At 35.8% G+C, this 144,179-nt stretch overlaps 3 protein-coding genes, 1 long non-coding RNA gene and 1 pseudogene across 7 annotated transcripts; 4 read left to right on the top strand and 1 right to left on the bottom strand.

Moving 5' to 3' along the window:
• The first annotated feature begins 8,419 nt into the window (after positions 1-8,419).
• Positions 8,420-13,757, top strand: LOC126764834 (uncharacterized). The gene is made up of 3 exons (XM_050482409.1): positions 8,420-8,471; positions 8,526-10,692; positions 10,877-13,757. The coding sequence occupies exons 2-3, from the start codon at positions 8,592-8,594 to the stop codon at positions 12,454-12,456; spliced, it is 3,681 nt and encodes a 1,226-aa protein (XP_050338366.1). The 5' UTR covers positions 8,420-8,471; positions 8,526-8,591; the 3' UTR covers positions 12,457-13,757.
• A 14,895-nt stretch (positions 13,758-28,652) lies between these two features.
• Positions 28,653-29,914, top strand: LOC126764918 (uncharacterized). The gene is made up of 4 exons (XM_050482596.1): positions 28,653-29,140; positions 29,223-29,467; positions 29,533-29,695; positions 29,762-29,914. The coding sequence occupies exons 1-3, from the start codon at positions 29,011-29,013 to the stop codon at positions 29,593-29,595; spliced, it is 438 nt and encodes a 145-aa protein (XP_050338553.1). The 5' UTR covers positions 28,653-29,010; the 3' UTR covers positions 29,596-29,695; positions 29,762-29,914.
• A 22,075-nt stretch (positions 29,915-51,989) lies between these two features.
• Positions 51,990-132,498, bottom strand: LOC126764831 (phospholipid-transporting ATPase VA). Of its 4 annotated transcripts, none has more exons than XM_050482404.1 (17): positions 131,812-132,498; positions 111,939-113,116; positions 65,279-65,459; positions 65,044-65,223; positions 64,856-64,980; positions 61,425-62,098; positions 60,982-61,369; positions 60,600-60,928; positions 60,164-60,536; positions 59,172-59,327; positions 57,902-58,070; positions 57,676-57,846; positions 57,436-57,621; positions 57,172-57,372; positions 56,916-57,103; positions 56,683-56,823; positions 51,990-54,730 (listed from the first exon to the last, which is right to left on the bottom strand). In XM_050482404.1, exons 2-17 carry the CDS (start codon positions 112,961-112,963, stop codon positions 54,682-54,684), a joined length of 4,536 nt encoding a protein of 1,511 aa, XP_050338361.1. In that variant the 5' UTR covers positions 112,964-113,116; positions 131,812-132,498; the 3' UTR covers positions 51,990-54,681. The 4 variants fall into 4 exon arrangements, with proteins under 4 accessions (XP_050338361.1, XP_050338364.1, XP_050338362.1 ...); XM_050482407.1 differs by having other exon boundaries at positions 56,738-56,823; XM_050482405.1 differs by having other exon boundaries at positions 132,214-132,498.
• LOC126764901 (tigger transposable element-derived protein 1-like) lies at positions 79,268-80,122 on the top strand (annotated as a pseudogene).
• On the top strand, positions 92,878-93,231 carry LOC126765024 (uncharacterized). The gene is made up of 2 exons (XR_007668240.1): positions 92,878-92,935; positions 93,033-93,231. It is a non-coding gene; the product is annotated as an uncharacterized LOC126765024 (long non-coding RNA).
• Positions 132,499-144,179: the final 11,681 nt, after the last annotated feature.

The raw sequence follows: 144,179 nt of genomic DNA, 5'->3' as shown, positions 1-144,179 counted from the left end.
TCAGGGCTATTATGCACAAAAATTTCGTGTATTTAGCTGAATTTACCACATTTGTGTAGGCAACACTAGTTAAAAATGGCCGATTTTTGCTATTGTTTGAAAGATGTCGCTTGACGTCTGCCGCCTCCTTTGCGTTTACAGCATCAGAGGTTAGCAGTTTTTATATTGCTAATTAAATTATGTGCAAGTATATTAACAAAAACAAGTTTTAATAATTTTAGATAGCAGAAAATAAACAACGCACAGTTTGCTATCTATTTCTCCAATATTCTTAACTTTTTCGAACATTTTTTTCGAGTTACAATCAAGTATTGCTTTTATTTGCACTTTATTATCTTTTAACGAATTTTTTCGTTAAATTTATATTGATTTTCCAAAAATACCAAAACTGTCTTTAATAATTTTTTCTTAACCATTTTTATTTCAGTTTTTTTTAATAAATAAACAAATTTCATAATCAGCTGTCTAAATGCACAATTCTGGCGTCTGTCAGGGCTATTAGTGATATACAAGTATAGTTCATGATTCAAAATGAACTATTGTTTCATACATATGGATTACATACCATATATTATCTAAAGAAAATATAAAAATATTATTATACAATACTTATCCTCTCCTTTTGATTGACATAGGTGTTCGATCGATGAGGGGTATTTCTTTTGGAGCGCGACCGAAGGCCACCAGTGCAGAAAGTAGTTCGACACAAAAGAACTATGTTGGACCGACTAGAGTTTTTTTATTGAACAGATTAAGACTCACCGATCCAAATGGGGTTAGATTGCCGAAAAAACAGACCTTGGTCGGATGAAATCCGAGTCAATTCCGGTGCGTAGAACCGGCTGTCGTGGGAATTGAATAACCGCGACAAACCCGCGTTCTTCAATTTAACTGCAACGGACTCCAGAGTAAGATCGAGGGATAGTTGCACTCATGAATCGGGAACGCGTATCGATAGCTGCGGTCCAAGAAACCACACTAAAAAGCCGTTCTGATCTTCTGAGTTGTGCCGGTTTCAACGTAATACATAAAGATCGCGAGCGAGATAGTGGTGGTGGCCTTGCCTTTATATTGCACAACGCCGTGCAGTATCGTCTAATCGATGAAGACATCGACCGCAGGGAGACTACCTTAAAATGTCAGGGTATAGCTATCCGATCAGGCGTAGTCGAGCTCGAAAAATTTAATATATACATCCTCCCAGTTACATGTTGTGATACAGGATATCACCTGAATATAGACACGCTACTTCATGGTGAAGCATTCCTGCCTGTCAAATGATTGTAGGGGGATTGAGCAGGCGGAAAAGGTTGACGATTCGACATTCTGCACAATGATTGACGAAGCCCCCACCAGAGGTATGGGCACCTGTAATAGCTCGCCCGATATCACCATTTCTAGTGGTGGTCTGATAAATAGCATAACCGGGCGACCTATGATAACTCTCGTATCAGACCATCTGCCCATAAATATCTCGATCGAGAAACCTCCTGATTTAGTTTCTGTGGACAACCGTACCTTCGTTAACTTTAACAAAGCTATCTGGGTCGGCTTCACAGAATTTACTGAGACCACCTTCAACGCTCTACCCATTCCTAAGGACGTATGTGTTGGCGAACGTCGATTCCGCAAGGTGATCGCAGCAGCTAACACTCGCTTCATCCCGGCTGGGCCAAAATTTCCGAAGCAGTCGTTTTAGCTAACGAGCGCGACACCTTACGCCATGCCGATCCCGGGTATCTCCGAATAAGGGATCTCAATTTGGAGATTCGGCGAATTGTAAATCATCATAAGCGGACGAAATGGATAGAGCACCTGAAGTCCTGCAATCTCTCCACCGATGAGAGTAAGCTTTGGGCTACTGTCAAGGCTTTGTCTAACCCGAAGAGACATGACGACCGAGTTGAAGTTCAATTCAATGGTCATGTCTCTTCGGACCCGAAGAAGTGCGCGAGCTATTTTAGCCGGCAGTTTGCACTGCACCCTTCGGTACACAAAATCAAGCGATGTGTTAACCGACGGCTGCGCAAAATGCCAAACGACTGCGCGCCACTTGACGGGAGTAAGCTATCTGACCAAGGTTCTCAACCTGTCGCTGACCATTCTTACCCGATGTCAGGAAAGTCGGAAGAGTGGTTCCACTACTGAAACCTGGGAAACCCGCCAACAAAGGGGAATCTTATCGTCCGATAACTCTCCTCTCCCCAGTAGTGAAGCTCGCTCCACGCTCAGATAGTTCGAGGCCTCAACCAAAAACCACCCTGTGAGAGAACTATCCGCGTAGCGTTGGACTTGTCAAAAGCTTTTGACACAGTCAACCACACAACACTACTGCAGGACATTAAGAAAACTACGCTTCCTCCAGGACTGAAGAGGTTGACCATGAACTACCTGAGCGTTCGTCAATCTTCTTCTTAATTGGCGTAGACACCGCTTACGCGATTATAGCCGAGTTAACAACAGCGCGCCAGTCGTTTCTTCTTTTCGCTACGTGGCGCCAATTGGATATTCCAAGCGAAGCCAAGTCCTTCTCCACTTGGTCCTTTCAACGGAGTGGAGGTCTTCTTCTTCCTCTGCTTCCCCCGGTGGGTACTTCGTCGAATACTTTCAGAGCTGGAGTGTTTTCGTCCATCCGGACAACATGACCTAGCCAGCGTAGCCGCTGTCTTTTAATTCGCTGAACTATGTCAATGTCGTCGTATATCTCGTACAGCTGATCGTTCCATCGAATGCGATATTCGTCGTGGCCAATGCGCGAAGGACCATAAATTTTTCGCAGAACCTTTCTCTCGAAAACTCGTAACGTCGACTCATCGGTTGCTGTCAACGTCCAAGCCTCTGCACCATATAGCAGGACGGGAATTATGAGCGACTTATAGAGTTTGGCTTTTGTTCGTCGAGAGAGGACTTTACTTTTCAATTGCTAACTGAGTCCGAAGTAGCACCTGTTAGCAAGAGCTATCCTGCGTTGGATTTCCAAGCTGACATTGTTGGTGGTGTTAATACTGTTTCCTAAATAGACGAAATTATCTACAACTTCAAAGTTATGACTGTCAACAGTGACGTGAGAGCCAAGTCGCGAGTGCGACGACTGTTTGTTTGATGACAGGAGATATTTCGTCTTTCCCTCGTTCACTGCCAGACCCATTTTCTGTGCTTCCTTGTCCAGCCTGGAGAAAGCAGAACTAACGGCGCGGGTGTTGGGGCCGATGATGTCAATATCATCGGCATACGCCAGCAGCTGTACACTCTTATAGAAGATGGTACCTTCTCTATTTAGTTCTGCAGCTCGAACTATTTTCTCCAGAAGCAGGTTGAAGAAATCGCACGATGGGGAGTCGCCTTGTCTGAAACCTCGTTTGGTATGGAACGGCTCGAAGAGGTCCTTCCCGATTCTTGACCGAGAATTTGGTGTTGCTCAACGTCAGCTTACACAGCCGTATTAATTTTGTGGGGATACCAAATTCAGACATCGCGACATAAAGGCAGCTCCTTTTCGTGCTGTAGAAAGCAGCTTTGAAATCGACGAAGAGGTGGTGTGTGTCGATTCTCCTTTCACGGGTCTTTTCCAAGATTTGGCGCATGGTGAATATCTGGTCGGTTGTTGATTTGCCAGGTCTAAAGCCACACTGATAAGGTCCAATCAGTTTGTTGATGGTAGGCCTTAATCTTTCACACAATACGCTCGATAGAACCTTATATGCGATGTTGAGGAGGCTAATCCCACGGTAGTTGGCGCAGATTGTGGGGTCTCCTTTTTTGTGGATTGGGCAGAGCACACTTAAATTCCAATCATTGGGCATGCTTTTGCCCGACCATATTTTACAAAGAAGCTGATGCATGCTCCTTATCAGTTCTTCGCCGCCGTGTTTGAATAGCTCGGCCGGTAATCCATCGGCCCCCGCCGTTTTGTTGTTCTTCAGGCGGGTAATTGCTATTCGAACTTCTTCATAGTCAGGCAATGGAACGTCTGCTCCATCGTTATCGATTTGGGAGTCGGGTTCGCCTTCTCCTGGCGTTGTACGTTCACTGCCATTCAGCAGGCTGGAGAAGTGTTCCCTCCATGATTTAAATATGCTCTGGGCATCGGTGACTAGATCACCTTTGGGGGTTCTACAAGAGTATGCTCCGGTTTTGAAACCTTCTGTAATCCGCCGCATTTTTTCGTAGAATTTTCGAGCATTACCCCTGTCGGCCAGCTTATCAAGCTCTTGGTACTCACGAATTTCGGCCTCTTTTTTTTCTGTCTGCAAATGCGTCTCGCTTCCCTCTTCAACTCCCGGTATCTATCCCATCCCGCACGTGTTGTGGTCGATTGTAACGTTGCGAAGTAGGCAGTCTGTTTTCTCTCCGCTGCGACACGACACTCCTCGTCGTACCAGCTGTTCTTTTGCACTTTCCGAAAACCAATGGTTTCGGTTGCAGCTGTACGTAAGGAGTTTGAAATGCCGTCCCACAGTTCCCTTATACCGATTTGTTGACGAGTGCTTTCTGAGAGCAGGAGTGCAAGCCGAGTAGTAAATCGTTCGGCTGTTTGTTGTGATTGCAGCTTCTTGACGTCGAACCTTCCTTGTGTTTGTTGACGTACGTTTTTTACTGCACAGAGGCGGGTGCGAATCTTGGCTGCAACAAGATAGTGGTCCTAGTCGATGTTAGGACCTCAGAGCGTGCGCACTTCTAGAATACTGGAGACGTGTCTTCCGTCTATCACAACATGATCGATCTGGTTGGTAGCTTTTCGATCCGGAGACAGCCAGGTAGCTTGATGTATCTTCTTGTGCTGGAATCTATTATCACAGATAACCATATTTCGGGCCCCGGCGAAGTCAATCAGCCTCAACCCATTTGGGGATGTTTCATAGTGGAGGCTGAATTTACCGACCGTAGTGCCAAAGATACCTTTTTTGCCTACCCTGACGTTAAAGTCGCCAAGCACGATTTTAACATCGTGGCGGGGGCAACTCTCATAAGTGCACTCCAAGCGCTCATAGAAGGCATCTTTGGTCACATCGTCCTTCTCTTCCGTTGGGACGTGGGCGGAAATCAGCGATATGTTGCAGAATCTCGCTTTGATGCGGATTGTGGCTAGACGTTCATTCACCGGAGTGAATGATAGTACTCGGCGGCGGAGTCTCTCTCCCACCACGAATCCAACATCAAACTTGCGCTCCTTTATATGGCCACTGTAGTAAATGTCACAAGGACCTACTCGTCTCTGTCCTTGTCCCGTCCATCGCATTTCTTGGACGACGGTGATGTCAGTCTTTACTTTCGCGAGGACATCAACCAGCTGGGCAGCGGCACCTTCCCAATTAAGGGTCCCGACATTCCAGGTGCATGCCCTTATATCGTAGTTCTTATCTCGTTTGCCATGGTCGTCATCAAAAGGGGGGTCTCTCATCCGAGGCAGTTGGTAATCTTTCATTAGGGGGGCTTTTTACGTGGAGGGTCCCAAACCCAGCGCACAACCCTATGTAGGGGATGTTTCGCCTTCTCACTTTAGCTCGCCTTCGAACGGATGTTCTTAGGCTACCCAGAGGATACTTGGTCAAAGACCGGAAGTCGTGAGCTGCTTGAGACATATGTAAAAGAATCGTTTCTGGCCACTCCGAAGTGAATGGCGATCAGAGAACTTTCCTCACTTGCGTGAACTTCTACACATGACTCCATCCATCGTTCGTCAATCATCTGTACTATTTCGAGGTGAAACATCTAGACTGAGAGGAATTAAACAGGGGTTTCCGGAGGGTGGTGTCCTCTCCCAGTTACTGTTTAACTTCTACATCTCGAAACTCCCACATCCACCAGAGGGGGTTTCCATAATCTAGTATGCAGATGATTGCACGATATTGACGTCGGCCAATGGAATCGATGGCATGTGTTCGAAAGTTAACAACTACCTCTTCGACCTTTCTCGTTTCCTCACTGCACGGAAAATCACACTTTCCCTCACCAAATCCACAGCCATTATGTTTACGAATTGGACGAAGGAGTATAGACTTGAACTTAATATTGCAGTCGATGGCGTCAAAATTCCGACTGTCAATAACCCTAAGATTTTAGGTGTAACTTTTGATAGTCTATGCTCCTTCACTCCCCATACAATATTACACACAAAATACAAGTACCACCGCTCCGGCATATGTATATAACTTGTATTAGAATGCGAAAATATGAAACTATGACTTTTATGAACTAAATTTCGTAAATTATTTTGTATTTTATTTAAATTAATAGCGGGATTCTGTAAACAGTCTCTAGTCTCTATTTGAGACATTTTGAGGTAAAGTCTCAATTGGTGACTAGTTACTATTCACTAAACAGTCTCTAGTGTTAGCCTCAAACTTGAGACCTCATAGTTAGCAGGTCACAAAACTAAAAAGAACTCTTGTCTGCCATTTTGAATATACTGAATAGAGATCATCACAGATATTAATCGATTATCATTTTTTTATATTTTGTAAGAGCCTTATCACACACGGCAACTTTTGTTGCGGCAACTCTTAGTTTATTGGCGAGGGGGCGACGAGGAGAGGAGAATCGCGCCGAGTTTCCAGTGTTCAGCAACTCGCTTTGTGTTCTTATTCGTAACAGTTCGCTGTGACGTTTTTCGGCATTCGTGTTCTTTCTTTCGTAGTACATAGTTGCATTTGCGTATATTTTTTTGAAATTAATATTTTGAATATATATAAAAAATTTAATTTCATCTTTTGGTAAGTAATTTGCAAATATGTATACAAATATACATAATATAATATAAATATTTTAGTAAATGGAGTATGACGAAAAAATCTAATTAATTAAAGATATTGTGAAATGTATAGAGGAAGCCATACAAATTGATTCAGACGATAGTAAAAAGGGTGATATATGTTTGTTTTAATAAATAAAATGTTTTTCTTAATTGACAGAGCTAATTAATATATGTGATAGAGTGGCCCAAATACCTATAAGGAAAAAGAAACGACAATGGGTTAAAGTAAAGAGTAGACAATGGGTTAAAGTAAAGTGAAAGGGAATGAGAAAAAAACTCGAGCAGAGTTGCGCAACACAAGTTGCTCGTGTGAAGGTAATGGGCGACAGCAAAAGAGAATCGCCCGAGAATTAGCAACTAAAGTTGCCGCATGTAATCGCAAACTAAGCAACTCAAACACGAAAAGGTTAAAAATAAATCAATTTTACATAAATTTCGTAAATATTATGAAACAAAGTATATTTTTATTTTTATTGTTAATTATGTTTTTTGACTATAAAGAAAGTTCAATATTTGTTATCCAATTTTCTAATTTACCTATATAGACGGACCGGCCGTGGTTCAATGAGAAATGCCGATAAGAGTTCCAAATAGAAAAAGAAATTATTTGTTTTTAAATATGTAGCAATTGTTTATAAAACAATTCTAAAAAATTCAAAATATATATACATCATTAGAAGGTTGAGAAAAAGTCGTAAAGAATAGTCCAGCTAGTAATTTTTATGATGAAATAATTTTTTGGATACGCAAATATTTAAAGGTATTTTAAATAAATTGTTTACGTAAACTTTTAGATTGTATGATCTTTATGTATTCTTAAATTGGAACCTGGATCGGGATCTATTCTAATATTTTACTTAACTAAAATATGACTATGTAATAAAAATAATGGAATATATTGGGTAGTCGACTATCTAATATATTATACGAAAAAATATCAATGCATTTCCTTAACAGTGAGCTTCTGTACTGTGATACAAGTCTCTAAATTTGAGATTTTAGGATAGAGAAAATTTTTGTGACTTGAGACGATTTTGCTATTCTGTAAGTGACAGTCACAAAATCTATTACATTTCATCATTCAGAGATGTTTTTGCACTTGAATGAAAATATATATGTCGATAACAATGAAAATAAAAATATACTTTGTTTCATAATATTTACGAAATTTATGTAAAATTGATTTATATTTAACCTTTTCGTGTTTGAGTTGCTTACAAAATATATAAAACGACAATTGATTAATATGTATGATGATCTCTATTCGGTATATTCGAAATGGCAAACAAGAGTTCTTTTTAGTTTTGTGACCTGCTAGCTATCAGGTCTCAAATTTGAGGCAATATTTTGAGTCTAACGCTAGAGACTGTTAAGACTCTACGTCAAAATGTCTCAAATATAGAATAGAGATTGGTTACAGAGTCCCGCTATTAATTTTGTGACCTGCAAACTATCAGGTCTCAAGTATGAGTAAATATTTTGAGACTAACGCTAGAGACTGTTTAGTGAATAGTAACTAGTCACAAATTGAGACTTTACTTCAAATTGTCTCAAATAGAGACTAGAGACTGCTTACAGAATTCCGCTGTAAATATCATTGGATGAAAGTTGGCAATCTTTTACTGAAAACAGTTTTAGGGCCAGCGTAGTTAATGTCAGGTTTTCCTGGCACATCTACTATTTTGATTTTTGCATTCTGATTTGTCAGAGGACGCGGGTTTGTTGATTTCTAAAAAGAACAATTGTTGAAAATAATGAAAATTTTTTATAGATAATTTTTACTTTCCATATTAAGAAATCTTCAATTTTCGGAAAAAATTGTAGTGCCTCTTTCACGATGCTTCCCAACACTATTTCATCACAAAAGCGTAAGCATTCGAGCGAATATCATGATCCGGATTACGTGCGTTTGCATTCAAGTCCATATAAAAAGTTACGCCATGGAGATTCTAATATTATGGAAGAAAGCGTTTTTTTAACACCCACCAAAACTACATTGAAATGTGTTTCCGAAATAATTTCAAATGAGTTTCAAAAAGAAATTTCTCTAAAACAAGAATATTTAGCAGCGATTGAAAAACGTTTAGATCAAGCTCGCACTTTATTGGATCGTTTGCGGTATGTAATTGTTTCAGACTATTACAAGAAACAAGAATTATCAATATCAGCATGTGATACCCTAGCAATTCGTGGAAAAGAAACTCTTTTCGATAAAGAGGTTCATGGTCTTCAAATGGCACTGCACCCATCTGTTAAAAAAAGAATGGGAGACCTTCCTAACAAAATGTATGAAGTTACACAACGACCTCTACCTGAGCGTGTAGCGGCTCAAAATGCATTGAACACCTTACGATCCCGATCTCAATCGCAAAAACGACAAAAAAAACGTTTACAACAATTAATAAAGAATCAAGGTTTTGTGATAGATCATTCAAAAGAAAAAGAAATACAAATGGTGGATGCAGTTAGTACATCTGATCACACGAGATCTCACAATAATGATATCACAGATTTACAATCATCTGCCACCGGCAAGAAAGCTAGTTTTATTCCATCAGAAACTAGAAAATCTTTGAATTCAGCTCGTTTTAACAACAAAACAAAACATCTTGTTGTTATAGGAAATACTTCAACGTATATAGGAGGAGAAGTAGATGCTACAGCTGAAGTAAAAATATCAAGCGAAAATATGTTAACCCATAAATGGTTAGTTTATGTGCAATCAAAAGATACTAAAATTAATTTAGAATCCTTTATAAAAAAAGTTCGTTTCCATCTACACCCTTCATATCGCCCAAATGACATAGTAGACATTAGAACGGCACCTTTCCAAATAGCCCGCAGAGGGTGGGGTGAGTTTCCAATGAGAATTCAGCTCTTCTTTCATGAATATCTACAACAAAAACCTGTACAACTTATACATCATGTGGTACTTGATCGAACGTTAAGTGGAATGCACACTCTTGGTTCAGAGACCTTAATGGAAATTTGGCTTCGTTCTGATATTATAATTACCAAAGCAAAAAATGAGCCGTTGTTTGATGTAAAGAACAACGCCTATGAAAATATACAACCCTCTGCAATTGAAAATATTATTGAAACAGGCGAAAGAGATCGTGGAAATAACACAACGAAGCATCGTAAAATATCCTTCACACATAACAAAGAAGATTTGGACGATAATTTATTCGGAGTTTTTAACAGCGATGCAGCATCTGCTGATATTACAAAGATAGAGCCATCAGTAGTCGTAAACAAACAGCTTGCAAATATTTCAAATAATAGTCCGATTAAAGTAACCTGCAAGAGTCTCCAAAAGTCAGACTGTTCATCAAATAATGAAATAAATGACTCCGCTCTAAGTAAAGATAAGATGGTATGCTGGAATAGTTGTGGAATATCAGGACTAAACAGTAAAAGTACTAGCGATGAAGAAATTTTTACAAAAAGTGTTATTGTTAGTCATTCCTCTACTTCAAATAATAGTAATACTCAAAGTAATATATCAAACCTTAGATATGCAAAAAATATAAAATCGACAAATACAAATTCTGACATAAGTAATGAAGTTGCTACTACTATAAAAAGTAGTAAATTAATGCAGCTCACAACGCCTATGATAATGAAGCTTTCAACTACAAATGTGGCCAATGCCAATCAAGTTTCAAATATTAACAGAAACAATAATAATATTGTTGCATTAAGTAAAGTAGGAAAGTTTATGCCACAAAAGATTACAAATATGAATAAATTTGTCTCGCTAAATAGTAATTCTGCTTTCGCAAATATGCCTGTGAAGAATGCAGATAAAAAAACTGTGTTGCAAAAGAAACTGGTCCAGTTGGTGGATGCGGAAGGCAAAATAAAATTTATGCAAGTTCTAGTGGCTACAACACAAAAACCAGTAGGGGACGCGAAAATCGGAAGCTTAGGAAATGGTGAGTAAAAACCAAGCTCTTCATTTTTACAAATAAATAAAATACATATGATTAATGAAAATATACTTAAAATATGTATCATCTATTTAGATTTTAACAAATTGTAACACACCCACAGCGAAAAATTTTTATTATTATTTTTTTTTTTTTATCCTTATTGTTGTACTTCATTGAAATTTTGCAGGAACTGCTGACTCGTCTCAAAATTTGGACAGTGTATTATCTGAATCAACAAAGAGAAAAACAATTACCGAATCCTCTTTGGCGATAGAAAATCATGCCTCAAAACTATTAACCGTTTCGAATGATGTTAATCGTAGCAATTTTTTAGTCACAAATAATAATGGTAAATTTCCTGCAACAAACAACATATACAATTCGAAAAGTAAAAATAATCCTGTAAGCTCTCAAAAACAAATGGTTTTTCAAAAAGAAGGAAAATTATTCATTATTGACCCCTTACAAATGAAATTGAAGCAGGAAAGAAAGAAACAAGTTTCCTTATTGAAACCGCAAACCAATTTACAGAGGCAACATCAACAGCAGATGCCAAAGCAAAAAGTACAGCATAAAGCTCTACAAAGTATGCTATGCGATCATGATTATACACACTCTTCGGTAAAACTTAGTAAAGGCAACATCACATTGAGCAATCCAGAAATGATATCGGGATCAATTAAATCACATGTACCAGAACTCCATTTGGGTATAAGGCAAACACGGGCCAAAGCAAGTAGTGCGTTTGAGCTTCTGCAGCAGTGTAGAAGTAAATTCGAACAAGAGTTTTTGAATCAAAATATTAATTCAATGTGTTCCGCTATAGACTACATATTACGACACTTACCTCTTATTTCACCCAAAAATACTTTAGCATCTGCTTTCTCTTTCGTAAGCAATAGCGAAAAGGAATTCGACTCAATGCCCGTTTTAAAACAACGCGCATGCGAATGGTTGCGCGCTAAATATATTACTCGCTTTGTTCGCAACCACAAATATATAAAAGCCATTACTTCTAATAACAAAGGGCGGTTTTGGAGCACACGTGAGGTACTAGTTTATGCTCGTTATCATGCATTTACGCCAAAGATGAAGTCATTTGACATAACTACCTATCCGGTGCAAGTACAAAATGTGCCCGGCCAGCTTACTAGACCAGAGAAATTACAAACGGATAATCTATTGCAGGGACATGATTTTTCACAGTTTGTCAAAAACGAAGTTAAATTCGAGCAGAAGTATATACAGTATGAATCAATAACTCCAAAACATCGTATTACATCTTGGCTCGATTGTGGGTGCCAAAATATTATTGACCAAGAAACTGGTGTGGAATTCTCCGAGGAGCCAATTGATATCGTTAGTATATCGATGTCAAAGAATCGTAACAGATTTAATATAGAACATCTACGATCAAATCAAAATGGTTGTGAACAAGAACAGCAGTTTTATTTAGCAATCCCGGACCACCTAGAAAAGTCTTCTCAGCTTGTAAGCGATATTTGCCGAGATTTTAATATACAACTGCAACCGGAACAAATTGAGGGAAATGTAATATATCCTTTAGCGCAAACAGTGTTGTCCCAGTGTTTAAAAACATTCATTGAAAAAATTATAAGGCGTGCAGTAGCCTCAAAACAAAATCCACCAACTACTGACAGTCTGAATGTAACAACGCAAGATATTGGGAATGTTTTGGTTCGGCACGTTGAGTTTGACTTTCTAACAAACAAATATTTTGGAATTTATAAACATAATAGTCGCTAAACTAATAGCGAATTTGTTTTAAATATATATTGTTTTCTTTTGGGATAATTTGTATAGTATTAGAAGGTTCTTTAAGTTACTGATTTATTAGAACCAATAAATTATTTGCCTATAAATATCTATATATCCTGTAATGCTTCCTCAGTAAAGTTTTATTTTAAGTGTTATTAATAAATCGTTACTTAAACTTGAATTAATTGATTTTATATTTAGAGTTTGCGAGTGAGATGGGATTTTTATAGTCTTGCAACCAGTTGCTACACAGTATTATAGTTTTGTTCACCTAAAGGTTGTATAAATGATCAGGATGACGAGAAAAGATGAAATCCGGGTAACTGTCGGTCTGTCCGAGTGTCCGTCCGTCCGTGCAAGCTGTAACTTGAGCAAAAATTGAGATATCTTGGTGAAAATTGGTATACGTGTTCCTTAGTACAAAGAAAAATCTGGGGATCGCAATAGCAAGGGGCGCCTCTGAGAAACAATTTTTGATTAAGTGGGCGTGGTCCCGCCACCAATAAGTTAAATGTACATATTTCCTAAACTACTAAAGCTACAAGAAATATGCTAAGATGTTCTATCGACAGTGTGAAAATGGATGAAATCGGAAGGTAATCTTGCTCACTCCCCATATAACGATACTGTTAAAAACTACTAAAAATCCGTAACTGAATATGCCAAAGACATTAACTTTTACCTCCGAGATGGTGCGAGGGGCTTTATGTTAGCCGGCGTGAAATTTGGAATAATGGGCGTGTTATCGCCCACTTTTAGGTGAGTTCCTATATCTCGAGACCTGCTCGACCGATTTCAACCAAATTATGTACGTAATATTTTTCTAACATTTTTATATTACTGTGAGAAATCGGACCACAACCACGCCCACTTTCCATATAACACAATTTTAAATTCCTTTTGATTCTTTCGCTGTCCGCTATACAAATCAAGAAGCAATCAATGTAACGAGATAAAAATCTGCATCATTAGCACCTTGAAAGTATGTCACCTTATGCCTAAAAATTCTGCAAATCAAATCAAAACTTCAAGCCCCTAGGTACCGAATTTGCGCACCCCAGTACATATAGTTGACTTTTGACAGAAAATATCAGTCAATGTGTGAGATATTTAATTGTTCGGGTAACTTTATACCGCATATGTATATCGGCCAATATGTGAGTTATCCCAATGAGAATAAGAGAGCGTGTTGTACTCATAACAGTGTATCTTTGTGACAATGCAATAAACACCCAACAGCGCCAACATAACAGCGATTTACCCAACAAAACAAAAAAGACACAATAAACCGAATCACCATAGCGGACGGACATACAGGCGCAAAAATCAGCAGCAGCAACAAAATAAACCAGCAGCAGTATTAGCAGCAACAACAGCAGTAAAATCAACTCAACGCGGGAAAAACTAACCACATCAGGTTTTATTCAACTTATTTATATATATATATATATATATATTTGTAAATAACCCCGGATTTGTACCCACACAATTTATAATATTTATTAACACATACATACATGTTTTACACACCCTCAAATATACAAATTTGAATTGTCAATTATCCGAATTCTAATAGTTTTTATTTTATTTGTATATATATTTGTATATATATATATAAGTGTATATACATATGTATATACACTTATGGACAAAATAATAGATGTAAGCAGTTTTAACTTTGCAAATTAAAACAATTTTGTTTTAGTTATATCGGAAATCTTTAGATTCCGTATATTAAACCTGAAATTTTCTTTAAAACAAGAACTAGTTATAACATTTTTTCTAAACAAAAATAAATTTGTTTTAATAAAATTGTTTTAATATATGTATATATATTTGTTATATCCTTAGTGGTTTTTCATAAGTTTTCCAATTCCATTCGGCATGTATTGAATTACTTTTTGGCAGCTTTCCAATGGGGTATCAATGTTTTCCGCCACAATTGCTCCTCTTAAGGTCACTCCACAAGTCCTTAAACTACTCAGATACCAATCTCGAGGTATGTTTGGGGTCGTTATCTTGTTGGTAACACCATCTCAGCGGCATGTTTTCTTCATCATATGGTAACATAACGTTCTGCAAAATATCCCCCTACTCAAAGTCGGTCATTGTGGTCAAAATAAAAGACCAAAGCCTTGCCCAGAGAAACATCCTCACACCATTTAGTTGCCACCATCATGTTTAATTGTCTTTATTATGTAATTAGAGGATCCGTCTACGTTTTTCTGTTGCTGATACATAGATGGTACTACTAATACCATCTAGTATATGATTAGGAAGGAAGGAAGTATTAGTTAATGAGTTATAGTATTTTGGGTGAGCAACTTGTTTTAGTTTACAAAAAATGTATCAAAAAGTATTCCGTGTGTTAATAAAGCATTGCTTTTTGGGGAAAAAATACTGTTGAATTTGGGCTCTGCACCAGGGAAATCATCCTTTGTGAAGAGATTTGTTAAGTTGGAAAGAGGCGAAATAAGCACCGATGACAATGAAGGCAGTGAACGCCCTAAAGAAGTGAAATCTTTGTGCAAAGTGGGTGCCACGCAAGTTCATAATCCAACAAAAACAACGAATTGCTGATTCTGAGGACTGTTTGAGCGCTCTTTAATCGTAACAAAACCGAATTTTTGTGTCGGTGTGAGACAATAGAAACATTGGTCCATCATCACTAGAGTCCAATTGGAAGTCAGCCTAGTGGACAGCACATTATGAACAAGTCCTGAAGCGTGGAAAGACGTAAAAGTCGGCTGGCAAAGTTATGGCTGTTATATTAAAAATAATGGGTTGTCAAAAAGTCTTGCGGTATTTTTATTGCATTTTTTTTTTTATTGAAATTGAAATGAATTTTTGATGACTCATGTCGAGCTCTTGACCGAAACTACGGCTGCTACTATGCCGGTCTCTTTCGGCCAATTCAGCGATTTTATCGCAATTTTCGACGACAGGCCTTGCGGAGCGTGGCGCATCTTCAACCACCTCTACACCAGAACGAAAACGTTGAAACCATCGCTGTGCGGTGGAAATGGAAACTGTATCGGGTCCATAAACTTACATTTTTGCCTTTATCGTAGTAGTACTGTAAAATATGCCGTATTTTCTCTTTATTTTGCTCCATGTTTGCGACGCTATAACTCACGAACGACTTAAAAGAACAATCAATCAAACACGTGTTAGCGCGTGAAATGAGCTTTCCAAAAAGGTATAGCATGACCCGATGCGACGAAAACTAGAACTACGCGCTTTTATCGCCAACTAGCGAAAATACCGCAAGACTTTTTTGACAACCTAATATCTGATGGGTTCGTTGTAAAAAAAAACTACTTGTTCAGGACCAACAATCAGTATAACCCATATATTAAGTAGACCAGATGGAGTTCCGAATATAGCGCTAAAACAGCGATTGCTAAAAACATACTTATACCCTTTTAGAACAATGTATAATATATCTTACTTTTCCACCATATGGAAAAGGCAATATTTGATATTACTGCCAAAACCTAATAAACCAATGACAGAACCGTCCCACATTTGGCCTCTCTGGATGTTATACTCCGCTGGAAAGGTTCATAGAGAGGATCATATACCAACGGCTAAATAAGGCAATCGACGATGCCGGTGGACTATCCCAAAACCAATTCGGATTCAGGAAGGCAAGGTCCACAACCGCAGCGGTAACCCTAGTAAAGACTCTGGCTGAACGCGCTATAAATGGGAAAAGATGTAAAGGCGGCACAATACAGTACTATATGGTTGCAACACTGGATGTAAAGAAGGCCTTTAACTCGGCATCCTGGCATAGTATATTGAGTGCACTAAAAAGCTTCTCCGTCCCTCTATACGTTTACAACATTATAGTAAGCTCTTTCGAGGAAATAACTTTGTGCTACAACACAAACGAAGGCTCTAAAAAATATAAAGTCACTAGTGGAGTACCCCAGGGATCTGTACTTGGGCCGCTGCTCAGGAATATCATGTACGATGGAGTACTGCAGACGATATCGCTGTTGTGGTTATAGTAAAATATATACACGATATATGTATGTAGTTACGATAACCAACAGGACAATAGCGTTAATAAGCGATTGGCTCGAAACTAACGGACTGAACCCAGCAGAGAGCAAAACCGAAGCAGTACTTATTAGTGGTAGAAAAGTCCGTGAAGTTGCCACGTTCAATACAAAGGGTGTAAGCATCACTACACAACCGGCAATTAAGTACTTGGGAATTATTCTTGATGTGAGGATGTCCTTTAAGGAACACTTAGCCTGCACATGCGAAAAAGCTACAAAAGTGTGCAGAGCTTTGACCCGGTTAATGCTCAATAGCCGTGGGCAAAGCAAAATAGAAGACGACTATTAGCTGGTGTACTAAAGTCAGTCGCACTATTCGGCGTCCACATATGGGGAAATACATTCATATCGCGAAATACATTCATATCGCCGTGGTCTTTTTTCGATATATGCCACTTGTGGGCTGAGAGTATACTCTACGTTCCGCACAGTATCGGAAGATGTTGCCCTAGTGATTGCAGGCTTACACCCTTTAGACCTCTTGGCAAAGGAGATTCAATGCTTTACGAATGACAGGTTACCGCATAATACACTAAGCAAGATTGCAAGGGCAGAGACGGCGAATCACTGGCAAAAACGCTGAGAGGACGCGGTGAATATTCCGACTGATCCCCAACTTTGAACCATGGCTAAATAGACCGCACGGTAGATTTCCACCTAACTCAAATCCTCACAGGACATGGCTGCTTCAAAGCATATCCGAAACGATTCGGACACAAAAATAACGATACATGTGATTATTCTTCCATTGCCCGAAATATAATCGTGATAGGCAACATTTAAAAAATGCGTTCGGTATAGACCCAACTCCGGATAACTTGGTAAACGAAATGGGCGAATCAGTAGAAAAGTGGAAAGCTGCTTTCGAAGTTATAACCAGGGTTATGAAATCCCAAGTTGCCAGCGAACATCGGCGGAGAAGAGAGTAGTTAAATGTAACGAACAACCACGACTCAAACATACTAACATTGACGTGACGGGAAGGGTTTGGGATGAACAATGAACAGAGGTTGGGCTAAGTAAATGCAACTTGTAACTGAATGCCATGAATTTGACCATCACGTACGCACAAGAGTCACCAACCATCCTCACTTGACGGTGGTACCGGGGGAAGCAGTAAGTTATGAAATTACCACGAAAAGTGGCATTACCTTTTATATTTATAGATATAGCATCTGTGCATATTAAATTCATTTGTTCAAAAAATGTGATAAATGAAGAACCGGCACAAACCATCTACTAATTAGTCGAAACAAAGCCTTAAGAAAAAGATAATATTCACTTGTTCCCTTATTTAAGAAATGTTCACAAATACGACAAACACTCATGCATTCATAAAGTCATGAATGCTAATGCTTACTTCTCCTTGCTCCGCACAAACAATGGCAAAACTCTTTACTTTGCCTTTCTGAGAGAATAATTCTACGATACCGGGATTGTCTTTTTGACGATCTAACCTTGTTTGGATCGGTAAGTATCATAATTAAAACAACATCTTGCAGTATTGAGTCCAACCCAGGCCCGTAGGAATTTTTCTGCTGCGTTTGCGCAAAAAGGCTCCACCATAATATCATTTCGATTTGATGCAATTAATGTAATGGTTGGAAAAATCTTTAGGTCTTTTCACTAATCAGACAATAGCCTCAACGACTGTGCAAAATGCACCAGATGTGAGTGGATTGGTACATGGCGACTTTTACGCACACTATGCTCTTTGGTAGTACTACCTGTCAAATTATGGGGAGAAGGAGCTGGCGGAACAATTTCACCGCTGGAGTGAGAAAGCTCTGGAATATTGTCAATTCCCTGTTTAATCCGTGTAGACATGACGATAATCGACGGGAGTAAGACATTTCTCCAATGTCCTCAATCTGTCACTGACTTGTCGAAAGCCTTCAACACACTCAACCATACAACGTTACTTGAGGACATCGAACAAACAACGCTTCCTCCAGGACTTAAGAGGGGGACCATGATACTATTATTTTGAGACGAACATACTAAATTAAAGAGAATTGAAAAGGGGCTTCCGCAGAGTGGTGTCCTCTCCCGCTATTCTTTAATCACTATACTTTTAAACTCCAAGAACCACCAGAAGGAGTCTATATAACCTCATACGTACATGATTATACGATAATGGCGGACAATGGAATTGATGGGATGTACTCGAAAGTGAACCTATGTATGTGTTATAAACTCAAATAAGTATCTTTAACTTCTTACCTCTGGTGGGGGAAAAATAAAGACTTGTATGAGCTGAGAATTTATTCATTCTGATTTTATTGTTAAAATTGTACACCTTAAATATTATTTTAAAAGTCTTACTTATCTAGTTAAATATATGTGTATGTACGGCACACGGGGGTTGTTTTCAACTATATAAACAATGCAATACATGTGTGTGTGTGTGTGCTGTCATACAAGATCTTTTATTTCATCATTGTTTATGCTATATGGTTTGGGATTACTTTCAAGTGCACAAGTGCATTTGTAATCAATTGCCCAAACCTAAGTAAATATGTTTATATTATATTTCTTGAGTGCATGTGTATTACATATTAATGCATACGTGCCTCATATACCCTGCCAACCATGAGCGGGTAAAACACCAGATAATTAGCGGGTAACATGGTGGTAAACGTGGTGGTAAACATATAGAATGTTTCTTAAGCCTGGCAGATATTTTACCTACTCACGTACGTATACATGTGATCAGACATCTTTGTTGCGCTCATTCAGCAGTGTCATATAAAAAAGTATATCTGTCCTGCTCTAATATCCCCAATCGACGGCTGAAGTAGGGTTGCATTTTCTCTTTTTAAATAGCTGATGCAGGGTTGCATTTTAAACAGCTGATGCAGGATTGCATTTTTTGATTCCTACTTTTAAAATTTCTTAAAATTTCAAACTAAACTTTTTAATTTTCAAAATTTTTATTTTATTTCATTTTTTATAAGTTTACAAAAAATTTATTACAATTTATATAAATAAAAATATATTTAATTTAAAAAATATTTAATATCTGAAAAAAGGTTAAATAAAGAAAAGAATTTTTAAAACCTGAAAATAAAATAAAGATTTTTAATACCTGAAAATAAATAATAATTACATTGAAGAAAGATTAATTGTATAAAATGATAATAATATCTGAAAAAAAGATTAATATTATCTGAAAGAATAAAATATATTAATTACAAATAGAATTTACATTGAAAGCCAAGATTAATTAAATAAAAATAGTGATAAAATCTGAAAAGAAAGAATAATTAAATAAAAATCATAATAATATCTGAAATAAAAGAATAATATTACTTGATTATTTAAAATATAAGGCAAACATTTGTTTTCACATATTATATTGGATTGTGAAGGCCGCCTTAAACGCATAAAATACATACTTATGTACATATGTATGTAATTATTTTTGCGTATTATGTTGAACTGCGCAATCCAATTTCAAACAACACACACTTTTCTTCACATACTTACTTAACAAATTAAATTTGCTGCTTTTGATGATATTGCTGCAGCTGTTAATTCCAATGCTATAAAAACAAATGAAGTAATTATTTGCAAATTATTTAAAAAAAAATCATTTACTTACCTTCTTGTTGTACGAGCCTCCTTTACGATAGTACGATCACGAATGACATGCGTCTTTCAATAGTTTTTTTATTACCCTTTTTGGGATTTTCTTTTGTCACTATTGACAATTATGTTTTCTCCTTCGCACTCATTCAAATAAATCAAGCAATTAAACAAACTTTTTTTCATCGCATTTAGGTAAACAAAAAATAACCCGAAAATGTGCGTTGGTGTTAGTGTATAGCGAAAAAATGTGTAGTTGTATTGGAATATTTGTCTCAAAGTGTAAACACAATGACTGCGACAGACTGCAGCAGCACGACAATGAACTGAAAACGTCGTTGTTCATCTTACTACATGTACATTTTGAGAAGCAACAACAACGCAATGGCCGGCATGTACACAAAACAACGCAGTTGTCCATTTTGTATGTACACAATTTCGTTGTGGCCATACTAATTCCTTTCACTTCAATGAAATTTTAATATTTTGTTCAAAGTGAAATTTTTTATGCAAAAAATAAGTAAATAGGTCAATATTTTTGCTTTAAATTATCAATTGTTATTACAAATGATATAATAGAGCTATAATATAGCTATTTTATGCTTTTATTTGTAAAAAAACGTCAAGTTTGTTAGAGCTGTGAATAATTTTACATTTTACATATTAGTGGCATCACCACTCTACCTCCTCTTTCTATCTTCCATTCTACTGTCAACTCTACTGTCGTCCTACTGTCGTTGGCAAAAATAGGAGGATATTGAAGTTAGCGAGAACGACAACTGTCGGCCTGCAGTCGTGTAGTCGTGCAGCTGTCAAAATAACTCTGCCCTTAAGAACGTGTGTATTTTAATATTTGACAGATGTAGTTTGCAGTCTGTCGCAGTCATTGTGTTTACACTTTCAAGCGGGTAGCCGTGGTTCGCAGGGATATGTATGTATGTATGCTGCATATAAATGTATATATTTTTATGTGTTTGTTTATGTATGTTTTGTATTGCCTCAGCATTGGCGAAGATAAGCCTGTTCAATATATTTGAACATATTGCCGAGGGAAAAAGTAATTATTTAATTTTAGTGTTAGTTAGTTTTTTAATTATTATGATTTTCATTCAATTAATCTTTACTTTCAGAGTAAATTCTATTCGTATTTAATATATTTTATTTTTTCAGATAATATTAATCTTTTCTTTCAGATATTATTATCATTTTATACAATTAATCTTTCTTTTTCTTTTAAATATTACAAATTCAGTGTAATTATTATTTATTTTCAGGTATTAATAACCTTTATTTTGATTCAATCTTTTTTCAGATACTAAATATTTTTTTAAATTAAATGTATTTTTATTTATGTAAACTGTAATAAATTTTTTGTAAACATATAAAAAATAAAATAAAATAAAAATTTAAAAAATTAAAAAGTTTAGTTTGAAATTTGAAGAAATTTTAAAAGTAGGAATTGTTTAAATGAGTTAAGCATTCCCCCACTCTACCCGTGAAAACTGGCGCACACTAATAAGGCAGCTTAATTCACCACAGCTTATGACACCAACACAACTCACCATACCCATGCACCTACTCATAAAAAAGGATGGACAACGGAAAAGCAGATACATTGGTTTACGCATTTCGCCAGATACACCTCGCACATCTACTTTCTTTTTACACACTGCGCCGCGTCGACACCTTCCATCAACATTCGTTCACACAATTCGTCAAACTCTGTTCGCTCATCAACTTTCATCTGCAAGATTTTCGCTTACACACTCGCCGCGTTAACGATTATCCTGAGTGCGCTAATTCGAGTCATCACAAATCCAGAGCGCTGCATCAGTGTCGATACATTCGCAGCCGCCGAGCTACATTCGAGTCTACACCATCTCTCGTTGCTTCATCTGAACATCGCCTCGCATAATTCATATTGTACATTTATCTCATATTTTGTGATTGATTAAAACCATTTTAAATCTAAATTACATTCGCATTCTGTTTTTAATAAAGTGGTAGTGAGTGCATTATTGGAAAGGGCAACTAGTGGGTGTAGAACTAAACAGGAATCAAAAAATGCAACCCTGCATCAGCTATTTAAAAAGATAAAATGCAACCCTACTTCAGCCGTCGATTGGGGATATTAGAGCAGGACAGATATACTTTTTTATATGACACTGCTGAATGAGCGCAACAAAGATGTATGATCACATGTAAACGTACGTGAGTGGGTAAAATTGTTGCTCGGCCTATGGCAAAGTACACATGATTACCCTATGGATTACCCACATTCTTACCCACTGATTATCTGGTTTTTTACCCGCTCATGGTTGGCAGGGACCCCATGTGGTGTGCCGTATATACACATATATTTAACTAGATAAGTAAGACTTTTAAAATAGTATATAAGGTGTACAATTTTAACAATAAAATCAGAATGAATAAATTCTCAGCTCATATAAGTCTTTATTTTTCCCCCACCAGCGGTAAGAAGTTAAAGATACTTATTTGAGTTTATAACATTTGATTTTCCAGTATACAATTTAATACATGTGTGTGTGTGTGTTTAATCTTATCTCTTCTGTAAATTTTTGACAGGTGTCCCTATGCATTTTTATTTTTATTGGATGCGCATTGCATTGCATGTAAATGCATGGCTATGTTTAATATACGAAAATAGATATTTATTTTTAATTGTATTTCGTCTTTGCTGATAAGTATGCATGTTCAATGATATTTGAACATATTGCCGAGGGAAAGAAATGATTATTTAAAATTAGTGGACTATATATTAATATTTATATGTATGATACTTAAACTTGACTTTTTTAAATTTAGTCCTTTTGCGCTTGTAATATCGATGCATCCATTTCTTCACTTTTGTGCCTAATATTGTTGCAGTCGTTGGTGTGCATCTACTTCGTCTGTCACCAATCCAACGTTGAAGTCCTTTCTGTTTGGTTGTGGTTATAAAATCATTCCAATCATCTTTCGCATGGTTCTGCATTTTAGCAGTTTTGCGAACTGTAATTGTTGGCTGCTTTCCATAATTTACGAAATCTTTTCCTTTTTTGGTAAGTTTAGGATTTGGCTCTTCTAAAACACCTTTGGGCTTTTTCGGCAATTGTGTTGGTTTGTGTAAAACTTTAATTTCCTCTTCCTTCTCATGCGCTTTAGCATCATCTTCCAAAATATGATCAGCTTCGTCCTTATCTTCAATCGATTTCGTCTGGACTTCACTTTCCCACATTTCTTCAAAATGTGAGCCTGCCGGAAGAGATATGAGATTCTGAGACTCCTCAGTTTTTAAAGGTTTATGAAGTTCTTCAAGTGATTCTTCTTCAACTTCAACTTCATTTTCGTTTTTGTTTTCCTCTTTTACTTCTGCTGTTTCTTCCTCAGCAGAAGACAGATATATGCATGGTAGATAAAAGATTGGAACTTTTGTACATTTTAAATCCGAGTCAAAAGGGTACAAAATTTCTGGTTCTTCTTCTATCGTAAAATCTTCTAACAGCACATTACGCTGAAGAGAACTGTACGTAATTTCGGGCTCTCCCTCTTTCAATCTCGCTTAACAAAGTTTGAGATTTTGGAAATACTCCGCCGTAATTTCAAAACACAAATTTTCAACTCCAAGAAAAATGTTTGAAAAGTACTTTGTGTGAAAATTGTGCATTTGAAGAAACACAATTTTCAAATGTTTAATATCATCACTTTTTATTGTAGTGTTTTTGTGGAGATCTTCCATTACTTCTCTGAGGAGTTGAATTTTCCTCTTGAATATGAAGATTCCAAGATCCAAATCAAATGTATCTGATTCGTATTTATTTGTCATGCCGGACTTTTTTGGAGAAGTGTTGGACGTGTGCAACAACGTTTCAGATAAATCCGCTTGGGCATCAAGAATTTTGTTCCTGTTTATACCCATAATTTTGTCCGCAACACTTCTATATTTATTGATGAACTGCTTGTTTTTCTCCAAAGGAATCGTTGGAGGTATTTGATTTTGTCGCCTAGTTGACCTTGCTGTGCTTCGACTCACAGCCGGTGAATATTTCTTGGATAGCAGTTAAATCACTGCGTTTAGTCTCTGCTAAAACGGCTTATGCGATCGGTTTTAATGCGGGAATATACACCCCTCTTACAAATATTTTTATTTAATCAATATGAGGGAATATACACCCGTCTTACAATTATTATTTTCATTTAGTCAATATGCGGGAATATACACTCGTCTTACAATTTAATTTTGCCTGTATTAATATTAATAACAGGGCTTACTTTTTTATTTGCCTGTATTTTTTATAATATCAGGGCTTTTTTAAATTTGGATGAGCTCTTTTTTATGCTCGATAGGACCAAATGTTTAATTTGATTTATGTTGCTAATATGCGGGAATATACACCCGTCTAACAATTATTTTTGTTTTATGTTGCCTGTATTTTAAACAGGGCTTTTTTGTATATTGCCTGTTTTGTAAATACAGGACTTTTTAATTTGGCCGAGCTCTAAATCCGGCTCGAAGAACCAAATGTTTAAAACTCAATGAAGATTTTATCAAACCTTACCACTGCACAGTGTGAGATTTAGTCAATCTAGCATCTCAAAATTTATTTTTATATGAAGTTGTAGAGATGATAAGCTTCAATATGGTGAAAGACAACTAGTTCCAACTAGAGTCAAAGGGGACTAGTTCCGAACTATCCTCAAAAACACTAGTTGGGGACAATTTTTTTTTACACATTTATATTCAAAATTTCTTCTTTTTTTCTCTTCTAACTAAAACTTGCCTATATATTGATATAAGCACCTACATACAACCATTATACAAAATAAAAATTCCAGAGAGCTGCAAGCAAAGTTTTTTATGCTAAATCATCAAATTCATCATTTAGTTGGGTGTCAGACAGAAGTGCAATGACCTCAGAAGGTAAAGTAGAAAGCTTGGTTTTTGGGTGTAAACGAAAACTTGCAATCAAAGGGTCTGACGTGATAAGCAACCTTTGCAATAAATCTATGTTGGTGTCAACTCGGGACGCTTTTCTTGTGAACAGTTCGCGATACTGTCTCGACTCTTTATTTCGTGCTTCTTGCGCTTCTTCAGAAAAGTTTCCTACGGGAAGAATGCATGAAGAAATGATAGCTCCTCCATGAAACAATATTTTGTGGAGAGTTACTGGCATATTGTACCAAGGATATAAACTCAAATAAAGCTCTCTTGTTTCTGACGTAAAATTTTGGAACGCATCTACATATATTGATAAAATAGCCGCTGTTTATGCAAATAAGTACCTATTACTCGAAACCGCTTGATCAGATCGGCATTTATGCCTGTAATATCCGATGTTTTTTCTGCTTCTTTGAAAAATCTTCTGGCCGTTTTGCCATCATATGTGTTTCCTGTTTTGGCATATCCACAAGAAGACCCATTTCGTTCCTAAACCTGTCTTGTATTTTTTTCTTCCTTCTTGCAACGCTCTCCTTATTTTCATCGCCTGATACGTACCATTTTTCTATTTCCAATCGGTAAGAAATGTGCAACAAGCACTCCATAAACCTTATGTAGGCATGTAGAGGTGAAAGACCAACAGCAAGCATATTTTCATCGATTTCGCGCTGTGATAAGGCATTCATGTCGATCATAGTTTTTGGAGTTGCACCACATAAATAGCACGCCTGCGATGACGTGTAATTTGAAAGAGCGGTGCAGACTTTGCCGTCAGTCACACATAGAATTAAATTGGCTTTAACCGTGAAACTATAACCGTGAAGCTCAAAGCTAGTTGGTTTCAAAACAGAAATTTGCTGCCGAATATGCTCCACTTCCGTTTTAATGACCTCACGCGTCTCTTTCGTGAAAATAAATTTGATCGGTCTACAATATCTTGTCGAAGACGCAGCTGGATTTTGCCAAAAAATATGTCTCCTGCCTTCAGCTCCATAGTTAAGTTGAAGAGGCACCATCGAAAGAGAAAACATGCTTTCGTCTCACATATTGTCATCCGAAAATTTTTGCTTGTAACGGTTCTGTTCAGCTCCATCGCATCCCCATTTTATTATTATGCTTAATTCATCCTGAATGGCAGGGAACGACTTAAAAACCTCATATTGTGCATCTATTAATCTTTTCACCGTGTGGTCTATTAAGGATTGCAAATTGATTTCGGCATATGTTTCAGTATTAGTAATAAGGTTTGGGTAGCACAATAATTTTGATTGCTTAACGAGGTCATAGCATGGATACAATTTCGGACTGTATGGTATCGTAGGCAATCGTATTCCACGGTATTGCTCAGTTGATAAATTTTCGTCTACGATCATGGCCAGTGCTTGATCTGGTGTAAGACTTTTCTTTTCAGTAATGCTTACCCTTCCAAAACTCTTTTTCTCGCCTTCCGCGTTGAGGTATTTGTTTTGAAGCTGATGGTGCGTGATCAAGAGCAAAATCAACAGCAGAAATTTTTGAACTTAGCCAAATAGCATTGTCATGCATAAATCTTGCTTTATCACGGTGAGATTTGCTCCATCGCGATTGAAATTGGAAGCAAAGCTTTTTTATACGATCTTTAATTTTGGTATCGTCAACATCTATCACTCATACTAAAAAAAGGCAAAAAATGGGCAGGATTTTATTTTTTAAATCTGTTTTGGGGACATTAACAAATATTCTGCTGGCATTCCTATCACGAAACTCCGTGGGACTTGGAAGTTCTAGTCTATCATATATTTGAAAACTTTAAAATTTGTCTTACCTTTCAGGTGGTCATAAAACAATTTTTTCAAAATACTTGAGTGCAAAAATAAATATATAGTGTTAAACAAAAATTTTAAGTTTAAGTAATAACCTTCAATACAAAAAATATTTTAGGCCAAAAAAACCACTCACAACTTCGACCTGATCACTCAAACTTTTGTGATCAATGCAAGCTTGCAAATCAATTGTAGCATGCTATGCAATTATAGGTGTTTGATAGCTGTTATCACGCCAATAACATTTTTTTATTCTCTTTTGTGTTTGTTTTCGTAACAATTGGGGTCTCTTCTCACGCAAAAAAAAAAAATATGAGCGAGTTACGAAAACATTTTTTTTTTGAATTTCGAGATGCCAGATTGATTAAATCTCACAGTGTGCACTGGTGAGGGGAAATGCAAAGACCTTCACTGAGCTGAGAATTTTTTCATTATGATTTTATTGTTAAAATTGTACACCTTATATACTATTTTAAAAGTCTTACTTATCTAGTTAAATATATGTGTATGCAAACATATTGGCAAGCGTTTTGTAAATTAAGATTGCAGCAAGCTTGCATAAATAAGAGTTTTGCGAATGTCGTTGACAATTTGTTTGCAAATGCAAGTGTTTTGCGAACGTCGTTGACAATTTACTTGCAAATGCAAGTGTTTTGCGAACGTCGTTGACAATTTGCTTGTAAATGCAAGTGTTTCATAAATTTAAGCAAAACGTGTAGTTCTCGCCGCAAAAGATTGTGCTGATAAGTTGTGTTAATAAATTATGTAAAATTGTTCTTAAAATTGAAGGTCTACCAAAAGATATCAGAACGCTAAAACGTACGCCGACTGATGCTCCAGTTGTCTCGTTAGCAAGTGGAGAATATGCGCATTATGGCTTGAGAGACTGTTTGACAGATTTTTTACGGGAACATAAAGTGCATACAAATATTTTAGAATTGAACTTTAACATCGATGGATTGCCAATTTCGAAAAGATCGCTGAAGAGCGTGTGGCCTATTTTAGTGAATGTAAATGGGACGGATTCAGTTTTCGTGGTTGTAATTTTTTGTGGACGGTCTCATCCCAATGATGTGAATAAGTTTCTGGCACAATTTGTCGATGTCAGCCATCACAACCAGCAAAGGTCTTTGTAGATTGAAAAACTTCCAATCGACGTGATCCAAGTATTCGTCCTAGGTTACATGCACGTGGTATGTTTGGGTGTAATGAAGGCTTTGCTTGGATCCTGGATAAAAGTTAAAAATCGCAATTATTCTTTGCAACAAAATGATATACGAAAACTAAACACAGAATTTCAATCCATTGCGCGTTACATACCAAAAGACTTTTGTAGGAAACCACGGGATTTAAAAGAGATAGACCGCTTCAAAGCAACGGAATTCCGTCAGTTCCTTTTGTATACAGGCCAGGTTGTGCTAAAGGACATATTGAGCCAAGAGAGGTTCATTCATTTTTTGCAACTTAGTCTTGCAATGCGAGTTTTCTTCAATCCTGAAGATTGTGTACAAAATAACAAATGCGCAGAGGAGCTGATAAAGGATTTCTTACTCAGAGTCCGTGTTTTATATGATGATTTAATGTTAACATATAATTGCCACTGTTTGAGTCATTTGGCCAGAGATTCCATGCACTTTGGATCACTAGAGACAACCAGTGCTTTCAAGTTTGAAAATAAATTAGGAAAAATTAAGAAACTAGTTAAGAAAAAAAAATAATGTTCCGTCCCAAATTTACAACAGACTAGTTGAGCAGAGTGTACATGGAAACCATCATAAAAAAATATTGTTTCTAAAAAATCTACAGTACAAAGTGATGGCACTTACAAATTTGTTAAAACTAAAAACTTTTATTTTTCATCTATTGCACCTGAGAACTTTTATTTAGTACAAAAATTAATTTTCAAACTTATTTCCATATCAAAATCTGCTGATAACGATTTTGTACTTCACGGGCTAAGGGTACAAGACTTACATAACTTATATGATATGCCGCTTCAATCATCGCTTTTTAATATTTACCGTGCCGAAAATCTCAGTTTTAACAGAACACCGAATCACCCATACGCTTGACGAAGTAACATCAAAAGTTATACGCTTCTACACCAGATCGTCTTATATATTTGTGCCACTCATAGCAGATCATGTCGCAGAACAATCTCAATTACATCGTCGACCCCATTAATGATGACATCGCATCCTCACAAACTATTTATGTGATGCAACCAAGTCCAAGCCCAACAACACCTTCTTTGGATAGTGCAACGTCGTCGGGTAAGATATTTATTTTTAAAGGATACTTTTAACATAACACCGCAACACTTTTCTCATATTTGTTTTATATTTTTTTCGGCAGCAATTCAATCAGTAATCATCGTCGCATGTCAAAAGGCTGTTGAAAAGGTGGAGGAAAAAAATAAGCTAATATTGTTACGCCTAACAGAAAACGTTGAGGGGCTGCGCAAAGAAATCATTGATCTTAAAAAAGCGGTATCACATAATAACGCTACTATTATACCAAGCAAGCCGTATGCTAATATTGAAGACTTCCTCAATTTTGAGAAAACTATTCTGGAAGATATAGATAAATTTTCCTTGCTGGTAAGAATTTAAATTTGAAATATCCGGTGACTGTATACTGATGTTGATTTTATTTATATTTTTAGAAGGCAGATCTAAAAAGATTGTCAACATCATCCAATTCGAGAAAATTTGTTACGAAAGCGTAGCAGAAGATTATGACTGACAACGTTGCTGAGAGCTTTTCCTGGTGAGGAACTGCAGATAAGAAGTGCATTAGGGCCTTCACTGTCGCCACTGCTATTCATCGTAAGTGAAATACTTTTAAAAGGTTTCTAGTTACATTTCTATATTCATATTTAAATTCTATTGCAGAAACTTTCGCTGAAAATGGAGGCAAGGAAGAGGACTTTGTGTTTGCCTCTAAGTCATATTTCCAGTCCAGTCCAAAAAATCGTATTAAAAATAAAACAACAAAAAAAGTAAACTAAAATACTAAGTAGTAATGATTTTTTAAATGAAAAAACAATGAAGTTCCTATTTTTATATTTTAATATAATATTATTCTATGAAGAAACCAAATTTAATATTAAAACTGATTTTTTAAATGTATCAATAAAAAAACATATCCAAAACAAAGTAAATGTTTAAAACGCTTACTTATTTCATTAAAAATACTTGTTTTTTAAGCATTTTCAAAACGTGTTTTATAAGCATTTAGAAACCGTGTAATTACTGTACTTAAAAAACATGTTTTGCAATTGTCTTTTAAACGCTTATAAAATTGCGTCCTTTTCGATTATAAACCCCTTGCTTTGATGTCTTTTGCAAAGGTCACAGCAGCATTTTATAAGTGTTTTGCTTACATTTGAACGCTTACAAAACGCTTATTTTTATATGTGAATGCTGGCTAAATAATATAAAACAAATATGAGAAAAGTGTTGCGGTGTTATGTTAAAAGTATCCTTTAAAAATAAATATCTTACCCGACGACGTTGCACTATCCAAAGAAGTTGTTGTTGGGCTTGGACTTGGTTGCATCACATAAATAGTTTGTGAGGATGCGATGTCATCATTAATGGGGTCGACGATGTAATTGAGATTGTTCTGCGACATGATCTGCTATGAGTGGCACAAATATATAAGACGATCTGGTGTAGAAGCATATAACTTTTGATGTTACTTCGTCAAGCGTATGGGTGATTCGGTGTTCTGTTAAAACTGAGATTTTCGGCACGGTAAATATTAAAAAGCGATGATTGAAGCGGCTTATCATATAAGTTATGTAAGTCTTGTACCCTTAGCCCGTGAAGTACAAAATCGTTATCAGCAGATTTTGATATGGAAATAAGTTTGAAAATTAATTTTTGTACTAAATAAAAGTTCTCAGGTGCAATAGATGAAAAATAAAAGTTTTTAGTTTTAACAAATTTGTAAGTGCCATCACTTTGTACTGTAGATTTTTTAGAAACAATATTTTTTTATGATGGTTTCCATGTACACTCTGCTCAACTAGTCTGTTGTAAATTTGGGACGGAACATTATTTTTTTTCTTAACTAGTTTCTTAATTTTTCCTAATTTATTTTCAAACTTGAAAGCACTGGTTGTCTCTAGTGATCCAAAGTGCATGGAATCTCTGGCCAAATGACTCAAACAGTGGCAATTATATGTTAACATTAAATCATCATATAAAACACGGACTCTGAGTAAGAAATCCTTTATCAGCTCCTCTGCGCATTTGTTATTTTGTACACAATCTTCAGGATTGAAGAAAACTCGCATTGCAAGACTAAGTTGCAAAAAATGAATGAACCTCTCTTGGCTCAATATGTCCTTTAGCACAACCTGGCCTGTATACAAAAGGAACTGACGGAATTCCGTTGCTTTGAAGCGGTCTATCTCTTTTAAATCCCGTGGTTTCCTACAAAAGTCTTTTGGTATGTAACGCGCAATGGATTAAAATTCTGTGTTTAGTTTTCGTATATCATTTTGTTGCAAAGAATAATTGCGATTTTTAACTTTTATCCAGGATCCAAGCAAAGCCTTCATTACACCCAAACATACCACGTGCATGTAATCTAGAGCGAATACTTGGATCACGTCAATTGGAAGTTTTTCAATCTACAAAGACCTTTGCTGGTTGTGATGGCTGACATCGACAAATTGTGCCAGAAACTTATTCACATCATTGGGATGAGACCGTCCACAAAAAATAACAACCACGAAAACTGAATCCGTCCCATTTACATTCACTAAAATAGGCCACACGATCTTCAGCGAACTTTTCGAAATTATATTCCTGTAAAAAATCTGTCAAACAGTCTCTCAAGCCATAATGCGCATATTCTCCACTTGCTAACGAGACAACTGGAGCATCAGTCGGCGTACGTTTTAGCGTTCTGATATCTTTTGGTAGACCTTCAATTTTGTCGCTTAATAAGTCCAATAATTTATTAGCATGCACATTGAACACATTGCTCTCTACAAACCATGCAGCTAAACGTTTATTGAAATCAATAACGGTGCCATCGGACGAGTTCTAACTTTCATCAGAAATTAATCATCGTTTGGCAACAAGGAATCTAAATTATTCTGTGCTTCAGGCACAACCTCCTGTTCCACAAATTCACTCTGGGTACTTACAGAACTTGAAGCGGCACCGTTCCATAGATGTTTTCAAAATTTCGAAGCTGCTGCGCACAACATTTTTCTTCTTATTTGCTGCAGACATTAAATAAGTAGATTATTACCTTTTTTAATAGCAAATGATAATTAAAAATATCAAACGCACTTAATTTAACAACTTTAAGAAAAATTTTACATAATTTATTAACACAACTTATCAGCAAAATCTTTTGCGGCGAGAACTACACGTTTTGCTTAAATTTATAAAACACTTGCATTTGCAAGCAAATTGTCAACGACGTTCGCAAAACACTTGCATTTGCAAGTAAAATGTCAACGACGATCGCAAAACACTTGCATTTGCAAACAAATTGTCAACGACATTCGCAAAACTCTTATTTATGCAAGCTTGCTGCAATCTTAATTTACAACACGCTTGCCAATATTTTTGCTGGGTTTTATCTCATCATTGTTTATGCTATATGGTTTGGGATTACTTTCAAGTGCACAAATGCATTTGTAATCAATTGCCCAAACCTAAGTAAATATTTTTATATTATATTTCTTGAGTATTATATTTCGTGAGAACTCGTATTACATATTAATGCATACGTGCCTCATATATGTATGTATGTATGCTGCATATAAGTGCATATATTTTTATGTGTTTGTTTATGTATGTTTTGTATTGCCTCAGCATTGGCGAAGATAAGGCTGTTCAATATATTTGAACACTATGTATATATCGCAGAACTTTGGCACTTCTTCACGGCTAGCAGCCTAAAACTCTCTCCTATTCTATTCACAAACTTCTTCTACATCTTTATTCTTAGCCGCTAAAAATGCTTGCTTACTAAATCATTCATTGCTTTTGTGGTTAGTAATGATGTTTGTGAACACTTTGTAGATAAGTTCGCCTTCCGACGGGACAAAGTTACGGAAATTATTAAGAAATGAAATCAATCCGCTCAATTCATCAAATGGTACTCAACTATTACCATTTGCTCAGAGAAATCTTCAGCGAATTTATCATTAAGGAATGCAGCTCTTGTTTGTTTTCAGCTGAAGTTTCTTTATGTAGCGCCATAGAGTTGTTGATTTGAGGCAAGCGTTTATTTTATCAGCAGCCGTTGATCTTGGAATTACTGGCAGTGTTTGGAGGGAGTCACCAGACAATAGACATCTCGAGTCATTGCGTAGATCTTTCAATGTTCGGTTAAGAGCATCAGTAGAACGCACATCCAGAAAACTAGGAACCGCTTCGCCTTGCTTCCGTCGTTGAAACTTCTTCGATGAAGCATTCCAAATATAATAACATGACATCTCCAATCTAACGGATCTCTTTGGCAGATCATACGTTGAGCAACATTCGATGCCAATGTGTCTTGAATGTTTTGGAAATAAGTGGCGAATACGGAAGAATCCACCTGTTGCCGACAACGAAATCCATTCTGTTCAATTTTGGTGTAGTACTTTGACCATTATCATCTGGTGATAGATGCCGATACAGTGGATAACCATTGTTGCTAGTTAGCGGATATAGATGGTAGATGAATATACAACTCAGAACGCAATTTGGCTTGGTTCAACCAAATAAAAGTTAAAAAAATCCGTTTATAATTTAACGAACATGTCGAGCTAATACTGCTGAAACAATCGACGAAATCGCAACAAATAATTGTCATAATATTAACGAATCATCACCCTAAATTAAAAAGAGATAATTTAATATTTCGGATTTAAAGTTTTAGTATAGTTATATAATTCGGTTGCCAGTCATTTGTCCAACTTGGCTCTTTATTATAAACCAAAACCATACAATGTAAAAGGTACGTCATATCGTACGTATCATATTGATACTTACAATGGATTAATCATTTTGATATTGCAACGTGTCATTTGGACGATGTGTTTCTGATGATAGTTACCTAGTATCTCGACAAGTAAGCACAATGGAAAACTTCATTGCTAGGATGCAAGCAGTAATCAGTGCTTCAATCGTATCTAAACGTTGCTCGATTCAAATCCGCACATGATAGAGCTCTTCTTGTTTGGCTTTGATCATCCACGTGTTGGTCTCTGTTGTTCGCTCGACCATTTTACATTGTGATTGAGAAACCTGTAGTCGAGCTATGCTAACGTGGCGCTCTTAACAGGTAATTTCTTGCTATTCTACTTTTACAATAGTTCGTATCTTTTTTGCATTACGCAATTTTCGAGAAATATTCGTTCTTGAATTATAGATAGTGTAACTAACAAAACTTTTTTGTATTTCTATAGATAAATATACTTTTTTATGTTAAATAGTTTTTGAAAATTTTAAGTTATTCCAGCATATTTACGAAGGATCAGTTATCATGACAACCCTTTAGCAGTCATGTAATTAAATGACAGAATATGTTGTCTTTTGAGTATAATTGATAGCATAATATTAAAGCTATTAGACTCAAAGACAACATATTCTAGATCTCCCATTTCGGAATTCTATTTGTATATATAAACACATATTACACTGGTCTACAAAATGTAACTTTTTGTGTGCCTTTCAATTGAATGCTTTATTTTTATATTGCTTTGAGGCTACTGAATAGGAAAACAAGAATATGTTTTTTGAATTAGCTTTTATTTTGGAAATATACCTAATATACAAAATTTGGCTTTTAGTAACACGTTAAAGTACAAACATTTTATAAAAAAAAAACTATAATAATTATTTACTATTATTTTTTTGCTTTTTACTTATATAAAATTGGAAATATTACAATTTAAAAAAAATAAAGTATTTGATTAAGATTTTCTCTTCCTGTTCGTCACTTACATCACCGCAGTTAGAAGGGAAAAAATCAAGATGAGAGTGAAGACAATGAATTTTTAGGGACATATTGCAACCCAACTGTTGATACTTTTGAAGGAGATTGTTCACAAGTTCAACATAATTTTCCTGGTTTTTTTCTCTTATTGCCCAAAAAACCATGAACGACTGCTCTGAAACATTCCCATGTTTCTTTTTCAAAGCCCTGTAAAACTGAAACAAAGTTTTGGTCCTTTAGAATCTCTCTTATTTGAGGTCCGATAAAGATGGTATTTGAATGCTGGTCCATCCTTGTTGAGAGCCTTCACAAAGTTTTTCATTAGTCCCAATTTGATATGTAAAGGTGGTAGAAGAATTTTTTGGGAATTAACTAGAGGAAGGTGCTGGACGTTCTTTTCTCCAGCATTCAGGCTTAGTCTAGCATTCCAGACTATTGCTATGACTTTTAGATCACCACAAATCTGCCATTCGTGATATAGCATCTAAAATTAATTTCATATTTTTGTATTTTCTTTAGTAGTACGGAATCGATGGTTGTGTGTTACCATTATGGAGAAGAACAGCTTTTAAACTTAATTTTGAGGAGTCTATGAACAGCCGCCATTCCTGTGGATGGTATTCAATGTTCAAAGCGTTCATCAAGCCATTTACGTTATTACAGAAAGCAAGCTGGTTCTCGGATTTGAAATAGGGCATCAAGTTCTTCTGACGATATCTGTATAAACTGATTTTGACATCCGGTTGAAGCAAATTCCATTGCTTAAGTCTCGATCCTAGTAATTCCGCTTTATCTTTTGGCAAATTTAAATCTCGTATAAGGTCGCTGAGTTCATCTTGCGAAATTCTATGAGGTTCGTCACAAAAATTATTGTCACCCACAAACTGTGGCGATTGTGAGGTTGTAGGCTCATTGTAGTCAACTTCTATTGAATTAATCGCTTCTTCAGAATCTTGCTGGTATTCTTCGGGAGGTCGAGGAACAGGTAAATCGATTCCATCTAGTACAGCTTCGTTTCTTTTTTCGTGATATACCGTGCTGGATGGGTGGAGTCAAGCAAAAGTAACAGTCATTCGCATGATTGGTAGGTTCCCTCCACATCATTGGTACACCAAAAGGCAATGAACGTTTCTTTTTGTTTAGCCACTTAATCAGATTTGTGGAGCAAGTTGTGCAACTAAAATGTGGTACCCACGATTTGTGTTGGTTTTTAATTTTCATTCCAAAATAATGGAAGTAAGCAGTTTCTAAACGTTGTGTTATTGAGCATCTTTAGTTAGTAAGGGTCACCTTACCACAAATGTAGCAAAAATTGTCTGCACTATTAACACATTTACGCGACATAACGAAAACTGTAGATTTTTCACTAAAAATTACAAAAAGACGGTAACAATTTCACGTTTTTACTGTTGAACAAAACACAGTCAACGTTAAACACAACAAACAAATGTGAAATAATAAAATTTCCGCGGGTAATCACTAAATATTTTGAGTTATCATCATTAATGTGATAAATCTGTCGCGCTACCCTCTATTATATTTATAAGGCATAAATGCACAATAAGAGCTATTTATGAATTTTAACTTGTATATTTATGTTCAATGAGTGAAATACAATCAATATAGTATATTTTCATGTAGAAGGCAATTTTGATGTAGACCAGTGTTATTAGAAGATATATTTTATTGATCACCCGTGAGATTATGATTTTGTTAACTAATTTGCTTATTATTTTCTAAAATAGATTGAAAATAAAACATATTCACAAAATAACATTATCAACATCGTGATTCAGAATTTATTTATTATATGAATACACGTACTTAGCGTTGTATATGCGTGATATAGGTCTACTCCGGAACTGAGAACCTAAAAATAATTAGGAAATGAAAAATGCTCACAAGTTATTTTTAAAATACCCAAATCATTTTTTTCGACAGTGGCATCATTGGAAAATGTTATAAAAAATAACAGCACTCTCTCGAATCAAAGAGTTTCATATCATGTCATCCTTGATTGTTTTGTTGGTAAAAAACTGAGTTTTGAATAAACGCTGAAAATAAAATGACAAATGACAAGAAAATAAATGACAAATAAGGATGTTTAAAAACATAAGTATATTTGTATGTATGAGCTCGCGTACATATTGAAGCCGTACTTCGCGAATCGTCGCGGTTTATTAAGAAGTATAAATTGTGTATTAACAGTAAAAATAATAACTATTCACATTTTCAGAAGCAAAATAATTTCAATTTGAGCATCGGAAAGATCAATTTATATAATTTGATTATTGACAGGACGGACTATTATTTTACTTCAGCTCATCCCGGTAAACAACATTGCACTTATTACTTTCTGCGTAAATAAAACTATTTCTTGCTCTTAACATGTCACGTATGTTGTCCGTGGGAGAAGTAAAAGGTGTCCAGGTGAATACCGGCTACTTTCAGAGTTTGTCCTTGACTTTTATTTATTATGATAGATAAAGTTTTTTAAAGGAAATTTTATATAGGGTTTCTGGGTATTAACACCGCCTTTCCTTTGGTCCCTCTAGAAAGAATGGATACCTGGTCGATGTGCCGTCTTAATTCGGTGCCAAGATTGAGTTTCAACATATAGGAGGGTGATAGCTCTTTTGCACAAACACTCCTCGTTAGTCAGGAAATACCTCATTAATAAATAGGCTGTCAAAGAGTATTTGGCCAATAATATCTGTCGGCATGCGACCTTCGCCGACCTAGTGAATTGTTTGTGCGAAGAATCCAGACTCTTGATCATTGAAGAGCTGGACTCTTATGTTAATATTCAGTTGTAAGCGTCTACCTTAGCTCATAATGCTGAAACCTTGAGGCATGTACCTCGCTAGATAATCGGCAACGTCGGGAAATCACCTGCCAAAAAGAGGACCACTCCATCCTTCAAGATTCGATTGCTCCGAATGTCTTGCAAGCTTCGATCTAGTCTTTCAGTTGCTCCCTTGTGAGACATTATGCATTCGTTCCGCACGACTTATTTGATCATTGCTATAGAACACCGCGACTGCTACTTTTACCGGAGTTGCAAATGTGAGTTTCTTCACTTGCAATGTTCAGCCGGAGCTTGATTATTGAGTGTTAGGTTCTGCAACTTAGCCAGGTTACGGCTCTTCGGAGGACGCTACAGTCAGCACAAGCACTTTGTCTTTGCTCGACTGTGGCAGCAGAATGATAAGCAGGAAATTTCTGTCGGTGCTCCCCGATGCGTCCAAGAAAAAAAGTCCCTCTTGTCCGCTAGCTACATGGTTTGCTAATAAATTGAAAATTTTTCTTTGCTCCGTTTGTAACAGGGCCTCTGTTTGGTTGACTTTAATTCCCTAAGACCCAGTATCATAACCAAGCTCTCTGACCAAATCAATGGAAAGCTCTTCCGTTCTTTGTGGGGCAGTCCAGAAATCAGGCCAACCATCGCAAAAGTTGTATCCTCAACAAGTTTCAGCACTTTGTTAAAAATTATGTCATCGTTGGCTAAGTTTGTCCCTTGGTATCGGCGAACAATATCTTCTGACAACTGGTGGATTTTAGTCAGCAGCAACCGTACACACAACACACTTTGAGTATTATTGTGTATGGGATAAATTCTACCCAGGTCATCTGAGACCTTCACAAAACGCGCACGCGACGTTTCCATTTTTTTTTGTGACGCTTTCCACTTGTTTTACCTTGGCACCTCTATATAGAACAATGTTTGGGCAAACTCCCATTCTAGCGGTATTAGGTATGTTGCAAATCAGGTTTGCCTCTGTAAAATACATGTTCTCATCGCTTGGGAAGTGCACAGGAAGATGGGTCACTGTTGGGTTCCTTTCATGTAACGGTAAACCGAGTATTCTCCATCACTAATTACATATACGCTTGCCCGAAACATCTGGATCTCATCCTCATTTGGGTCGGCCGTAGCCTTATTCTCCTGTATCACTGTGAAAATATATTTGATAGCCTGGAACGAACTGACACACTTATGATATGGGATCTCAGATTAAAACTAACAGTACATCCTTCTTCCTTGCTGGAGTGTGTCCTTATACAAGGGGTAACCATTTCCATTCGATTGCGTATCTTTTAAGAGCGCGTATAGATATATTTTGTTCATTATCCGTCTTTCATGCCACGGACCGTAAAGTTGAGTAAGCCGCATGGACTGTAATCATGTTTTTAGTGATGGTGTCATATAACTTTTATCTGCGTTGGGGTCGGGCAACTCTGCAGAAACTACTTCTTCATTTTGGTTGGAGCACAATATCTCTTTTAGCCAAACTAATAAATAGACATGCGTCAGTCCCCGTTTTTGCCACCCAATAGACAGCATAGAATACTGTACATGTACACTTAGTGAAGAGAGCCATAATTTATTGTACCGTCATCGTAATGAATAGATTCGACCGCCCGTAATACGTACATATAAAAATTTATCTTGAGTATACTCAAGAAAATAACGGGTATTGTTTACGAACGACAACAGGAGGATCACCATGTGACCTAAGTCATTCGAGTTGACATTATTGTAGTTTGCAATGGTGTCTTGGAGGTGTGCGCAGCTCACAACACTTAACTTGCTTTGATTCAGAACTACGAGTATGTAGTAAATACAGTTGATCTCCATCTTTACATACAAATCCACCAAAAATTGAGGTATTACTGTCCTACAGCGTAGCCAGACATTAAAATTGTTTTCAAGGACCAATTTATGGGATGAGTAAAATACCATGCAGATTACTTCTTTTATTTGCTTTGGTGTGAGAGTTATTGAAGTGATATCCCTCTTGTCCCATCCTAGAATCGATGGGTACTGTAGGGCAATATTATGGGTGAGAGTCTGCAATCCTGGCAAGAGAGTCATCGTATTTCCGCAACACAATATCTCTCGGTGCTGAGGGGTCAGCGCACTCAACCATAGCCGCCACCTCGACGACCGCATTATAGTGTCGCGGATGCTGCCCTATCATCGAGCATATTCTCTAGGGCGGAATTAAATTCATGGACTAAGATGTTATATTTATGCAGGACCTGTTGAATTTTAAAAACTCGCTCGCTCTACGCCTCGAATGATTTGATACCGTCTGTTAGTCTCCGCGTCTTCATCTCCCATAAAATACTCATGTAAAAATTGTGGCTGTTGCTTAAGTGGTGGCAACAGTTATCCTATTTTGTGATGTACTATACTTCGTCTTGATTGACGCCCTGAATGACTTCATGTGAAAGCATGCGTTTTTTTTACACGGTTTAGGAACTGTCGAGATTCATAAGTTTCACCTGTAAATAAAGTTTTTGAGGGTTCCACAGGCTCTTCTAAAATAGGAGTTGCTACATTGCCCCCGGAGTAACACATTCCCGCTCTTTCCTTATTTCATTTTTGTGACCTCAATAGCAACACATAATTTTAATGAGCCTGTAGCTACTGTAATTCAATGTCGCGGCATATTCCAAACCAAATTTTTAAAATACCCCAAAAATTTCTGTTAAATATTTGCCTACGCTCTTCTTGACGCTGAGCGACTATGAGTCGTTGATTATTTGTCTCATCTATTGTCTCAGAGGCACTCTGATTACCCATTAGCTAAGCATGCTCTTGTGAGTGACCGATAAGCTGCCTTTTCAGGTGTCTCTGATGCACGCTGAGAAGCTATGCGGATAGCATTTTCCTGATGAATTTTCCGATAATCAGCTTGTGCAGAAGTTTCTATAGCTCTGACTTCTGCCTGACGTGCTGCTTGCTCACGTCTGCTATGTTCAGTATGATAAGTAGATTCTTGCTGTTCAGCAATTTTAATGGCTCGTGCTCTTTGTGAGTTTTGTGAAATATTTCATTTACGTTTGCGAGTCATAATTAGACACATAAAAATGTTCAAATATATCGTAGTCCTAGAAATATGCATAAAATATTAATCTATCAAAATGGCTATAGAACTTATAATTAAATATTACAACTACTAATAATTCTATCTAAATTTAGTTGAATGACAAAGATATCTCCGTCAAAAAAATTTACATATGTACTATATGTATGTGCAAAATTGTTTTTCTATTTAACTTGTGTTCTGCTAAAATTCATGCTTGCGTCGTATTTCTAATATCAAAGTCACAATTTACGTAAAAAAATTATAAGCGTAAAATGAACTAATGGGTTTTTTTCAATAGGGAACTACAAAAGTAGACCGATAGGGACAGCAAACGACGCCATATTTTTCCTGATCTTTTGACATTTCTCTTCAGTAGGGTTTGCAAGGTTTGTCAGAAGGATGGAGTCATGTGTAGAAGTTCACGCAAGTGAAGAAAGTTCTTTGATCGCCATTCACTAGGGAGGGGCCAGAAACGATTCTTTTACAAATGGCTCAAGCAACTCACGACTTCCGGTCTTTGACCAAATATCCTCTGGGTAGCTTAAAAAGATCCGTTTGAAAGTAAGCTAAAGTGAGAAGGCGAAACATCCAATACACAGTGTTGTGCACTGCGTTTAGGACCCATGGCAAACGAAATAAGGGTTATGATTTGAGGGCATGAACTTGTAGTGTCCGGCCCCTAAATTGCCGTTGCCCAGCTGGTAGATGTAATCGTTAGAGTGAAGGCCAAGAAATGCGATGGACGGGAAAAGAACTGCGACGAGTAGCTCCTTGTGGGATTTACTACAGTGGCCATATAAACAAGCGCAAGTTCGGTGTAGGATTTGTGGTGAGAAAGAGACTCCGTCGCTGAGTACTTTCATTCACTCCGGTGGATAAACGTCTAGCCACAGTCCGCATCAAAGCGAGGTTCTTCAACATATCGCTGATTTGCGCCCACGCCCCGACGGAAGAGAAGGACGATGTGACCAAAGATGTCTTTTATGAGTGCTTGGAGCGCACTTATGAGAGCTGCCCCCGCCACGATGTTAAAATCGTGCTTGGCGACTTTAACGCCAGGGTGGGTAAAGAAGGTATCTTTGGCACTACGGTCGGTACATTCAGCCTCCACGACGAAACTTCCCCAAATGGGTTGAGGCTGATCGACTTCGCCGGGGCCCGAAATAATACTAGGTTCCAGCATAAGAAGATTCATCAAGCTACCTGGCTGTCTCCGGATCGAAAAACTACCAACCAGATCGATCATGTTGTGATAGACGGAAGACACGTCTCCAGTGTTTTAGATGTGCGTGCGCTCCGAGGTCCTAACATCGACTCGGACCACTATCTTGTTGCAGCCAAGATTCGCACCCGCCTCTGTGCAGCAAAAAACGCGCGCCAACAAACACAAGGAAGGTTCGACGTCGAGAAGCTGCAATCACAACAGACAGCCGAACGATTTTCTACTCGGCTTGCACTCCTGCTCTCTGAGAGCACTCGTCAACAACTCGGTATAAGGGAACTGTGGGACGGCAATTCAAACTCCTTACGTACAGCTGCAACCGAAACCATTGGTTTTCGGAAAGTGCAAAATAACAGCTGGTACGACGAGGAGTGCCGTGTCGCAGCGGAGAGAAAACAGACTGCCTCCCTCGCAACGTTACGATCGACGACAACACGTGCGGGATGGGATAGATACCGAGAGGCCGAAATGCGTAAGTACGAAAAGCTTGATAAGCTGGCCGACAGGGGTAATGCTCGAAAATTCTACAAACAAATGCGGCGGCTTACAGAAGGTTTCAAAACCGGAGCATACTCTTGTAGAACCCCCAAAAGTGATCTAGTCACCGATGCCCAGAGCATACTTAAATTATGGAGGGAACACCTCTCCAGCCTGCTGAATGGCAGTGAACGCACAACGCCAGGAGAAGGCGAACCCGATTCCCCAATCGAAGAAGAAGTTCGAATAGCAATTACCCGCCTGAAGAACAACAAAGCGGCGGGGGCCGATGGATTACCGGCCGAGCTATTCAAACACGGCGGCGAAGTACTGATAGTAGCATACATAAGCTTCTTTGTAAAATATGGTCGGACGAAAGCATGCCCAACGATTGGAATTTAAGTATACTCTGCCCAATCCACAAAGAGGGAGACTTCATTATCTGCGCAAAATACCGTGGGATAAGCCTCGTCAACATCGCGTATAAGGTTCTATCGAGCGTATTGGAAGATTAAAGCCCACCGTCAACAAACTGATTTAGACCTGGAAAATCAACTACTGACCAGATATTCACCATGCGCCAAATTTTGGAAAAGACCCGTGAAAAGAAAATCGACACTCACCACCTCTTCGTCGATTTCAAAGCTGCTTTCGACAGCACGAAAAGGAGCTGCCTTTATGCCGCGATGTCTGAATTTGGTATCCCCGCAAAACTAATATGGCTGTGTAAGCTGACGTTGAGCAACACCAAAAGCTCCGGCAGGTTCGGGAAGGACCTCTGCGAGCCGCTCGATACCAAACGAGCGAAGTAAATGGGTCTGGTAGTGAACAAGGGGAAGACGAAATATCTCCTGTCAGCAAACAAATAGGCGTCGCACTCGCGTTTAGGCACCCAAGTCACTGTTGACAGTCATAACTTCGAAATTGTAGATAATTTCGTCTACCTTGGAACCAGCATGAACACCAACAACAACGTCTGCATCGTATTTAATGGAACGATGAGCTGTACGAATTATGTATACGACGACATTGACATAGTTCAGCGAATTAAAAGACAACGGCTACGCTGGCTAGGTCCTGTCGTCCGAATGGACGAAAACGTTCCAGCTCAAAAAGTATTCGACGCAGTAACCGTCGGGAGAAGCAGAGGAAGATGAAGAGGAAGACCTCCACTCCGTTGGAAAGACCAGGTGGAGAAGGACCTGGCTTCGCTTGGAATATCCAATTGACGCCACGTAGCGAAAAGAAGAAATGACTGGCGCGCTATTGTTAACTCGGCAATAACCGCGTAACCAATACACCAATTAAGAAGAAGAAGAATGCATCAAATTGCAAAATTTCGTAAAATATACATAAATTTCGCATTTTCTTTGATTTTCATTGTTTTACATTTTTTATTTATGATCTTGACCGGCCGCAACAAATCCCTCCGTTCGATATATTTTTGGTATAATTTCAATCTGACCGTTCCAGTCGTTAAAATTGCAAAACGTCAAAACCTACCCAATCCAGTCAACTGTCAAAGTTCGGTAGGTGAGCGGTTCTCACTATTCCAGTGACAGGGGAGTTGGGCATTTCTTTATCTCTGCCTGCACATTCTCTATGTCTTTATGTTCTCTGCTCTGGTTACATCTTCCAATTTGTTTGTGGATAGAGCCGCAGAGCGCATGATGTCCAACCATCTAATCCAACTAATCCAACCAATGCGGAATCAATTTCCGCTTTCCCTTTCGAATGTTCTTCATATTGTATGGCACATTTGAAATAAGAAGCCACCGACCTAAATAAATAACAATTAAATTAGCTGCTCACTTACTTTCTTTAAGTGGCGAGTATTTTGCGAAATGTCTTCTTCTTCATCCTTCCCTAGATTTGAATGAAATCTATTTAGGTGGTCAAAGAGATTGCTTGTGTTCACGTTTATCTTAAATTCTTTACCACACTGTAGACATTTGGCAAACTTTTTATTTCCGGACCTTCTAAAGTACTTCCAAACTTTAAAAATGCCATTCTTTCACTTTGCATATTTTTTTCCATCAATCTCTTCGTCAGACGCCAAACAATAACATGTCTGTTCGGACGATTTATTCAATTATAACTTGATTTATTTCAACAAAAAATTAAAATTAATTAGTAAAACATACATGTACATTGAACAATTTATGATTACCTTTTGTTATTTTTGTTAAAAATTTGTCCAGGGTTGAAGTTGCTGCTAACGAAGGCACGATTCCGATTACATTGGCGGTCATAGTTTGAATTCTCCTATAAATGGGGAGAGGAGACTCCCCAGATAAAGAATATATATAAATATGGCTGAGACTTATAGTTTTTAAAATATTGACATTTAAAAGTCCAATTTTTTGTATAAATAATACATTTTATTCCAATGCGTTAACACAGTTTTCTCATATTCCTCACTCGACATATTGAAAATTACACTGTCAACATTGAAATAAATATAAATTTTACTTTTATTTAAGTTTTTTAAGCAAAAATTAGCACACTTAAAGCTGAAATCGTTTGGTTGTTTATATTAATGTGGAAACGAAACGAATAGGCGCACTTCAGCTCCACTTTGACATTAATAAACAATCTTGTCAAGTTGAAAAAATAAAAGGTATTTAAGAAAATGTCAATTTCACTAACACGTACATATGTAGGTATTACTCGGAAGATGGGGTCATGTGAAGAAGTTTACGCAAGTGAAAGGGTATTTTAAGATATTCGGACACTTTAATGTTCACAGGATGGTATTTTATTTAAATGTATATTAAAAATGAGTAATTATAATGACACAGAGTTTAGTTAAAAAAATCAGATTGTATCGTACGGGAGGTGCGTTCACTTTGGCGGTTGAAAATCGAGTGTTGCTTTTGATGTGCCGGTGAAGCCACACAGATGATAATTAATATTTTGCATAGGGTTACCTTACAGTCGGCTATCCTGGCAATGTATAGCGCCTTCGCTATGCTCGTCGCTTTCATCATCGGCTTCATCGCTCTTGTCTTCAAAATTGGGAGAAAGTTGACACCATGACTTTATCTTATCGGATGCGTAAATTGAAGTATAGTGACGTGACGTTAGGTCTGCTCCTGACAAGTCTTCAAGTAAATAACGATCTTTACCAAGCACTTGCTTAATTATAAAGGGGCCGTAAAAAAAAACAATACCAATGAAAAAGTTTAAACAGCCTCGGATGAGAGACCCCCTTTTGATGACGACCATGGCAAACGGAATAAGGACTACGATTTGAGGGCATGCACCTGGAATGTCCGAACCCTTAATTGGGAAGGTGCCGCTGCCCAGCTGGTTGATGTCCTCGCAAAAATAAAGGCTGACATCACCGCCGTCCAAGAAATTCGATGGACGGTACAAGGACAGAGACGAGTAGGTCCTTGTGACATTTACTACAGTGGCCATATAAAGGAGCGCAAGTTTGGTGTTGGATTCGTGGTGGGAGAGAGACTCCGTCGCCGAGTACTATAATTCACTCCGGTGAATGAACGTCTAGCCACAATCCGCATCAAAGCGATGTTCTTCAACATATCGCTGATTTGCGCCCACGCCCCGACGGAAGAGAAGGACGATGTCACCAAAGATGCCTTCTATGAGCGCTTGGGGCGCGCTTATGAGAGCTGCCCCCGCCACGATGTCAAAATCGTGCTTGGCGACTTTAACGCCAGGGTGGCCAAAGAAGGTATATTTGGCACTACGGTCGGTAAATTCAGCCTCCACGAGGAAACATCCCCAAATGGGTTGAGGCTGATTGACTTCGCCGGGGCCCGAAATAATACTAGATTCCAGCATAAGAAGATTCATCAAGCTACCTGGCTGTCTCCGGATCGAAAAACTACCAACCAGATCGATCATGTTGTGATAGATGGAAGACACGTCTCCAGTGTTTTAGATGTGCGTGCGCTCCGAGGTCCTAACATCGACTCGGACCACTATCTTGATGCAGCTAAGATTCGCACTCGCCTCTGTGCAGCAAAAAACGCACGCCAACAAACACAAGGAAGGTTCGACGTCGAGAAGCTGCAATCACAACAGACAGCCGAACGATTTTCTACTCGGCTTGCACTCCTGCTCTCTGAGAGCACTAGTCAACAACTCGGTATAAGGGAACTGTGGGACGGCATTTCAAATTCCTTACGTACAGCTGCAACCGAAACCATTGGTTTTCGGAAAGAGCAAAAGAACAGCTGGTACGACGAGGAGTGCCGTGTCGCAGCGGAGAGAAAACCGGCTGCCTACCTCGCAACGTTACGATCGACCACTACACGTGCGGGATGGGATAGATACCGAGAGTTGAAGAGGGAAGCGAGACGCATTTGCAGACAGAAGAAGAAATAGGCCGAAATGCGTGAGTACGAAGAGCTTGATAAGGTGGTCGACAGGGGTAATGCTCGAAAATTCTACGAAAAAATGCGGCGGCTTACAAAAGGTTTCAAGACCGGAGCATCCTCTTTTAGAACCCCCAAAGGTGATCTAGTCACTGATGCCCAGAGCATAGTTAAATTATGGATGGAACACTTCTCCAGCCTGCTGAATGGCAGTGAACGCACAACACCAGGAGAAGGAGAACCCGATTCCCCAATCGATGACGATGGAGAAGACGTTCCATTACCCGACCATGAAGAAGTTCGAATAGCAATTTCCCGCCTCAAGAACAACAAAGCGGCGGGGGCCGACGGACTACCGGCCGAGCTATTCAAACACGGCGGCGAAGAACTAATAGGGAGCATGCATCAGCTTCTTTGTAAAATATGGTTGGACGAAAGCATGCCCAACGATTGGAAGTGTGCTATGCCCAATCCATAAAAAAGGAGACCCCACAATCTGCGCCAACTACCGTGGGATTAGCCTCCTCAACATCGCATATAAGGTTCTATCGAGCGTATTGTGTGAAAGATTAAAGCCCACCGTCAACAAACTGATTGGACCTTATCAGTGTGGCTTCAGACCTGGAAAATCAACAACCGACCAGATATTCACCATGCGCCAAATCTTGGAAAAGACCCGTGAAAGGAGAATCGACACACACCACCTCTTCGTTGATTTCAAAGCTGCTTTCGACAGCACGAAAAGGAGCTGTCTTTATGCCGCGATGTCTGAGTTTGGTATCCCCGCAAAACTAATACGGCTGTGTAAACTGACGTTGAGCAACACGAAAAGCTCCGGCAGGATCGGGAAGGACCTCTCCGAGCCGTTCGATACCAAACGAGGTTTCAGACAAGGCGACTCCCTATCGTGCGACTTTTTCAACCTGCTTCTGGAGAAAATAGTTCGAGCTGCAGAACTAAACAGAGAAGGTACCATCTCCTATAAGAGTGTACAGCTGCTGGCGTATGCCGACGATATTGATATCATCGACCTCAACACCCGCGCCGTTAGTTCTGCTTTCTCCAGGCTGGACAAGGAAGCACAGAAAATGGGTCTGGTATTGAACGAGGGCAAAACGAAATATCTCCTGTCATCAAACAAACAGTCGTCGCACTCGCGACTTGGCTCTCACGTCACTGTTGACAGTCATAACTTTGAAGTTGTAGATAATTTCGTCTATTTAGGAACCAGCATTAACACCACCAACAATGTCAGCCTGAAAATCCAACGCAGGATTGCTCTTGCCAACAGGTGCTACTTCGGACTGAGTAGGCAATTGAAAAGTAAAGTCCTCTCTCGACGAACAAAAGCTAAACTCTATAAGTTGCTCATAATTCCCGTCCTGCTATATGGTGCAGAGGCTTGGGCGATGACAGCAACTGATGAGTCGACGTTACGAGTTTTCAAGAGAAAAATTCTACGAAAGATTTATGGTCCTTTGCGCATTGGCCACGGCGAATATCGCATTCGATGGAACGATGAGCTGTACGAGATATACGACGACATTGACATAGTTCAGCGAATTAAAAGACAGCGGCTACGCTGGCTAGGTCATGTTGTCCGGATGGCTGAAAACACTCCAGCTCTGAAAGTATTCGACGCAGTACCCGCCGGGGGAAGCAGAGGAAGAGGAAGACCTCCACTCCGTTGGAAGGACCAAGTGGAGAAGGACCTGGCTTCGCTTGGAATATCCAATTGGCGCCACGTAGCGAGAAGAAGAAACGACTGGCGCGCTGTTGTTAACTCGGCTATAATCGCGTAAGCGGTGTCTACGCCAATTAAGAAGAAGAAGAATAAAATGTCACAAGGTAATAATTGAACGTCTACCAAATACAAGGTAACTGGTATGGTAAAGCCATCGATTGTTAAAATTGCTTTCACTGATTCTTTCGCATTTCGACTACCACCACATAGTCCTCTGATTTGTATATCACACTTTATGTATTTGCAATTAAGCTTCTCACATAACGATTTCCGAATCATGCTACACTGAGCACCCGTATCAATAAATGCTTTTAATTTCTGACCGTTTAATAATGCGTCAACTTTAAAAAGTTCATCGTTTACACAAAATATATTTCGTATTTTAGCTTCGGATTTACACTGAGAATCATACCTTGAATGCACTTTATTACATTTTTCACATCTTTGTTTACGTTGAGGTTTTTGACAATTTTTCGATATGTGTCCAAATTCATCGCAATTATAGCACTTTACACTTTTTGCTTCAAACATCTTATTAGAATTTTCGTTTTTGTTTACATTCTTATTTTCATACTCTTTTATTTCAACTTTCGTTACACTTCTGACAACGAACTGTCATTTGTTGGATCAAAATCTGGTATTGTTTCTGCTATTTCACGCACCGAATAATTGTTTCGCGTTACAGCTGCATTCGAATTTGCAAAAGGGAAATATTATTGACGTTTCTATTTTCAATGTTGCTTGTATTTTCAATTGGCACACTTCGAGGTTGGGAATAATTTTGCATATATGACAACATATTTTTTTTAAATTTCCGCGCATTTCGTCCATTTGTTTTTGTAACGATTTTTGTGTTTCGTCATCACACTGTTCACTATCATTACCCGTAACTTGTTCGTTTTCGTCCTCTTCGACTTCGATTTCATCCGACCCGATCGTTTCACTCAAACGACTTATAAGTGTTGCCTTCGTACCTGACGTTGAGCAATTTCGCTCTGACAACTACCGTTTTAATTGCACTACACTCAATGATGCAATAGCTCCCATTTTTATAAACTCAAAAATTATATACTTCGTTATATATTATGTATTTCGTTTTTGCATATACATACGCGCCGTTAAATCGAATGTTCAAGATGATGCACCGTTAGCCGTTATATCGAATGATCGAGATGATGCTCACTTTTAAATTGTAGGTTAAGTTATATCTTAAAATGATGTTTTTGTAATACACTTTAGGTTTATGAAATCTGCAGTTTAACGTTTTGCAGTATTTCACACATATGTATGCAAATGCGTTTCACTAAGAACCTTGTGTTCTTTTCGTTATATGGCAGAATTAATTTCGTTTGAAAATGCACAAATAAACGTTTAGCACATTTTCCGCTTTTTAATTTCCACATTTGATCACTATATCATCGCGAAACCGTTTTCAAAATTGTGTACAGGTAACAGTATTAGCACACATTTTGACCTTTTGTACGCGTGAAGTAATCCTACTTCTAATTTGAAAGGGTGTTTTAAGATATTCGGACACTTTAATGTTCACAGGATGGTATTTTATTTAAATGTATATCAAAAATGAGTAATTATAACGACTTAGAGTTTAGTTAAAAAAATCAGATTGTATCGCACGGGAGGCTGCGTTCACTTTGGCGGTTGAAAATCGAGTGTTGCTTTTGATGTGCCGGTGATGCCACACAGATGATAATTAATATTTTGCATAGGATTACCTTACACAAGTGAGGAAAGTTCTCTGATCATCATAAACGAATCTTTTCCTTATGGCTCAAGCAGCTCAAGACTTCCGGTCTTTCAACAAGTATCATCTCGGTAGCCTAAGAACATCCGTTTGAAGGCGAGCTAAAGTCCCCAAATTTGTGCGCTTGATTTGGGACCCGCCACGTAAAAACGCCCCCAATGAAAAAGTATAGACCGCCTAGGATGGGAGACCCCCCCTTTTGATGACGACCATGGCAAACGAACTAAGGTTTACGATTTGAGGGCATGCACTTGGAATGTCCGGTCCCTTAATTGGGCCGCTGCCTACCCGGTTGGTGTCCTCGTTTGAGTGAAGGCTGACATTACCGCCATCCAAGAAATACGATTTAAGGATCTATAGAGTGTATTGTGCGAAAGATTAAACAGAGAAGGTACCATCTTCTATAAGAGTGTATAGCTGCTGGCGTACGCCGATGATATTGATATCATTGGCATTAACAACAGCGCCGTTAGTTTTTCTTTCTCCAGAATGGATAAAGCAGCGAAGCACTAACAACAACGTCAGCGTCGAAATCCAACGCAGAATATCTCTTGACAACAGGTGCTACTTCGGACTAAGTAGGCATTTGGGAAGTAAAGTCCTCTCTCAACGAACAAAAACCAAACTCTATAAGTCACCCATCCCCGTCCTGCTATATGGTGCAGAGGCATGGACGATGACAACATCTGATGAGTCGACGTTAAGAGTTTTTGAGAGAAAGGTTCTGCGGAAGATTTATGGTCCTTTGCGTGTTGGCCATGGCGAATATCGCATTCGATGAAACGATTCGCTGTATGAGACATACGACGATATTGACATAGTTCAGCGAATTAAAAGACAGCGGCTACGCTGATAGTCTGGCATACAACATCGATAGTTCGGATTGTTCAACACCATCGATAGTTTGTGAACTCTAGTTGCGCTGTCTGACAGCGTTCAGTGAAAGCTGACCGAAGCCGTGCGTAAAGTTGATCAATACAAAAACAAACAGTTTTGATGCGTTTTTCGGAGCGGATGCGAATGTTGCATAGTTCATTTATATGTTAGTCTCATATTTTGGTTACAAGGAATTATCATGAATGTGGTAGAACAATATTTAGAATACCCGCTATTAATATTTTCAAGGGAAAATTTCTGATGAGAATTTCTAGTCAAAATTGAAAAAAAAATTATTTCGGCAGTTATGATTGTTTGTCTAAAAATTTCAAAATCTGATAAAATAAAAATGCATTAAAATCGTTAATTAGACAAAATTTGGGTGAACACCACCACCACATACATATATGATCATCCCGGTATAGGATTTGTTTACATATTATATATTTTGTAATATGATATTGTTAATAATATCCTATTCAAGGGATTAAATGCTAGTTATATATTAAATCGGAAATGTAATTCGAATAATCCCAGCTTGGTTATATCAAACCGAAGTAGAAACCCCCTTTTGTAATAATTAAATACAATAAAAAAAACTATTTAGTTTATATTAAAAATACATTATTTTTATTTATTCAACAGTTTATTCATTGATAATTAGCATTACTAATTATATATAGTAGATCTTCTAAAGATTCGCTTTCACTTAATACTAATATAATTAAACTATTCGCTATTTTAGAATTTCTTTTCGATATAATACATATGTACGTGTTATTGTGCTTAGTAATATTGAAAAACTATTAATATTATAATATTAAGCATACCACATTTACAGAATTAAATCTATATTGAGTTTCTTTTCTTTCTTTTTAAATACTTTAATTTATAAACACATACATATGTAATTTCTCTTTAAACTCTTTTAAAGGTATACATACATTTGTCATAGCTCTTCAACTCTTTCCTATACGTACATACATATTTATGTGTATTTACAAAGAATTTTAGTTCAGAAAAATGTATTTATATCCATTACTGTCAAGAGCTAGATGTACAGTTACCAAGAGAAATAGGACTAAGGCATTACAACTTTTTTTTTTTTTAATTTTAAAAAACATTTTATTTTACAACTGTTTTTATTGTAATCAAATTAAATATGTTCCCATAAATTCATAGACGAAAATCTTATAATTAAAAGCAGGATCTAGAATTATAATTTTTTAATGAGTGCACATATCACAGCCTTAGCAAGAAAGTTTTTTCACATTACTCCGGTTTTTCGTTCATTGTTAGATTTATATTTCGTTCTATCTGAGATTTATTATAGCCAGAAAATTAGACGGTCAGAAAATGGTGGTTTTTGAAATTAAGTACAATACTACCATCAAAAGTACTATGTTCAAACAAACAACAAGACAAATGCTGTTATACTTTAACATAAATTACGAAATTATTAATATTTAAGGTTCATCTGACCGTTTTTTCTAATTTATTTTACAAATTAATAATTAGAATAAAATTGGTCGGCTACGTATCTAGAATATAGAACTGATTGAATTATATTAGTTAAATAATGTTTGAAATTCATTTTGAAAAATATGAATTAAGACAAGTAAGGAAATGAGTAACCGAAGATTTTATACTCTTGCAACTTGCAGGAATCATATTAAAAAATTTTGCGAAAGAGTTCAGGATTCTTGTTCGAAGAAAAGTTTCTCTCCGAATTTCTATAATATATCTCACAGAATGACCGATATTTTCGATAAAAAGTTCGCAATTGGAACTTTGATCCACATATTCGGTATCTAGGGGCTTGAAAACTTTTTGTCCGACATTCAGTTTTGGCCTATATTCATCGTTGATTGATTTGCACACTGGAAATGAAAGAATCAGATGGAATTTAAAATTGGCTTACATGAGACGTAGGCGTGGTTGTAATCCGATTTCGCTCATTTTCACAGTGGAACATAGTAATGTGAAGACAATATTATATACCAAATATCAGCTGAGTAGGTCTTCAGACATGGGTTTTAAGCGAAATGTGCGCGGTGCCCCGCTTATCGCAAAATTTTCACCCTGGCTCTAATAGATGCCTCTTGTATAATCCTAGGAGTAAAATTTAATGCCTTTGGAGTATTTATTTATTGATGTATCGCGTTTTTAGTGATTTTTAACGAAACCATTATATGGCGAGTTGGCGCTGTTATCGCCTGATTTCATCAATTTTTACGGTGTCGATTGGGGTGCTTAAGTGATTTCTCAAATTTGGATATTGTATCATTAGTAATTGAGGGGATATGCATATTAAACCTCTTGGTGGGTGTGGCCTCGCTCATTTTCCTATTTTAAGTTTTAGTCCAAGGGTTCACATTGCTACTAAGATCCAAATTACAGTGTTATGTCTTAATTTAGTACTTAGTTATGGCACTTTAAAGATTTTCATTTGAACACATGAACCAATTTCATTAATGCATAATATTAGAAATAGGTATATCTTAATTATTGCTTAATTTATCGCTTGTACAGATGGACGGACAAACAGCTAGTCATTCGGATTTCAACTCGACTTATCATCCTGATCATTTATATATATGTATTTAACCTAATTTAGCACGATTATTTTTAGGTGATACAAACAACAGTTAGATGAACAAAAATATTATACTCTTGTAGCAACATTTTGCAAGAGTATAAAAATCGCCATGTTTATATATAAGAGCAGAAAACGGCAAAGTAAGGTAATATAAAATTAGGGCAATAAAAACTTTAATTTTAATTGAACATGTAAAAGTTTAATATTTTTAAACAAGATTATAAACCGCAAAAACCACAATATTTGAATTTCGTATTAGTAAACAATCAAACTAGAAGTTAGAATTACATAGAAATTCAAGAAATCATCAAATTTTAGGATATTCTGACATTATATATATAATTTTCCTAACCTGCATAGTTTTCGGAATGTTAACATAAATGTTGTTGATAACTAAAACAATAAACTGATGAAAATACTTTTTTAGATAAATTGATAACATATTGTGACTCAGTCAGAAAATACTCTACAGAGCCGTGATAATGATTCATAATAAAATAAATTATAATGGAATACCAGAAATTTAATTCATAATACATCATTATAATATACTAAGAACTGAAAGAAATTATTTTTAGTTAATATTTCACTAAAATAATTGGAGTTATAATACAAATGAATTTAATTTAAAAATATATAAGTATTACACATATTTACCCTAGAATACGATACAAATATTTACATGTATATTAAGGAGACCTTTCAATACGGATGTACAAATTTTAATATAGCCTTAGGCTATTACCATAATAACAGAAACGGACCTAGAACATACTATTGAACTTACATATGTATTAAATAATTCAGTCACACCCATGTATATATCAGTATTACACTTTCACACCATCATTAATTTATTTCAATAACTCTTTTTTCTTGTTTTCCAAGAATTGATCAGCATTAAATGTCCCGATGATAATCTTTGTCGTATAAAATATCTGCTTCGGTAGCGTTTATCAAGAAATAGTTGTTATAATTTGATTCTTAGACCCATAATCGGTGATTCTGTAAATATTACAATATTACCATACTTAAATAATGCTGATATATACATACACTACTGTCATTGTAATTGTAATTAGAAATGTAATGTAATTGTTTCGAATATTTTTTTTTATTTTATATTGTTATTATTGAAAAATAAAACAAAAAAAAGCATGATATATAAATATATAAGATAATAATTAAATAATATCAAAACTGGTTTTTCAAAACAATAGAAGCGAGGGAGTTATCCAAAGCTTTACAATTGAGAAAATTTTAAAATAATTTTTTAATATAACAGTTTTAATCGTAAAACTATTAATAAACATAAGATAATGTCTACGATGTTATGCAACATCCTAAAGGATGAACTTACACAATATCTAAATATGAATATGAATTAAACATTTGTCAATACACTCTTTATCCTATTCAAAGAAGGCCAATCATAAAATACTAAATATATATTAAAATAAAAGCAGTAATCTAATTAAAATGGTAAATATGAAAAATTAAAATAAAATGTTAAACGAATAACATTGTAAATAAAAAACACACAACATTTGCAACCAATATTACTATACTGCAAAAGTATACTAACTTAACCCTTTGCATTCGAGAGGTGACTCTCACTCACCATGGGGTGTGCTCTGTCGCAACTCGAGAGGTGACTATCGCTCACCACTTGCTTTGCTGTGGTAACTCGATACGCGGGACTAAATGTCTTCTTTACTTTCTTCGCGGGTTCTTACGCTTTTTCATACTCCTATGAAGTGTAAACGGAGATGGAGATAAAATTTTCTTATCTGGGATTAGTCCGCAACCACGAAGCGGACTGCATTTTCGCCATCAGTTCGAACCTGACAGTCATGACAGAGAGATTACTGAATTGAAAGTTTTTGATCCCTAAAACATGGAACGCAATACCGAATTAAGTTCAAGTGAAGATAAGTTTGATTTCACGGTGCTTAACGAGGAAATTACGTCTCTACTCAGAGAGCTTCAAAAATACAGAGAATAACAGCAGTAGTGACGATAGTGACGAAGTGAGAGGTGTCAGAAGTCAAAATTACAATGAGTAACGTTTGAAAAATGATCTTCTTAAATATGTAAAAATGCATTTAATATTAAAATATAAAAGTTTTATGTGTTACTTTATGTATGTAATCATTTTAAGTTAGATATTAAGTTAGAGGTAAGAAATTACCCAAATACGCTACAAAATGCTTCGAGTTGCTGGTGCGCCACGCGAAAATGGCCCCGAGTGCAAAGAGTTAAATACTAAATTTTTGTGTATAAAACTTTATATCCATGACCCTTACAGTGCTTCAAAGTAAAGAAAGAATGTAGTAAGATATTTGGGCTTTTTGCAATCAAAACAAAAAAACTATATTATTTTACATGTTTTTATAAAACATTTCTTTCTTTTTTCAATTCAAATTATTTTTTATAGGCATTAGTACCCGAAGCTTTTAATATGTACAATATTGGAGAATATATGTATTATATACATACAGCTTTGGGTTTACTGTCCTGTGTAGATTAAATCTAAGCCAAATAGACACGTTTTTTTTCTTTCTAATTCCGTCGTTTTCTGTGGATCAGTTTCAGTAGATCAGCCGTTCGGAAATGGGCTTAAAAGTTGTGAGATTATCAAAGTTTCGAAAATATCAAGTTGCTCTCCCAAGATGGATGATAAGTTGGGTCAAAGTATGTAAGTAAAATTTTATTTATTTCAAAATATAAACAAACTTAACTGAGGTGAAACTAAAGTTTTTTTTTTTAATCTGTCTAAGGAATTTCTTAACAACTTTATTTTTATATTTTTTTAAGAAAGAAACCAAATTATACAGTCATTTTGTAAATACGTATGTATAAAAAATCTTAGTAAGCTACAACAAGCAACAAATATTTTACTATGGAAACGCATAGCAGGTAATTGTCGGTTACATTGTGTGTTGTGTGTTCTTTACCTATAAATTGATGAAGCTGATGTTGACCTTGACCAAGCAACTAACAAACCCTCACCTCTACTCCGGTCTTTTTTTCTCTGCAACAAAACTGCTGCACTGTCGTCAGGAAATAAAGAGTTTTTAATTGTCGTAAACAACAGCCTGCAATAAAAATCACGTGACATTATTTAATAACAAATATATTTCAGTTGTGGAATTTGATTAATTGCGATGGTGCAATGTGAATAGCTTACCTGGGCAAGACAGCCACCAATGTCGATATAAGTATCACAAGCCAATGCACTAGAGAGCCTAAACAGCGAAATATTACCCAATAAGTAGAAGGTAGTCCAAAACAGTTTACGCAAGTTGCATTATAAATAATAGAAAAAGCATAGAAGGAACCAAGACTTATGGTAATAGAGAGCACATGTAATACAGTCTACAAAAAACAAAAAATTACCTAATTTAACAAATTTATTACAGTTACAACGTATTGAAATAAAATACCCATGATCTAATTTCGAGTGCACCATGAACTAAGTTCGTATATAAACAGGTAGCTGTTATGGTTGCTCCGAACTCCCATATGCCAACATCACTTTCCGCGTAGGCGAATAAGGCAATGAAAAATACCACTAAACTTTGGTATAACGAATCGGATAGCACTATCCAGAAATCATGCGGTTTGTAAGCAAGACCCAAACGACCCTACAGAAAAATTAAACACTAACACATATAAGATAGTTTAAAATTTTGTGCTTGCGTACTAACATGTTTGTATAAATAACAATTTTGTTGTAAAAAATCCTCAGGCACGCGTTTGTCGTAGACACCAATGGCAAGCGGCGGCAAAGAAGTAAATATTAAATTATATAACATCAGATACATTTGATCCATCATAACAGAACCAGAGAAGCCACAGTATAGTTGGTACCAAAATATTAGGAACACGAACGCCTTAGAAAAAATTAGGGTAAATATAAAAAAATCAAAAACCTATAAAATATTTACAGCATTTTTGTAGAAGAAATAAAGTATCATACGCGACAAACGATCGTAACACCAGTATCCATGAGCTAACAATAAAGGTTCTAAGTAGCGAAAGCGTGATAACGTAAAATCAGCGGCCATAACAGCTTGCATACCCTCTTGACCGGAAATACCAACGCCAACATCTGCCATCTTTACAAAGACATATGAACAATAAATGATTATATATATCTGAAGTTCACTAAACCTGTATCATTGACACATCATTCGCACCATCACCAATCGCCAAGGTACATAGACGCAACTCTTCTTTTACCACTTTAACAAGATATGCTTTCTGAAGAGGTGTCGAACGGCAACACAACACAGACGCACAGCTTTTAGCCAATTTCAGGAAAGGTCTTATAAGTTTCGATCTGCAAAATAATTTGCAGTGCAAAATAAACTTTTTAATAATTTTGTGAAAAATTATTTTTTAAATTAATGATTTTATCATATTAAAAATAATTAAATAAACTCGTTTACTCTACATAAGTTTGGAGCTTTGGAGTATAATGCAAAGGCTTTCGATTTGTCTGAAGTTTATTTAAGCATTTCGTGAAATATCAAATTATAAATGAAACATGTTTAATAATAACCGTTTCTTATTTATACAACACGGTGACATTTTTTCAGCAAACTGTCTCTTCCAGTAAAACTCATATTGTGTTTATGTTTATATAATAGTTTTATCCATCTAATGGTATAACACTTAAAAATACTTTATATGCATATACATATATGTATATCAAAAATATCAGGATAAGATAAATTACACATGTCTATCTGTATGTCCGTGTAAGCGATAACTGAACTAAGAATTAAAATATCTTAGCATTGTAGAAGGGCAACACAACCAATTAGATTGCGACGCCCACAAAACACCACTAATCGAAAACCTAATACTAAAACAGAAATTAATTGTATCATTTTAGTAGGGAGGGGCATCTGGGGTTTAAATTATTTGAATGCGGACGAGCTTGCTGTAAATAAGTCCTTCTAGAACCTTATCATACTTTGTGAAAATGTACGTTTTGAAGTTCAATATCTGACTTAAGGAACGTTATATTATATTTTAAAGCAAAAAATGGTACGGGAGCACCCACTAATAGGTCAAATTCCATTCGTCGGGGGACTACTCAGCCTATTTTAAATTTGGTGAATAACATTATCCTGTAATCTTTATGTGATACAACCACGCCTAATGCCCAGATAACACAGTTTTAAAAACTAATAAAGATATTAGGGAAAATTTTACAAAAATGAGTACTTCACTTTAGATTTTTAATCCCAAAAAATTTTGAAACATTTTGTTTTTTAGTTGTAAAAGTTTATATTTAATTTATGCTTTTATTTAAGAATGCCAACGAGACTTCCAAGCTCAAATCCAAATACATTAAACAAGATATGCTGCATATCAATAATAATGCTACAATGTTTTTAACTTTCTACACATATTACTATTAACAAATACTTACCGTAAATCCAGGATAAAAGTCAAAGTTTTGCCGTCGACAACCAAAGCACGTGTTTTCAGTCGGGTATGAGTATCATATATTGATTTGCTGGTATCCAAATCAGCTAAGTAGAAATTGATTGCACTTTCCGCAGCATCACGAGAGCGAGCCGTTAGACTGAACATAATAATAAATTAGGATTAAATTTAAAGCAGCGCTATGAAATAATTTTACCTCATAATCAATAAAAAAAAATGTTTGAATCAAATACCTTCCATTTTTTTTAGCATATTCTAGTCCACAATAAAAATTGGATTGTACGAGAGTACGTGAAATATTTAAACAATTTTAGTATAAATTAAAAATACTCCAAGCAGTGAGACAAAAAGAGACTGAAAATTATTATTTTTACTTGGAAAAAATACATAAGTTCTATGAAAAGATCATATTTCATATTGGGAGGAGCCTTCATAGCTTTTAAAGACCTTATAAGAAGAAAAATTTTTAAAAACTCTTTTCACAAATATTTTCTACGCTCTTTTTTTGCATTTTTGAAACTTTTAGAATTGAATTTAACGCAACACGTCCAATAGCTTATTTTTTCTTGGTTTGTGTAAAGAATGAGCGCTTTCCCGTAGGTCTTGGGATTTACTAATGAGTTCCTGATACTTTACGACTTATTTTTTCCAATATCGCTGGTTCTCTCAAAATATTAACCACAACTTTAAATTAATAGCAACACAAATTCTTCTGTTCCCACGACAATACAAATTAATTAAATTTTATAATAATAATAGAAATTATTGTATTTTTATAATTTATCTAAAATAATACTAAACTAATTTTATCACGAATTAAAGTGCTGTTTTATATTTACTTTTTTATATTACGTTTTAATTTAATATTATTTCTTATTGTTATGGACTGTACATGTCAGCAATACATGAAGTCACATCACATTCGAGCAGTTTATATTATGTACATATATAATAATAATAAGAAGATGAACATACCGCAATAACTCCATCTGTTGAGTAAAAAGTTTTGCAGAATAAGCAACATTTATTGCCGTTTCTGGCTTATCGCCAGTTAACACCCACACCGATATACCAGCCGAAATCAGAGCAGCTAACGTTTCCGGAACACCATCTTGAAGTCTATCTTCAATTCCTGTAGCACCTAGTAATGTCAAATTACATTCCAGCTTCGCAAAAGAATCACGAATGCGTCGTTCTCTATTCTCCAACGACATTTCAATTTCTTGGTGGTGTGCCCACCATTCTGTATATTCGGCGGAATTCAATGTTCGTTTTGCCATAACTAATATACGCAAACCGTCACGAGCATAACGGTCCAACTGCTGTTGAGTTTTTTCTCGCATTAAACCTATCACAAAACGTTTGGTAAACATTATTATATTTTTTTTTTAATTTATCGAAAATCTAATACCCTCTGTCGTATTTGGAGCGCACGGTACTAATACGGGTATAATAGAGCTGTCAGCGCCCTTTGTGTAAAGCACTATTTCTTGTGTTCCTGTTCGGCGCACAACAATTGACATGCACTTGCGGCTCGAATCAAATGGCAAAATTTTTAGAACTTCATACTCCACCATTCCAGAATTAGGAATGCTAACTAGTATATGATTTGGACTTCGATTGACTAAACAGCAGTCATAACTATAAGCAGCATTTACAAGCGCTAGTTCATCTGGACTCTCAGCTTCATACAACGGTCTACCGTTGGCCGTTTTAAATGATTGCTGAATTTTTGTTTGACTGACAAGTAAAATAGTTTTAATATATTTTTAATATGTGTGTTACTTACTTACTTTAACTTGTTTGTATATTTTTTTGCCTGAACCTTTACATTCAAGAATGAGGTAAGGCTAGTTATTTTGGAGTTTATCACTGCTTTCGCTCGCCCTGTCGGTGATATGCTATTTGAAAATGACTTCATTTTCATAGGAGGTGAATCAGAAGTAGGTGTAGTCTCTGCTGAGCTGCTTATTGGGGATAACGATGGAATATGTGTATGCGTTGGCAAAACATAGGCAAGGTTTGGTGGTGGTGATGGTGTTACTGAACGTGATTCAGCTAAGCGAGTATAACGATCAATTGGTATAGCAGATGCTAAATTATTATTAGCTTTAGTTAATGATGTAGGGGATGAATCTGTTTGTGTTATATGTTGTAAAGGAATATGGTTGTCTTTTACATCTGAAATTATTCAATTTTATATGTAGAATTGAGAAACATTATTAACAACACTTACTTTTTAGCATTACTGAATCATTGTTGGCTGCTCCTTGAACTTCAATTATGCCACTGGCATTCATCAAATCATGATGTGGTGTGGCACTTACAATCACCGTATTGCAAATCGCCATTACCAAAAGAAATTCTTGTAGCCTTTGGGCATTTGATGACAAATACTGACCAGAATTTATCAACTCTAGCATATCATTTAATAATGTGGAATTAGTTATCACCGGTGGTGCTGGTATTCCAGGCTTTGAGTGCAATCGTTCCAGCTCTGAAGGGGGATGACCATAGTCTATGCCATTGACAACACATCGTCGAAATAGCATTTTATTTTCAGTCAGCGTTCCTGTCTTATCTGAAAATATATGCTGTATTTGCCCCAACTCTTCAGTTATGTTCATCGCACGGCATTCTGTTTTTTTATTTGTATCCTCGTCATACAAGTCAATGTTGTTGTGAATGTGGTATACTTGCAGAATTTTGCATAATTCAATAGTAACATACAAAGACAATGGAATCATCACCTGCAATATTATAATGTATGTCCAAAAAGTCAAGAGACCTTCGTAGCTTGGGTGAACATCAAAAGGTAGATATGGTACAGGAAATTGCTCAAAAGAGCTTAACCACATTTTGCAGCCAACTGCGCCCACAATACATAATATCAGTAAAATTATCACACACCTAATAGAAATAGACAAATTTCTATTTAAAATATAAAATTTAATAATATTATAAAATATTATAAGTTCATGTTTAGCACTAATCCATAAACGTGGAAGCTTCTATAAGAACGAAATATTTGATTTTTAATTTCTCTGTAGATTTTTTATAATAGTAGTTTGAGTCTTGCAGAAACCAACTAAAAACCAAATAGAATAGTACAAATGGAAGATCGTCAATACCATTTATGAAAAATATAGAGACAAGAAAAAGGTGTTATGGATGTGTACTGTTCGATGCATGCAAACATGCCCGATCTGTTTTACTGAACGACATTTTTTAATATTAATTTTGTATAAAAATATGTGAAGAAAAGAATTTGTAGATTTAAGAATGTTAATCTTAACATAATTTTTCTAAATCTGTAACATTTAGTAAAGTTTAGCAGTCGAATACTGTGTTTGTTTTCTAGCTAAAATATTTTCTAATTCAATTAGTGAGAAAGATCTCTAGTCATTGGTACCTCACGATTTAAGTTTCAAATATGAATTTATTGAAATGCGTTGAAATCTGATAATTAGATATGTGTTAGGAGAGAAATGTAGTACACTTATGCTTAAGTTAGAGAAAATACTTTTATGTACTCACTTCTTGTGATAAAATCGTTGATTAAAAGGTTTACACAATTAAATACTTTTTTAATCTCTCAACATATTGCTATAGAATATACAAGTTTTGTTCACATAACGGTTATTTGTATCACCTAAAACTAACTAAGATAGATATCGAGTTATAAATATATAATCAACATCGAGATGATGAAACGAAAGATGTCCGTCTGTGCAGCGTTAACTTCAGTAAAAGTTGAGATATCTTGATGAAATTTAGACTAGTTTAGTATTGCAGATGAACGCATTCAGATTTTTTCCATGCTCACAAAAGACTGTTAATCGAAAGGATACAAAGTGAAAACTCTAAGCTCTAATTAAGATACAAAACTACAATTTAATACAGAGAATCAAAAGAGGGGGGCATTTGTTTTTTTTTTTTTTAATAAAAACTCTCATATACCTAATGTGCATCGACATAATGTAAAGATTTTCGAACTTGCGTTTGACTTTCTACTGTATATACCGGTTAATATATGAGATATCTTAACGAAATTAACAGAGCGTTTATCTCCAAAAACAATGTGTGCTGGGTGAAATCCGGACAATACTACCCTTAGCTCAAATATATCTCTTTCACTAATTTGAAAATCGATATATAGTAAAGTCAGAATGTTAGGCATCGTTATGAAACTCACCCAGTGGATATCCTGGTAATATGACGTCATGCCATGAATTTCAAAGTACTGATGGAATTTATACCGTATGTATGGGTTGTTTTAGAAGATATGTTAGCAAAATGAAGTGAACGAATAGTTCAATTTACTATATCACTTCACGGAATCACCGAAATTAAGAGAACGTGTAATATATAAAGGGTGTCCGAAAATTAACGAAATATTAAAATTTGTCGCAATTTATGTTAAAAAAACAAAAATAAAAAAACGACAGCTGTCAGTTTATTCTTAAAAGTAAAAAAACAGGTTGCTATGTCTTCATTGCCGTACAATATTTTAAAAATTATCAAAATTTGGTGGCCGCTGTTCGAAATGCATTCAAAATGTGCCAGTGTTTGGTATGGATTTTGAGCTGGAGGCAAATTTTAACCATATTTTTTTGAAAATGAGGGGATTTAACACCATTAGATTTATTTGTATTATGTATTATTGTTATTTAAAATCACAAGTCTATTGCAACAAGCCTACATCCACGCGTGCTTTAAAGGATGAGATTCAGCATTGCTTCAATGAAATTCACTCACATTTATGCAGAATAATCAAGGAAATTTTTTACAAACTTGTACGCATATGTATAGAAAGCCCTTTAAGCCGTTTGCCCCATCTGTTATTTCATAAATAACCCTCTCTTATGTATTTTATGATTCAATAAAAAACTTCACAAATTATCATAAATACCTACCATACATATGTATGTATATAATAAACGATTTTTGTCATTCTAGCAGATTTTTCCTAAAATCACACGGAAGCATTTCCTCGAGTTTACTTGATTAATGGCACACGTTAATACAATTATACCTGACCTTCTCCAAGTCCCAATATTTCTCATACAGTGATTTCGGACTTTCCACCTGACTTTAAACCGTTAACGTCGATCAATATGTGTGATATTGAAATGAAAGTAAGTGAATATTTTTTTATAAATAACGTTGTTTAGTGTTGACAACCCTAACATTATGATTTTTCAAAATTGCGATAGTATAAAATGTTCTGCTACACTCGAACTTAGCTCTTCCTTACTTCTTTAATATTAAGTTTTGTCTATATAAAACGCGCCAAATGCAAGATTATAAAAGTTTGGATAACAGCCGAACTTAGTCCTTCCATATTTATGAGCAAGAAGATAGAATAATACAACTTTCAACTTATGTTTGGCAAGGAATGAAAAGAAGAAGAAACTTTGAAGACTTCTTAAATTAAATAGTAAAGTGATATCTAAAAATTTTTAGTTTTAGTTGGTCTTTTAAATATACATCTATTATTGGCAATTTTGATGCATAAGAAACAAATAGGTATTTTTTCAACACTATTAATCATTTACTTTCCTCTCAAAACTATATTATAGTCCTATAGTCACTTGCAATCTCGTTTCCGAAAAACCAAAAACTATATCCCTAGAGTTATCGATTATAATTAAGAGTTAAATTTACCATATCACATCAATATTCATCTGCTGTTCGACTTGCGAACGTTTATATCGAGGCCCACTGTTGTTAAGCATTGATTTGGTTTCGTGACCTGTATATACAACGATTCCTTCAATGAAATCAGTGTTCTGAAATGTAACAATTTAAAGGTATTCAATGATGATTTCAAGAATAAAATATAAAAAAATCACCTTCAAGCGGCTCTCCCTTAGAAGCAAGTTTTCGGTTGCAATGGGAACACGCTCCCCTGTCGGATGTATTAAGGCTCCATGGAATCTGTAAAGTTTGGTGGTGGGCGCGTCAGCTTCAATACGGCTCACGAATTTGCTCGGGGTAAACATATTCTGTTTATCGGTGAAACCCCGAACAACCTAATAACGACATTATCTAGTTATGCAAAAAAATAACTGAATAAGAAATATTTACTTCTCGTCGTTTAAGATTGGTTTCACCATCTAAATCGCAAGTGTCGATGTAACAGGCGCCATGCAAGTCGCTAGTTCTTAAAAGTAATATGTCTGCTGGTACCGTTTCATTATTCGATAAATGAACTAAGTCACCAACGCGAACATCTTGCCATTTTATTTTCTTATACCGCTCCGTTTCACTATAACAAAATATTGTACATATAAGCACACACGTTATATAATTTAATACATTTAAATATTGTAAATATAAAAATAAAATAATAATAAATGGGTTTATATATATTTACATATAATGTGGATAATACAACTTATTGTTTCTAAAATAAAATAAAAAATATAATTAAAATTAGAAATTTCTCTTTTGTAATACATTATATTAATCAATGACGAATAAGAAACATAAAGAAACTTCCAACATATCATCTAACAGAATCCTAACGGCACTAACAACATCGGAATCGTTCTAAAACACTTAATAAATCTTAAAAAAAAACGTCCTCTCCCATAAGACGATGACATTCTTATTTTTCTAGATATTTTTTTTAATGATATGTACATACATATACACTAGCCAGACAAAATCTTTGCTCATGATCAGCAAATGCATTTGAAATGAAATAAAATCCACACAGTTCTTTCACATTAATTTTTATGTATTCGAATATTGGCATTAAAAGATAACACAAAATTTTTTTTATCAATTGAGCAATTCACAACCTGTCGTAAAGCATCGTAAAATCGTAAAATTATAAAAAAAAACAAGTGTAAAAATTTATAATTTTACGATTTTACGATGCTTTACGACAGGTTGTGAATTGAACAAATAATTTATTTCATAAAAAATTAAATAGGACAGTTTTTCTAATAGATTCCAAAAAATAGGTGTCAGAAAGTCTTAGCTCATATTATGGTAAAATAAATAATAAAACAATATAAATAAAAACAAGAAATAAAGGGCTAAATTCGGGTCGAACCGAAGACATTATACTTTTGCAAGAATCAAAAGGGTCTTTAGGTGCAAAACGTCAACCAGAGGATCAAAATCAGTTGATATAAATTTACATACATATATACATATATAACTCATACACTGGCCGACATAAGTTTTGTTAGAAAAAGCAAAATCATTATACAGATGTATGTAGTATATGAGAGTTGCCAATACTACACATTATTAACACGCCACATATAAGAAATTTCACATATCATCACCAAACGGGTAAAACGGAGGTAAAGTCAGCCGGACGTTATATGTTTGTTATATGGCAGCTAGATCAAGTTTTCGCCCTTTATAATATCTTTATATTAGATATGGAGGCTAAAGGAAGTATTGCCACGATTCCACCCACAGACATACCATTCTCAGGAAAGAATTTTTTCTGAATTTCAAATATATATCTTACACAGATATCTTATCCATATTTACGGTAAAAAGTCAACTGGTCATGTGTAGAAGTTCACGTAAGTGAGGAAATTTCTCTGATCGCCAGAAACGATTCTTTTACATATGGCTCAAGCAGCTCAGAACATCCGTTTGAAGAAGAGCTAAAGTGAGAATGCGAACCGCCAAGTAAAAAACGCCCCACTGAAAACTAATCAACAGTCTCGGATGAGATACCCCCCTTATGATGAGGACCATAACAAACGCATTAAGGATTACGATTTGAGGGCATCCACCTGGAATGTCCGGTCCCTTAATTAGGAAGGTGCCGCTGCTCAGCTGGTTGCTGTCCTCGTGAAAATAAAGACTAACACCACCGCCGTCCAAGAAGTACGATGGACGGAATAAGGACTGAGACGAGTAGGTCCTTGTGGAATTTTCTACAGTGGCCATATAAAGGAGCGCAAGTTCGGTGTGGGATTCGTGGCGGGAGACAGACTCCGTTGCCGAGTCCTGGCATTCACCCCGGTGGATGAAAGTCTAGCCACAATCCGCATCAAAGCGAAGTTCTTCAACATATCGCTGATTTGCGCCCACGCCCTGACGGAAGAGCAGGACGATGTGACCAAAGATGCCTTCTATAAGCGCTTGGTGCGAACCTATGAGTGCTGTCCCCGCCACGATGTCAAAATCGTGCATGGCGACTTTAACGCACAACGGTCGTGTATTGAGGCTAATCGACCTCGGCGGGGCCCGAAATATGGTTATCTGTAATACAAGATTCCAGCAACTAGACCGATCATGTTGTGATAGACGGTAGACACGTCTCCAGTGTTTTAGACATTCGTACGCCCCGAGGTCCTAACATCGACTCGGAACACTATTTTTAGAAGCGAGGCGCATTTGCAGGCAGAAAAAAAAGAGGCCGAAATGCATGAGTACGAAAAGCTTGATAAGCTGGCCGACAGGGGTAATGCTCGAAAATTCTACGAAAAAATGCGGCGGCGAACAGAAGTTTTCAAAACGGGAGCATACTCTTGTAGAACCCCCAAAGGTGAACTAGTGACCTTTGCCCACAGCATACTAAATCTATAGAGAGGACACTTATCCAGCCTGCTTAATGCACTGAAGGAGTTGGTGAACCTGATTCCCCAATCGATGACGATGGAGCAGACGATCCATTGCCCGACCATGAAGAAGTTCGAATAATAATTACCCATCTGAAGAACAACAAAGTGGCGGGGCCGATGGGTTGCCGGCCGAGGTATTCAAACACGGCGGCGAAGAACTGAAAAGGAGAATGCATCAGCTTCTTTGTAGAATATAGTGGGACCAAAGCATGCCCGACGATTGTAATTTAAGTGTGCTCTCCCAATCCACAAAAAGGAGACCCCACAATCTGTGTCAAATACCGTGGGATGAGCTTCCTCAATATCGCATATAAGGTTCTATCGAGCGTATTGCAAACTGATAGGACCTTATCAATGAGGCTTTAGACCTGGAAAATCAAACTGACCAGATATTCGCCATGCGCCAAATCTTGGAAAAACCGTAAGAAGAGAGAATCGACACTTACCACCTCTTCGTCGATTTCAAAGCTGCTTTTGACAGCACAGATATATGAAGTTGGTATTCCCGCAAAACTAATACGGCTGTGTAAACTGATGTTGAGCAACACCAAAAGCCCGTCAGGATCGAGAAGGACCTCTCCCAGCCGTTCGATACCTAACGAGGTTTCAGACAACGCAACTCCCTTTCGTGTGACTGCTTCAATCTACCTTTGGAGAAAATAATTTGAGCTGCATGTAACAAATATTAGGATTACCGAACAGACTTTACTACATATTATTGCGATTGTATGAGAAGAACATTAACGAAACATTGGGAAGATTTAATTAGCTTGTAGCCTTTTAATTACATGTAGTATTAGCAAAAAATAGATACAATCGGATCAATACTATCTCCTGTATACCTAAGGTATTTTCCTGGCTTTGGTCCTGGCAAGTTTGTAAGAGGAGGAAATTTCGGTTACACCGGAAGATAGCCCTTCCTTACTTGTTATATTTATTTACCATATATGGACCTACAGTGTGCAGATTTAAAATTTGTACTTTTTGTATCAATCAAAAACTTTAAGACTACAAACGTCCCTTGTTTCTAAGCAAACAAAGCCATCCATTCAGATCTTAAAATGCATTTTGTTAAAACTGAGATAAAAATATTCAGTATAGCATAATTAAGCACGATCAGTTATCATGACATCCTTTTGTCATGTTATTAGATGACAGCATAAAATAAATTCATTATAGCTTTGGTTATTTCACATTTTTTACAGCAACTATATGTGTATGCCGGCAGTCAAGCAGCTCACGACTTCCGTTTAAAGGCGAGCTAAAGTGAGAAGGCGAAACATCTCCTCCACAGGGTTGTGCGCCACGTAAAAAACGCCCCCAATGAAAAAGTATAAAGAGATGAGAGACCCCCCTTTTGATGACGACTATGGCAAACGAACTAAGGTTTACGATTTGAGGGCATGCACCTAGAATGTCCGGTCTCTTAATTGGGAAGGTGCCGCTACCCACATGGTTAATGTCCTTGTTAGAGTGAAGGTTGACATCACCGCCGTCAAAGAAATGCGATGGAAGGGCAAGGACTGAGACGAGTAGGTCTTTGTGGAATTTACTATAGTAACCATATAGAGGAGGGAAAATTCGGTGTGGAATTCGTGGTGGGAGACAGACTCGGTCGCCAAGTCGTTGTTTTCACCCCTGGTGATGAACGTCTAGCCTCAATCGGCATCAAAGCGAAGGTCTTCAGCATATCGCTGATTTGCGTCCATGCCCTTACGGAAGAGAAGGACGAGGTGACCAAAGATGACTTCTATGAGCGTTTGGAGCGCTCCTATGAGAGCTGCCCAAGCCATGATGTCAAAATCGTGCTTGTCGACTTTAACGCAAGGTTGGGCAAGGAAGGTATCTTTGGCGCAACAGTCAGTAAATAGCCTCCACAAGGAAACATTCCCAAATGGGTTGATCGACTATACCGGGGACCGAAATACATACATCCGTAGTACTAGATTCCAGCATAAGAAAATACATCAAGCAACCTGTCTGTCTCCGGATCGAAAAGCCACCAATCAAATCGATAATGTTGTGATAGACGGAAGACACATCTCCAAGAGGAAGGTTCGACGTCGAAAAGCTGCATTCACAACTGACAGCTGAACGATTTTCTACTCGGCTTCCACTACTGCTCTCTGAGAGCACTCATCAGCAACTCGGTATAAGTGGAAGCTCCTTACGTACAGTTGCAAACGAAACCATTGGTTTACGGAGAATGCAATAGAAGAGCTGGTACGATGAGGAGTACCGTGTCACAGCGGAGAGAAATCAGACTGCCTACCTCGCAACGTTACGATCGTCAAACATATATTTTAAATCCTAAGCCCCGTGAACTTGTTTTATTAAACTTGATGTCTTTTTCGCAAATTTTGCAAACAACCAAAGCACTAATTACACTGAAAACTGAGAAGAAATCGATAAAACAGTATCCATGCGTTTTTTCAATGACAATTTCGTTATCTCCGGTGTGTAACAGTTTTTCCGCGGCTGTACTGATATTTGCGGTGGACTCTTTGCATGTAAAGCGATTTCCATAAAATTTTCTCTTCTTAAACCTCGATCTAGATGAAGAATTACCGCGAGAGCATTTTTGAATTCATTTTCGTTGCGTTGGATAGTGTACGACAGCTGAGAGTAAACTGAACAGACGCTTCGACAACAGTGCCTAACGGTTCCAAATACATTTAAAATGGTCAAAAACTACATAACAAGGACCGTATACACCAATAGAGGCCCCCTATATTATCTATATACTGTTTACAATGCAAAAGATTCGAGCAACTACACACTAACTCCAAAACTCCGTCCACAGGCAGGTGGACCGATTTATGCCTGCGAGCGGTCGCTGTTTAAAACGCTGCCATTCAAAAACTATTCAAGATACGACCTTGCCGATTTCACAGGATATTTTTGAATATAGTATAAACTATCGAAAAAGCAAAAAAAAAAATGTTTAAGTGTCACACTGGTATAGCCCCTTAAGTTGTTTAAAAGATATGTACAATAAAACAATTAGACGGCGGGGTGACTGGTTACTGCAATCCCCTGTGGTCCACGGAAGCGGACAACATTAGTGTTGATGAAAATATTTTTAATTGGAATTAGATGAAGAAACAACGAAGATAGAAGAAAAGGAAGGTGTCAATGCTCATCAAAAGTTATGGACATAGACACGTCTTTGGCTGCAATGTCGAAGATGCCGACACAATTATTAACTCAGTTGAAAGCGTATAGCAAGTGGTTGTCAGCAGCGTTCGAAGCGGAACAGCAGTCGGAAGAACACCAAGCTTGCGAAAAGAAATCGTCACAGTCGAAAGATAAAAACAAAATTAAGGCTGAAGTGGATGAGTCTTTACAAGAAGATCCAGATTTCGAGTGTGGAATAGCTAAGATGGGCAAAGCTTCTTAGCTCTTATGATTGTTCAGAAGATTAGAAGTCCGGAAGTTCTCAACGAGTTGCCGCACATTCCAAGTGGGGGGAATTTGAGAATTACTAAAACCTTGGAGAAATTAAAGCCATGATTTTATTGAACTGGTTATTGGCAATTGGCTACGGAAGGATTGCCAAATATGCTGAGTGCATTGTAGTTAACGCGTCAAGATCGAGGAGCCAAGATCAGATGAAGCAGTACAATTCGGATGATTAATTTTCCAAATAATATTGTTAATAAATTAGGGAACAGATATATTTTGGTAGTACAAGGAACATTGAAGACGATATGAAAGACATAAATGCTATACGTTCGGTACTGCAAATATGTCTAAACGGTGCGATCAGTCTTAAGCGAAGGGCAGTGTGATGAACACGGATGATTGCACAAAATCGATTCGACAATACACAGCGAAATTCATAGCTGCCAGAATTTTCGAGTGGCAATATTTTCGTAACAATCTATGATATATGTAAGTGCCCGCATTGTGCAGCAGACGCAGTTCTAAATAGTGTGTTGCTTAGTAAAGAGCTACAAGTTAAAAGTTGTGAACTCGAATAACGAGTAATACGCGTTAAGTTGTTTAAATTAGCAATAAAGAAATGTGTAACCATTAAATATTTAGCAATCCAGTGATCGAACTCAAGAAAGAGGTAGTCGATTTATCGAGAAATACTTTACAGTATGTATGTCTTACGGTATTGGAAAATACATAGGTTATTTATTATTGAAAAAAAAACCTTTTAACGTATTGTGAACAAATTTTTTTAGTAAAATAATATTTTTTTAAGTAAAGTAGATAACAAAATCATAATCTGACTTATATACAATAATTCATATCTTCTAATTACATGTGTTTAACAACTAAACTAAATTAATTTCGAATTGGGAGATCTAGCATATGTTATCTTTCAAGTCTAATAGTTTCCGCTAACAACATGACTGCCAAAGGGTTGTCTTGATAACTGATCCTGCGTAAATATACTGTACTGTTTTACCTCAGTTTTAACAAAAGATATATTAAGATCCGAATGGACTGCTTTATTTCTTATGAACCAAGTGTCGTTTATATAAAAAAAAAAAATAATAAAATATAAAACTGTTTGTCGAAAATTTTCAAAATGTAATAAAATAAAAATAAACCAAAGGCCTAAGGTTTTCTGGTTTGCATGCTGGGCAATTAAAAATTTCGAATATATATTTCTTTTATCTCAGTAGCTCTGAAGTAAAATTTATTTAACGCGAAAATGGCAAGCATGAAAATGCGCGAAAGCATTATTTACAATTGTAAAAAGCAATCGCAGTTCTCTTTTAAGAAAGTAGACAAAAAAGTATGGGCTAACCTCAGAACTATTTGTCCCGTTATTGAACGCTTTAAGGAATCGTCTCAGTGTGACCCTCTGAAAAATCATTAATTTTCGCGATTTGTTTTTTAAATGTTGAAATTAACTAATCGGTCCGGTTTTTATAAATAAATACATTCATGACAAATACAAAATATTTTTTTTTATGTTTATTTATTGGGTGTAGAATAGTTAAATAAATTGTTGAAATGAATTTAAACTAAAACAAAAATTTCATTAATACGTTGTAGCGAGTAATTTGAATCTTGATTTCAAAATTTGAGAGAATGCTTATTACAGTGTATACTCAGCGTTTGCTACTCCTTGCTACCGCTATCACTTTGACGGGAGCCGTAGCAGAACTATATAAAAGTATGTTCCAAGTTTTGTTAGGTAAAAAACTATAGTTGTAGCAATAGTCAAAAATGAAGTGCTGTGCTCTGCTCTGGGGTAGCGGTAGTAAAAAATTGGGAGCGGTATGAGAGCAGAGATAATTAAAATTTGTACATATGTGCTACAGCTCTCTCATGTGTTAGTTGTTTTTTTTTTTGCTATTTTCTGTCATAATATTTAAATTGAAAAAAAAATGTAATAACAATATTTTATTTAGAAACAAAAAATCTAAATCAAAAAAGTATTTTGTTCAGTCAGTGTTTAAATTAATGTATTAAGTAAGTAGTAATTAATATATACAGCGAATCAATATAGTTTACATACACCTAGTTCTATTAAATTTCGACACGTTTATTACGTTTTAAAATTAATAAATGATGTGGGTTTTTTCTATCCATTTCAAAATATGTATATTTCACATTAAATATAGCATATCAAAATATTTTTTTTTACACAAATAAAAAAATTAATGCCAAAGCTTAAAATACAAGTACGCCTAATTCATTGTTCTACTATAGCTCTGCTATGGCTCCCGTCAAAGTGAGAGAGGGAGCTATAGCATAACAATAATTCTAGACCTTTTGCTGCTATGGAGTAGTAAATGAAAATCCTGTGTATATTATCTGACAATGCAACAAAAAAAATGGATTTTTCGAAATTTTCACACTGACACGTCACATGATCGTGAGAGGCCGAAGAACGTTGTGACCATTCCCTTAAAACAACTCAAAACATTTCAGGAATAAAATTGGCGAGGAAGGCTAGCTGCTTTTCTACGCAGGACGAAGAGGAAAGCTGATCTGAAAACGTACAAGGTACAAAAAGTTCCGGATAGAGACGCCGTCAAGAACGAAACCGCAAAACAACGAGCTAAGAAACTCGATTCGATTTTATTAAAAAGTTCGAAAGCTCTGTAATTGATGACGAGACTTACATTTTAGCGAACCTTTCTCAACTACCTGAACAAATTTTCAAGGAAATATTTCAGAAAATTTCAAAACCAAAAAGAGTGCCAAAAATCTAACTAAATTTCTTGTATGGCAGGCAATTTGCAGTTGTACCAAAAGGAGCGGGTTATTCATTACATTGGGTACCATCAACTGCGAAATATATGTGAAGGAATGTTTACGAAAAAGATTTCCCACTTTTTTAAGCCAACATGAGGTGTCCACTTTTTTTTGACCTGACATCGCTTCATGTCATGTCTCGAAGTAAGGCTGATTGAGATACTTTGCTTTAGTAAAAAGAGGAATGCAGGCAAACAAAATTACCAAAGTCCTTAAAGACTTTAAAGGATCGTCTTAGTGTGACCCTCCGAAATTTCACCGATTTTCGCGATTTTTTTCTAATGCTGAAATAAACTAATCGGTCCGATTTTTTTTAAATAAATACATTCATAACGTTGTATATAAAAATTACGTGTCAAGTTATTTGTGCGCGATGGACTATATAAATACAGTGAAATCTTCATTAAAAGGACGCTCTATTAAGCAGACATCTCCATTAACATATTAACTGGACAGAAAGGCTGGTTCGTCAGTGTCCGTTTATGGGAGCTTTCACTGTATATATTTCTAAACATACGCATGTATTCATAATCCCCAAAAATATATAATACAGTTGAACTTCCATAACTAAAACTTCTATAACTCGAAGTTCTCCATAACTCGAACTCTTGAAATAGCAATAGAAGTCAAATGGCATACAAATTTCCTGCCATAATTTGAAGTTTTTTTTGGATTATGGTGATTTGAGTTAGGAAAGTTTAACTATAATTATAATTTTCAGTAAATGCTTAATGGCCATTTTTTCAATGTCTGTTTAGCATCCAATTGTCATTTAAGTTTTGGCAAACTTAACCAAGATTCCTTTTTCGGTAAAGAACGTTTTTCTTTAAATAGTACTGTCCGATCCTGTAAACCTAATTGATAAAACATACATTTTTACTGTAGTGAATAATAGTATAAAATAAAGTTAACTAATTGTTGAAATGACACGTGAAAAACGGTCCTGTACAATGTCCACGATTTCGGCTGCAATTTTGATCTAAAAGGATTATTAATCTGTAGGAAAGTTGATATCGCGATATGGAGAGTTGTTTTTTTGTTTTTTGAAAATTGACAAAATGCCGGCTGGTCCTTTTTCGACGATTTTTGGGAGAAAAAAATAGGAAGATTTCAAAAAAAAAAGGTTCCACAGCCCGATAGAGAATGACGTTAAAAATTTTCTCTCCAAATTGGATATTATTTTCAGACCTTTTCTTTTGAGAGTAGAAACCGTTTTGAAAACACCATTCTGAGAACAACGCATTTAAAGATTGTCTCGCCCGTTCCCCTCTGTTTCCTTTCTACAAGAAACGCTGTAGCGACTGTAATAATTTGAATTTGGATTTCAAAATTTGAAAGAATGTTGATTACAGTGTAGACTATCCGATAACGTAACAAAAAAAAAATCAATTTTTCGAAAATTTCGCAGTGAGACGACCCCTTAAAATAAAGTGGTCTTCAGCAGCTATGAGAGTATCGAACACTACCGTAACAACACTAATGGACGAAGTTCCGGAAAAATTAAAACATTTTATTAATAAAACATAATTTTTGGTTTTTTGTTCCTTTTTTCAAATCTAAAATAAATTTTTCATAAAAAATATTTCATAATTTTTTAACGGTCAATTTCATTCGACGCAGTCCAATTACTTAAGGGACTCTATGCGAGCGAAGCCGCGGAAAAAGCTAGCAAGAAATAAAGAAATCCAGTGATCGATCTCTAGAATGATTGAACTCAAGGTAGAAGAATTATCTGTTACCATTTTTTGAAAAATACATATAAGCATATATGTATTTAATTACTGTGTGTGTACATGTCTGTAAACGACAAATTGACTAAACCACTTCAATAAATAATAATAAGTAATGTCAATAATCCAGTACTATCCTTGTTTCATTTTGACTTCGCACCTGTTGTGAATGAATACACAATAAATAAATAATTTGTTCCGATTTTTCAATTTTTGAATATTTTATGCGAAAATCTATGATATTCTCAGCTGTTAATACGTGTCTTATTAAAGCGGGAGTTTTGGCAAAAGTAATTAAAATGCAGATTTCATTTCTTTTTAAATTTATAACTAACACTTTGCAATACTCCGATAAACCGTTGTATTTCAATATAATTGATTTTTATTGCTTTTGGCGTATTATTTGAACATGAGTTGTTCTGGGGAAAATACATATGGCAGGCGTGGGCATATTAGCCCTTAGTGGCATTTTGCCCGTTCGGGCACAAGTGCACATTTTGAGGGCCTCATGAGGGGATCATCGCGGGCAAACATGAAGAGGGAAGTGAGAGCAACGTATTTTAGCACACAATGTTTACAAATGAGAGCGCGCGCATATATGGGAATTTGCACTGTGGGTAATAACTGTAAAATTGCCTAACAATTGTAAGTTTCTTTGTAACCACTATAAATTTATATAATGTAAGACAAACAACAAAAAGTATAATAAATATTTTATTTTAGTAATCATTAGCATTTAATTTAGTTTATTTGAAGTAATAAATTGTATGTATGGTTTAATCTCATTTGCTGTAGCTACACGCATTATTGTAACACTTTTTAAAAGTAATTTCAATAATAACTTCAGTTTATGAACCACTGTTTCTTCAAACACATATGCCCAAATGAATCATATGAGAGCGCAATGTAAATGATTAACCAACAACACCGCTTCTACCGCCCGCTTACCATAGAATTTCCAACTATTTGGGGTTTTCCCCTTAAAAACGAGTATTTTGCTCTCTCACAAAGCAGGGTTGCCAATCTAAATATACTGTAGTAATTATAAACAATGTCTTCAATATGTTCGAAATTTTCTTAAACTAACTCAAAATCAGAGTCGAATGCTATTATTTATAAATATATTAACTATTTTTAATAGTTTGATTTCAGTTTTGATGTATTATATTATAAAAAATTATTATTGAAAAGTTAGATGTGTACAAAACTACATATGCGTATTGAGTGATGGCAACATTGTTCGAATGAAAACGAGAACCAAACGCTTGCCGCTCGTAGCGAAGGGAGAAGCGGAATTCGCTATTTCTGCCATTATCGTTTGTATTCTATTTGTGTGATTAGCCACTCTCAATTAATAATGCCATACCGCGCAAATATATTTTTACTTGATGATTTCTTATTTTTTTTGAAAATATATATTCCCTTTCTATAGCGCGTATTATTATTTTAATACATTTCCAGAGGCAATTTAAATCTTTAAAATTAAAAAAAAAAAAAAACAATTATAGGAAAAAACCTCAACTTTTTGAATATTTTGGTAAAACAACCAAACTGAAAATATCACAAATAATATATTTATATGAGCATTTTCATTAGATGGAACTGCAATATGTGTAAACAAAATACATATATATTATTGTCACAAGTATCTTTTCTTTTTTATATATGCAGATATATAAAACTGCCTTGCATATGTACGTATAAAACCCACAACTTGAGACAAATTTTCCCAATTGTAGCTAAAATGAATTTTTACAACTGGCATCACCATCTGGCATTTACATCACTGTACATGCGATAGAACAGTAACTATCGCATGTACAGTGATGTAAACAAAATATGTAGGAAGGTGTTGTCAAGTCATAAAATGTGCTGTTTTCTTATTAAATAAAATTGTTTTTAGATACAAGTATAACTCATATAATTTTTTCCTACCAGTGATTAGAATTTTCCACCATGCAAAGGTAAATAAAAACAAATATTAGTGCGAAACTCTAAAACCTGCAAATTATGTTTACCTCTTTTTATTCACACAACTGTACAATTCCGATATGAAGTAAACTTCCGCTCTTTAATTTGTGTACAATGTCAGTATTGCCGCAACCATTCTGCGATGAACATTAAGTTACGGAGGAATGTAATTGATTTTTTTCGCAACATTTTATGCCCTTCCCTCCGTAAACTGATATTTCCCTCATATAGTCCTCGTGCGCACTTTGCTAACTTTGCCCTGCTCTAAATGATTCAGCAGTGTAGATTATTATTTACCGTTTTGTCTGCGAACAGAACGCATGCTTATGCATGAAATACACCCAACAAAGTTTTTAACGAAACTGACGATCGTAACATTGAAAATCCAAAACTTTCGGCAACAAATATGGCTAATCAAGTATAGACGGAGTAGCGCGGAGTTCGACGGGCTCAAGATTTTAAAGTTTTCCAAGGAGTATTTAAATAACGATACAACTTTTTTGGTATACACTCAGTCCTTTTTTTACGCGATCTCTTTTTACGCTATTTCACTTTAACGCGGTTATTTTGGCAGCGCAAATTCCTTTTTTACGCGAATTTCTCACTTTAACGCGATTGCTTTTTTTCGTTTTTTTAAAGAATTTAAATTTTTGCTAGCTTTACAATGGAAGTTAATTCAGGAAAAAATAAAAAACGCAAAGGCATTTCTTTAGAAACAAAACTCAGTGAATCTACAGTGCGGACAATAAAAAAAATAAAAATGCAATTAGAAAATCTGTAGTTTCCGGAAAAAATGTAAATGCGAAGAAAACTTCATACTCAAGAAATGTTTTTATTGAAGAAATGGAAAACCTATTAACAATTTGGATTAAGGATCTCAACCAGAAACGAATCACAGTTGATACTACAACAATAAAACAAAAAGCTCTATGTATTTTTAAACGATTAACATCGAACCAAGAAAACAAAAACGAATTTTCAGATAGTGGTGGATGGTTTTCGAAGTTTATTGAAAGACATAATTTTCATAATTTAAAACTAAGGGTAAAATTGCTTCAGCTGATAGTAAAGCTGCGCAGGACTATCCACCAAAGTTATTAAAAACTATTCAAGAAGGTGGTCACAGACCAGGTGGTTACAGACCAGACCAAGTTTTCAATGCGGACGAAACCGGCCTATTTTGGAAGAGGTTACCAAAACAAACATATGTGCCTAAGGCCCAAAAATCATTTGATGGCATCAAAGCTGCAAAGGGCCGTGTAACGTTTTTATTATGTAGCAATGCTTCTGGTGGCAGCATGATTAAACTGCTGTTAGTAAACAAAAGTCTCAGGCCGCGAGCACTAAAGGGCAAAGATTTAAAACATTTACGTGTTCACTGGATGGCCAATAAAAAAGTCTGGTTAACTGGAAATATATTCCAAAAATGGTTTGCTAAATGCTTTGTACCAGAAGTTAAAAGTTATTTGGAGAAGAAGAAACAGCCCTTTAAAGCTCTTTTAATAATTGACAATGCACCGGGCCATCCGTTGATTGAACATCCTAATGTAAATATCATTTTCCTCCCACCGAATACTACATCAATTATACAACCGATGGATCAAGTCATTATTGCGACTTTTAAAATGTACTACCTCAAAAAAACTTTTCAGTGCATAATGGAAAAACTGGAGGAAAATCCTGAATTGGACTTCTCCGATGCTTGGAAAAATTTTTCTATCAAGGATTGCATCTTGTACGCGTCAAAAGCAATTTCTGAAATAAGGCAAAATTGTACGTTAAACGCATGCTGGAAATCTCTTTGGCCAGAATGTGTTAAAAGTGGTATGTCCGTAACAAGCAATTCAACTGATTATTCAGATATCATTGATTTAGCACGTTCCGCGGGAGGAGAAATTCTTGCAGATATGACGAGAGAAGATATTGACGAGATTCTTCTAGACCGAGAGCTCGGTGATGGCGATTTGATTGAAGTAGCTACGGAAGTAATCGAATCGGAAAATGGCAGCGACACCGAGATAGACGAGCATCCAATTAAAGCAGAGACGATTAAGCAAGGATTTGCAGCAGAATTGGAAAATTATTTTGTAGCAAATGATACTGATGCCGAACGTGCACGAATTTTTCAAAAAGAATTGAGTCTCTGCATGTTAAGATACATATAAAGAACTACATCGGAATTTATTGGATCCAAAAAGAAGCATTCAAACAAAATTAACTGAATTTATGGTGCAAACTCAGTCGGAGATACTAAGTCAATCAGAACATCAATCCATAGTTCCTACTATTGATTCTGATACAAATTCTAGTGATATCAGTGCCGGCCATCAAAATAAGCGGCTAAGAATAATTTCCACTACGGATAATGACAGTGATTAAACAGCATTCAACGGTTTTTTCAATAAATCTACCTATATTTTATTTTCTTCTCTTTTATATATGGTTTTTGTTTTGTATTTTTTATTTTGATATGAATGAATAAATCATATGTCTGAAATTTGAAACTTATTGTATTGTTTTTGAATATTTTTTTGCGCGTATATTTTGTTATACGCGATATTTTTTATACTCGGAACCAATTCGTCAGTTAATATTGGAAAACTAACCATTTTTACGCGATTTTTTTTTACGCGATTAGTGACAGAACCAATAATCGCGTAAAAAAAGGACTGAGTGTACTGTAATATTAGCAGATGAGTCCAAATTGAGCATAAGTTGGTTATTGTGCAGACTTGGCTGATTTGCAATTAATCCAAGGATGCAGACTCAGGCACCAGACATCAATGTCATGGACAATTTGGGATCAAAATGTTAATAAGGGAGGTCATACAAAATACGAATATTATTTATTATAATTTGATAGTTTAAAAATATATTTATGAAAATTTAAAATATATATATATAAAAAATTTTTAAGTTTAAAATGTCACACCAAAAATATATATGTATTTGAATTGGTTTAGTATTCGTTTCAGTTCAATAGATACTTATGTATATATGTAGCTTGAAAGGTTTTGTTAGGCACTGTTTGAAATATGCTGTGCTACTGCTATTCTTCTAAAGGCTTTAAAGGAAAAACTATATAACTACAAGATATAGAACTGTAATTTGGGACAGAAGATCGCAGTAGTAATTGGTATCTGTGGGCTAAAATTTTTAAAAAAGTGAATGTGACACCGCTCACTAATAAGTTTAATGTATATATGTCAAAATAAATCCTATAAGTACTTCTACCGACAGTTTGAAAATGAATGAAATCGGATTATAATCTCTCTCACTCCTCACATAACGGTACTGTTAAATACTACTAAAAGCTCGATAAATCAATAACCAAAAACTCCAGAGACATTAAATTTTATCATCGAGATGGTATTGGACATCTTTATAAGATTTGGTGTCAAGATTGGACAATTGGCGTGGTACCGCCCCCTTTTAGGTGAAATCCCATATCTAAAGACCTAATCGTCCGATTTCAACCAAATTCAGTACGTGATATATTTTAATATCCCTATGTCACAGTGTGAAGATGGGCGAAATCGGACTACAACCACGCCTTCTTCGCATATAAAAAATTTTAAATTCCTTTTTATTTTTCCCACTTTCCGGTTTACAAATCAAAAATAAATTAATATAGTGAGATAAAACTTTGCACAAATAGTGCCTTTGAAATATGCCAACTTATTACCAAAAATTGTCCGAATGGAAGCAAAACTGATCAAGCCCTAAGTACTGAATATGTTGACTCCAGTGCCTATACTTGACTTTTGACAGAAAAGATCGGTCAATCTGTGTTATATATTATTGAATTCAGAGAAAATGTTTTCCTGATAATATTATGCATGTATGCTCCCATATATAATATAAAGATTTTCGAACTTCCGGGTGACTTTATACCGCATATATTGGCCAATATATGAGTTATCGTAATCAAATATAGAAAGCGTGTTTTACTCATAACAGTGTATATTTGTGCCTAAAATAAATAAAATTTACATAGCCCACATATGTATAACAAATTTTAGGATTATCGAACAGACTTTACTCGCACATGCAGCGTTTGAAAAACTACGCTACTCCCGAAGCATTTCATTTTTACGCTCTCACTTTGTCGGGAGCCACAGCAGAGCCATAGTATAACATGTAAAAGTATGTGCTCCGCTCTGCTGCGAGTTTTGTTAGGTAAAAAACTATAGCTGAAGCGAGAGCAAAAATTAAATGCTGTACTGTGCTCTGGTGTAGCGGTAGCAACAAATTGGGAGCGGTAGTAGAGCATGCTCCACTCTGCTCCGCATGTGTTTGTTTTTTTTTTCTTTTTTGCTATTTTCTATATACATACATATATACACCCGCGGCCAAGCGTAACTTACCATTAAGAAATTTCTAGCGAAAACGTGTTCTATCACTCATTGTAACGTTACTTGTAATGGAATTTTTCCGTTAAGTTTTAACGAAGTGATCTCTGACTTACACAAATATAAAATATTAAAAAAAAAATAAGTTCTGTCAAAAAAGTAAAAGTAAACCAGAACTAAAAAAAATGTTAGAAAGTGTTTGGGAGGAGGAAATATCAAGCAGTGTTTTGGAGAAACTTGTTGGGTCAATGCCTGCTCGTATCGAAGCTGTAATATCCGCTAGAGGTGGACCGACGTCATATTAGATTTCCCGTTATTCTTTTTGCATATGTTGTAATTCCATTTTCAATTGAAACAAAAAATGTTGTTAAGTTATTACAAGAATTAGTAATAATGAAATCAAAGACTTGTGTGCAAATAAAAAAAAGTTGTCTCAATTTAATTTTACAAATGGGCCAGATTAAAGTCAACACTTAACCAAATATATTCGAGCCATCGATATATTCCCCGTATTCTATTAAATCCATAAAAAAGTTACCCAAAGAACGAAAAAAATTGAAAATAGTGAAAAAATATCAAGTGGTAAGTTACGCTTCGCCGCGGGTGTAGTATATATAAAAGAAAGTCGTATTAGCTACAAAATTTATAACTCAACAACGGCTGCACCGATTTGGCTGGGGAGGTAGCTTAGAAGCAGGGTAAGGACACACTTCTATTACTTCTTCTTCTATTACAATGAAAATGAAATGTACGTTTTCCTTTTTGAATTGAATTTGAATTGTTCCATTTTGCGGCGAAAAATATGGAATATGGAAGTTTCGAGTTGGAGCAATTTTGGCTGAGATCGACGCTTTGGAGGTTATAGACGAGGATACCCCAGAGAATCCCGATGAAACATGGCAGAAAACTGAAAGAAACGCGAAAAGTTTGATTATTGAATTCCTAATAGGGCCATACACGACACACAAATCCATTTTGCGCTCGTTCTTCACACAGTGAACATATGCGACAGGCAAGCGGAACATTTCTTCGAATTTATTTCTAATGTAGCACTTTTATCGATTTCTTTGTATTTCGTTAATAAGTTATTCCAACTTTGATTTTTCTCAATTTTATTTTTATATTTATCACTTTTCGTTTGCCAAATTGCCAATTCATTTTTTATTAGATCAATAAATTCTGATACGAAATCTTTATTAAGGGGGGATCCTGCTTTAGAAGCTTCAAAAAATCGATTTTTTTTTTTGCTTAAATCTCTTTAAAAATTATCTAAGAATATTTCCCCAAAGTTATAGATTGAAATTCGAAATATTGTCGAAGCTAGAAGGGAAATAGTGACCGAGCGTCTAACAGATATATGAGCGCTTGGACAAAAAGCGAAAACTTTGAAGCGTGATTTCTCGGTTATAAAATGTAGTGAAATAGCTTGTTGAAATGTTTGGATTTTTAGGAATTTTTGAACTTGTACTTTGCGGTACATATAACCCTCTAGGTACCTCCTATTTTTTAATCAGGAGGACTCCCTTCAATACGGAACCTTCAGATCGCGGGGCCAAAGAAATCGGAATTTTGCCCTTAATATAAATCTAAATGTCATAATGTAATTCTATTATCAATATGGTAAACTCTATACAACTCTGTCATAGCTTTAACCTTGGTCGAGACCAATGGTGCTTGGCTAGGCCTAGGCTAGTTTACATACATTTGTATGAAAATACGTGTTGTATTTACGCTCATATATGTACATACATACAATATAGATACATTTTTGAAATTTCTTACTTCTCGATTTGGTTGAAATCAAATTGACTGCCTTGTTCACGCTTGGCGTGGCAAAAGCGTTCACAAAAAATGTAACATTTTGAGAAATATTACATTTTTTCTTAACCTTTAAAACGCTCTAGCGGCTAAAATATTTGACCTAGGTGGGTCAATTAAATTGCACGGTTAGGTAATTTAAAGAGCTTTCAGGAAATGTACGCCCCACTAGGGGCGTGGCATTAGGCGAAAATGGGTTTTCACCATGTCCCCTCTTTTGTTTCACTACAGTTGCGGGGGTATGAGGCCGGGGGAATCAAAACATTTTGCGAGTTAGTTCCCCCTGGGGCTTTCAGGAAAGCCCTCAACCTCCCGTCTATCCCTACCAGGGGCGTGGCAATAGCGTTCACAAAAATGTAACATTTTGAGAAAAATTACATTTTTCTTAACCTTTAAAACGCTCTAGCGGCTAAAGTATTTTACCAAGATAAACATACAAACCAATTTGGACATGTAACGAACATGAAAACAGATAAATCAACCGTGCGAAGTGATAGAAACATACCAAAGTTCATATATTTTCATACAAAATATTTGGGGTCTAGCCAAGCACCATTGGTGCACTAAGGTGTAATATTATAATATCGTCCTTTCGATACGAAATCCCTGAATTTTTTTTCTGAATTCTATAGACAATAAAATTCAAGGAAGCTACCTGGAAGCGCAAGTCGTTTGCTACACTCTAAATATATTTAAATAACATTTAAAAACAAAATATGCCTGGCCAGACCCGAGGGTCTCGATGAGGGTTAATTTTAATTCTAATTTCTCACTGGGCTACTTTTTTTTCGTGCTCACCAACACAGTGATAGATCCTCTCATGCCGACCACTGAGCTAAACAAATTTTCACAAATTTGGATACGATATATGAAATAAAAAGAGGTTGCTCTGATTAAAATTCAAAAGTGAATCAGAGCAATTGATTCATTTCAATGTTTTGATGATTTGATAAGTGAATTGTTAGCTTCGGGAGCTAAGATCGACGAGATGAATAAAATATCACATTTGTTACTTACTTCACCATCGTCGTATGATGGTGTTATAACCGCGATTGAAACGTTATCTGAGGATAAACTAACATTGGCATTTGTGAAAAATCGATTACTTGATCATGAAACAAAACTTAGAAGTGCTGATAGAGATACAAGTGTAAAAATTCTACAAGCCGTAGGGAACATTGCACAAAACGTTCACAAAATAACACCATATAATTTTAAAAATAAATACAAGCAAAAATATTTCAAAAGTAATTTTAAAAAGAAGTTAAAGTGCCATCATTGTGGAAAAATAGGCCACATTAAAAGCGACTGCTACACCTATAAAAAAGAGTTTAAACAAACAAGGTTCTGAAGTAACTGTTCAAATTGCAACTGCACAGCAAGGCAGGGGATTTGCGGGACGCGGTGTAGCGAGACGTAAAGATAACACTGTATCATTTATTTTAGATCCTGGTGCTTCTGACCACTTGATAAAAGATGTCAGCATGTTTATTGAGTATATTGAATTAGATCCTCCAGTGGAAATCGCAATTGTAAAGTGCGGTGAATACGTGTACGCAACAAAGAAAGGCATAGTGGGACTACACAAAAATTTACAAAATCCGATTACTCTAGAGAATGTTTTATTTTGCCGGGATATACCGGAAAACTTACTTTCTGTTAGAAAGATGCAAAACTCTGGGATGACCATCGAATTTCATAAGGAAGGTGTCAAAGTATATAAAAATGGTGAAGCACCATATATTGAATTGACATTATGTAGTAAAGTATATACATCATTTAATAATAACTACCAATTGTGGCATGAGCGGTTGGGACATATTAGTAGAGGCCAATTTTTAGAAATTCAAAGTAAAGATATGTTCAATGATACTCATCTTTTTAACACTGTACAACCTAATAATGATTTATGTGAGGCTTGTATTAATGGAAAACAGGCTAGATTACCTTTTGGAAAATATAAAGATAAAAACTACGTAAAAAGACCCTTATTTATAATTCATTCTGATGTTTGTGGTGTGATTACACCATCCACGGTGGACCGTAAAAATTATTATGTCATATTTGTTGATCAATTTATTGTGTAACGTATCTAATCACTTATAAATCTGACGTTTTTATAATGTTTAAAGACTTTGTCACTAAAAGTAAAGCACATTCCAATTCAAAAGTTGTGAATTTGTACATAGACAATAGTCGATAATACTTATCGAATGAGATGAAGGATTATTGTGTTCAAAAAGGGATCACTTACCATTTAACAGTTCCACACACTCCACAGTTGAATGGTGTGTCCGAACGAATGATAAGAATAATAATAGAAAAAGCGCGGACTATGGTAAAAGGGGGAAAATTAGACAAGTGTTTTTGGGGTGAAGCAGTATTGACAGGTACCTATTTAATTAATAAAAGTCCAAGTAAAGCTTTGAGGAATAGTACAAAAACTCTTTACGAACTGTGGCATGATAGAAAACCGAATTTAAAGTATTTGAAGGTATTCGGTTGGACAGTATATGTGCATAACAAAACAAGAAAAAGGAAATTTGATGCGAAATCAAAGAAATGTATACTTGTTGGATACGAACCGAATAGGTTTAAATTGTGGGATGAAGATAACAGAGGCTTTATAACAGCAAGAGATGTTATTGTAGATGAAACAAATATGGTACATTCCAGGAATGTAATGAAAGATAGTGTCGAATCAAAAGGGTTTAATTTCCCGCATGATAGTACGGAGGGAATTAAACAAAAATTCCCGAATGACAGTACGGAAGAAATATATAATATAAATATGATAAAAATTATGATCTGGTAAATACGGTTGAAAATGTATCAGTAGATGAACACAGTTCTAAATCGTCAAATACATTTGAAGAAATAGAAAGTAGAAGTGATAGGTCTTATTGGGAAGAAGCAATAGAGGAAAAACTAGATTCGCATTCTTATGACAAAACTTGATCTTGTACAAAGACCTAAACATAAAAATATAGTTGACTTTAAATGGATTTTTACAATTAAGCACGACGAATTAGGCAACCCGGTCAAACACAAGGCAAGACTTGTTGCACGAGGTTTTACACAAGAATATTTAAATGATTATGTTGAAACGTTTGCTCCAGTAGCTTGAATTTCAAGTTTTAGTTTTATATTGGCTTTCTCCAACCAATTTGGTTTAAAAAAGTTCATCACATGGACGTTAAAACCGCATTTTTAAACGGTACGTTAAAAGAGGAAATTTATAATACATGAAAGTTCCTCCAGGATTATCCTGTGATACAGACAAAGTCTGTAAATTAAATAAAGCCATATATGGTCTTAAGCAAGCTGCTAGATGTGGGTTTGTTGTTTTTGATAGAGTATTAAAGGATATGGGTTTTGTGAATTCCACAAATTATTGCATTTACATTCTTGACAAAGGGGACATATTGAAAAATGTGTATGTGCTCTATGTAGACGATTTGGTGATTGCAACTGCAAATATTAAAACAATACACGAATGTTAAAATTATTTGATGAATAAATTTAGAATGACGGACTTATTTGAGATCCGACATTTCATTGGAATAAAAATTGAATAGAAAGAGAATCAGTTATGCTTAAGTCAAACCGTTTACATTAAAAATATACTGAATAAATTTAAAATGAACGACTGTAAACCTATTAGTACTCCACTTCCAAGTAAAATCGATTATGAGGCATTAAATTCAGATGACCGATGTGCCATGTCGTAATTTGATTGGCTGTTTGATGTATGTTATGATATGTTTGCGACCAGACTTAAGTACATCAATTAATATTTTAAGTAGATACACCAACAAAAATAATGCAGAATTATGGAGATGTTTAAAAAGGGTTCTCAGATACCTTAGTACCTGATTTAAAGTTAGTTTATATTAAGAAACCTGATTATAAAAATATTTTAATAGGCTGATTGGGGTGGGTGTGAAACTGATAGAAAAAGTACTACAGGATATTTATTTCAAATGTTTGAATCATGCTTAATTTGTTGGAATATAAAGAAACAAAATTCTGTAGCTGCTTCATCGACTGAAGCAGAATATATGGCATTATTTGAAGCTGTAAGAGAAGCTTTATGGTCAAATCGTTGTTAAAGGGTGTAAAGGTTGAGTTGTTGGATCCAATAAAGATTTGTGAAGATAATCAATGTTGTATATGAATTGCTAATAACCCTTCATGTCACAAAAGAAAAAAACATATTGATATAAAGTATAATTTTTCTAGAGAACAAATTGACAGATAAACCTGCAGACCGATTCCTAAAATTGAGATGTCAAATGAGACTGGTAGAAGAGAAAAATTGAATACAACATAAAACTAATTATTTAAATATATATCTTAATTTTAAGTAATTATAGTCTGATTCGGTTTTTCTGGGTTTTTCCCAATCCTTGCAACAAATGTTGGACTATGTAATTGTAATTTCCCAGAGTGCACAACTCGTCATATAAAAGTATGAAATAATTTTTATTTTTAATTTTCTTTTCAGTGTAGTTTTTGAGGAGGCGTATTAGATTTGTAGTTCCTTTTTAATTACATCACTGCTATTTATCATTGTGAATATTCCAAGTGAACAGATCAAAAATTACACTTCTATTACTTCCTCTTCTATTACAATGAAATATGTACGTTTTCCTTTTTGAATTTTATTATACTAGTAATAACCCCCGATAATCGGGGGACTCCGTTATTTAAAATGAAAAAAGTAAAAAAAAATTTTTTTATAAAAACTCAATTTATTCAAGTACTTCATGGAAAACTACATTCGTAGTGGTTTTATTTTGGTCGTAAGTCTTAACTTTGATATCTTGAGAAGATCGTACTCGACTCAATGCGACATACAGCTGGCCATGCGTAAAACAATCCTCCTTGAGGAAAACACCAACTCTTGCTAGAGTCTGCCCTTGAGATTTGTTTATTGTTATTGCGAATGCTACAATTATTGGAAATTGGCGACGCTTTAAAATAAAAGGAAGTGTTGATTCGCTGGGCTGTAAATGTATACGGGGCAATAAAATTTGTTTCCCTTGTGATTCACCGGTTAAAATTTCGACCTCCAAACAATTACAATGTAGTGCTTTTACTATCAAGCGAGTCCCATTGACCAATATGTATTAAGATTGCGGATTAACATCACAACTGTTCCAACCTTAAGCCTTAACTCATGAGGCGCTACTCCACTGAAATTAAGGGAGTTTAGAAATTCTGTAGGGAATCCGACATTCTCTTGAGGATCTTCAGAAACGACAGTATCCACGCTATAATATACCCTTTCTTCACCGGGCAACATATTTACTATTTCGCTATTTATTATCGTACAGTGATCCTTTTTTGGACACAAAATTGCCCGATCCTTCAAATCCACTAAGTTTTCATTTAGCAAAATTATCTCTTCTGGTATATTGATTTTCGACTCTGGAGAGAGCTCTCGACCTTCTCCAACACGCAAAAGAAAACTGTTGTATAAGGATTCTTTAGAACGCATATTCGTTGAGAGTTTGAGACACCTAAAAAATTTCCAAAGTGAGCACCGTTTCACAAACTATAGCGGCGCGTGAGCTATTGGGCACGGCAGGAAGAACTTGCCTGAAATCACCACCTAATAAAATAACCTTTCCACCAAAAGGTATTTCATTTTGGTGAATATCACGTAATAATCGATCTAAGCAAAAGTAGCATGCTAATTCGGCGAGCATTGCGATTTTCTTCTCTGGCCCTCTGTTCCTCTTCGCGTTCAACCTGCGCCATATGCTTATACTCATTTGCCAAGGGGTTAATATTTGAAAGCATTTCGTGGATTTCTCTCAGCAAATACCTATCGCAGTTTGAATTATGTTGTGCCCTTATATCAGTTGCTTGATCCGTGTCAAGAATAAACAGCTGGGCGTAGGAGGATTCTGAAGGATGATCTGCATGCAATGGACCTACCCTATGATATATTGATCCATGTATTCGGAAGCAATATGGTCCGCGCCCTGTAGGCTCCGCAATTTTCGCTTCGAATGATGCAAAAGCAAACGAACTATTTAGCTGCCGAATATTCTCCAAATAGTGTCCCCGCCAAGAGCTCAAATCATTTTCTAACACAGCTTTCAAAAACTCAGGTACACGTAATTCTTGAAGTTTAACTTTTCCGCCATGACAACATGTCGTAAAGCCATTTCTTACCTAGTAACAATTTCAACTAAATATTTAGACAATAAGTATGTATATACATATATTACGAATATAAAACAATTAAAAGTACAGGTACCTTTTCACTTCCGAAATGTTTTGCTTTACAGTGTAAACATATATTAGTCAAACCCCCAAGCGAACTATACTCCGGAAGAACTACGGAGTTTAGGGCAGCTTTGAAATAACTTGCCATAGATCCTGCATGACTACGGCTCTAATAAAACAGGTCAATTCATATACATACATACATACATTAACAATTAAAAATTCCTTTTTATCTATAACATTCACCTCTTCTCTTCGACCTGTTAAACTCCTTTTTCGTCTAATTCGCCTTTGGTTTGGCATTTTATTTTTAATAATTAATCTGAATCTGAACTGAAATTCGATGTAGTATGTATGTATTCGCTGGTAATAGCCGCCTTGACTTTTGGAAGAAAACTGAACTGACTCAAAGCTTACCTAACGCAATAACACTTCTAATCAAAATAACGCCGACAACAATATTTCTGTTAGATTTTGCACTTGCGTCTTCGCCCATACATATGTATGTATATACATACATATGTTTGTAAGTATGTATGTGTGAATATAAAACAAAGTAGAGTGCGCATGTCAAAGCGCAGTGTTCCTTAGCTCGTACATACATATTCGTGCAACATAGAAGAGAGCGCATGTCAAATCGTAGATAGCGCCTTAGCGCATGCATATGTATGTATGTACCAGTGCACATGCCAAAGCAAACATTTGTAATTTGTAATATTCGTCATTCTCTTATTGTCATAGATAACTTGATTAGATTCTCTTTTCTTGCTCTCTCGCTTGCAGCTGATCTGTTTTCTGAGCTGGCAACAAAACACAATCAGGGTGCCGTCAACCAGCAGTTAGTGAAAAAGGCGGGATGCCAGAAAAGCAGCGCTATAATTACTTGACGAAATTAGTGTGAAATGAAACTGTGCGAACATATTTTTGCAAAATAAATGTTTATGTAAATTAATGAATGATTTTGCATTTTAGCATTTACATATATATGTATGTATGCATTTTCAAAGTGTTTAATTTAGTGTTTTGTATAATTTATTAAATACCCAAGTTAATATTTTTCAGCAGTGGCATCATTGGCAAATGTTTAAAAAAATGCGAGTTTTGACAACTCTCTCTCGAACCAAAGAGTCTCGTATCAAGTTATCTATGCTTATTGTCATTTTGCTACCGAGCAGACAACATTGTTGTTGTTAGGTTTCGCACTTGCGCCTTCGCGTATGTGGGTATGTGTGTAACGAAAGCAAATGACAGAAACATTTTTAATTATTCATTCTCTTACATACATATATGCTCTTTTCTGTAGAAGCGCTGCTTATATTAGCTTAATGTAAAAATTGAAGAAATTTAAACGCAAATATATCAAAAGTGGTTCAATGAATTTAAAATCTGTAAAATTTGTGCAAAGTTTCATATCGCACACTTTAATTTGATGTATTATTTGTCTCTGTACGTTTTGTAGATCTCTGGAAATAAGCGCCTTGTCTTAGAATAATATATAGATATGTATGTGAATGGCGAGTTGGCCGCACGCGCCTAAAATAAATGAAAGAAAAGTTGATTTGATAAATTGTGTTTGTTGTTTATTTTTGTGTCAATTATAAAATTACTTTGCGTAAATTCATACATGATACTAAGCATGGGTTATACTGAGTTTGCTTCTGAACTAGGCAGTTTTTTTAGGACGAACAAATTAATTGGGTTGCACATTTTATAATTTATTCAGTTATTATCTCATTCATTTATTTCTTAAAATATTAGATTTTAGATTATAGAGTCACTTGACACAATGCATAACATTTTTTTGGTATTGACAGAAAATAGCAAAAAAAAAAAAAAAAAAAAAAAAAAAAAAAAAAAAAAACACATGCGGAGCATTAGCAAATGAAAATTTTCATTAGCTCTGCTCTCCTACCGCTCCCAATTTTTTGCTACTGCTACGCCAGAGCAAGCACAGCACTTCATTTTTTGCTCTCGCTTCAGCTATAGTTTTTTACCCAACAAAACTCGGAGCAGAGCAGAGCACATATTTTTACATGTTATACTATGGCTCTGCTGTGGCTCCCTACAAAGTGAAAAACCTTGATGAAACATTGAGAGGATTTAAATAGCTTGTAGCCTTTTAAATATATGTAGTATTAGCAAAAAATAGATACAATCGGATCAATACTATCTCCTGTATACCTAAGGTATTTTCCTGGCTTTGGTCCTGGCAAGTTTGTAAGAGGAGGAAATTTCGGTTACACCGGAAGATAGCCCTTCCTTACTTGTTATATTTATTTATCATATATGGACCTGTAGTGTGCAGATTAAAATTTTGTAAATTTAGTATCAATTAAAAACTCTAAGACTACAACAAACAAAGCCATTCATTCAGATCTTAAAATGCATTTTGTTAAAACTGAGGTAAAAATATTCAGTATAGCATATTTAAGCACGATCAGTTATCATGACAACCATTTGGTAGTTACATTATTAGATGACAGTAACAAAGACCACATATTGTAGATCTCCCATTTAGAGATTAATTAACATATATCTAATTACATAAATTTGTGTATAAACATATGATATAAGTCAATAGTTTTAGATGCTACAAACAATCATTTGTTTAAAAAAAATATAAGGGCTTATTCGAGCTTGGCAATACTACGCAATATTGCGCAAACATCATATTCGATGTAAAAATGTGGCAACTCGTGCAAAAGTCAAACGTTCGAGCGAGTAAATATTTGACACTTGATGCGCGCCAGATGTCATCATTATGCATCAAGAATTTTTGTACTGCGCGCCAATAATGGATGAAGAGAGGTAAGTAAAAGTGGTATTTATTAAATTTAATAATATATATTAATTATTATATTCTCTTGAATATGGGAAAATACATTATCGTGATTTATATTTTCAGTGAAAAATTAAATTCACCGGTTACACAATTGCTTGTAAGGTCCCGACTTGACTAAGAGCCCGAGTTTGCTGGCGGGGAAAAGGAAAAATTCCGTCGTATGGGGTAAGGTCCTCGACAATATGCGTTTTATAAATCCGGAAGTGTCGCAAACAAAAGAGTTTATGCAAAGGAAATTTTTAAATTTGTTTGCGACGTATAAGAGGATTAAAAAACGTTACGACGCGACTTGTCGAGGTGCCACGACGTGGGAATATTTCAAAGATTTTAACAACGTTTTTGGAGTGAGGAGGAAAGATGCGTGGAAGAAGGTGTCAGCCGAAAAAAACGACCAAAAAACTATTGCATATGAAACATTGGATTTTTTTAAAGAAGAAGCGCGGAAAGAGCAGATTCGGCACGAAGAAACTATGAAGATCGAAAAGGAAAAATTGCTGGTTGACAACAAGAATGAGTTCCTATTTTCAATAAAATAAATATTTATTAATTAATTAATGTTTTATTAAAAAAGAAATAGAAAATTGTTTAGTATTCTAGGGTAGGTGATTTTAATTAAATTAACTGATATAACAAGATTTCAATCAATTAATCATTTATTTGATATGTACATATGTATATACATTATTGAAATAATACTTTTATGAAATAAAAAGCATTTTCAAGTTATTTCGTCTGATAATTCCTTCATTAGTGTCATTTATATTTTGAGGTACTTGGTTCAATCATATCGTGATCATTTGAATTTTCTAAATTTTCAGGCATACTCGTATGATTGACTTCAGAATAAACCGGACTGCTTCGCAGTATAAAATTATGTAAAATTGCGCAGGCTAATATCACAGTTGATATGTCTTCTATATTTCGCATATCAATATGATTCAATATTTTGAACTTAGCCCTGAAAATTGCAAATGTTTGCTCGATAAATACTCGGGTTGAACTCATATAATAGTTGAATTGTTTTTCCTCTCTGGAAAGGTGTTCGTTATCTCTATTAAGTAGTAATTAAGTATCTTGAAACAGGATATGCTGAATCGGCTAGAATAATTGCATCTTTCGCAAGTTTTATTTGTCCAGATGTGATCCCTTTGTAAATTGGACTATTTTTCCACACATTGGCATCATGACAGCTACCTGGGTATCCGATGTACACATCTAAAAAACAGAACTTACTGTCGCATATGGCCTAAATAATTGAATATATAACACCAACCTTAAAACAGATCTATTAGCCAAGTACATACCTGCATAATAACTGAAAAATTTCCTTTACGGTCATATTAACTAACTGTTTGAGGAGTGTTACATAATTTTGAAATGCGTTCCATCTAAGCATCCGACAACAAAAGGAAATGAATTTACCCGGCTTGTTTGAAAGTTTTCCATTATTTTTTTCTGCTGTGAAATTGACGGCCAACATATTTCGTTTTTAAGTTTGCAGATTGTCTTGATTGTTTTGAGGAAAAGTTTGTGAGCAGTTCCTTGCCCAACATTAAATCTATCTGCAAACTCGCGATATGTGACTCTACTATTGCTTAGCTTCCAAAGAGTCATATATTCCAAGGAATATTCCTCGCGTGATGTTGACCAAAAAGGTTCTAACGCATTTTTCAAGTCCTAAGACAAATTAATTTATTTATCAGGTACTTCCAAAAAGTAAACAACAATACTTACTGCAAATGTTTCACGAGTCATGAGAAAATGCGTGAAATATGTATCATCATGGTATAATGGAATTGTTTTCCAAACCTTTGACATCTTCGTCACTCTCCTCTTTTTTGAAATTTCAGCGAGGTACCACTTTCTCTTTCTTAAAAAACTTTGTTTTCTATTTTTTCCATACTTGAACAGCAAGTTATTATCACTGGTTATGGTTAAACTTTTACATTCGGTCACAATTCGCGCAAAATGTTGCAATTATTTTGCTTAAGTATCAGCTGAGCATCTGCAACAGTGTTGCAAATTGAGTATCAGGGCTGCAATATTGTCGCAGTTATGGAGTGCCTTGAATAAGCCCTAATTCTTTATGCAACAGGTAGTGACAGTATAAAAATGTTGCGTAAGAATTCAATAATCCTTGGTCATAGTTTACAATCATATTTGGTGTATTATATAGGGTAGTAAAAAAAGTCTTTTTGTATTTCTAATCAAACTTCAACTTATTTTTTTTTACATTTATGATGAACTTTAATGAACGAAATATGTTCCATTTTGGTTGACCACTTTTTGCCATTTTTCCGCTAGAGACATTATTTAAAAAAAAGTAAAACTTTTCTGGTTTCTTGCGAAAAACTGCGATATGTAATTTTTACAGGCTTCTCTTGAAGCCATCTTTACTCCATTACGGGAGATCTAGAAGGCTCTGATGGCCATCACGACGGAGGATTTTTCCAAGTGCTATGATGATTGGATTCGTTCGTTGGCATAAGTGTATTGCCGCGGGAGGGGATTACTTTGAAGAAGATGAAATGGACAAAATTGAAATATACTGATCACAGTATATCTGTATTTAATTATTTCTATTTTTCACTAACAATTTATAAAACAAATTCATTATAGCTTTGATTATTTCACATTTTTTACAGCAACTAGCCTAAGAATCCCCTCCACAGAGTTGTGCGTTGGGTTTGGGACCCGCCACGTAAAAAACGCCGCCAATGAAAAAGTATAAACAACCTCGGATGAGAGACCCCCCTTTTGATGACGAAAATTCTACGAAAATATGTGGCGACTAACAGAAGATTTCAAGACCGTAGAATACTCTTGTAGAACCCCCACAGGTGATCTAGTAACCGATGCCCAGAGTATACTAAAATTATGGAGGGAACATCTCTACAGCTTGCTGAACGGCAATAAAGCATAACACCTGGAGATGCCGACCCCCATTCGCCAATCAATGACGATGGAGCAGACGTTCCATTGCCCGACCATGAAGAAGGTCAAATAGTAATTACCCGTCTGGAGAACAAAACGGCGGCGGCCGATGGATTGCCGGCCGAGCTATTCAAACATGGCGGCGAAGAACTAATAAGGGGGACCAATCCACAAAAAGGGAGACCCCACAATCTGCGCCAACTACCGTGGGATAAACTTCCTGGACATCGCATATAAGGTTCTATCGAGCATATTGTGTGAAAAATTAAAGTCCACCGTCAACAAACTGATTAGACCTTATCAGTGTGGCTTTAGACATAGAGAATCAATAACTGACCAGATATTCGCCATGCGCCAAATCTTGGGAAAAATCGGTGACAAGAGAATCGGCACACACCACGTCTTCGTCGATTTCAAAGCAACAGCATGGAAAGGAAAACTAATACGGCTGTGTAAACTGACGTTGAGCAACACCAAAAGCCCGTCAGGATCGGAAAGGACCTTTCCGTTCGATACCAAACGAGGTTTTAGACAAGGTGACTACCTATAGTGCGACTTCTTCAATCTACTGCTGGAGAAAATAATTCGAGTTGCAGAACTTAATCGAGCAGGTACAATATTCTATAAGAATGTACAGCTGCTAGAGTATGCTGATGATATTGATATCATTGGCCACAACATCCGCGCCGTGAGTTCTGCTTTCTTCAGACTGGATAAGGAAGCAAAGCAAATGGGTCTGGTTGTGAACGAGGGCAAGAAGAAATATCTCCTGTCATCAAACAAATAGTCGTCGGACTCGCGACTTGGCTCCCACGTCACTATGTCAGTCATAACTTCGAAGTTGTAGATAATTTCGTATATCTTGGAACCAGTATTAGCACCAACAACAACGTCAGCTTCGAAATCCAACGCAAAATAACTCTTGCCAACAGGTGCCACTTTGGACTGAGTAGGCAATTTAGAAGTAAGTCCTATTTCGGCGAACAAAGACCAAACTATATAAGTCACTAATTATTCCCGTCTTACTATATGGAGCAGAGGCATGGACGATGACAACATGTGATAAGTCGGCGCTACGAGTTTTCGAAAGAGAGGTTCTTTGGAAGATTTATAATCTTTTGCGCATTGGCAACGGCGAATATCGCATTCGCTGGAACGATGAGCTGTACGAGATATGTATATGACGGCATTGACATAGTGCAGCGAATTAAGAGACAGCGGCTGCGTTGGCTAGGTCAGAGAAAGGGGAAGACCTCCACTCAGTTGGAGAAATCAGCTGGAGAAGGACCTGGCTGTACTTGGTGTCTCGAATTTGGGACAAATTGCTAAAAGAGACGATTGGCGCACTGTTGCTAACTCGGCTATAACCGCGTAAGCGTTGTCTACGCCATTAAAGAAGAAGAAGATATATGCAGGCAACGACTTGCATCCAACGGTATAAGGTTTGCTAGTTTTTTCTAGCCACGTTATTTAATATAAACAAGCATTCATACAACGATATTTAGGATTCGTTATTATATCTGAAACTCAATTCTTTTAACATTAATCAACCCATATTTACTAGAAGACCCCGTTAATTTTATTTCCGCCAATCCTTTAGTTACTTCCGACTATTTTAGTCATCAACTATAGACGTTTAGGCTTCTTTCTAAATCAGTAATGCAGTAAACAAATAAGCTCGAAAAAGTCTTCTGAGAAGCTCTTACTTCTCACTTTCTCCATATTCAAGTAAAGCATTCACCATAATATGATTTTCATTGGCTTCCCACTTCATTGTTAAAAAGCGGATGCATATACTAAACTGATTATTTTCGAGTTGTCGAGTAAAAATATTCGCGCTTTTTCCTGCGAATTTGTCCACGCCGTATGCATTGAAAACTTTGTAACAGAATTTATGACAAGACTGTGGCAAACTTTAATCGCTTTAAGGATTTTTCAAATTTTTGTGTAATAGTAACCTTAATCTGAAAACTGTAGAAAAACCCTAATAAAGGCCTTGAGACCGAATTCTAATCATTTATTCCCTAATCAATCACGGTATACTCTATTAACTAAATCACAAGGTCGTAACAATTGTCAAGTAAAGTACACACTTACGTCAGCAAAGCTTTTTAGTGTCCATTGGCACGATTAATTCAAAATGAACATTGTTGACTTTGACGAAAGCCAACAAGCGACTCCTTGTCAATTTGCGGGTGATTATTAAATTACTCCTGCTTAAAAACTTACGAATATGCATGTATACTTTCATATATTACATATAAACATTATTACGTAAAATCAATTTTGGCTAGATTACACATTTATTGATATTTGATTTAATTCCCTAGCACTCCTGTGAATTGAAATCTCTGTTTGAATTTACAAAATAATGGAACTTGAAGCCAACAGTCTCGCTCATACTATATATACATACATGCACATATATACATACATATTTAGTTAAGTATAACGATATGTTATATGTGCATATTTACATACTTACGTATAGTACATATTTGAGCATATAGAGAATACAAAAACCTTACTATGTATATAAGAGCGGGTTGATTTACAGGGAGCCATAAAAAATGAAACGGGAGATATTCTACGGATCATTCTGAACAACTTTGCCTAAGAGAATATGGGTCTAAAACCAGTTTCGAGCCAGCGATTTTTTATATGAAGTTTAATCTTTCGGGTTTATATAAATTTCTTCTTCGTTAGCTTTGAAATATCTAAATGAAATTCAATACATAGATGCTTTAGACATTCTCATCTTGGAATCGGACAGATCGGGATATTTCATCACATATCTCCCATATGTAGAACCGATTAGTCTGGTTTTTTTTTTTTGAATAATGAATTTTGAATAATTCAATTAAACAGCTATGATCTTTTAATTTTGCAGAATATATACTTAACAATGACTGAAAATAAAGAAAATCGCACAACTACATATGTATAATCCTATATATCTTCCATACAAGAAACCATAAAATAAGTTTTAAATCTATGTTCATAAATATTTTTAAAGTTGATTCGACTTCGAATAATATTTTCCATTTAATGAATTATAAATTTTAATTAAAAACTCGAAGACGCAAGAAAAAATCGTTTGTATGGGAGATATAGTTATAGCTGTTCCATTTGCTTTATTTTCACTGTCATTGTTTAGTATATATTAAAAGACAATTCTGCAAAAATACAATTCTGCAAAAATACAAGAATGCATTAACTGGAAAAAGATTTTAATAATCGGTTTTATGGGAGATATATGATATAGTTGTTCGATTTTATTTATTTTAACTGTCATTGATAAGTATATCCTAGGGGACAATTCAGCGTACGTACTTTTAACTTTTTATTTAAAGGCAGACAGCCGGAAAATAAAATAACTGTAAATTCGGTTGTGATATTGTTGTCGGATTTGGCTGATTCTGACAAATGTTGATCATTAAAATGTTAAAATGCACCTATGGATTGAATTTCATTCCTTATAATCCTGAAAAATTAAACTTCACTTAAAAAATTGTTGGCTTGAAACCGGTTTTAGAGCTATATACTCTTAGACAAAGTTGTTCAGAATGATCCGTAGAACATTTCCCCCACCGCGATTATATGGAAAAAAATCGATCCGCTCTAATATATATGTATGTATTCACGCATTTATACATTAAGGTGCATGCAGACTGTAATATACTTACATTAACTTTCTAAACTTCTGAAATAAATATTTATATAAAATATAATATTTAGTTTTTAACTTTATGAGGAAATAAACTGTTGTCGAAAAGAAAACCGATTTTTTGGAAGTAAATAAACTTTCTTGGCAATCATTAAAAGAGTTTCAGGAAGCAAAATTTAAACAAAATTTGTCGATAAAAGAATAAAAGAGACAAACCCAATAATTATAGTTAATGCACATGTCGAATGCGGAAATGACACATGACGCTTGGCCATTTCCACTAATTCCAACTGGACAACTTCAGAGAAAAAATTGGAGTTTATTAGTGGGTTCAGCATTTGTCGGATCTTAACACTTTATAGACTCGTCATGTTAAGGTTACAAATGCCGACCAAGTTGTCTTTTATATTTCGGGATTAAAGAACAAAAACAAATATTAATCTTATATAATCGCTTTATAGTTTACAAGTATATTCTCAAACAAATGTGTATAGATAACTTGTGTTTGAACCAATCGTCAAAGAACTTTTGCCATTGAAGTATCTCCAAAACATGCGTTCTAAACACCTCTTTAGGTGTCGCAAAACGTTGATCTGTTAGTTCATTTATTCGTACGGGAATAAAAAGAAGTCGTTCGGTTCCAAGTCAGGACCATACCGGAGGATGACTCATCTCGGTGATTTGAGTGCTCAAAAATAAAATTGTTTCAGTTAATATGTGAGAGTGGTGAAGATTGATCTGTTTTCGAGGGTTGGTTTTCCTGATATCTTTAAAGACAACTGGCAAACAAATGGTTGTATACCATTCAGAATTTACTGTTCTAGGTCATAATTTGGTCTCAACTCTGTTCCTCAAAGCATTTTGATATTTGTACGGACAACGATTTTATAAAAGGAATTTTGAAGAAGAAGAATTTTGTTCTCTCAATCTAATTTCTCCCGACAAATCTAAGATATCTTCAGAAGATTGGAATAATTGTAATATAATAAACAAATCTCGCTTTGAAAATTTTAAAGAATAAAATGACAAATTTAAAGATAACATCCAACATGTGAAGTCATAACATCTGCACAAGAAAATTAAGGTATTGTAGAATTTCACGGACACTAACAGAAAATTATACGTAGGTCAGATAAGGCAACTATTACAAAAAAGAAGTTACCAACAAAACATAGTAAGTATGATTGCGAGCAGTTCAATTTTTAATTTTTAGTATAGTAAACCTCATATATTTTTATCTCCAATACTGATTTATTATTCCTTAACATACGGTGAAAATAATCTCTTAGCCTATACGGATTGATCTCATTCTTAATAATTAGACATTGCTACAAAATGATAAGGCGATAAGTTTATATACTTGTCATATGTTTCAAAAAAAAAAAAACATACTGGGATTATAAGAAAAATGAACAATGATCAAATTTCTTTTGTTAACTGCTTTTAGCTTTTATTTTTTAATTAATTATTAAAAACTAAAAAGAAACTTCAAAACAACCAAAATAAGTAAGAAAGGTTGCAACCGAACATTTTATACTCTTGCAACTTACAAGAATCAAAACCAGGGAAATATCCTAAGATTTATATATACATCATTATATGTAGTATATGGGAGTTGGGGTAGTATCGAACCGATCTTTTCTATTAACTATTATCATGTCACATCCAAAAAAATGTTCTCAGGGTTTCATTAAAGTATCTCACATATAATCTCCAATTATATGGAGTAAAGTCAGCCGGATGTTCGAAAATACTGGTAATAGTTATATGGGGGCACGTTCTGTAATATTCATTGAAATAACTCAAATATTGGCCGATATGTGCAGTGTAAAGTAACCCGGAAGTTTGAAAATCTTTGTATTAGGTATATGGGGCTCAGGGAAGTATTAACCCGATTCGCCTGATTTTTGATACACAGCATTACTATTGTCAGGAAAGTATTCTCTCTGAATTTCAATTGCATATCTCCCGCATTAACCGATATTTTTGTTCAGAAGTCTACATATTCGGTACGTAGGGGCTTGAATAGTTTTTCTTGGAGTTGGGCAATTTTTGGTCATAAGGTCATTTTAGATGATACGTACAATAGTTAAGTGAACAGAACTATTATACTCTGTAGCAACAGGTTGCAAGAGTATAAAAATTAAAGATCTGAATGAATAAAAATAAATATATTTACAATATTTTTTACGATTTTACTGGACTTGTTATATAATTCAAATATTAAAGCCGCAGCATCAACATAAATATTATGATGGAAAAGATATCCCATGTGACAGTAGTAAATATTTAATTATGGTAAAAAATATTAGAAATTATTTTTAGGAATAATCATTACCAATTTTATAAACATCAATGCACAATGTTGTAAAAAAAAACAAGAAATCGGCGTTTGAGCCATTGCTTGCAAAAACCACTTGCAATTTTTATCTCTGCGAATGCCTTGGTTTTTAGCAATTATTCTCAAATTAAAACTTATTCCAAAATCAACAATAGCCCAAAATACAGGACGAATAAAGAAATATTAATAATGCCTACTGCCAAAACTAAAAAAAAAAATATTTTATATTTTTTCTTATTCAAAATGTTTGCGACGTGAAGGAAATGCCCATATGTACATACGTAACATTAAACTGCAACCGAAAGCAGATGAGTTATATAAGAAACTTTTTCGAGACAGAAATATAACTTATTTGTCCAAGATTATCTGGAAAGTAGCAATATTAGAAATATCTCTTGTTAAAAAATAGCGGTCTATGCACATGTGGGGTCTATTATCTAAAAAACGACCTAAAGTTATTCGAAGAATACAAAACAATAAACACAAAGGTGCGTTCATTGCAAAGAAAATGTTTGAGCTCTAACATATCACTCTTTGACATGAATAGTGTCATAACTCAAAAAACATTTTTATTCCACTTATGCTCAGCATTTTATTTAATATATTACATGTCACTAAGTGGAGGATGGAGTCATGTGTGTAGAAGATCGCCATTCACTTGGGAGTGGCCAGAAACGATTCTTTTACACATGGCTCAAGCAGCTCACAACTTCCGGTCTTTGACCAAGTATCCTCTGGGTAGCCGAAGAACATCCGTTCGAGGGCGAGTTAAAGTGAGAAGGCGAAACATCCCTTCATAGGGTTGTGCGCTGGGTTTGAGACCCGCCACGTAAAAAAACACCCCCAATGAAAAGGAACAACAAGCCTCGGACGAGAGACCCCCCTTTTGATGACGACCATGGCAAACGAAATAAGGACTACGATATTATGGCATGCACCTGGAATGTCCGGACCCTTAATTGGGAAGGTGCCGCTGCCCAGCTGGTTGATGTCCTCGCGAAAATAAAGGCTGACATCACCGCCGTCCAAAAAATGCGATGGACGGGACAAGGACAGAGACGAGTAGGTCCTTGTGACATTTACTACAGTGGCCATATAAAGGAGCGCAAGTTTGGTGTTGGATTCGTGGTGGGAGAGATTCTGTGTCGCCGAGTACTATCATTCACTCCGGTGAATGAACGTCTAGCCACAATCCGCATCAAAGCGATGTTCTTCAACATATCGCTGATTTGCGCCCACGCCCCGACGGAAGAGAAGGACGATGTGTGTGCTGCGATAGACGGAAGACACGTCTTCAGTGTTCTAGACGTGCGTACGCTCCGAAGTCCTAACATCGACTCGGACCACTATCTTGTTGCAGCCAAGATTCGCACCCGCCTCTGTGCAGCAAAAAACGTACGTCAACAAACACAAGGAAGGTTCCACGTCAAGAAGCTGCAATCACAACAGACAGCCGAACGATTTACTACTCGGCTTGCACTCCTGCTCTCTGAGAGCACTCGTCAACAATGCGGTATAATGGAACTGTGGGACAGCATTTCAAACACCTTACGTACAGCTGCAACCGAAACCATTGGTTTTCGGAAAGTGCAAAATAACAGCTGGTACGACGAGGAGTGCCGTGTCGCAGCGGAGAGAAAACAGACTGCCTACCTCGCAACGTTACGATCGACGACAACACGTGCGGGATGGGATAGATACCGAGAGGCGAAATGCGTAAGTACGAAAAGCTTGATAAGCTGGCCGACAGGGGTAATGCTCGAAAATTCTACGAACAAATGCGGCGGCTTACAGAAGGTTTCAAAACCGGAGCATACTCTTGTAGAACCCCCAGAGGTGATCTAGTCACCGATGCCCAGAGCATACTTAAATTATGGAGGGAACACCTCTCCAGCCTGCTGAATGGCAGTGAACGCACAACGCCAGGAGAAGGCGAACCCGATTCCCCAATCGAAGAAGAAGTTCGAATAGCAATTACCCGCCTGAAGAACAACAAAGCGGCGGGGGCCGATGGATTACCGGCCGAGCTATTCAAACACGGCGGCGAAAAACTGATAAGGAGCATGCATCAGCTTCTTCGTAAAATATGGTCGGACGAAAGCATGCCCAACGATTGGAATTTAAGTGTGCTATGCCCAATCCATAAAAACGGAGACCCCACAGTCTGCGCCAACTACCGTGGGATAAGCCTCCTCAACATCGCATATAAGGTTCTATATAGCGTATTGTGTGAAAGATTAAAGCCCACCGTCAACAAACTGATTGGACGTTATCAGTGTGGCTTTAGACCTGGCAAATCAACAACCGACCAGATATTCACCATGCGCCAAATCTTGGAAAAGACCCGTGAAAGGAGAATCGACACACACCACCTCTTCGTCGATTTCAAAGCTGCTTTCGACAGCACGAAAAGGAGCTGCCTTTATGCCGCGATGTCTGAATTTGGTATCCCCGCAAAACTAATACGGCTGTGTAAACTGACGTTGAGTAACACGAAAAGCTCCGTCAGGATTTGTGGCTTGTAGTTATTCTCTAAATTAAAATTGATCTTGAACTGATTTTCGCGATTTTTTTTATAAATGAATACATTCAAATCCGTTTTTTTTTTAAATAAATACATTCAGGACGAATAAAAAATGATTTCTTTTATGTTTATTTATTGGGAGTATAATAGTTAAATAAATTGTTGAAATGACACTTAAAAAAAAGGTTTGTTCGATGTCCATGATTGCCGTAATTTTGAAATTCGCTATCGCGATATGGAGTTTTGTTTTTTAATTTGACAAAATGGCGGCGGTTTGAACAAAAAGTATCGAATTTGGCCTTTTTTGCGACGGTTGTTCGTGGAAAAAATAGGAAGATAAATAAAGATAAATAGGAAGAGAACAGTTCCCTTTCTACAAAAAACGCTATAGCGATCGTAATAAGTTGAATTTCGATTTCAAATTTTTGAAAGAATGTTTATTATAGTGTATAGTATACACTGTATACTATTCCTTAAGGGGTTATATCGAATTCTAATTTTGAAAAAAAAATCAAAATTTTGCATGCATATTTTGAATGTATGTATATATTATATTCGAGAATATTGTCTGTAAATTTGAAAGTACTCCGGTAAATAGTTTTCGAGTAATGAGTGTATTTGTAAAGGCATCGCCGAGCGTTTGAAAATAGGCGGAACCGTAACCCGGAATAGCAGCAAAACTTTAAATGCATTTTTCTCGAAACGATGTTTTCAAAGTCGGTGAGGAATATTTCTCCGAAACGGCTTGACCAGTTAACTTGAAATTTTCACAGGATCTTCTTAGATACTTTTGTCAGGTAATGATCGAAGGAATAAAGTTTCGGATACAAATTTCGATTTTTTAAGTCACTTTAAAGTGTAAATTTTCGTGCAAAAAATATTTTTTTTTATTGGGAAGCCGCCATTTTATGTAAAATTTTATTTTGCTTATTCCTTCGATTTGCTTTACTAGATTTAATATGACTTTAACGAAATCTTTTTTTTTCAGATAATTTGGATACGAGATATCTTCCTCACCGCCAAACACCTTTTTATGGAGGATTTTCAGGGTTCAGGAACCCAATATTTTTATTAATAAGAATACGTTAAATTCGTTAAATGTTCATATATTTTATGTATATGTGACATGGTCTACGAAAAGGGGGCTTAGATGTAAAAAAAGAGGAGAACAATTAATGAGATAACGAGAAACTGACGATTATTTTTAACAGCTTTTCCCAGAAAACTAGTTTTCGCACCTAAGCCCCATTTTCGTAGACCAGGTCACATATATTCAATAAAAAACCTCTCCAAAAAAAATTAACAAAAAACACATTTTTTCGAACTTACAATTGGATATATCCCCTTAAGTATGACCCTATTCATCTTTGTATGTTTTATAACGAGCTTCTGGCCGACAACATTAAGTAAAGTATATAAAAACAAAAAACGTTTTTAATCGATAGGTTGGTTCCAGCTAAAATCGTGTAAAAAAAACCGTATAAAAAAGACATTGATCGTTCCCATATTTTGTGCTATTTACAATTGCTCTAATTCTTCTAAATTTGTGATATTGATATATTTCGCAAATTTAACACGTTGACTACCAAGGCCATTTTCTGAAAACTGTCCAAAAATTACATTTTGATTTTTTCACATTATATTACTAAAAACTCTATTTCTAGATCATTGGTATCATCAAAAATGATGTTTTTTAAGGAGAAAAAGGACCTACGAGTTATCTCGTAATTGGCGTCTGGGAAAGAACGCTACGAATTATCTCGTAGTAGATAGGTCCTTTTTTTCCTAAAAAAAACATAATTTTTGCTTTCTATAGTATTTTGTTTTATAGTTATTATTATTTATTAAAATTATCATAATTTTATTATTATTTTCTTTATTTTTAGATTTATAAACATTCTCTAAAATTACTGTTATAATTATCAAGAACCCAATATGGATAGGAAAAGGTCACTGAATCAAAGTGAAATTGAGTACAACGCAAATGATTCAGACGATGATTGCAGCGATGGTAGTAACGACATTTATGAGCCTTCTGAGAATACAAGTGATAGTGAAGATGAAGTCATCTCCGAACCTGAAGACGTCCCCGAATCTGATAATAATGACGATGATTTTCAAGCAACAACGTCAAATGAGAATGATGATTAGTGGACAGAAGTTCAACACAATCCTGAATTATTTCTTTTCGAAGAAAATGTTGGTGTGAAATTAGATACATCAAATTTTACAGTACAAACGCTTGTGGATTTATTTTTTTCGGATGAGTTTCTTGCATTACTGGTAGAACAAACTAATTTATAAGCTGCGCAAGAAATTGCAACATTGGAGAATGGGAATCAAAATGCTATAAAAAAATCTAAAAGGATATCAAATTGGCAATACGTAAGTGCTACAGAGATGAAAGTTTTTATTGCACTTTTATTGCAAATAGGACCTTGTACTTTTCCAACAATAGAACATTACTGGACCACAAACAAGCTATATAATGTAAACTTTTGGCGCACACATATGAGCCGCAATTGATTCCAGTTGATACTTCATTATTTTCATTTGGTTGATAACTCACAACCATCTACCGACAGATTATACAAGGTGAGACCAATCCTAAATCATTTCAACGATGTTATGCGTGAAAACTATGTACCAAGTAAAAATATTTGTATTGACACAGGGAAGATTGCTTTTCCGTCAATACATAAAAAATAAAAACACAAATATGGTGTCAAACTATATGAACTATGTGAGTCCGACGGTCTTGTAATAAAAATAAAAATTTACAGTGGAAAATCTGAGGGAACTACCCATAATGTAGGTCACACTGCTGACGTTGTTTTACATTTATTTGAGGACTATCTCGATAAAGGCTACGCGCTTTACATGGATAATTTTTATTATCCAGTTAGTCTTACAAAACTGTTACATACACGAAAAACTTACATATGTGTGTGGAACCCTACGAAGTAACAGAAAAGGAAACCCCAAAGATGTGGTAAATCGTAAACTAAAAAGAGGGGAGTGTTTTTGGCAGACAAATGGTCCTGTTACTGTATGCAAATAGAAAGACAAACGAGAAGCACTTTCCATTTCAAACATGCACGCTTTTGAAATGGTAGAGGTGCCCAATCGCAATGGAACAATTTCTATGAAACCGAATATAATTCGAGATTACAATAATATAATGCCTTGCTTTGACCGAACAGATGAAATGATTTCGTACTACTCATCTCTAAGAAAGACTATTAGTTGGCACAAAAATGTTTCACTTCATATTATAGGGATATATATACAAAATGCTCACAGAATTTACCAAAAAGTAATTTCATCTAAAATAAAACTGATAAAGTTCAGAGAAGAATTCGTCTTGGCGTTGATTGGAGATTTTCAACCACTTTAAAAATAAATAGATCTAAAGAGCTCCATTATTTAGAGTGTTTACCACCAACGGAAAAAAACAGCGTCCGACAAAGCCATGTCGTGTGTGTACCCAAGAAAAAAAACGCCGAGAAACGCGTTACTTCTGTCCAGCCTGTCCAGAGAAGCCAGCCCTTTGTGTGGAAAATTGTTTTAAAAACTACCAAAAACAATAATATATTGCTTTATTTATTGTATTTGAGTTAATTTTTCCATTATATTGAATGAATTTTTGCATTATATTGAATGAATTTTTCCATAATTTTTTTTTTTTAATAAAAAAAAAGCTCACGGAAGCCAAACCCAAATTTTTTTTATTTTCCCAGAATCCATTTATTGATAATAACACTATTATAATGCGGTTTTACTCGTAGCTACACAAAAAGTGGTAGTTTTAGGTAGAACGAGATATGTAACTCGTAGTTGGCTTCCTGGGAGGGAAATCATACTACGAGTTATCTCGTAGTTGGCAGTCAACGCGTTAATTTAATTTAAGCCCAAAAAATTTTGAGCCGTGCTAAATGGAATAAAATCGTGTAAATAACTAAAATACATTCTATTTTCAAACCGTATTAAATCAAAATCTTCGAAAGCATAAGACACTAGATTATTAATAAAAAGTAATGAAGTAACCGAACACTTTATATTCTTGCAACTGGCAGGAATCAAAATCAGGGAAATACCTTAACCCTGGTCGAGACCAACGGTCTGATACACTTAGTCGAGACCAATGGTGCTTGGCTAGGCCTAGGCTAGTTTACATACATTTGTATGAAAATACGTGTTGTATTTACCCTTATATATGTACATACAATATAGATACATTTTTGAAATTTCTTACTTCTCGATTTGGTTGAAATCAAATTGACTGCCTTGTTCACGCTTGGCGTGGCAAAAGCGTTCACAAAAAATGTAACATTTTGAGAAATATTACATTTTTTCTTAACCTTTTAAAACGCTCTAGCGGCTAAAATATTTGACCTACGTGGGTCAAATAAATTGCACGGGTTAGGTAATTTAAAGAGCTTTCAGGAAATGTACGCCCCACTAGGGGCGTGGCATTAGGCGAAAATGGGTTTTCACCATGTCCCCTCTTTTGTTTCACTACAGTTGCAGTTGCGGGAGTTTGCTACACTCTAAATATATTTAAATAACATTTACAATTTCTTTACACCAATCCACACGAGCCTTTTTTTGAGCGATTGTCAAATTGTGCGGGATCCAACGAGAACAAACCTTTTTTACGGCCAGGTGTTCATGCAATATCGAATGTATGCTGGTGGGAGAAATGCATAGGCATGCCTCTATCTGAAGGTATGTTACATGACGGTCTTGCATTATCAGTTCACGTACGGCATCGATGTTTTCTGGCACAACGGCTGTTTTTGGACGACCTTCACGGAATTCGTCTTTGAGCGAGCGTCGGCCACGATTGAATTCGTTGTACCAGATTTTCACAGTGCTATAGGATGGTGCTTCATAGCCATACAAAGATTTTAGTGCATCGATGCAATCTTGTTGTGATAATCCACGTCGAAAGTTGTGAAAAATGATCGCACGAAAATTTTCACGAGTTAATTCCATTTTTTGGCCGAGATGAATTTTTTAATTCCCTGTAAATAAAACAATTCACGATTAAATGGCAAAACGTTCTGAGTGATGTTATGCTAAAAAATGTCAAACTTTCCAATGGAAATGTCAGATTGCACCTGGCAACACTTAGTGTTGCCCTAGGCCAGAATATATATAGCAGCCCTCGTATGTAGTATGTCGGACTTGAGTTAGTTTGGACCAGATTTTATGTGTTAACAATTATCATGCCACATACTAAAAGAATGTTCCCTGGGTTTCATTAAGGTACCTCTCATACAATCAAGTTTTCGCCCAATTTGAACTATTTTAATAACATAGATGTATACTGTTAGTAGAACACGTTCTGTAAGTTTCATTGAAATAATATGCAGTACTCGTATAAAGTCAGCCGGAAGTTGAATATCATTATATTAGGTACATATATGGGAGCTCAGAGAATTCAACCCATTTTTGATACACAGAGTCACTATTGTCAATTGTTTATCCCATACAGATATTTTCAATCAGTAGTCAGGTCCATATATTCGGTACCTAGGGCTTGAATAGTTTTGATTGAATTTGAGTCACAAAATGGCATACTATAGAGGAATTACTAATGCAAAGTTGTATACTGTTATAGCAATTACTTCCTGATTTGTGTACTGGAAAGTGAAAGCATCAAGTGGAAATTCAAATTGTGCTAAATGGGAAGTAGGTGTGGTTGTAGCCCGATTTCGCTAATTTTCGCAGTGTGACATAGGAATATGAGAAAAATGCCACGTACTAAATTTGGTTAAAACCGGTCGAGCGGGTCCCAAGATATGTGATTTCACCAAAAAGTGAGCGGTGGCACGCCCATCGTACAAGTTTCACAGCGGTTCCCATACAGCTCTCACATACTATCACGAGTGTAAAATTTAATGTCTCGGGTGTATTCAGTTAATGAATTATTGCGCTTTTAATGGTACCCTTATATGGGGAGTAACGATTTCATCCGTTTTCGGTCGGTAGGGGTTGTTATAAGATTTGTGCTAGACAAGTTTAGTTGTTGTAGCTTTAGTGGTTTAAGAGATATGTATGTACATTAAATTTATTAGAAGGTGGGGACACGCCCACTTTTTAATTTTTTCCCCCACAGGTGCTTCTTGCTACTGCGATACACTGTGCCAAATTAGTGTTTTATATCTGATATATGTAAGTGATCTTAAAGCACGTAATAGGTTTCCGGATAATGCCGTTTTGTGGGCGTGGTAGTAATCCGATTAAGTCCATCTACGAACTGGTATTTTTTTTGTACTAAGGAATCCACATAGCAAGTTTCATCGAGATATCTCAACTTTTACTCAAGTTACAGCTTGCACGGACGGACGGACAGAAAGTCAACTCGTCTCTTCATCCTGATCATTTATATATTGGGTAGTCGAAAAAGTATTTTCGTATTTTGTCAATAGATGTCGTTGCAGTCGTATATCTTCAGTGCTACCAATCACATTGTGTCATACCATATAGTGTTGGAAAGGTGAGATTTTAAACTTCATTTAACCAAAAACAACTAAATTCGGGGAAGTTGAAAAAAAGTTACAGCTGTTACAAAAATTAGAGAAAATAATGAAAAAATTCGCTATATTTTGAAAAATTTTTACAAAAAAGAGAAGAGTGCCACGCAAGTCACCAATGAAATTTGTGAAGTTTACGGAGACGATGCTGCATCAGTTCGTGTAGCACAACAATGGTTCGCTCGCTTCACAAAAAGTGGTCGACCAAAATGGTACATATTTGTTTATACTCAATAAATAAATATGAACAACAGTTAGGTGAACAAAATTTTTATACTCTGTAGCAACATGTTGCAAGGGTGTAAAAATAATTGCCCGATGGATTTTAGGTGAATCTCTAAAGATTACTTTTAAAATTATTAATTTTTTATCAAATTTCTGTCAAGTCGAAATTTTATTTAATGATGCTATGTTTTACTTTTATAAAATAAAATAATTTAACGAAAAAATAATAATTTGTATACTGCTATGTCTCTAACTACACCTAACCCTTAAAAGGCATTTTTTACTTTAAGAAACAACTTTTAGAAAACAACTAGGTTTACTATAAACTAAGTGAAGCCTAAAATATTTAAAGATACAATTATTTTAGGACATTTTGTTTTGTAGAGAGAGATAATTATTTCATGCGCAGTGAAAAGATGATGAATGCTAACATAATATGATTTACGAAGATTTCAAAACAGGTTTGAAAAAAATTAAAGAGGAAATATATGAACTAACATTCAGAACATATTTAAATTATGGAAGTGAAGAGTCAATTATCATCAATTCCATAAAATATTAGACATTATTATTAAAGCTAGTGTAATCAAAAATAAAATCAAGTAATATTGAAATAAAAGTTTTCATACTCGTATTTGTAAAATATTACAGTTAAACTTTGAAAAAACTTATTTTTAGTATTATTAATTTGGATAAAAAAATCTTTCCCTGAAATAATGTCACAATTTTTACTTACCTGTCATAAACACGACATGTCGTATTGTTAATTCGTTTGTCCGAAGAACGACGACGTCTATCTTCGAATAAATCCTTAACTGCTGTAACACCAAGCACAAACAGAACTGGAATCATGGCAACTTCTTTACCGAAAGCGTTTATAGCCGGAAACCAATTCAGCAATACGATAAAAATAAAATATAAATTCGCGACTCGATGGAATTGCTCGAGTAGATTTTTTGGTATGAACGAAAGCAAAGTGTATTTTGTAGTACGGATCTTATTACCCACAAAATCGCCATTCGGGTGATCGCGTTTTGGAGTTTTTGGTGGAACTGTATGATTAGGTATAACTATTCGATAACTTCGTTCATCGAACTTCTCACTTTGACAAACTAATGTACGCTTCCACCAAGGTGGTGTTTCGGAGCGCCGCAGTGTGTATATTGATTCCGAGCGGGATGCTTGCCGAGAATGACCACGACCACCTGATGACGATGTAACAGATGCTCCAAATTCACGAGTTTCAGTTTCTTCCTTGTGACCAGGTGGAAGGATAAAATCTGTTTTCGAACCAACACGACTATGACCGCGTGAGGGGCCAGTCGTACCTGGTGAATCTGTAATTTGACCTTGCGAAAAAGCGCGTTGATGTCCTTTCATAGCTGATTTTATTGGGCGACCACTCGGACCCAAAATGGTACCACCGCCATGGCTTACAGATCGTATATGGCCGCGACTAGTTGTACCAACGCTGAGATTATGGGAAGGCGCAGATACCACAGCCACGCCAGGTATACCTGTCGCCATACTACCGATAACGCCTCTGCCAAGCCCCCCGCCAATATTTACAGCTCCGGGAAAGACATAGGTACGTTCGGGTTCTTGCAAAGGAATTGCTTGCGCTCCATCTAGAAGACCATATGCCGTAATTCTTTGGGGCGTTATTGCAAAATTTGGCACCGGCAATGTTGGCGGGGCTGAGTGCTGTTGTTGTACAACAGTAAACTTTCTCCGGAACTCTTCGGTATTCCCTGAAAGCATTATTATAAGTCACCATGTGAATGTGTGAAACTGTAATCGTAAGCTACAGCTACTACTTCGTAACAGCAATCCAACTAAAAATTTACTATTTTATATTGTCCTCTTAAACTCATTGCATATACAGAAAATTTAAAAATCTTCTATGATAGAATCCTGTAATAGAAAAATAAAATTATTTAATTTTTTAAGTAACTTAGCTTTGAATCTAAGCACATATTTTTTAATAAAATAATATAACATAAATACTATATTTTATATCCGGGTCCGTTCCGATTACGAAGACCCAACTGTCACGGATATACTTTTGAAGATATCCATGAATCTTCTAAAAATGGTATAACTGCCAAATTAATAGCGATTATTATAATTTCGTCACTTTAGTTTTTTTCGGAGTGTATTGAAAAGAAATATACATTGCTTAGTGATTTAATGAACCAAAGTAGGAAAGGCTTTACCAATTAAAATGTGTGAGAAAATCTAATGTTTTATTGTAGCTAATATTTATTCAATACTTGCTCCAATCTCACAAATTGTCTGTTATAGCCTGACATCTTTCATGGTAACTTACAACCAAATTTTACGAATTACATAAATCTTTTGTAAACGTTAAATATTTTCTTGACATTTGCCTTTTATTAAAACCAAAACTGGTTGTGATGGCCCGTAACAATATGACTTTCTTGATTCCATTGAGTAAAGAATCGGCTGCGATTTAGAATAGCATCCCCCGATTTCTGGGTTAAAATGGGTATGTACGGATAGGGGAGGTCCTCCAGATCAAGAATATATATACATTAGGCCTGGTCGATTTGTGGGGAGGCAAAAAAATCGCCCATTGCTCTATGAAAATCATATTCTGGGGATCAAAATAAGAAACTTTGCCGAAGGAACCATACCTCTGAAACGAATTCTGATGTCCCCCAATTTGAGTCGAACTTTTGGGTAGGGGCAAATTTTGAAATAGAATTGAAATTACCATTTCATTCCTATTACCTCTGAAAGTGAGGAGAACTAAAGCAATAACCACTATGGTATTTCAAAAAAAATAATAAGTGAAGTGACCATTCCACATCAAAAATTTTACAATGAATCCACAATCCTCTACACCGCAAGATGAAGCAACTACATCAACAACTATCGAAAACCCAATGAGTCATATACCCAAGCATGATGTTACTGTTTTTGGTGTGTCTACTGATTTGACTGATCTTAATTTACCAACCCATCTGGATATCTTGAGATATTATTTTTACTTAAGCGAACGTGCTAAAACAGAACAAAAAAGTTTTCCCATAAATCATTCACTATTCAAGTACAAGATAAGTTGATTGGAATTTGGGAAAAACTTGGTATGGAAATAATGCTGAAAAAAAGTGTATGTAATAAATTGAATAAATTGCTTGACAAGTATCAAGAGCAAATCAAGAGAAAAAACAACACCCAACAATTTACAGAGTATGTAAAATCTCTGGAAACAATTTTTTACATTGGAACATGGAAATGCGATTTGAAGCCAGCTCCATGTGCATGCGGCTGGGTTCCGGAACGCCTCAAAGAGTTCATGCCCGATCAATATAATCAGAGAAGACTAACAATGAATGCATTTATGATGGAAACTGAAGAGCAAGGAGCAACGTCTATGTCATCAATGCCAACATACCAAGATCCCGATAATTCAACATACGCATCGCCACCGGTTCAAGAAGATATGGATAGAAGCACAAGTTCACAATACACAGAGAGATACGATTGTTTTAACTTTGCCTTGGTATGTGACAGATTTGGTGTGCCTGGCAGAGTAGCATCAGCATTGGGAACCGCTCTTTTGCAAGATTTTAAAATTAAAGATAAGCATGGGAAACCTCTCATCATGGATAAATCGAAAGTTCATTCGATGGCAGAAAAGATGATACTTTAACGATAGATAAATAGATAAAATTGATGAGAAGTATCATACTAGGATGGTAAAAGAACCTCATCTTGTTATTTTGAGAGAACCCAATTCTGAATTGATTGGTTACGTAAGACTGGAACATGAAACCGCTGAATACAAAACAACCAAATTAAATGGTTTTTTCAACGATAAAAATATATCACTGGATAAATTAATTGGAATATGCACTGACGGTGAGCCAACAAACACTGGCCCACACGGTGGAATTATACGACGATTCGAATTGCTGTTAAAAGACTATTGCATTGGTTTTTTTGCCTTCTACACTTCAACGAACTTCCGTTTCGGCATTTGTTTGAAGCTTAGGATAAATCAACCAGCACTGGACCAAGATCGGCAACCGGAAAACTGAGCCGTCAAATCGAAACTTGTGAAATTCTTCCGGTAAGTTATTGCTATCACTCATTTATTATAATTGTCAACCATTTTTAATTGTTTTATTATTATATATTTTTAGGTGGTGGACGGCTTCCAGAAAATTGGGTTGCAAAATATGCCCCCTGCTCCAGAAAAAAAGAATTTTCCACCGATTCGAAGTACTTATACGACATGGCCTATGCAATTTCTAGCGGCGTGGTTCCTGTGGATCTGGCTAACATCAAACCAGGGAAAATTGTACATTCTCGGTGGCTCCCCAAGGCCGCTAGATTATTGCGATTATATGTGATAACGGAAAATCCCGATGCAAATTTAAGAATTCTGGTTGAATTTATAATTAAATGTTATGTGCCAATGTACTTCAATATCAAGTATTACAGCTCTGTCGTGTACGGCAGTGCATTATTTTTCAAGTTCATTGGTTGGTCACGATTTCTAGAACCTCGTTTACGCAAAATTGTCAATCAAGTAATTAAAGGTAATTCATATTATGCGCATTCGGAAAATATCTTGTTATCAATGTTGTTTGATGATAGGAAAGAAAAGCGCGACTGTGCCATCAAGAAAATTCTACGCTATCGAACCGATGTTGACGAGCCAATGGAACTTAGAGTTTATAAAAAACCAGATATAAACTTACAAGTTATACGGAAATGATCAATTTGAATGAAATAAATATCGTATTTGAACCACCATTCACACGAAGCATTCCGTACGATACATTGAAAGAATATTTAAATCAAGATGATCCACCGTTTAATGATCCAAAAATTCCATCACACATACAAGGAACGGAACGACATGTTCAATTGCTAGCTAGCGTTTCCAAACGGGTTATACCGGAAAATGTAGAGGCTGTTATGGCGACGACATTAGAGAGCCGTGCGAAATTGCCCAGACTTAAAAGTAAAAAAGACTTCAAACAATATTTTTTTTTAGTTTCTTTTCTATAACTCACTTAAATTAATTTTTTCATTTACATATGTTCTGACTAAATAAATATCTTAGGAGAAAAATTAGATATTATTATAACTAAATAAATAAAAATAAAGAAAAAACATAGCCATTTAGCTGATTTTTTCATGTAAAGGCCAAAAATGGTGATTTTTTGAAATGATTGTATGGGGAACCCCCCAGGGGAGTTCCAGGGGGTGTGCCACTGGCATGGGTGGATCGGCCGTCCAAAGTTATTAGGGGCCGGCCATACATTTGGACTCGAATGGATCACTCTAAATGGGTCAAAGTGGGATTTTTCAAAATTTGCCCCTACCCAAAAGTTCGACCCAAATTGGGGGACATCAAAATTCGTTTTAGAGGTATGGTTTCTTCGGCAAAGTTTCTTATTTTGATCCCTAGAATATGATTTTCATAGAGCAATGGGCGATTTTTAAATCGACCCGCCCTAATATACATATAGTTGCCGCTGACTTATGGTTTTTGAGATATTTGCATTTAAAGTTCAAAAAATCAACTACAGTCAAACCTGGATAAGTAAGAACTTAGTGAGAAAACTCTATAAGTAAGAGTAATAGCTAGGACCCGTCATTTTAAGCTTCCAAAACCTCTATTAGTGAGAAACAAAAACCTTTGTAAGCGAGAGTCGTTTTTGCCTCATAGACCTCCGTAAGTGAGACTGCTACTTATCTGGTCTCTATAAGCGAGAGACGAACTTTATTTACAAGTTTAACATCTGCAATTTTATGACTCATTCTTAACTTTTGTGAATCTTCCGACCATTGTTTTTTGTTGTTTTTTGTGGAATTCTTATTCGTGGAACTAAAAATGCTGTTACTCTATGGCATTCTTTTCAAATAGACACGTATGCCTGTTTACCGTCCTGTATGTCGGACTTACTCAGTTTATAGTTATCAATTGCGAAGGAAAGTTCTGCTCTGCATCATGTCAAAACGAAAAATCAGATTACTGCCATTAAGTGATAAACTTAAAATAGTGAATGCGTTTGAATCCGGAAAATAGCGGAATGAAATTCAGAGTGAGTTTAATTTACCAGGATCCACCTATTATAAAATTATAAAATCAAAAGACTCTATATAGTCTGAGTGCTCTGATGGACATGGAAATATTAAGTGGAGTAGAGTTTCCGAATTTCCCAATATCGAGAAGTGCCTTTTGGAATGGATAAAACAAACTGTCGATAAAAACATTCCCATAGATGGACCTTTGTTAAAAAAAAAATCAAAAGAGTTTGCTACAAAACTGGGAATCCAGAACTTTTCCGCTAGCTACGGCTGGTTAGAGGGTTTTAAAAGGCGTCATGATATCGCTTTCAAAAAAGCAACTGGGGAATGTAAATCTGTGAACCACTGGACTGAAGATCTGCCAAATCTTTTAGAAGAGCATGAACTAGACGATATTTACTGCTTGGTTTTTTAAGTGCCTTCCGGACAAAACATTTACGTTTAAAGGCGAAAAATGCCATGGAGGAAAACAAAGTAAGGAACGCCTTACACTTCTCCAGTGTGTAAACATTAGTACGGACAAACTTCCACTTCTCATCATCGGGAAATCAAAGCGACCTAGATGTTTTAAAGGTGTCAAGACTCTTCCCGTTGATTATGCCAATAACACAAAGGCTTGGATGACTAAGACATTATTTAAAGATTAGCTGAAAAAAGTTGACAGACAAATGAAGATAAAACGAAAAAAAATTCTGTTATTCATTGACAACTGTGCTGCCCATACGGACGTACCAACACTTGGAAACGTAAAAGTAATGTTTTTACCTGCTAACACCACTAGTAAACTTCAACCATTAGATGAAGGCATCATTCACACTTTTAAACGCTATTATCGAAGAAAAGTCGTTAAACATGTTCTTAAGAGTCTGGAAGAAAACAGTAGCCCTGACATTAACGTACTTCTAGCTATCAAATTTGCTAGAAAAGCATGGTACTTAGTAAGTGACGTAACTGTTAAAAACAGTTTCAAGAAAGCTGGGTTTTGGAAAAGTACAGATAAACAAGACCTGCCAGAGGAAAATGATGTTGAATTTGGACCTAACAAAGAGGAATGGTCTAAGCTTGTGTCTCACGAATCCAATATGTTAATACCGAGCTTCGAGGATTTCGTTCAAATTGACGACGACGTAACTACCGTTGGAGAACAAACCGACGACGATATCGTTAAGAATTGTGTGGACACCTGTTTTGCTGGAAATGACAGTGAAGACGAGGCACAGATTTCAGAAACAGAAATAAAGATCATTCCAATGAAGCTAACTTTAAGTGCGTTGGAGACGATCCATGAGCACTTTCAATACACGGTGGTTGTTGATCAAGGAATGTTCGACAATATTTATGAGTTAGAGATAAGCATTCAAAATACTAAAACACAAACCCAAACGAAATTGGCGGACTTTTTTAAGTGTAAATATATTATGTAAGTTCTAAATAAAATAAAATTACATAGTGCATAAATTTTTGTTCCGTTTTGGCATTTAAAAATATGTATGTACATAAATAATATGTACATATGTTATGCATATCATGCACATAATTTTATAATATTACATATGTACATATTTACTACATTCGTACTTGCTGTGACTTGTTATTGCTGCGTACCTCTATAACGGTTGATACGCAGCTCTCAAGTAATTGCTCAAGAAAAAAATACATTATTTCTCAAGTAATTTTGACAGCTGGTTACGCATTGTGAATGATCTACATTAGAAGAGCAAGAGAGAATAAACAAATAAAACAAACTTTGTGCGTAATATGTATGTGTGTATGTGTATGGTAACATAAATATTTTCATTGAAATTTAAGAAATGTTGTTGATGATTGGTAGGTTTTATACAACATTTCAAAATGGAATATACTTCATAATAATGATTTCAATTAATTTAGGATGAATTTGACGATTACTTCGAATTTTCTTCAAGAAACAATTGTTGATTTGAAGTTTCTTCGCAAAACCAGGTTTGCCATATTCACATTTTACTGAAAAAAAGTATCAAAAATTAGTACTAGATTTCTTGAGAGCTGCGTACTAGCACAAGTAAATCTATCGCAGGAAAATTTCTTGACCGTTTCTTAAGCGTTTTTTTATATGAAGTTTTTACGTTTCTTGAGAGCTGCGTACTAAGCTTAAAAGAGAAACACTACACATGTACGCGCATTAGCGAGAAACTCGGGTTAGTGAGAAACCTCTTTAAGCGATAATAAGATTGTGCTCCCTTGAACTCTCGCTTATACAGGTTTGACTGTATTTAAAATGCGTGTTTCTCCGATTTATAATGCATTTTACACTTATGTATATTTTTAACTTTTATATCCACTAACACTTCACTAATTCGTTTCTAATAATTTGTTTTATAATAAATCGTGCAAAAATAACTTTAATTCCATATCAAACTTTAGTTAAAATCCATTTATTCATAAAATGAGGAAATGGTTGTAAACAAGCAAAAAATTAGTGTTACCATATGTTGTAATGGAATAAAAATAAGAAAAAAGAAAGATTATGACGTCATAACTAAATTCTTTATCGTGCGATGAGTAATGTAAAACCTTTCAGAATTCTCATTATCTTGATAAATCCCGGTGTTGGATCGGCCAGGGTTATTTTTTTTGAAGCGCGGTTGAAAGCCGCCAACGCAAAAAGGAGTTCAACGCAAAAGAACTGAGCAAGCCCAGGTGTTGGTCCGACCGAGGGTTATTTTTTTTGAAGCGCGGCCGAAGGCCGCTAACGCAAAAAGGAGCTCAACGCAAAAGAACTGAGCACGCCCAGTGTTGGTCCGGCCGAGGGTATTTTTTTGTAGCGAGGTCGAAGGCCGCCAATGCAGAAAGGAATTATATGCCGAAAACTAATGTGTCATATACTATTTCCTGTCAGTGGGGTATTATTGTTTTCTTTATTTCTTCTGGTTCTTCTATAAAATATGAACGTAAGGTAGCACTGATTATTAGTTAGAATGCAACCCTTTTGCTACTGTGTGAAGAAAAATAATTGAACAAAAGTTAAATGTTGAATAAAAGTTATTTTTGCATTATTTAATATAAAATAAATGGTTAAAAACGAATTAGTGAAGTGTTAGTGGATATAAAAGTTAAAAATATAACTATAAAATTCATTATAAATGAGAGAAACACGCATTTTAAATAGTTGAAATTTTGAACTTTGAATGCAAATATCTCAAAAACCATAAGTCAGCGGCAACTATACATATGTATATATTTTCTTAATCTGGAGGAGTTATGTGTAGAAGTTCACGCAACTCCGCCGCCGAGTACTACCATTCACTCCGGTGAATGAACGTCTAGCCACAATCTGCATCAAAGCGAGGTTCTTCAACATATCGCTGATTTGCGTCCACGCCCCGACGGAAGAGAAGGACGAGGTGACCAAAGATGACTTCTATGAGCGCTTGGAGCTCGCTTATGCCACGATGTCAAAATCGTGCTTGGCGACTTTAACGCCAGGGTGGGCAAAGAAGGTATCTTTGGCACTACGGTCGGTAAATTCAGCCTCCACGACGAAACTTCCCCAAATGGGTTGAGGCTGATTGACTTCGCCGGGTTCCGAAATATGGTTATCTGTAGTACTAGATTCCAGCATAAGAAGATTCATCAAGCTACCTGGCTGTCTCCGGATCGAAAAACTACCAACCAGATCGATCATGTTGTGATAGACGGAAGACACGTCTCCAGTGTTTTAGATGTGCGTGCGCTCCGATGTCCTAACATCGACTTGGACCACTATCTTGTTGCAGCCAAGATTCGCACCCGCCTCTGTGCAGCAAAAAACGCACGCCAACAAACACAAGGAAGGTTCGACGTCGAGAAGCTGCAATCACAACAGACAGCCGAAAAACAGCTGGTACGACGAGGAGTGCCGTGTCGCAGCGGAGAAAAACAGGCTGCCTACCTCGCAACGTTACGATCGACCACAACACGTGCGGGATGGGATAGATACCGAGAGTTGAAAAGGGAAGCGAGACGCATTTGTAGACAGAAAAAGAAAGAGGCTTAAAAGCGTGAGTACGAAGAGCTTGATAAGCTGGCCGACAGGGGTAATGCTCGAAAATTCTACGAAAAAATGCGGCGGCTTCCAGAAGGTTCCAAGAGCATACTCTTGTAGAACCCCCAAAGGTGATCTAGTGACCGATGCCCAGAGCATACTTAAATTATGGAGGGAACACTTCTCCAGCCTGCTGAATGGCAGTGAACGCACAACGCCAGGAGAAGGCGAACCCGATTCCCCAATCGATGACGATAGAGAAGACGTTCCATTGCCCGACCATGAAGAAGTTCGAATAGCAATTGCCCGCCTGAAGAACAACAAAGCGGCGGGGGCCGACGGATTGCCGGCCGAGCTATTCAAACACGGCGGCGAAGAACTAATAAGGAGCATGCATCAGCTGCTTTGTAAAATATGGTGGACGAAAGCATGCCCAACAATTGGAATTTAAGTGTGCTATGCCCAATCCATAAAAAAGGAGACCCCACAATCTGCGCCAACTACCGTGGGATTAGCCTCCTCAACATCGCATATAAGGTTCTATCGAGCGTATTGTGTGAAAGATTAAAGCCCACCGTCAACAAATTGATTGGACCTTATCAGTGTGGCTTTAGACATAGAGAATCAATAACTGACCAGATATTCGCCATGCGCCAAATCTTGGGAAAAATCGGTGACAAGAGAATCGGCACACACCACGTCTTCGTAGATTTCAAAGCTGCTTTTGACAGCATGAAAAGGAAAACTAATACGGCTGTGTAAACTGACGTTGAGCAACACCAAAAGTCCGTCAGGATCAGGAAGGACCTTTCCGTTCGATACCAAACGAGGTTTCAGACAAGGTGACTACCTATAGTGCGACTTAAATCAATCTACTGCTGGAGAAAATAATTCGAGTTGCAGAACTTAATCGAGCAGGTACAATATTCTATAAGAATGTACAGCTGCTAGAGTATGCTGATGATATTGATATCATTGGCCACAACTTCCGCGCCGTGAGTTCTGCTTTCTTCAGACTGGATAAGGAAGCAAAGCAAATGGGTCTGGTTATGAACGAGGGCAAGAAGAAATATCTCCTGTCATCAAACAAATAGTCGTCGGACTCGCGACTTGGCTCCCACGTCACTATTGTCAGTCATAACTTCGAAGTTGTAGATAATTTCGTATATCTTGGAACTAGTATTAACACCACCAACAATTTCAGACTGGAAATCCAACGCAGGATTGCCCTTTCCAACAGGTGCTACTTCGGACTGAGTAGGCAATTGAAAAGTAAAGTCCTCTCTCGACGAACAAAAGCTAAACTCTATAAGTCGCTCATAATTCCCGTCCTGCTATATGGTGCAGAGGCTTGGGCGATGACAACAACCGATGAGTCGACGTTATGAGTTTTCGAGAGAAAAATTCTGCGAAAGATTTATGGTCCTTTGAGCATTGGCAACGGCTGAACGGAACGATGCGCTGTGCGAGATATACGACGACATTGACATAGTTCAGCGAATTAAAAGACAGCGGCTACGCTGGCTAGGTCATGTTGTCCGGATGGCTGAAAACACTCCAGCTCTGACAGTATTTGACGCAGTACCCGCCGGGGGAATATCCAATTGGCGCCACGTAGCGAAAAGAAGAAACGACTGGCGCGCTGTTGTTAACTCGGCTATAATCGCGTAAGCGGTGTCTACGCCAATTAAGAAGAAGAAGAGGACCTCCTCTATCCGTACATACCCATTTTAACCCCGAAATCCGGGGATGCTATTCTAAAATTTATCCAAAGAATCTGCACCAAGTTTCGGATCATTGCATTTCTTGATGTTTTTTCAATGTGTGTTTTGAAAGTATTGGTTTGACAACAGTGCTGCTTCATTTATGTATATGCAAAAAAAAATAACAAATTTCCGCGAAATGAATCAACGCTGAATGAAGTACTTTACATAATCAATTATAGCTTAAAAAATGTTGAAAACAGTTTTCTTACAGTTAATAAAGAAAAAAAATCACGAGAAAAAACAAGCAAAGAAAACGCTGTCGTTGAACAAGCCCTCACTTGGGTGTTTAAGATATGGCAACGTTCGTTTTCCTCACAATTGTAAACAATCGCACCTTTTCAATGATGAATGTGCTAAGTGATTTTTAAATTAATAAATTTAGCTGAAAACTAACGAAATAAAAGAGAAATGTGAACTTATTTTAATGTTTAGAGTGTATATTTAAATACCGAAATTCGTTTTTTATACCCGACCGCCAAAATAATTGGAATCGTGCCTGTCTGGCACTTGCTAACACTTATATTTTTTAAAATATTCCGGATTAAAAATTCAAAAATTTGTATTAATAACACTGTTTCACTAATTTGTTTCACATTTTTCACTTTGTATATTTAAATATACATTTTAAATATTGAAATAAGTTAACATTTCACTTTGATTTTGTTATGTTTTAGCTATATTTATTATAATAAAAATCACTTAGCTCACTTTATTATGAAGAAAACGAGCATTGCCACATCTTAAACACCAAATATGTAGGATTTTCAACGATTTTTCTTTGTTTGTTTTTTTCGCGTGATTCTTCGTTTAAATTAACTATAGTAAAAATACTTTCCAAAATTTTTCCAGTTATAATTGAGTTGTTAACACTTATTCCAAATAAGTAAAACTCTATAATATTACAAAATTTATATCATATCGGTGTGACTGTAGTACTTCTTTCTGCGTTGGCGGCCTTTGGCCGCGATCGAAAAAAATAACCCTGGTCGAGCCAATACCCGGGGTGGCTGAAGTACTTTTAATATTACAAAATTTATATCATATCGGTGTGACTGTAGTACTTTCGCGGGCAGAATTCCGATTTCTTTGGCGCCACGATTTGAAGGTACCGTTGGAAAGAGGAAGTCCTCCTGATTAAAAAATATATAGGGTTATAGGTACCTCAAACGCTTAGTATTCGAACTTAAAGTTCAAAAATTCCCAAAATTCGAACATTTCAACAAGCTATTTTACCACATTAAACACACTTTACTCACATTTCTCATTTCAAATTAATTAAATTAAACTATAAACTTTTAAATAAATCCACTTTTAACAGTCTTTTTACCGAAGAAATCTTTATTTTAAAAATTACATTTTACACTCGTAGTGATCATGTGTGTGCTAAAAATTACGACGAAATGGAGCGCTGCCATGTGATAATAAGGAATTTCGCTTTTTTCCCAAAAATTCCTCCATCCATTCATGTGGATATGTTCTTTATTTAATTAAATAAAGAAATAAGTAATTTTATATAGTAATATTATATAATAATATTATAAAATAAAATAATATTATATATATTGTCACCTAATATACAAAAAAAAACGTATCAAAAATAAATGGAAACCGCTGACAGATATAATAACCAAAATTTAACCATTTTATAACGAAACCTCAAATTTTGTTTCAATATCAGTGCAAAATTTTTATTTTTTTTTTATTTTTTTTATTTTATTTAGACTTTGCACATTTTTTAATTGATGCAGCAACTGAGTCAATTCCGAGATCGCGTTCAAGATCGTGACTGCAAACATACCAAGGCGCATTGACGGCGCATCTTAAAACTTTGTTTTGAAATCGCTGGATTTGAGTAACAATGCTAGGGCTTGAGCAGCCCCAAAGTGGTATCCCATAAGTCCAAACTGGTCTGAACACCTGCTTGTAGACTAGAATTTTGTTATATGTGGAAAATGCAGAGTTTCTACCCAATAGCCAATACAAGTTTCTGAATTTTATTTCTAATTCTTCTTTTTTCTTTTTGACATGTGCACTCCATCTAAGTTTTGTGTCCAGGGTCATGCCTAGGTATTTCGCGGTATTGCGATATGGTATTTGCACACCGTTTAAGTACAGAGGCATATATCTAGTATTGTTGTATGTGAAATCAATGTGAACTGATTTAGTCTCGTTTAATTTTATTCGCCATTTAGCTGTCTATTCAAATATTTTGTTTAAATGTTCCTGCAATCTTGCAATTGATGCAGTTTGTGTTTTGCCGACAGACAGAACCGCAGTAATAACCAAAAAATATAACCACATTATAACGAAACTCAATATGTTTTTTTTATTTTAACGCAGAAAGGAGTACTACGCGAAAGTACTTCAGTTACCCCGGGTATTCGCTCGACCAGGGTTATTTTTTTAAAGCGCGGCCGAAGGCCGCCAACGCAGAAAGAAGTACTACGCGGAAGTACTTCAGTCACATAAATCACTTATTACACATATACATATGTAGAATTATAGTTATTATAGAAAAAAGAGTCACGCGAAAAAGCAAACAAATAAAAATTGTTAAAAATCCTACATATTTGCTGTTTAAGATGTGGAAGGCTTGTTTTCCTCATAATTGTAAACAATCTAACTTTTTCAACGATGAGTGTGCTAAGTAATTTTTAAATTAATAAATTTAGGTAAAATATAACAAAATAAAAGTGAAATGTGAACTTATTTCAATGTTAAGAGTGTATATTTAAATATACAGAGTGAAAAACGTGAAAAAATTTAGTAAATCATAGAGAAATACCATAGGGGTATTCTCTTGCTCTTGCAAAACCCGGTGCACGGTGCAAGAATTGCAGATTTACAACGGCACAACAACAAACACACGCAGAAAAATATTTGCAAGGGCTGTAAAATATGTCAGACCAAAACCTATGTATATTTGCGTGCAATGTCACGCAAAAATATAATTGCAACCCTGTTGTAGTTGCCATTTTACATAAAGACATATTACGTCGTTAAATTGTTGAGGAAGATAAGTTTTAAATGGATTTCATTATTTCTATTTAAATTTTAAAGATTTGTTACAGTTTTTTTTCTTAAAAATGTATGCAGAAGGTGCGCCAATTCACAATAGCCATGCTTAATAGTCATTCACAACAAATTGACCGAATTAGCCATTCATATATCACTAGATTCTGCAATGGGTGCTCTCGTGCTCTTGTATATTTCGGTATAGTATTTTTTCAATCTGCAATCTTGAAAGAGCAAGAGAATATTCCTCATGTGTTATTAGTGCAAATTTTTTAACTTTTAATCGTGAATATTTTAAAAAATAACAGTTATTTTTATATTACTTTTGGATATTTCTTCTCTGGAGAAGCTCCCCTATCCGCACATACGGAAATTTGGTTTGTTTACCCCTCCGCCAAAGTAATCGGAATCGTGCCCTATCGCGTAGTACTTCTTTCTAAAAGAAAAAGGAATTATATGGAAATAGAGAAATTCAGCGAATTGCTCATATTTGCTTATTATCATATGGCAGCGCTCCATTTTCTAATTGTTAGAACATAAATGATGTTCACTACGAGTGTATAAAGTGATTTTTAAAATATAGATTTGCTTGCTTATAAAACCTGTAAAAAGTGTAAATTTATTTAAATGTTTTCAGTTTAATTAAATGAATTTAAAGTGAAAATATGCATAAAGTGTGTTAAATGTGGTAAAATATATTTTTTATCAGGAGGACTTCCTCTTTCCAACGGTAAATTCAGATCACGGCCTTACTTGCCTTTTAAGTATAATTTTATCATTGCTGTCATCTAATAACATGCCTGCCAAGGGGAAGTCACGATAACTGATCTTGCGTAAATATGCCGAACTGAATCTTTTTATCTGTTTTAATTATAAATACAAATTTTCGGCACGATTCCGATTACTTAGGCGGAGGGATAAAAAACCCGAAGTTCCGTATAAATGGGGTATGTGCGGATAGGGGACCTTCTCTAGAGGATGAATTTATATTTTTTTAAATATTCACGATTAAAAGTTCGAAAATTTGCACTAATAACACATGGTATTTCTCTATGTTTTACTAAATTTTTTCACGTTTTTCACTCTGTATATTTAAATATACACTCTAAACATTGGAATAAGTTCACATTTCACTTTTATTTTGTTATATTTTACCTAAATTTGTTAATTTTAAAATCACTTAGCACACTCATCGTTGAAAAGGTTAGATTGTTTACAATTATGAGGAAAACGAGCCTTACCACATCTTAAACGGTAAATATGTAGGATTTTTAACAATTTTTCTTTGTTTGTTTTATCGCGTGATTCTTTTTTCTATATTAACTATAAAAAAATACTTTCTACATATGTACATATATGTGTAATACGTAATTTATGTGACTGAAGTACTTTCGCGAAGTAGTCCTTTCTGCGTTGGCGGCCTTCGACCGCGATTTAAAAAAATAACCCTGGTCAAGCGAATACCCTGGGTGACTGAAGTACTTTCGCGTAGTCCTCCTTTCTGCGTTGACGGCCTTCGGCCGCGCTCTAAAAAAATAACCCTGGCCGAGCGAATACCCGGGGTGACTGAAGTACTATCGCGTAGTACTCCTTTCTGCGTTGGCGGCCTTCGGCCGTGCTCTAAAAAAATAACTCTGGCCGAGCGAATACCCGGGGTGACTGAAGTACTTTCGCGTAGTTCTCCTTTCTGCGTTGGCGGCCTTCGGCCGCGCTCTAAAAAAATAACCCTGGCCGAGCGAATACCCGGGGTGACTGAGGTACTATCGCGTGGTACTCCTTTCTGCGTTGGCGGCCTTCGGCCGCGCTCTATAAAAATAACCCTGGCCGAGCGAATACCCGGGGTGACTGAAATAATATCGCGTGGTACTCCTTTCTGCGTTGGCGGAAAGAAATAACCCTGGCCGAGCGAATACCCGGGATGACTGAAGTACTTTCGCGTAGTACTCCTTTCTGCGTTAAAAACAAAAAAATATATTGGTTTTTTTTGTTATAAAGTGGTGAAAGTGGTTATATTCTTTAGTTATTATGCACTCATATTCAAACAAAATTTAAGTTTTCGTTATAAAATTGATAAATTTTGATTATTATTTCTGTCAGCGATTTCCATTTATTTCTTATGATACATTGGTTTGTATATTAGGTGACGATATATATACATATACATATATATTAGGGGTATTCTCTTGCTCTTGCAAGATTGCAGATTGCAAAAATACTATACCGAAATATACAAGAGCACGAGAGCACCCATTGCAGAATCTAGTGATATATGAATGGCTAATTCGGTCAAATTGTTGTGAATGACTATTAAGCATGGCTATTGTGAATTGGCGCACCTTCTGCATACATTTTTAAGAAAAAAAACTGTAACAAATCTTTAAAATTTAAATAGAAATAATAAAATCCATTTAAAACTTATCTTCCTCAACAATTTAACGACGTAATATGTCTTTATGTAAAATGGCAACTACAACAGGGTTGCAATTATATTTTTGCGTGACATTGCACGCAAATATACATAGGTTTTGGTCTGACATATTTTACAGCCCCTGCAAATATTTTTCTGCGTGTGTTTGTTGTTGTGCCGTTGTAAATCTGCAATTCTTGCACCGTGCACCGGGTTTTGCAAGAGCAAGAGAATACCCCTATTATATTTAAAATATGAGTTTGAGTGCATACTTTATATCCAAAATCAAATTTTGTTTCAATATGAGTGCATGATAACCGTAAAATATAACCACTTTATATCCAAAACTTATATTTTAAATATAATAATATATATATCGTCACCTAAAATACAAACCAATGTATCATAAAAAATAAATGGAAGTCGCTGACAGATATAATAACCAAAAAATATAACTACTTTATATCCAAAACTCAAATTTTGTTTCAATATGAGTGCATGATAACCAAAAAATATAACCACTTTATATCCAATATTCAAACAAAATTTAAGTTTTCGTTATAAAATTTATACATTTTGGTTATTATATCTGTCAGCGATTTCAATTTATTTTTTATGACACATTGGTTTGTATTTAAGGAGACGATATATATATTATTATATTTAAAATATGAGTTTTGGATATAAAGTGGTTATATTTTACGGTTATCATGCACTTATACATTTTGAAACAAAATTTGAGTTTTCGTACTGTACTGTAACCTTACACTTTATTACGTAACATTATTATATAATATTACTTATACATATGTATATATAATATTGTTATATAATATTACTAATACATGTATATAATATTACTTATTTGCATAACAAATTTAAAAAAGAAAATATCCATATGCATGAATAGAGGAATTTTTGCGGAAAAAGAGGAATTTCAGCGAATTGCCTTGTCATCACATGGCAGCGCTCCATTTCTTCGTAATTTTTGGTAAACAAATGAGGTTCAAACGAGTGTAAAATGTAATTTTTAAAATAAAGATTTTTTAAATAAAAAACCTGCTAAAAGTGTAAAATGTGGATTTATTTAAAAGATTATAGTGTAATTTAATTAATTTGAAGAGAAAAATGTGAATAAAGTGGGTTTAACGTGGTGAAATAGCTTCTTGAAATGTTCGAATTTTTGAACTTTAAGGTCGAATATCTCGTAAACTAAGCGTTCGCGGTACCTATAACGCTATATATTTTTTAATCAGGAGGACTTCCTCTTTCCAACGGTACCTTCAAATCGCGGCGCCAAAGAAATCGGAATTGTGCCCACTTTTTATACAGTTACACTTCACTACAATATTTCTACATGTTTATTTTTTATTAATATTTTAGATATTTGCTTAAAATAAGCGTTTTTTATTTTACATAAATATTATTGGGTCGGCTTTAGTATACCGTCCCAGGATTTCGGGAATAAAATGGGTATGGTCGGATAGAGGAGACTCTCCAGATCACGAACATATATGGTTATAGCCAGGGTTATTTTTTTATAGGTTGTTGATTCTCGTATTTGGGGTATAATCTGTTCACTTTATTACAAATGATGTCGATAAGGTAACACTGATTATTTGACAGTTTGTAATTCATTTGTTATTCTCAAATAATCATAATACAACAATAATTTAAATGTATATTAAAAGCTATTTTTGCACTATATTATATAAAATAAATGTGTACAAAGGAATTAGTGAAGTGTTAGTGGATATAAAAGTGAAAAATATAAGTGCAAAATTAATTTTATATATCGAATATATGTAATTAAAACATTGCAAATTTTCAACTTTAATATCGAATATCTCGAAAACTATAAGCTTCCTGCGGCTATAACTGTATATATCCTTGATCAGGATAATCTCCTCTATCCGACCATATCATTTTTATCCTTGAAATCCTGGGACGGTATACTAAATTCTTCCCGTAAAAAGCAAAAAGAAGTTTTTCTCGAAACAGGCACACCCCGGTGTTGGATCGGCTAGGGTTATTTTTTTGACGCGCTGCCGAAGGCCGACAAAGCAAAAAAGAGTTTTTATCGTAAAAACCTGACACACCCCGGTATTGGATCGCCCAGGGTAATTTTTTTCCTGCATTTGAGTTTTTTTTATTTATTTTTATTGTTTTCAATCGTTTGGGATATGGTAACACTTATTATTTGACAACACGGAACCCTTATTGTTATTGTGTGTGTAATAATATTTATGTAAAATATAAAATGCTTATTTTAAGCAAATATCTAGGGGAATGTTTAGTTTAGTATCTCATTTTGAAGAGGTTTTGCGCAAAGGGGGAGGGGGCTGGGGGCTTGCTACCCCCCTCATTTGAAAGGTAATGAATGGAGCTTTTGAATAATAGTACCCTTCCCCCCCTAGGACCACGGGGGGCTCTAGGGCAGCCTCCTGAAAATGGTGTAAAATCGCAGTTTTTCCATACAATTTTCACTAATTATTATAAAATGTATGTATTTTTACGCATAGAGTGACTCTATGTTTATTATTTTTATTATTTCAATGAATTAAAGTGGAAATTCACTGAAAATTAAAAATTGTATATGTATCGGTAATACCAAGATAACCCAACCAACCATTTATACAAGACCCTGAAAAGTGGGCAATATATTACGTCCATATAACGAAAATTTTGAATAAAAAATCGCGCTTGTTTCAATGTAATATATTATACTGAAAATATAATGAAAATTTTGAATAAAAAATCGCGCGATTTTTTATTCCAAATTTTCCCCTGCTGCGCTTGTTTCAATGTAATATATTATATTGAATCGTGCGATTTTTTATTCAAAATTTTCGTTAAATGGACGTAATATATTGCCCACTTTTCAGGGTCTTGTATAAATGGTTGGTTGGGTTATCTTGGTATTACCGATACATATACAATTTTTAATTTTCAGTGTTTTTATTATTTAAATAAAGTGGATTTCCACTTTAATTCATTGAAATAATAAAAATAATAAACATAGAGTCACTCTATGCGTAAAAATACATACATTTTATAATAATTAGTGAAAATTGTATGGAAAAACTGCGATTTTACACCATTTTCAGGAGGCTGCCCTGGAGCCCCCCGTGGTCCTAGGGGGGGAAGGGTGCTATTATTCAAAAGCTCCATTCATTACCTTTCAAATGAGGGGGGCAGCAAGCCCCCAACCCCCTCCCCCTTTGCGCAAAACCTCTTCAAAATGAGATACTAAACTAAACATTCCCCTATTAAATCGCAGCCAAAATGTACCCTAACAATGCTCAAAAAGTAAAAAAAAAAAAATAATATTTGTTTGCTTACGTACACAGATAAAGAGTTTGCTGGTGTTCTTTCCGATTGGAGTTGTCAACGCAAGCAAAATTAAGTTTACAATTTATCAGACCGCAAAAATTAACTTAAGTTGGCAATGTTTACGAAGATAAATTTTAATAAATCGATTTTCCTTCTCAGTTCTTTTCTTGAAGCTGCACAAGAACACTTTTAAATAAGAACCATTTTTTACAAATTGCACATTTTTTGTTGAACTTTATATTCTTTTTACACTTTTCTGTTATGTACTGATTGGTCGTTGATTGATTACTATTTATTAATTATACTATTGCAATTTATTAGAGTATCCGCAGTATATAAAATAAATAGGCTGTTTGCGTGTCCTCAATTGCATTCCTCTACATTTTTTTTCAATAGCACAAAATTTAATACGTACATATGTATATGAAACACAATCTCTTATGCATGTAGATAAAAAAATGGAACGAGTTACATTTTTACTCAATCGAAAGCACATAACTATCAAATAATATTTCACCTCCTAATATAAGTGTCAACCTTTCATATTAGATTCTATAAATTTTAATAATTTTCACCTATACTTTTTTAATGGTATTTCAATTGTCATTTGCGCCCCTCGTCTTTTGCTAATCACTCAAAAAATATAGATAAATAGATGAAAACGAGTAATTACGTCTTCTACACACTGGTTCATCATTTGGTTGGCTGTTGTTCGCAAAATTTAGTAGTTATTCAACACTAATAGGGTGTTTTCACTTCCTCATATTATTCAAGACTTGTGTACACAATAAAGCTTTTCGATTTTTAACTTAAAGGTGAATTCAAAAGCGCAAATGCAAACAATTACCTCACAAATTTGTGATGTCTGAAAGCAAACCTCACAATGTAAACTCGGTTGTGTTTGTTTTGTTACTTTCAATATTTTTAAAGAATTTTGAAATTATTGTAGTGAAATAGAATGGAGGAAGTATTCTCCCTGAGGATATTTTAATTCTGACACGATTCTACTTGCAAATATGTATGTATTTAGAATTTTTTACGTGTAAGAATTAAAAGATATTTATATTTTAATAATATGCAGTAATGCTGCAGCTGTTCCTAAGTCGTTCTTTCACATTTTGAAATCCTTGAAATAAATTAAATTATTATATATGCTACAAATTTAATAGATATGCAAAGTTATATACTTTCTTTTCTTGATTGCCTATTTGATTATTTTGTCTTGTTTTGTTTTTGCGAAACAGCTGGTTTTCAGTAAGGATAACCTCATAAAATAAACCTCACAACAAACCTAGCAAATATTTTCTCAAAAATCAGGGTTTTCTCAGAATAGGGCTGTTAAAGCTTTTTTTGGGGTTTACTATATAAAATACTATAGGGGTATTCTCTTGCTCTTGGAAAACCCTTGCAAGGTGCACGAATTGCAGATTTTTCCACCTAATGCACCGGCACAACAACAAACACACGCAGAAAAATATTTGCAAGGGCTGTAAAATATGTCAAACCAAAACCCATGTATATTTGCGTGCAATGTCACGCAAAAATATAATTGCAACCCTGTTTTAGCTGTCATTTTACATAAAGACATATTACAGATTGGTACGCAGCTCTCAAGTAATTGCTCAAGAAAAAAAATACATTATTTCTCAAGTAATTTTGACAGCTGGTTACGCATTGTGAATGATCCACATTAGAAGAGCAAGAAAGAATAAACAAAGAAAACAAACTTTGTGCGTAATATGTATGTGTGTATGTGTATGGTAACATAAATATTTTCATTGAGATTTAAGAAATGTTGTTGATGATTGGTAGGTTTTATACAACATTTCAAAATGGAATATACTTCATAATAATGATTTCAACTAATTTAGGATGAATTTGACGATTACTTCGATTTTCCTTCAAGAAACAATTGTTGATTTGATGTTTCTTCGCAAAACCAGGTTTGCCATATTCACATTTTTCTGAAAAAAAGTATCAAAAATTAGTACTAGATTTCTTGAGAGCTGCGTACTAGCACAAGTAAATTTATCGCAGGAAGTTTCTTGACCGTAAGCGTTTTTTATATGCAGTTTTTAATGAGAGCTTATAACGTCGTTAAATTCTATTTAAATTTAAATAGATTTTGTAATTTCTATTTAAATTATATAGATTTGTTTTTTGTTAAAAATGTATAAAGAAGGTGCGCCAATTCACAATAGCTATGCTTAATAGTCATTCACAACAAATTGACCGAATTAGCCATTCATATATCACTAGATTCAGCAATGGGTGCTCTCGAGCCCTTTTATATTTCGGTATAGTATTTTTGCAATCTGCAATCTTGCATGAGCAAGCGAATACCCCTAATGATTTCAAACTATTTGTGACTATATAACTTATAGAAACAATTCAGTGAAGTGTTGGTGGATACAAAAGTCAACTATATATGTGAAAATTTCAATAGAAATAGAAAAATTGCATTCTTTATATTGAGTAATTTTTGCACTTTAAAAGCGAGTATCTTAAAACTACAGTTATACTTAATTTGGAGAGTCTTCTCTATCCTCTGTAGAGGTTAGTCCTCACAGTAACAGTTTAGAACGTGGTTCCATTGTGATATCTAAAGCTACTATATACAAGTAATAGATCCTAATACCCTTATAAATTGACAAAGCGCTTTGAACTTATCACAAATTTGTTGAGACGGCTAATGTCAGTTTCGACTAAATTTTTTGCTTCGCCGAAGGTGATAGATATTTCAGCCTCAGTTTTGCAAAGGCTGGACAATGGAAGAGAAGGTGTCTGGATGTTTCACCTCCTCCTCCTTCATACCACTTTGACAACTAGCGTTCGACAATATTTTTAGTCTTACCGCATGAATGCCTATTTGGCAATATTCTGCAAGAAGCTTTACGATTGCAGTAAGATGAACTTTGCTAAGAAAAAGTAGTGCAGTAGATCTCATGTGTTCTACTCTAGACCAAAAAGAATCATGCAGTTGCACCTGCTAAACGCAGACCTCGCATGGGCAGACCTCCAATGCTAGAACGGAAGATGTCAATGGAAATCCTTCTCGGCGATTTCGCTATAACGAGGGCAAGTAATGCCGAAGGTCTCTAATATTCTACTCTAGGCCAAAAGGATCTCGAGTTCGTACAAGCGCGAATAGTCGACCAGCGTCGAAGAGCCTCCTATGGCTAGCTTATCGGCTTTGTAGTTGCGAGCGATACCGCTATGACCAGGCACTCTGATGATGAAGTAGGTTGATGTCATTTCCAGCGAGAACAAACACTCCTTGACTAGCTGTGAACGCACAGTTAGCGATTTTAGCGCCAGTATGCGCAGATACCCATTTTAACCCAGAATTTGGTGGATGCTAATCTAAAATTTCTCCCTTATTTTTCGGTTACTCCAGGGAGTGTGAACACTACAAATTATTTGAAATTTACATACATTTATTCTCAATACCTGATTTCAGTGGATTGATGATTTTTATATTTAGTATTAATTATTATTATTAGAATTAAAACGAGAATTATTATCAGATACGGAGTAGCAGAAATGTGGGGTGAGCAAAGAAGGTATCTTTGGCACGACGGTCGGTAAATTTAACCTCCATGATGAAAGATCCCCAAATGGGATGAGACTGATCGACTTCGCTGGGGTCCGAAATTTGGTTATTTGTAGTAAATTTCAGCATAGGAAAATTCATAGAGCTACCTGGCTCTCTCCACATCCAAAAGCCACCAACCAGAGCTTTATGTAGTGATAGACTGAAAACACGGCTCCAGTGTTTTAGACGTGCATACCAGAGATAAAGAAATGCTCAACTGTCCTGTCCCTGGAAATATGAGAATCGCTCACCTACCAAACTTTGACAGTTGACTGGATCTGAATCAGATATATATGTGAATGGATGTTTGTAAATTTATTTACAAGTCACATTAAAATAAATAAATAAATATACCAAAAATATATGTGAATGGAGGGACTTGTTGCCGTCGTTCAAGATCGCTAATAAAAAATGTAAAACAATGAAAATCAAAGAAAAATCGAAATTTAAATATTTTTCATGAAACGTTTTGCAATGTGATGCATAGTATAATTCATTTTCAATTAGCAATGATTTAAAACATTTATTAATTGAGAACTAACAGTTTTAATTCACATTATTAAGTATTGAAAGATCAAAAGTCAGTTGTTTTAATGTACTTAAAATCATAAAAAACGATTTAAGTAGTTTCGCCATATATTAAAAGTCCAACATTTAACACTTTGCAATCGGAATAAATGTTGGGTGTTTTAATTTAAATGCCCAAAAATCATTATTTTGTCCGATCTGGCTACAATGGAAAATTATGTAAAAAAAAAAAAGTTGGGCATCCCTGGTCCTTTATCCCTGGTACATACGCTCGGAGGTCCTTGTTGCAGCCAAGATATACACTCGCCACCCGCACGTTAACAAGCTGAAATCACAACAGACAGCCGAACGATTTTCTATCGACTCGGTATGTGGGACGACATTTCACTCTCTTTACGGACAGCTGAAAACGTAACTATTGGTTTTCGGAAAAGGCAAAAGGACAGCTGATATGATGAGGAGTGTCGTATTGCAGCGGAGAGAAAACATATTGCCTACCTGGCAACGTTATAATCGACCACAACACGTGAGGGATGGGATAGATACCGAAAGTTTAAGAGGGAAAGGAGACGCATTTGCAGACAAAGAAAGAGAGAGGCCGAAATGCGTGAGTGGGAAGAGCTTGACAAGATGACGGAATAGTCGAAGATTCTAGGAAGAGATGCTAACAGAAGGTTTCAAGACCGGAGTATACTTTTGTAGAACTCTCAGACGTGACCTAGCGACTGATGCCCAGAGCATACTAAAATTATGGAGGGAACACTTCTCCAGCCTGCTGAATGGCAGTGAAAGCATAACACCAAGAGATGGTTAACTCGATTCTTCAGTCGATGACGATGGAGCGGACGTTCCATTATCATACCATAAAGAGGTCCGAACAGCAATTATCCGTCTAAAACAACAAGAAGATCTGTAGAATATGGTGTGACGAAAGCATGCCCGACGATTGGAATTTATGGGTGCCCTGCCCAATTCACAAAAACGGAGATCTCACAATATACGCTAAATACCGTGAGATAAGCCTCCTCAACATCGCAAAAAAAAACTACAGAGCGTATTAGGTAAAAGATTAAAGCTCACCGTCAAAAAACTGAGTGGACCTTATCAGTGTGGCTTTAGGCGTGGAAAATCAACAACTGACCAGACATTCATCATGCGCCAAATCCTGGAAAAGACCCGTGAAAAGAGAATCGACACACACGACCTCTTCGTCAATTTCAAAGCAACTTTTGACCGAAAGCTCCGTCAGGTTCGGGAATGACCTCTCCGAGCAGTTCGATACCAAACGAGGTTTCAGACAAGGCGACTCCCTATCGGGCGACTTTTTCAATCTGCTGTTGGAGAAAATAATTCGAGCTGCAGAATAATCTTCTAATAGAGTGAACAACTGCTGGCGTACGCCGATGATATTGATATTATTGGCCTCAACAACTGCGCCGTTAGTTCTGCTTTTTCCAGAAAAAGGAAGCGAAGCAAATGGGTCTGGTGGGGAGCGAGGGCAACACGAAATACCTCCTGCAGTCATATCTTTGAAATGGTACATAATTTTGTCTATCTTGGAACCAGCATCAACACCAACAATAATATCAAAATCCAACGCAGAATAACTCTTGCCAATAGGTGCTACTTCGAACAGAGTGGGTAATTGCAATACGTCGTGCAACCGAAATGTAATTGTTGCGCGCATGTCTTGAAGGATAATTCCTTAGCGAAAGTCTTGGTAAGTGTGTCGGAGCAGTTACCAATTGACAAGAACTTATCACCACCATCTGCGACGTTAATAACTTGAATCTTTGCGAGTGTAATTGGTACCATGCCAATAATATTTCATATTGTTTATATTTTTCATTTCATTCGATAGTATTTTTGGTTTCAGGTTAATTTGTTAATTCATTTCTATACAGGGGTATTTATTATTGCTTGTTTACTATTTTTAAATCGGTCCGCAAAATATTAATACTCCTTGCTTTTCTATGGTGAATGTCCACTGTTTCTAATAGTGTTTTTATGTGACCTATATCAGATTCTAAAATTGTTTCGATTTACGACTGGGGGAAGTAGTTAATATGTAATCTTGTTTCACCAGCCAGTTCTGAATATGCGATTAAATTGAATGAGTGTGGGATAATCAAAGTTTTTCCAGGTAACTGCATTTCCATGTTGTTATGGTAAAATATTGTTAAGGATAGGAATTGAAATAAAATCTTATATTGTGCTATAGACCTATCATCCTTTTTTTAAAACTGCTGTTCCCAAGCCTCATATTTGATTTAATTTAGACTAATCAGGTTTGTTTTGGTAAGGCGCCAGGAACAACATTTTTTGGCAATTTCTATGTTTTCGACCTCCGTAAAATTAACGTCAGTACATTTTAAAAAATTATTTTTTATGAACTGAGTTCATTTTATTTCATATTATTTACAATATGTTGTGTGACAATAAGCCAATGTTATTATACTCGTAACTAAAGATTCTCATTGATGCTAAAATTGCAATTTGTCCATTAAACACATAAGGACATTTGAAGTATAAGATTTGATTTAAATTAGTGTTATACTATATGCATACTTTACAACTTAATTATTTCAGTTAAACTTAAGATCTAAATGGTAAGTCTAAGGGATGTAGCCTTTGCGGTCCGCGAGTATCTCCACTCTTGTTCAGCAGGTTAATGGCGTGTCACTATATTTATTTCAAGTCCTTTGAGTAAGTTAATATTTTTAATGTATCATGGAGTGTTTGCAGTCATCCTGAGTGATTTCGACTGATATCTTTGAATTAGTTCTACGTTCGTTTTACTTGCAGTTCCCCAGATTTGCATTCCATATGCCCAAATCGGTTTTAAAATGCGTTTATATTGAATCGCCTTATTTTTGAGACTAAGTTTCGATTTGGGACCCAGTAACCAGTACATTTTTCTCGTCTTGATTATACGCATGTCGGCAGCGAAAATCGTGTACCATGTTGGGCCAAGCACGCTGCCTTGCGGAACACCTGCTTTGACTTCGTATATGTTCTAAGTATCATCATTAATTCTAACGTAAAAATGTCTGCAATCCCGGTATGACCTAAGAAATAGGTAGAGTGGTAGTTTCATTTTTATTTTAAATAACAACCCCTCTTACCAGACTCTATGGAAAGCTTATTGAATATCTTAGAAAACTGCCGAACAGTACTGTTTCTCTTCGAGATATTTTAGTATTTTTTGGCGATTCCGTGGCACTGTTCAGGAGTTCTATGTAGTTGCCTGAATTCAAATTGATGGTCTGGGATAATGAGAAATATTCCAAAACTGGCAATAATCGACGAAGAATATTCTTTCGAATATTTTGGAAAATATTGTCAGCAAACTTATTCCTCTGTAAGAGGTTATTTCGTTCTCGGGATTGGTTGGCTTCGGAATCATTATAATTCCATTCATTGCGTAGGAGAATGAATTAGCCTAAAACTACAATTAAAGATTAAAACTAAGAATAGTAGACATTTCCTTGGTAATTGTTTGATTGTCAAGGCATCAATATTATCTGGATCAGGGGATTTAGAATTTTTCAACTGCGACACATCTAATTGTACTTCAATCAGTTTTATGTAAGGTATTTATTTATCCCTTAGACATGGACTCTCAAACAAAGCCTGAACATTTTGGCGCTGATAGTCACTATTGAGAGAAAAAGGCTTGAAGTATTCGCAAGGTAGTTGCCAAAAGCGTCGGCTTTTTTTTGTCGGATCTACACCAAGAGATGTTTTCATCTTATATCGGCGCTTGTCGCTTCGGAGGACGTTTCAGATATTTGGTAGGTTTCCACAGATTATATTCATCGGATTTATTTGGTTCGGCATTCTTAAGAAATTCTGCAGTAGATTCTTCTTTCAGCTCTGCCAACTTGGATTTTAAACCTTTAATTGCTTTGTTTAGCCTGGTTTTGTCAAGCGGATTTCTGCTATTCTGCCAGATCCTTCGAAGTAGTCTTTTATTTTGTACCATCTTCATCTGAATATGGCACATTGTTCATACAGTATGGTTTAGTTGAACTAAGAGGATAAGCTAACTAAGCGGCTTGATGTATTTTTTGGGTGAAGTTTTCCACCGCGTCATCTAAGTCTCGTTTTGTTGTTACTTCCATATTTAGGTTTACGTGAGACTCCAGCCAAGTTTGGAAAATCGTATGTTCGACCTTCTATTTTAAATACACTTTCGAGATGTGACAACAACAGTCATATTCATATTGATAATGAGAGCGGAATGATGTGGGCTTATGCTGGCATAAATTGCGAAGTCAATTAGATCCGGAATTTTGTAGGGATCGGCCGGCCAGTATGTCGGTCTGCCAGCAGATAATACATTTTAGTTATTTTGAGAATCGCACTTTTACAGTTCGCGGCCTTTGGTATTCGTAAGGCGTGTACCCCACCGACGTTTGGCATTGAAATCACTTCCGGCTTAAAATCTGGGACCTAATTAAAAGTTTCTTTGCTTATATTGAATCGAGGTGTGAGATACAAAGAAGGGGTCGGCTTTAATATACCATCCCACGATTTCAGGGTTAAAAGTGGTAGTGCTGATGCTCCAGATTAAGAATATATATAATTATTGCCGCCGCAAACTTATAGTTTTCGAGATATTTGCATTTAAAGTTGAAAATTTTGCAATTTCTCGACTTATGGTTAGTTTTTCTTCCGTATTATGCACTTTTTATACACTTACAATTCACTACAATATATCTACATATTTATTTTTTATTAATATTTTAGATGTTTGCTTAAAATAAGCATTTTATATTTTACATAAATATTATTACACGCACAATAACAATAAGTGTTCCGTGTTGTCAATAATAAGTATTGCCATATCTACACATTTATCAAACGAATAAAAAATAGGTTTATACGCCAAATACATAAATCATTATCCTTTTTCTTGCTATATCATGAGTAATAATCAAAAAAGGAGTTTTACTTGAAAAAAAACCCCTGACACACCCTGGTGTTGACACACCCCGGTGTTGGATCGGCCAGGGATATTTTTTTGAAGCGCGGCCGAAGGCCGCCAACGCAAAAGGAAGTTTTACTCGAAAAAAAACCCTTACACACCCTGGTGTTGGCACACCCCGGTGTTGGATCGGCCAGGGTTATTTTTTTGAAGCGCGGCCGAAGGCCGCGAACGCAAAAGGAAGTTTTACTCGAAAAAAAAACCTGATACACCCTGGTGTTGGCACATCCCGGTTGGATCGGCCAGGGTTATTTTTTTGAAGCGCGGCCGAAGGCCGCCAACGCAAAAGGAAGTTTTACTCGAAAAAAAAACCTGACACACCCTGGTGTTGGCACACCCCGGTGTTGGATCGGCCAGGGTTATTTTTTTGAAGCGCGGCCAAAGGCCGCCAACGCTAAAAGGAGTTTTACTCGAAAAAAAAACCTGACACACCCTGGTGTTGGCACACCCCGGTGTTGGATCGGCCAGGGTTATTTTTTTTGAAGCGCGGCCGAAGGCCGCCAATGCAAAAAGGAGTTTCAATCGTAAAAACCTGACACACCCAGGTGTTGGCACACCCCGGTGTTGGATCGGCCAGGGTTATTTTTTTGAAGCGCGGCCAAAGGCCGCCAACGCTAAAAGGAGTTTTACTCGAAAAAAAAACCTGACACACCCTGGTGTTGGCACACCCCGGTGTTGGATCGGCCAGGGTTATTTTTTTGAAGCGCGGCCGAAGGCCGCCAATGCAAAAAGGAGTTTCAATCGTAAAAACCTGACACACCCAGGTGTTGGTCGCCCAGGATAATTTTTTTCATGCATTTGAGTTTTTTATTTATTTTTATTATTTTCAATCATTTGTGATATGGTAACACTTATTATTTGACAACACGGAACACTTATTGTTATTGTGCGTGTAGTAATATTTATGTAAAATATAAAATGCTTATTTTAAGCAAATATCTAAAATATTAATAAAAAATAAATATGTAGAAATATTGTAGTGAATTGTAAGTGTATAAAAAGTGCATAATACGGAAAAAAAACTAACCATAAGTCGAGAAATTGCAAAATTAAATTTGCAAAATTTTCAACTTTAAATGCAAATATCTCGAAAACTATAAGTTTGCGGCGGCAATAATTATATATATTCTTAATCTGGAGCATCAGCACTATCCAACCATACCACTTTTAACCCTGAAATCGTGGGATGGTATACGAAAGTTTCCCCCAAAGAAGTTATATCAATTGCTCCACTGACGGTCTGGATTTTCAAAGAAGCTCTTGCTCTTGCAAAACCCTTGCACGGTGCACGAATTGTAAAATTTTCCACTTGATGCAACGGCACAACAACAAACACACGCAGAAAATTATTTGCAATGGCTGTAAAATATGTCAGACGAAAACCCGTATTTAGTTTCGTGCAATGACACGTAAAAATATAATTGCAACCCTGTTTTAGCTGTCATTTGGCATAAGGACATATTATGCCGTTAAATTGTTGAGGAAAGTAAGTTTTAAATAAATTTTATAAATTCTACTATTTAGGTTCTAAAGAATTTTTACTGAAGTTGCGCCCCCGGCCTCCAAACAAGAAGTGGAAGGAGAGTGACGTGCACTCCATCGTACAGTTTGTAATGGAAAAGGCGGAATTTGAGGTAAGTTTATACGTTTCTTGTTTTTAATTTTAGATCTAATTCGGTTTGATATCTTTTCAGGCTACAACTGCGCAATTGTTTTATAAACGATTTTTACAAAAATTGCTGTGTAATAAATCAAAATTAAGTGCATAGAAAATGCGCAAATAGATAGTGAAGGGAAATGGAACAGTAATAAAAGTGCAACAGGAGTATGAGTTTGTATATTAGCTTGATTTCGTACGAGTAAATTGTTTTATAAACGATTTTTACAAAAATTGCTGTTGGATGTCTCATGAGATCTGGTGCGGTGAAAGGTCCGGCATTTGAAGGCATAGCACCGTAAAGTCAATGACTGGCTCGTGGTAACGCGATAAATCATTTTTAATAATATAAGCAAAAATTGCTCAAATGTGTCCCTATTACGACCAGCTGAGGAAAATATTTTCCTCCCCTACTTCCCCCGGCGGGTAATGCGTCGAATACTTTCAGATCTGGAGTGTTTGTGTCTATTCGGACAACGTGACCTAGTCAGCGTAGCCGCTGTCTTTTAATTCTGCGCACTATGTCAATGTCGTCGTATATTTCAAACAGCTCATCGTTCCATCGAATACGATATTCGCTGTGGCCAACGCGCAAGGGACCATAAATCCTTCGCAGAACTTTTCTCTCGAAAACACTCAACGTCGACTCATCAGTTGTTGTCATCGTTCAAGCCTCTGCACCATATAGCAGCGTTGCGAGGTAGGCAGTCTGTTTTCTCTCCTCGATCTCTCTTCCACCAAGATTCCCACACCAAACTTGCGCTCCTTTATATGGCCACTATAGTAAATGCCACAAAGACCTGCTCGCCTCAGTCCTTGTCCTATTCATCGCATTTCCTGGACGGCGATATGTCACCATTTATTTTCACGAGGATATCAACCAGCTGGGCAGCGGCACCTTCCCAATTAAGGTTGGACGTTCAAAGTGCATGCCCTCAAATCGTAGTCGTTATTTAGTTTTCCATGGTCGTCATCAAAAGGGGGGCATCCGAGGCTGGTTGTTATTTTTCATTGGGGGTGTTTTTTACGTGGCGGGTTCCAAACCCTGCGCCCCTAGGTAGGGGATGTTTCGCCTTCTCACTTTAGCTCGGCTTTAAAACGGATGTTCTTAGGCTACCCAGAGGATACTTGGTCAAAGAACGGAAGTCGTCAGAGAACTTTCCTCACTTGCTTAAACTTCCACACATGACTCCATCCTCCTTATAAATAAATTGTTATATCAAAAATAGAGTTGGTATACCTAATACCAATAAAGTTATAGTCGATAAAAAAAGTTAACATACTACATATAAATGTCGAAGCGGTAGTACTTGTATTTTGTATGGCAGTGTACATGCGTATGTCGGAATGCTAATATTTTGTAGGCAACTGTATGTGCCACAGCGTCGTTTGAAGTACTGACTTTTGTCCTTTCAATGCCCAATAATTGGATTTAAGCTTGTTAGCTCTCAATCATTAAACGTTTTTAATCATTTTCCATTGAAAATAAAACTATGATGCTTCAAATTACAAAACGTTTCATCAAATATCTTTAAATTTTACAAATTTATTTAATTTTCATTTTTAAAGTGGTCTTGAACGATGCAACTAATCCCTACATATTTTTTTTTG

Source organism: Bactrocera neohumeralis, unplaced genomic scaffold (genome assembly GCF_024586455.1).
Source record: "Bactrocera neohumeralis isolate Rockhampton unplaced genomic scaffold, APGP_CSIRO_Bneo_wtdbg2-racon-allhic-juicebox.fasta_v2 cluster10, whole genome shotgun sequence".
Taxonomy (NCBI): domain Eukaryota; kingdom Metazoa; phylum Arthropoda; class Insecta; order Diptera; family Tephritidae; genus Bactrocera; species Bactrocera neohumeralis.
The sequence above is the reverse complement of the archived record's forward strand: the minus strand, read 5'-3'. Positions and strand labels throughout refer to the sequence as shown.

What these genes read in the sequence shown, in the direction of transcription:
- LOC126764834 (XM_050482409.1), top strand. Translation starts at nt 8,592, where the DNA reads ATGCTTCCCAACACTATTTCATCACAAAAGCGTAAGCATTCGAGCGAA. An exon ending in AATCGGAAGCTTAGGAAATG is followed by an intron (nt 10,693 to 10,876) that starts GTGAGTAAAAAC and finishes GAAATTTTGCAG; the next exon opens with GAACTGCTGACTCGTCTCAA.
- LOC126764918 (XM_050482596.1), top strand. Translation starts at nt 29,011, where the DNA reads ATGTCGCAGAACAATCTCAATTACATCGTCGACCCCATTAATGATGAC. An exon ending in GGATAGTGCAACGTCGTCGG is followed by an intron (nt 29,141 to 29,222) that starts GTAAGATATTTA and finishes TTTTTTCGGCAG; the next exon opens with CAATTCAATCAGTAATCATC. An exon ending in TAGATAAATTTTCCTTGCTG is followed by an intron (nt 29,468 to 29,532) that starts GTAAGAATTTAA and finishes TTATATTTTTAG; the next exon opens with AAGGCAGATCTAAAAAGATT.
- LOC126764831 (XM_050482404.1), bottom strand. Translation starts at nt 112,963, where the DNA reads ATGCTTTCAGGGAATACCGAAGAGTTCCGGAGAAAGTTTACTGTTGTA. An exon ending in TAAGGGAGAGCCGCTTGAAG is followed by an intron (nt 64,981 to 65,043) that starts GTGATTTTTTTA and finishes GTTACATTTCAG; the next exon opens with AACACTGATTTCATTGAAGG. An exon ending in TGATTCAGTAATGCTAAAAA is followed by an intron (nt 61,370 to 61,424) that starts GTAAGTGTTGTT and finishes GAATAATTTCAG; the next exon opens with ATGTAAAAGACAACCATATT.